This window comes from Gossypium arboreum, chromosome 5 (assembly GCF_025698485.1).
Source record: "Gossypium arboreum isolate Shixiya-1 chromosome 5, ASM2569848v2, whole genome shotgun sequence".
NCBI classification, from domain to species: domain Eukaryota; kingdom Viridiplantae; phylum Streptophyta; class Magnoliopsida; order Malvales; family Malvaceae; genus Gossypium; species Gossypium arboreum.
The window spans coordinates 627,979-768,159 of NC_069074.1; the positions used below are offsets into that span (position 1 = coordinate 627,979).

The 140,181-nt window shown below is 33.0% G+C and overlaps 17 protein-coding genes, 1 long non-coding RNA gene and 2 pseudogenes across 31 annotated transcripts; 7 read left to right on the forward strand and 13 right to left on the reverse strand.

Moving 5' to 3' along the window:
- Positions 1-14,376: 14,376 nt before the first annotated feature.
- Positions 14,377-17,080, forward strand: LOC108455393 (indole-3-pyruvate monooxygenase YUCCA2). Its single transcript, XM_017753953.2, has 4 exons — positions 14,377-15,580; positions 16,110-16,358; positions 16,471-16,593; positions 16,682-17,080. The coding sequence occupies exons 1-4, from the start codon at positions 14,888-14,890 to the stop codon at positions 16,895-16,897; spliced, it is 1,281 nt and encodes a 426-aa protein (XP_017609442.1). The 5' UTR covers positions 14,377-14,887; the 3' UTR covers positions 16,898-17,080.
- Positions 17,081-30,765: 13,685 nt separating this feature from the next.
- Positions 30,766-32,029, reverse strand: LOC108456167 (transcription repressor OFP8). Its single transcript, XM_017754765.2, has one exon. The coding sequence runs from the start codon at positions 32,024-32,026 to the stop codon at positions 31,034-31,036; it is 993 nt and encodes a 330-aa protein (XP_017610254.2). The 5' UTR covers positions 32,027-32,029; the 3' UTR covers positions 30,766-31,033.
- A 4,681-nt stretch (positions 32,030-36,710) lies between these two features.
- Positions 36,711-40,314, forward strand: LOC108454326 (probable chlorophyll(ide) b reductase NYC1, chloroplastic). Its single transcript, XM_017752741.2, has 10 exons — positions 36,711-37,291; positions 37,404-37,482; positions 37,553-37,688; positions 37,810-37,884; positions 37,996-38,188; positions 38,501-38,569; positions 38,891-39,030; positions 39,167-39,289; positions 39,454-39,646; positions 39,780-40,314. Exons 1-10 carry the CDS (start codon positions 36,932-36,934, stop codon positions 39,963-39,965), a joined length of 1,554 nt encoding a protein of 517 aa, XP_017608230.1. The 5' UTR covers positions 36,711-36,931; the 3' UTR covers positions 39,966-40,314.
- A 4,705-nt stretch (positions 40,315-45,019) lies between these two features.
- LOC108456726 (proline-rich receptor-like protein kinase PERK1) lies at positions 45,020-48,348 on the forward strand. Its single transcript, XM_017755349.2, has 8 exons — positions 45,020-45,937; positions 46,214-46,765; positions 46,853-46,939; positions 47,029-47,099; positions 47,209-47,285; positions 47,382-47,523; positions 47,621-47,779; positions 47,867-48,348. Exons 1-8 carry the CDS (start codon positions 45,391-45,393, stop codon positions 48,179-48,181), a joined length of 1,950 nt encoding a protein of 649 aa, XP_017610838.1. The 5' UTR covers positions 45,020-45,390; the 3' UTR covers positions 48,182-48,348.
- Positions 48,349-50,202: 1,854 nt separating this feature from the next.
- Positions 50,203-55,465, reverse strand: LOC108456724 (subtilisin-like protease SBT6.1). The gene is made up of 10 exons (XM_017755348.2): positions 54,676-55,465; positions 54,447-54,575; positions 54,166-54,318; positions 53,758-53,874; positions 53,168-53,352; positions 52,509-52,772; positions 51,280-52,351; positions 50,683-51,180; positions 50,536-50,596; positions 50,203-50,459 (listed from the first exon to the last, which is right to left on the reverse strand). The coding sequence occupies exons 1-10, from the start codon at positions 55,222-55,224 to the stop codon at positions 50,371-50,373; spliced, it is 3,117 nt and encodes a 1,038-aa protein (XP_017610837.1). The 5' UTR covers positions 55,225-55,465; the 3' UTR covers positions 50,203-50,370.
- Positions 55,466-56,523: 1,058 nt separating this feature from the next.
- LOC108454313 (uncharacterized) lies at positions 56,524-60,534 on the forward strand. 4 transcript variants are annotated; one of them, XM_053027522.1, is made up of 12 exons: positions 56,524-56,855; positions 57,044-57,238; positions 57,313-57,397; positions 57,567-57,642; positions 57,905-58,081; positions 58,218-58,320; positions 58,562-58,671; positions 58,771-58,860; positions 58,946-59,026; positions 59,161-59,848; positions 59,921-59,982; positions 60,127-60,534. In XM_053027522.1, exons 1-12 carry the CDS (start codon positions 56,600-56,602, stop codon positions 60,217-60,219), a joined length of 2,016 nt encoding a protein of 671 aa, XP_052883482.1. In that variant the 5' UTR covers positions 56,524-56,599; the 3' UTR covers positions 60,220-60,534. The 4 variants fall into 4 exon arrangements, with proteins under 4 accessions (XP_052883482.1, XP_017608220.1, XP_052883483.1 ...); XM_017752731.2 differs by having other exon boundaries at positions 56,525-56,855; positions 59,161-59,982; XM_053027523.1 differs by lacking the exon at positions 56,524-56,855 and having other exon boundaries at positions 57,105-57,238; positions 57,320-57,397; positions 59,161-59,982.
- LOC108454314 (protein SYM1-like) lies at positions 60,398-62,653 on the reverse strand (annotated as a pseudogene).
- Positions 62,654-64,282: 1,629 nt separating this feature from the next.
- LOC108454558 (chloroplast processing peptidase) lies at positions 64,283-66,766 on the forward strand. The gene is made up of 5 exons (XM_017753056.2): positions 64,283-65,046; positions 65,480-65,617; positions 66,089-66,175; positions 66,291-66,358; positions 66,470-66,766. The coding sequence occupies exons 1-5, from the start codon at positions 64,465-64,467 to the stop codon at positions 66,603-66,605; spliced, it is 1,011 nt and encodes a 336-aa protein (XP_017608545.1). The 5' UTR covers positions 64,283-64,464; the 3' UTR covers positions 66,606-66,766.
- Positions 66,767-66,978: 212 nt separating this feature from the next.
- On the reverse strand, positions 66,979-68,745 carry LOC108454701 (uncharacterized). Its single transcript, XM_017753242.2, has 3 exons — positions 68,085-68,745; positions 67,679-67,864; positions 66,979-67,586 (listed from the first exon to the last, which is right to left on the reverse strand). Exons 1-3 carry the CDS (start codon positions 68,532-68,534, stop codon positions 67,308-67,310), a joined length of 915 nt encoding a protein of 304 aa, XP_017608731.1. The 5' UTR covers positions 68,535-68,745; the 3' UTR covers positions 66,979-67,307.
- Positions 68,746-69,881: 1,136 nt separating this feature from the next.
- On the reverse strand, positions 69,882-73,082 carry LOC108456219 (protein CONTINUOUS VASCULAR RING 1-like). The gene is made up of 7 exons (XM_017754814.2): positions 72,784-73,082; positions 72,120-72,172; positions 71,370-71,479; positions 70,881-71,048; positions 70,694-70,791; positions 70,421-70,547; positions 69,882-70,172 (listed from the first exon to the last, which is right to left on the reverse strand). Exons 1-7 carry the CDS (start codon positions 72,916-72,918, stop codon positions 70,075-70,077), a joined length of 789 nt encoding a protein of 262 aa, XP_017610303.1. The 5' UTR covers positions 72,919-73,082; the 3' UTR covers positions 69,882-70,074.
- Positions 73,083-74,383: 1,301 nt separating this feature from the next.
- LOC108455739 (probable protein ABIL5) lies at positions 74,384-76,535 on the reverse strand. Its single transcript, XM_017754282.2, has 8 exons — positions 76,179-76,535; positions 75,992-76,074; positions 75,587-75,734; positions 75,376-75,475; positions 75,228-75,267; positions 74,979-75,139; positions 74,831-74,892; positions 74,384-74,709 (listed from the first exon to the last, which is right to left on the reverse strand). The coding sequence occupies exons 1-8, from the start codon at positions 76,260-76,262 to the stop codon at positions 74,608-74,610; spliced, it is 780 nt and encodes a 259-aa protein (XP_017609771.1). The 5' UTR covers positions 76,263-76,535; the 3' UTR covers positions 74,384-74,607.
- A 2,654-nt stretch (positions 76,536-79,189) lies between these two features.
- On the reverse strand, positions 79,190-84,610 carry LOC108454711 (protein tesmin/TSO1-like CXC 5). 2 transcript variants are annotated; one of them, XM_017753256.2, is made up of 7 exons: positions 83,735-84,610; positions 82,959-83,063; positions 82,065-82,242; positions 81,253-81,609; positions 80,918-81,015; positions 80,748-80,842; positions 79,190-80,168 (listed from the first exon to the last, which is right to left on the reverse strand). In XM_017753256.2, the coding sequence occupies exons 1-7, from the start codon at positions 83,872-83,874 to the stop codon at positions 79,669-79,671; spliced, it is 1,473 nt and encodes a 490-aa protein (XP_017608745.1). In that variant the 5' UTR covers positions 83,875-84,610; the 3' UTR covers positions 79,190-79,668. The 2 variants fall into 2 exon arrangements, with proteins under 2 accessions (XP_017608745.1, XP_017608746.1); XM_017753257.2 differs by lacking the exon at positions 82,959-83,063.
- Positions 84,611-86,062: 1,452 nt separating this feature from the next.
- On the forward strand, positions 86,063-92,277 carry LOC108454578 (probable plastidic glucose transporter 2). 9 transcript variants are annotated; one of them, XM_017753083.2, is made up of 15 exons: positions 86,495-86,685; positions 87,509-87,668; positions 88,012-88,123; positions 88,267-88,334; positions 88,414-88,546; positions 89,054-89,153; positions 89,265-89,377; positions 89,453-89,546; positions 89,874-90,027; positions 90,156-90,299; positions 90,390-90,463; positions 90,901-90,989; positions 91,396-91,510; positions 91,671-91,858; positions 92,036-92,277. In XM_017753083.2, exons 2-14 carry the CDS (start codon positions 87,575-87,577, stop codon positions 91,851-91,853), a joined length of 1,473 nt encoding a protein of 490 aa, XP_017608572.1. In that variant the 5' UTR covers positions 86,495-86,685; positions 87,509-87,574; the 3' UTR covers positions 91,854-91,858; positions 92,036-92,277. The 9 variants fall into 9 exon arrangements, with proteins under 9 accessions (XP_052884694.1, XP_052884692.1, XP_017608572.1 ...); XM_017753082.2 differs by having other exon boundaries at positions 86,500-86,842; XM_053028734.1 differs by lacking the exon at positions 86,495-86,685 and adding an exon at positions 86,063-86,170 and having other exon boundaries at positions 91,671-92,277.
- Positions 92,278-92,717: 440 nt separating this feature from the next.
- Positions 92,718-95,395, reverse strand: LOC108456199 (cyclin-dependent kinase F-1-like; annotated as a pseudogene).
- Positions 95,396-96,371: 976 nt separating this feature from the next.
- LOC108455747 (rac-like GTP-binding protein ARAC7) lies at positions 96,372-98,462 on the reverse strand. Its single transcript, XM_017754289.2, has 8 exons — positions 98,123-98,462; positions 97,914-98,001; positions 97,632-97,741; positions 97,341-97,404; positions 97,165-97,229; positions 97,000-97,065; positions 96,808-96,914; positions 96,372-96,611 (listed from the first exon to the last, which is right to left on the reverse strand). The coding sequence occupies exons 1-8, from the start codon at positions 98,219-98,221 to the stop codon at positions 96,581-96,583; spliced, it is 630 nt and encodes a 209-aa protein (XP_017609778.1). The 5' UTR covers positions 98,222-98,462; the 3' UTR covers positions 96,372-96,580.
- A 2,302-nt stretch (positions 98,463-100,764) lies between these two features.
- Positions 100,765-105,083, reverse strand: LOC108457182 (peroxiredoxin-2-like). Its single transcript, XM_017756087.2, has 3 exons — positions 104,929-105,083; positions 104,595-104,674; positions 100,765-101,166 (listed from the first exon to the last, which is right to left on the reverse strand). The coding sequence occupies exons 1-3, from the start codon at positions 105,081-105,083 to the stop codon at positions 100,910-100,912; spliced, it is 492 nt and encodes a 163-aa protein (XP_017611576.1). The 3' UTR covers positions 100,765-100,909.
- Positions 104,492-108,553, reverse strand: LOC108457181 (uncharacterized). Of its 2 annotated transcripts, XR_008283149.1 has the most exons (4): positions 108,333-108,553; positions 107,747-108,217; positions 104,981-107,509; positions 104,492-104,899 (listed from the first exon to the last, which is right to left on the reverse strand). XR_008283149.1 is itself a non-coding variant. In XM_017756086.2 (3 exons), exons 1-3 carry the CDS (start codon positions 108,420-108,422, stop codon positions 106,841-106,843), a joined length of 1,230 nt encoding a protein of 409 aa, XP_017611575.1. In that variant the 5' UTR covers positions 108,423-108,553; the 3' UTR covers positions 104,492-106,840. The 2 variants fall into 2 exon arrangements, 1 of the variants encoding a protein (XP_017611575.1); XM_017756086.2 differs by having other exon boundaries at positions 104,492-107,509.
- A 148-nt stretch (positions 108,554-108,701) lies between these two features.
- Positions 108,702-115,442, reverse strand: LOC108457180 (putative E3 ubiquitin-protein ligase LIN). Its single transcript, XM_017756085.2, has 15 exons — positions 114,183-115,442; positions 113,150-113,374; positions 112,954-113,039; positions 111,697-112,869; positions 111,474-111,618; positions 111,129-111,386; positions 110,715-111,021; positions 110,505-110,629; positions 110,294-110,410; positions 110,075-110,206; positions 109,875-109,997; positions 109,674-109,784; positions 109,448-109,594; positions 109,102-109,347; positions 108,702-109,007 (listed from the first exon to the last, which is right to left on the reverse strand). The coding sequence occupies exons 1-15, from the start codon at positions 114,984-114,986 to the stop codon at positions 108,990-108,992; spliced, it is 4,017 nt and encodes a 1,338-aa protein (XP_017611574.2). The 5' UTR covers positions 114,987-115,442; the 3' UTR covers positions 108,702-108,989.
- Positions 115,443-118,047: 2,605 nt separating this feature from the next.
- Positions 118,048-120,902, reverse strand: LOC108454809 (transcription factor bHLH68-like). The gene is made up of 7 exons (XM_017753389.2): positions 120,300-120,902; positions 119,881-120,187; positions 119,573-119,647; positions 119,427-119,492; positions 119,101-119,166; positions 118,912-118,974; positions 118,048-118,604 (listed from the first exon to the last, which is right to left on the reverse strand). The coding sequence occupies exons 1-7, from the start codon at positions 120,575-120,577 to the stop codon at positions 118,458-118,460; spliced, it is 1,002 nt and encodes a 333-aa protein (XP_017608878.1). The 5' UTR covers positions 120,578-120,902; the 3' UTR covers positions 118,048-118,457.
- Positions 120,903-125,264: 4,362 nt separating this feature from the next.
- Positions 125,265-126,314, forward strand: LOC128293342 (uncharacterized). The gene is made up of 2 exons (XR_008283525.1): positions 125,265-125,421; positions 126,110-126,314. It is a non-coding gene; the product is annotated as an uncharacterized LOC128293342 (long non-coding RNA).
- The last annotated feature ends 13,867 nt before the right edge of the window (positions 126,315-140,181 follow it).

The following is a 140,181-nucleotide window of genomic DNA, read 5'->3' on the forward strand; positions in this document are numbered from 1 at the left end:
CGAACTCGTTGAGTTGAGTCCGAGTTCGTGAGATGTAACTAGGCATCCGAGCTCGTTGAGTTGAATCCGAGTTCACTTATGGGCGGGTTACATGGTAGCTTGGCTACATAAGTTTCGCAGGCTATTGAGTTTGTCTAGCTACGGGTATGACACTTACGTTCATGAAATCCGTGTATTCGAATTATATTCCGATGTGTTCAACGGGTGAATCTTAAATGAATAAGAAGAAGGCCTAAAACGAAGGTGACATGTTGGTAAGTATGGTAAATGAGAAAATTTGACAGGTATGTGCTTAAACCCTCGGGTTGAAAACTTGGTATGATGAAATCGTAGAAAGATATTAAATGTAAATGAAACATGAATGTATTGGTGTTGTTTATGCAAATGATGTTTTATGTGAGATTGTGTGATCATGTTACTTGCTATTTGCATGTGAACTTACTAAGCATTTGTGCTTACTCCCTCCTTTTCTTTCATTTTAGTTTTGACAAGCCGGCTTGAGAATCGGGATAGGTCGAAGACTCGTTCACACTATCCGAAGGCTTAAATTGGTAAAATGGCTTGTGTATTTTGAATGTGGCATGTATGGCAAAACACTCACTTTGTGTAATTGATCTTATGATATGGCTATGGTTTGGTAAGAAAAGGGATTGTAAATGATTAGCCATTGGAATGGCCAATCTAAGTCATATTTGATGCTATGTATGTTTAAAATGCTATTTAGTCCATGAAAATCCTTAGTAAAGTGAAATTTGCCATAAAACAGAATATGACAGCAGCAGTGATGCAAATTTGAAAATCACTAAAAATAGTAGAAATGGAATTAAATGATGAGTAAGTTATTAAATTTAAGCTTAATGAGTCTATTTTCATATGGATTGAACAAAATAGGGATATGAATTATATTTTATGAGATATTTGAATTTTTGTGAAACAGGGCCAGAGTGATTTCTAGATCCCCTGTTCGAACTTTAGGAATTCACCATAAATTGTACAAAAATAATTAGGTGTTTTATTTTATATTCTTGGAATCCTTATTGAGTCTAGTTTCAGGATAAACAAACAGCACAGTCATATAAATTTTTCACAGAGAGATATATGGTTTGTAGTAAACAGAGGTCAGTCCAGTCAAGTCCTAAAATAGGGGTAACTTTAACTAATAAACTGTACTAATTGGCCCCACCAAAAATTCTAGAAAAAAAATTAGTAAATATATATATGAGTCTAAATTTAGGGAAAATTTACGGATCTTGATTTCAAGTTTCGTAACTCGAGATATGATTTTTCTTGTAACTGTGATGCAGGTAACTAGAAAGCTGTGAATGTAGAAACAAATGATTCGAAGTTCTTAATTTGATAAATTATGTTCAGTAACACCTCAAGCTCGACTCCGGTGACGGTCTCAGGCGTGGGGGCGTTAAATTTGGTTGTAAAAACATCGGTCTTGCTATTAACTTTGCTAGAATCGAACCATCATTTGATATCTTTAACCGAGTGTTCATAGTTCTCAAAGCAAATAGCAATTTTTTGCTTAAAGCATCAGCAACCACATTCGCTTTTCCGGGCTGGTAATCAATAACAACTCGTAATCTTTCAATAACTTCAACCATCTTCGTTGTCTCAAATTCAAGTCTTTTTGTGACATCAAGTTCTTAAGACTTTTGTGGTCGGTATATACTCGGCACTTTTCACCATACAAATAATGTCGCCAAATCTTCAAAGCAAACACTATAGCAGCCAATTCCAAATCATGAGTCGGATAATTCCTTTCGTGAGATTTTAACTTCCTCGAAGCATAAGCCACCACTTTTCCTTCTTGCATAAGTACACATCCTAAGCCATTTCGTGAAGCATCACTATACACCACAAATTCTTTACCTGATTCGGGTTGTACCAACACTGGTGCTTCAGTTAATAACTTTTTCAATTCTTTAAAACTCTGTTGACATTTTTCCGTCCATTTAAATTTAACATTTTTTCGGAGTAGTCTAATCATAGGAGCAGCAATTATAGAAAATCCATTTACAAACCACCGATAATAACCAGCTAGCCCCAAGAAACTTCTAACCTCAGTTACATTTTTCGGTGGTTTCCAATCAACAATGGCTGAAATCTTACTAAGATCAACCCGTATACCATCACCTGAAACAATATGACCCAAAAATCCAACTTCCCGGAGCCAAAATTCAGTTTTACTAAACATAGCATACAGCTGCTTATCTTTCAAAGTTTGCAAAACTATCCTCAAATGCTCAGCATGCTCTGTCTCATCTTTTGAATAAATTAAAATATCATCTATAAACACCACAACAAATTTGTCCAAGGATGGCCGAAATATGTGATTCATTAAATCCATAAACACAGTAGGAGCATTTGTCAACCCGAATGGCATAACTAAAAATTCGTAATGACTGTACCTTGTTCTAAACGCAGTTATAGGCACATTCGACTCTTTTACTCGTAGCTGGTAATACCCAGATCTCAAGTCAATCTTTGAAAACCATGTCGCTCCTTTTAGCTGATCAAACAAATCATCAATCCTTGGCAACAGATACTTGTTTTTGATTGTCACCTTGTTTAACTGCCGATAGTCAACACACAACCTTATAGAACCATCCTTCTTTTTCACTAATAACACGGGAGCACCCCAAGGTGAAAAACTCGGTCTCACAAAACTTTTATCAGTCAACTCCTGCAACTGCGACTTTAATTTTTTCAACTCTGCTGGTGCCATTCTATATGGAGCAATCGAGATCGGAGCTGTTCCCAGCATCAAATCAATACCAAATTCTACTTCCCTGACTGGAGGCAAACCCAGCAATTCTTCTGGAAATACGTCCGCAAATTCACACACAACCGGCACTGATTCAACTTTCTTTTCAACTTCTTTTGTATTAATTACATATGCCAAATAAGCTTCATATTAGATAATGCCTCTGATTTGTCTAGTTCAACCCGCAGAATTTCACCACTTTCACACTTTAATTCTATAACCTTTTCTTTGCAATTTATTATAGCATCATGCAATGTTAACCAATCCATTCCCAAAATAACATCAAATTCATCAAACGGCAACAACATCAAGTCGGCCAGAAAATAATGACCCCGAATCATTAAAGGGCATTTCTTGCATACTTTATCAACTATCACACATTTGCCTAACGGATTCGACACTCTAATCATAAATTCTGTGTTCTCAACAGGTATATTCATACTAGACACCAGTTTCATGCATACATATGAATGAGTAGAACCGGGATCAATCAAAGCAATAACATTAACATCATAAAGAAAAAATATACCAGTAATCACATCGGGTGATGAAGCATCTTCACGTGCCTTTATAGCATAAGTTCTAGCTGGAGCCCTTGCTTCAGATTTAGTTGCAGAATCTCTGGCTACATTTTTGCTGCTTGCTTTATTTCCAGCTTTTCTCGAAAATCTTCCCCTCGAGTCTGCACCACTAGCTTTTACATTCTGAAATTTTTCTTTCTCAGCTCTCTCTGAGCAGGCTCTAATAAAATGATCCGGAGAACCACACCGAAAACATTCATTCGCTCTACATGGGCCAAAATGATTTCTGCCACATCGCTGGCACTCGGGCTTAACAAATCTCGTATTTCCCACACTAGCCGTAGAAGTAGTCTGAGATTTAGGACCCACATTTTGCTTCTTAAAATTTCCATATAATTTTCCAGCCAAAACCTGTGAACAAGGATTCATATTTCTAGATTTTCTGGATTGCTGTGAGAATGAACTGCTCGTCGGTCTTTTCTTCCAATTTCTAGTATCAGCCTCTACCTTTTTCTTCTCTTTAAGTAGTTCTTCAGCCTTGCAAACTCGATCAACCAGTACTACCATTTCTTTTAATTCAAGAATCCCAACAAATACTTTGATGTCTTCATTGAGTCCGTCTTCAAATTGTCTGCACATTTTAGCTTCTGTAGGAATATATTCTCTGGCATACTTACTCAATCGAACAAACTCTCTTTCATATTCTGTGACTGTCATATTACCTTGCTTCAGCTCAAGAAACTCTTTACGTTTCTGATCAATAAATCTTTCACTAATATATTTCTTCTTAAACTCTTCTTGAAAGAATTCCCAAGTTACCCTCTCTTTCGGTACCACCGAAATTAATGTCTTCCACCAATGATAAGCTGAATCCCTCAACAATGATATAGCACATTTCAAGCATTCCTCAGGTGTACAATACAATTCATCAAATACTCAAATAGAATTCTCGATCCAAAACTTTGCTTTCTCGGCATCATCATCAATATTTGCCCTGAATTCTTCGGCCCTTTGTTTACGAATTCTGTCAACTGGAGTTCTGTGAAATTTCATCAGATATACACCTTGAGGCATCGGGGGTACAGGTTGAGGAATCGGGGGAGGTGGGGGAGGTTGTGCATTCGGGTTCGTATGAACGAACTCAGTATACCAGGCATTCATCATTTGGAGAAAGGCTTCCCGAGCCCCTTCTCCTCCACCTTGACCAACAGTAGGAGGTGGATTTTCAGTTGGCACCGCCCCTTCAGCCGGAGCTGGTGCATTACTCTCTACATCATCAGCCGCAACTGGATCGGGATCCATTTACTATAAAAAAAATCATTTAAAAGGTCAGAAGTCATCACACTATCACAATATATATGGCATGTATATCAAAACCCGTACATACAACACATTAGTCCGAGAACCGACTAAACCTACTCTGATACCACCAAATGTAACGCCCCCACGCCCGAGACCGTCACCGGAGTCGAGCTTGAGGTGTTACTGAACATAATTTATCAAATTAAGAACTTCGAATCATTTGTTTCTACATTCACAGCTTTCTAGTTACCTGCATCACAGTTACAAGAAAAATCATATCTCAAGTTACGAAACTCGAAATCAAGATCCGTAAATTTTCCCTAAATATATACTCATATATATATTTACTAAATTTTTTCTACAATTTTTGGCTTGGCCAATTAGTACATTTTATTAGTTAAAGTTACCCCTGTTTCAGGACTTGGTTGGACTGACATCTATTTACTACAAACCATATATCTCTCTGTGAAAAATTTATATGAATATGCCGTTTATTTATCGTGAAACTAGACTCAATAATGATTCCAAGAATATAAAATAAAACACCTAATTATTTTTGTACAATTTATGGTGAATTCCTAAAGTTGGAACAGGGGATCCAGAAATCACTCTAGCCCTGTTTCACAAAAATTCATATATCTCTTAAAATATATTTCATATACCTTTTTTGTTCAATCCATATGAAAATAGACTCATTAATCTTCAATTTCATAACTTACTCATTATTTAATCCCATTTCTACTATTTTTAGTGATTTTTAAAATTTACATCACTGCTGCTGTCAGATTCTGTTTTATGGCAAATTTCACTTTACTAAGGATTTTTCATGGACTAAATAGCATTTTAAACATACATAACATCAAATATGACATAGATTGGCCATTCCAATGGCTAATCATTTACAAACCCTTTTCTTACCAAACCATAGCCATATCATAAGATCAATTACACAAAGTGAGTGTTTTGCCATACATGCCACATTCAAAATACACAAGCCATTTTACCAATTTAAGCCTTCGGATAGTGTGAACGAGTCTTCGACCTATCCCGATTCTCAAGCCGGCTTGTCAAAACTACGATGAAAGAAAAGGAGGAAGCACAAATGCTTAGTAAGTTCACATACAAATAACAAGTAACATAATCACACAATCTCACATAAAACATCATTTGCATAAATAACACCAAGACATTCATGTTTCATTTACATTTAATATCTTTCTACGATTTCATCGTACCAAGTTTTCAACCCAAGGGTTTCAACACATACCTATCAAATTTTCTCATTTACCACACTTCCAACATGTCACCTTCGTTTTAGGCCTTCTTCTTATTCACTTAAGATTCACCCGTTGAACACATCGGAATATAATTCGAATACATAGATTTCATGAACGTAAGTGTCATACCCGCAGCTAGACAAACTCAATAGCCTGCGGAACTTATGTAGCCAAGCTACCATGTAACTCGCCCATAAGTGAACACGGACTCAACTCAACGAGCTCGGGCGTTCACATCCATAAGTGAACTCGGACTCAACTCAACGAGCTCGGATACCTAGTTACATCTCACGAACTCAGACTCAACTCAACGAGTTCGGAACTCAACCATCCTAGTGACATGTCACTTGTATTCTAATCTATTCCCAAGGTTCAAACGGGCTTTTTCCTCGATTACACATCTTTTTCGTCTTCCACGGAATATCGAAATCGACACTTCGGTGATAGTTCATACTTATCAAGTAATTCACATAATTACATATTATTCAACAATAACCACAAAACATAACAATTCATGATAATAATAAGCATCATATCATATAAACAACATTAAATTTCTCAAAATGACAATTATGTTACTACATTTACACATGAACTTACCTCAGTACAAAATTATTAGCAATCAAGCCTATTCTTCGTAAACTTTATTTTTCCCTCGATCGTGACTTGAATCTCGTTTCTCTTGATCTATAATGCGAAATTAATCTTATTTAATACATACATTCATCAAAATAGCATTTAATACGAACTTTGGCAAAATTACAATTTTGCCCCTAAACTTTTGCATAATTACACTTTTTCCCCTAGACTCGGGAATTAAACTTCATCCCTTATTTTTATGTTTTATGACATGCTGATCATTTTTCCCTTCTATGGCAACATCAAATTCACACTCTAACATGTACTTATGACTATTAGGTATTTTTACCGATTAAGCCCTTTTACTCGTTTTTGCTTAAAACCGAGTAGTACAAGTTGTCTAACATAATTTAAAACCTCATATTCTATCATAAAACACCAGAATACACAAATTTCACCTATGGGTATTTTTCCAAATATGAACCCTAGGTTGAATTATTGCTAGCATAAGCTTAATCGAGCTACCGGGATTCCAAAAACGTAAAGAACATTAAAAACGGGGCTTGGAATCACTTACTATGAAGCTTGAAAGGTTGAAACAAACCCTAACCATGGAGAACCCTTGAATTTCGGCCTAATGAAGAAGATGGACAAAAAATGGCTTTTAATTTTGTTTTTAATTCATTTTAATAACTAAATGACCAAAATGCCCTTACTACTAAACTTTCCAAAAATTCCATCCATGTCCAATTTTTATCCATAGACTTAGAAATTGGTCAAATTGCTATTTAAGACCTCCTCATTAATATTCCAAAACAATTTCATACTAAAAACTCCTAGAATGCAAGTTTTGCAAATTATTTGATTTAGTCCCTAATTTCAATTTAAGCACTTTAGGCATAGGATTTCATCACGAAATTTTCACACAATCATGCAATCATATCATAAACATCAAAATAATTATAAAATAATTATTTCTATCTCAGATTTGTGGTCACGAAACCACTATTCCGATTAGGCCCTAATTCGGGATATTACAAAGCAAATATCTTGAAAATTTTGAGTCTCGTGGTTTGATATTCCAAATTAACAACACAAGTAATTTAGAAAATGTAACTCTTCCTTTCCTAAAGATAGGTTGTTAGAAACAGTACGTCTATATAATTTGGGAACCATAATTCTAATATATAATTTTTGCACATTAACCTGAATTTTTAATCAGCCATCATATATTAGAAATTAGTTACTACACGTATTTGACCATACTTTATTTAATAACCGAAGTTCAATAAGCTTTAACAAAATTACATCACTTTTAATTTGTACGAACTTTTATGATAGTAAAAATTAAGATATAATTTTCTTATTATATATATGTGATGTTCGTATTATTTAACAGATTGAACTCTCAACATTATAATTAAGAAATGAAGTGCACAACCATTACATTACACCTCATGCTTGATAAATGTATATATACTTTAGTTATTATACTTCCCACAATTTTAATATCGGTATTTTTTTTAGTGATAAAAAAGGAGTACGTAAACGAAATACAGAAACCTAAATCATCCTCCCTAATGGGGAGTTCTCATACACAAATAGATTATGATATCTGAGATGCGCTAGTTTAGCCATTCTATCAGCATCCTTATTATCTTCTCTGGGGATATGGCGAATGTTGGATGTTCAAAATTTAACAACAACTAGTGAATTCCTCTACTGAATAGCTTTAGCTGCCTCAAGATTATCAGTCTCAGTAAGAATACTACCAAAGCCACGTTCTTGTAAAAGAGTCAAGCCATCTAAGATGCCCCACAATTCAGTATTGAAAACGAAACAATTTTTTAAAAATTTATTAAACCACAAAATCCATTCACCTTCACAGTTTTTCACTGTACCCCCTGCCATTGCAGAACCACCTTCAAATTTATTAGATCCATCTGTATTCAAGCATGCCCAGTTACTACTCAAATGTGGACGTGATGACTTAGTTTGTGACCTAACCGATGATTCTTGTTGAGGAAGATATATTGTTTTGCTCAACTGACAGATGTTTTGATGAATTTATTAGCATTCCAAGTAGCCCCTTGAAAAAGGAAGAAGATACGTGTGTTCCAAATGTACCACGCAATAACCCCGGATATGCTTTTCCAATTTACATCTTTCACATGTCAATCCTAATAACCTTGTAAATTAAGCACAACCCAATCCTGCAAACTACGCAAACGGTCCCAAATATTCCTTGCAGCAGTATAATCCCTAGCAGCATGGAGAACATCATCTATTTTCACTCTTCCAATATTTCATTGTGTATTTGTAACTTTTGTACTCTTTAACAATTTGAAACATTAGCAAACAACCAATAGGTTGCGTGGATCTTAATGTGTCGTTTATGTTTTCTTTAAGGATTTTTTTATGTGTGTGTTTTAAATGTTGCTATATATTTCAGCCATTATTTTCTTTATTTCATAACATTTAATTTAAAACATTACTTAAAAATATCGAAAATTTTAACACTTCTTTTATCTCATGCATTTCTATCTCGCCGACCTTTTTTAGCACGTGACCCGTAAAATTACAAAATGATACTGTAACTCGCAACTTTAAATATAACCTTGCCTCTTCGGTGCATAGAAAGACATCTCAAAGCAATAAACTAAAACATAAAAGCATAAAGGCTGAAATACATAATAGCTCCTCATATTTTTCATAAATTTATAATTTAATCTTTATATTTTTAAAATTTAATTTTTAATTTTCAGATTTTAAAATTTAAGTTATTTTTTAACATTGTTAAAACTATTTTATTAATTTTAGTTCATTATAACATTATTTTGTAATTATATTACTATCAATTAACTAAATTTTATTTCAAAATATAACATTAATAAATTTAAAAATATTAATAGCTAAAGTTAAATTTAAAATATAAAAAATTAAATATTAAATATTAAAATTATGAAGAGTATAGAATTTATATCATATTTTAATCATACATAAAATATGCAATATCTGTTTTCATAAGTAGTAGGTCCAGAGATTTTCTGCAGTCCATGCCCCCCAGCTGTCCTTGAGACTGAGACTGAGGCTGTCATATTATTTCTCCAATGGTCACGCTTTACGCGCGTGACTTAAGAGAGCGTTGAAATCTCTCGTTTCCTCCATTATCACGGGGTCCACGTAAAGGGTAGCTAGGAGTGAATGTGATTGGTTAATTAATATAGTTTTCTATGCTACATATTATGAATGCATAAATTTATATTATCACCATAACACATCATTAATAAAAATATAAATATAATAATTACGTTTTATAATAAACGCTTTCGTAAAATGTGCATAAATATAAACTATTAATAAATTAAGATTATCATTTTGATTAGTATAAACTACAAAGTCAAACAAAACCACCAATAATAATAATAAGAAGAAGAAGAATCATTAAACGACCGAATAACGTGAGGGCTGGATCATGTGGGGCCCAATTTTTGTTGGGCTTTCCAGGGAAGGAATGTGGGCCCTACTAGTTGTCAATAATGGAAAGGTCGTTGGTCTGATTGGCTGCTTAAATCTCTTTTCCTTTATTTTAATGTAATAATTGATATTTTTATTCCTAATATATTGAATAAGAATATTGTTATATAAAATTTGATCGCTTTATTCTTCAACTTTGTTATATTTATAGTTAAAAATAATTGTTATATTTAAGAAGAATAAACAGTATTAAATAATTTTAAATTAGTTTAATGATAGTAGTTATTAAAGCTAAAATAAACTCATGGCCAAAATTAATAATAAGTTTTGATGATTAGTAATTTAAAATATATCATTTCTTTAGGAATTTTATTAAAAATATGATGCACATATATCTTTATAATTTTTATATATAAATAATAATTTCATTTCCTCCAAAAAAAAAAAACAAATGTTTGCTACAATTTTTACAAAATACTACTAACAGCAATTACAAACCAAACAAATCCTATATGGATCGGGGTTAACTACAACTACCACACTTCTGGTTTGGAATAATTCCACGAGACACCCGCAAATTATACTATATTTAAAATTAATCACTAAACTTTTAATTTAACATCAATAATTAAAACCTTAAAGCATGGGATCAACAGTCAGATTGTTGTAGGACTTATCACGTATTATTCATAGGATTTGATCTGTGATTTAAACTTCATTCACCACAATGTTCAAAAAAGTTTGTCAATTAAACCAAAACAGAAATGATAGACATATTTAGTTGCTCAAATTTTGGGGAAGACGATCTAATTTCAACCAATTCCAACGAATAGCAAATCTGTTTGGGTGAGGTGGGGGGGCGGAGCAGGGTTCAATTGAAGTCAAATCAGCAAGCCACCCTACTCAAAGAACTACATAACAGGCGACTAAGATAGGTCCGTGGCACATTGAGAACAAATCTTCATTGTTCGTAAATGGGAGCCTGGGCTTCATTCGTTATAATTATGAGAAAAATCTATGTATTTATCTGTCTCTCTATATATAACTAGAGATTGTACACAAGTAATGGGTTGAGTTTATGTTGCCATTAATGTTGGTTTAGCATTTACACAAGCAATTGAAAATCTCATTCCTGGTGATTAGTAACGCAAAATAAAATATTGAAATGCTGCTCATGAATTTGCGACCAAAGTAAATTCTTGGCCCGACAATCCGATCTGGGTCCGTATAAAATTTCGTATCATGTATGTAATCAATGGTTTTCATCATTATCCTTTAAAGCCCATGTAAAATCCCAATTTTCACCCTAAAGCGGCCCAGCTTTGAGCTGAAAATTCGAAAGCGACTTGAATTTCTTACCAAAATCACTATATAACTTTAATAATTAACATTATAGAATTTAGAAAGTGTGATTCGATTTCCCAATAAAATCTAATTACATTATCAACATCTAAAAACAAAGAGGCATATTTTAGTTTTTTCCCCAACAATTTTCCGTTCCTTTTTCAACATGTTGGGCCACAAACACACTAACATTTTCCCTTTACTTTTCATTGTTTTATGTAACAGAAAAAAATGTCGATTTATTTTTTGGGTTTTTTTTAAAAAAAAAAAATCATATACGTTTTATTTTAATCTTTAATTTATACTCCCATTTTCCCACCCATACATTCACTTTTAATTCCTTTGTTAGCTTTTCCAGAGCCACCTATTTCAATCATTTATGGGAACCACCCTCCCACCCAGTTATGTTTCTATTCCAGACTGCATCTAACGTTTCCATTGGTTTTCTTTCCTTTCAGTAATGGGACTTTAATCTTCTTTGGGACATCCATTGTCTCCCACAAATTAAAAAGATTCATTTTGCTTTATTTAGGTAAGTCTAAGAATCTATGGCCGTGGTGTTTTAATTCCTAGGTTAATTTGCACATAATCTTAACCAAATAATTAATTAAACATTACTAAGTAATGTGTAATATTTTAGTTTTGAAGCAACAATATTGATTAATATGTAAACATAAGACATGAACCAAAATCCAATTCCAAGTATGCATAGGTTTTTATCCGTGTTATGAATAACCAAAACATTGCTTTATTAATTAATTTAAATTTGGATGCGTCATTGTTGACGTTAAACACCATACGTATAGGCAACTTATTAAGCGCCAAGCCAGTAAGCCAAACCCTTTGTAAAGGATGTTAAGAAAACGACGTTATTGTCGCATAATTAGAAAAGGTACCCACGAGTGTCGATTAAAATAAGAGTAAAAGCTAAATCACCTTATTCATTGAGCTTCATGTCAAGGGTCCCCCATTTCGATTCTTTTGTCTTTATTTGATTTTTTCCAAATGATTAAATCACAATTATTCCTTCACCCCCTCAATTGATATCAACAACGGATTAAAAGTGCATTGATTAGTGTCACCTACTCCGTTGGGTTAATCGGTTTTGCTGCTGTAATTCGGGATTGTAATCGCCGATTGGTATGAGGGCTGTCAGGCTTTAAAAGGGCATGGTTGAAAGCTCTTCGCTTGGATAATGTGATCATACAATCCGATTGTTTGTCTGTTAATAATGCTTTTTCTCCTCCGTTATTTAATGTTTAGGAGTTTTGAGAATTTTCTGAAAGATCAGTTACAATATATATCCTTTGTTTCGGCTTGTTGGAATGCAAACAAAGCAGGCATTGTTTGGTTTGGGTGGCCTTAATACACACAAGCCCTTTTAAGTGGGATATTGATTTTGTCACGGTCATTTTTCTCAATCTTATGTGCTTAGTTAAATAATGAATGTGCTCATGAGTCATGAGGAGGGTAGGGCATTAGGATCGAGTGAGTTTATTAGCTTGAGTTTAACAGTCCTCTCTTTATGTGTTCTTTTTGTTTTATCTTGTTAATTTTGATGAATGGTTTTGTTTTCCTGAAAATAAAGTGTATTGATTAAAAACAAAGCAAATCAATGAAAAAGATCAAAGGGTGAAACCATAAAGAAATATTACAGACAGGGGCAAGTATATCTTACATCAAACTTAAAAAGTTTTGACTAATTATTTTGATTATGATTATTTTCAATTTCTTTTCTTCGTACAACTTTTGATAATGGGTTCAATATAAGTTTTAAATTCGAGTTTATGAATAAAAAGAATAACATTAATAGGGTTTTATCTATTGATATTCAAACCAACTTAATTTTTAATCGGGATGTTTGAGTTAAAACCGATACAAAGGGAAACATTATATTTTTTGTTGACAAATGCATGCATGCAAGCATTATAAATTAAGTCAACATATATATATATCAGTCTTATTACCTCTACTTATTTTGGTGATTTGAGTTTTGATGTTAGGAGTTTAAGTGGTGGGTGAGGTGGTCACGTGGGTTCATAAAATTGGGATGTCATTGATAAACATGAGCCCACAATCAATCACCATCACTAACCATTAATTAACAAGATCGGGTTTGAGATCTTATAGCAGTTCAGAGATATCGGATGGTTAGGAGTATTTTCAGTAGCGGTTTCTTTCATTCTCGCTCCTCTAAGTTTCTTATTTTATATAATTATTATTTAGCACTTTAGAGGTCCCATGGCATGGAGAAGAAGAGAAGGAGCAAAGTCTGGTAGGACCATAAAGAGGGAAGCTCGAAATCGAAAGCCACCCTTTCCCCGAAAACACTCGAATAATATCCGCACCCTGGTTGACCCCTGGCCCTCTGCTTGTTTCTGTATTCTCATCAATACCCATTTTCTACACTAAAGCTGAGATGTTTTTTCCTACTTTCCTTCTTTATACTCTATACTTTATTAAATGGTATTAACACATGTAATCTATAAATTGATAAATAAATTTTTAAAAAATATATAATTATTATATATTTTAATAATTGGTATCTATAGTTTAGAATCTTAGAGAAAATGTTATTAGTAGAGATAGTTAGAAAGCTTGAATCTGAACACTAAAACATATACGAAAGATATCAAAAAATATTATGAAACTATTAATAGAAGTCTTCAGTACCCAGGATGAAGTCCTACCATGCATAGTTGTTTATGTATGGATTTTAGTTTGAATTATTTTGCCTTTTGTCATTTGTGTTATAATAGTTTGATTTTATCTTTTAATTGTTGGATTATGTATTTATATTAACATTTAGAGACAATTACCTTAACCTTAAAAATAATAAATTTATCATTTAACTCCTTAAAATTTTATGAAATTACATGTTAATATAATGTTAAAATTACACATAATAATTTTTATTCATCTCTGAATTTTTAACTTCTTTCCTTATACATTGCATTTATATTTGTAAATTTGCTACTTTCAAAATAAATTATAAAAAATACAATATGGTAAAATTAAAATGATCGAGTTTACACTTACTACTATAAATGGATAACTAATCTTCTTTATATATACATGGAGTGAACCCTGTTCCTATGCCATGGTGAAGCACATTTTTTAAGGCTATACTATTGGCAGAATCCTTTTTAAGTTTTTAAGGCAAATTTTCTTTTTCTTGCTGCCCTGCCTATATTTTTACTCATTCACTTTGGCTCTCCATTGTGCAAAAAACAACCAAAGATTCAATCAAAAAACCCTTATATTTCAATTCACAACGTGGATAAGAAAACCCTTTCAACGTGGATCAGGAATTGGCAACATATATTCTCTTTTTTTCCAATATACCTAGTTGTAGGTAAGATTAAAAGTACCACCATGTCAGCTAGATAGCTAAGAGGCGAGCCGGTGACAAAGGTGAGGTTTCAACTTGTGTGTGTAAAGTACTTAGTATGATGATGAGTTTTAGTTCGTGTCAAAAACCGGTAATCACGCATCTCTTATCATTGGGTTTTTCTTCATTTTCGAAATTAGAGCAATCCAATCTGAATCTACCCAACATAAAGATCCAGGCTTGATTCTTGAAACTGTTTGCTTTATTGTTTCTTTTGCTGTTCATGGACTACTATAAGGAAGTTGAAGGGAAAAGAGTCCATGATCATCGTTTTGGCAAGAACACTATGAGTACGTTAGCAAGGTGTATATGGGTGCCATGCCCGGTTATCATTGGTGCTGGACCTTCAGGTCTTGCCGTTGCAGCTTGTCTCAAAGAAAGAGGTATCCCTAGCCTGATCCTTGAAAAGGCTAACTGTATAGCTTCCTTGTGGAAGCTCAAAACCTATGATCGTCTTCGCCTTCATCTTCCCAAACAATTCTGTGAATTACCCTTCATGCCATTCCCTGCTAATTTCCCAACCTATCCAACCAAAACCCAGTTTGTGGCTTACTTGGAATCGTACAAGAACCGTTTTGGTTTAGACCCAGTTTTCAACAAAACCGTAGTGAGCGCAGAATTCGACGATCAATGTGGGTTTTGGAGGATTAAGACATTGGGGCTGAAACAAGAAGAAACCGAGTATGTATCTCAATGGCTCATTGTTGCTACTGGGGAGAATGCTGATGAAGTGGTGCCGCATATTGATGGCATGGATGATTTTGGTGGGCCTATACTTCACACAAGCTCGTACAAAAGTGGCCAGTTGTTTCGTGGAAAGGATGTTTTGGTGGTTGGTTGTGGGAATTCAGGCATGGAGGTTTCTTTGGATCTCTGCAACTCTAATGCTCGCCCATCCCTCGTGGTTAGAGACTCGGTAAGCCTGCTTCTATCCTTTCCATTTCATACATCATATCAACAACCTAGGATCCAATTAATTTATTTCCAAATTCTTCAAAAAAAGTGTCTAGTTTTTCGTCTCAAGTTCTTAGGTTTCATTTTCGATTAGCAAGGATTCATTTCCTTGAAAAAACGATTAATTCCAAGCCAAAAACTTGCACAAATATTTTTCATAGGGTTTAGCAAGTTTGCGACCATGTTTATTTGAAGTTTATTTCACCCTTAGGATTCATTTACTTCCAAGTTGGGAAATTAAAGTACATGGGTAAATCTTTTCACTTTCTTGGAATTTGGTTGCATGCGCAACAATGGGTGAGCTGCAGCAGCTCAAAATTTTATGCCTACACTCCTTTTTTCTTTTTTCTCCTGTACAAAAAAGTACTGTTACATCCCAGATTTTATATGTACGGAAATGACCCAGAAAAAAAACAAAATCATATATGTGGGTTTGCAGGGGCTTATTTATCATCTGAACTTAATTAAACAGTACAATCCTTTTCTCGCAGGTGCACGTCCTGCCTCAAGAGATGCTAGGCAAATCAACTTTTGGTTTGTCCATGTGGTTACTCAAGTGGTTCCCCATGCGCCTCGTGGATCGGTTTTTACTGCTCGTCTCTCGTTTCATGTTGGGAGACACTGAAAAATTCGGCCTCCATCGTCCCGAATTCGGTCCTCTCGAGCTCAAGAGCCGATCCGGCAAGACACCTGTTTTGGATGTTGGGACACTAGCAAAGATCAAGAGTGGAAACATTAAGGTTCAATACAAATAATAATTTCCTATTACTCCTTCAAACAACCCTAGCTACACCAATCTTGCATGTTTATTTTACAATGTTGGATTAATCTCTCAATGTGCTATATAACTAGGTCTGTCTGGGAATAAAGCGAATAACACACCGTGCTGTGGAGTTTGTAGATGGAAAGAAAGAGAATTTTGATGCCATCATCCTTGCCACCGGCTACAAAAGCAATGTACCACAATGGTTGAAGGTAATCAACACCATGAGACTACTTTATAAGGATCATATTTTATGTTAATAGAGTGTTGGCTTGAAGGGTTTTTTTTTGCACTGATTAGGAGGCAGATATGTTTTCAGAGGAAGATGGTATGCCTAAGGAGGCATTTCCAAGAGGGTGGAAAGGTGAACGTGGGTTGTACGCCGTAGGGTTCACAAAACGTGGTTTGCTTGGTGCCTCCTTTGATGCTAAAAAGATAGCTGAAGATATTGAGCGTCAGTGGAAAGCTGAGGCCACAAATTTCATGCCATATATTCATCCCCTCACCTCTTCATAAGCTGATCATAATATGCACTAATCCAAATTCACAAGTTATTTCCCCATTGAACTCGATGTGATTGTTTCATGTACTTTGCGAACTAAATAGAATTTGGAAGTACGTAGCTAGGAATTTGCAAAAGATTACAGGAAAAATATTTTCCGTGTGAATATAAAAGATGCAGCAGCTTTAGTTTTTGAATTTCATTTTTCTTTAAGAGTAAATCTCATTGTCCTTAATCACTCGTGATTAACACTAAGGTGGTGTTTTCTTGAATATAATGTTTGAAGTAATAGTTTTCCATTAAAAGCTTTGAGTGACATTAAATTAGAGATTGATAATTCCACATTTATCATAACTTTGGGTACCACATAAATGATTTGTACTAAAGAACGAATAGTCATCTTTTAATGATTATATTCTTGAAAACGTTCAGCTACAAAATGGACCACTATATATATACACACATATAACAGTTCTTTAGCTGAAAACAATAAGAAATTAAAAGCTAACAAAAAAAAAATCAATATATTTAAGATGATGTAAAGGTCCCATGTAGAAAAGAAGTGGAGATTCAGGTGTAAATCTATGAGCTGATGGATGATTACACACTTTAATTAGTTTTACAGCTAATTAATTAAAATTTAATGTTGTTAATGGTTAGGTTTAGGTATGTAATGAGAAAGTAGGACCACGCCCACATTATCTATGCAGCACAGTCCAAGCAATCTCCACCAGACCTTGTTCCCTGTCAAACACTTGGCTGGGGTCTCTGCTGAATTTCAATTCATTTATTTATTTTTTTAATATAAGAATAATAAAAAATGAAGGGCGGTCGTAGTCATACCTGAAATTCGGAGATGTAAGACAAAGAGGTATGTTTGATTTTTAGTCTTTTTCAGCTGATCAGAGTGGGGGAGGGTTTCGATGTAACCCTAAAATTAAGCAATTAGTATAAAATATTCAAGAAAAAGTATTAACATATAATTTTAATCCCACATGAACAAAAATGACACATGTTAGAAGATGTGATAATTCAAAATGCTTTTTAACAATGGTGTGTGGATATTATGGACATGATCATAATGTTAGCATGAAAGTATTATTATTAGGGTTTTAAAATTATAATATATATGTTGTTGGTAGGTTTTATTCCGACCGAATGGACTTCGTTGGCCATTTTGCAAATCGGCTTTATAAGAATAATACTAATACTAATAATAAAAAAGAACATTGTAACTCAAAGAGCAAAAGAAAAAAGAGAGGATCATCATCAATGGCTTCTGCCTGTAAAATCCAGCTTAGGACCAGCAACAGTGGTCTACTAATTATTACCTGGCCCAAGCAAAATTAAACCCTCTCCATTAATTCCTTGTTAACCCCATTTTTTTCTCTGCCGACTCTTCTGTGTTTTTCTTTTTTGTTGTTTTATTAATTAATACGCCCTGGATGGTGCCATTTTTTTTTTCTAATTCTCTTGCTTTTTTGGCTGGCTTTCTCCCACTATCATCATCCGCTATGGGTGAAGAGTGAAGACTACAAGGCTTAATTTAGACTGTAATTGGAGAATTTTTTTTTCTATTATTGCATCTAGATAGCTGTTTGGAGTTGGATGATGAAGGCAAGACAGTGAAAGATGGCAGCAGCAGCCGGTTGGGGATGGACCAGAGGGCATGTGATAGCCATGCGGGTGTACAAGTAGCAGCCGGGTGCGACTCTCCTGTGCCTAAGTTACTTATGGTGCACATGCTGCAGGCCCGAGGATTTGGACCATCTAAAACTAATTACTATAATGATGGAATTACTACTTTTATTGCTCGTGGTCCTATAATTTATTATACCAATGGAAAACCGCCTTATTTCTATATTTTCAACCCTATTGGACCATTTTCCCATTATTATGATTAAATGCACAATCTCAAAGCTGCTATGCCCTTGACATTTATTTATTTTAATCTTTTTATTGATAAATTCTCATTCACATGTAGTTTGAAAGGAGGGTTCAAACTTAGATTATGTTGAAGAATATGCCATATATGGTTTAGAAGCTTCTTAAAGTTTACTTTAGGCATGGAAGCTAAATATATGTGTCCATGTTTGTTAAATATATGAGACCTTTAATCATACCCTATTAAGAAAGCAATCGCAAAGAACGATCTAAGGGTAAGAAAAATATGACCAACGATGATTGATTGGTTTAGGGTTATTCTTTAACAACTTGTCACTTTGAAATTCCTTCAAACATATAGTCGAAAAAGGTTTTGAATTTTGATTTTAGAAAATATTGATCTTTCATGTCTTTTGCAACAACAACAAAAGAAAAGTGCTTTTCAGTACTCTGCTCTTAAAATATGGGTTGATTCATAAAGATTTTGGTAAACTACATTCAATATATACCACTGAATTATTAATAAGTTTCTCTTTTTGGTCATTTAATTTCAAAAGTGTAACAGCCTAATTTTCAGTGATATCGGAAATAGTGATTCGAGATCACTAAATCTGATGAGTCAGTTTGAAAATTTAATAAATTATGTTTATGAGTCAAATGTGATTTTAGAAATATTTTTGAATTAGTGAATTTTGTGAATTAAAAGAATTTATTAGGTAAATTGGGTTGAAAACGAGGTACCGAGACCTCTATTTCATAAATCGAGTAGTAAATATTTTTATAAATATTTACGGAGTGCTAGTGAATTATTATTAAAGTTTTGTTAGAAAATTTTAACATTTTGATAGTCAATTAAATAAAAGAACTAAATTGAAAATGTATAAAACTTGCTAATTAAAGAAGTTATGACTAAATAGCTCAAATAATAAAAAAGAAGGATTTAAAGAGCAATTGGACCTAAAATTATATAGGCTGGACGGTTGGGACAAAGAAAATAGTAAAGAAACAATGTGAAGAAGGGGTAAAATTGGAAACTTTGTAAAATTAAAATTTAAAATTGAAATTTCATGAGAATTCTAGAGAATTTTCTTCAAAAACTTTAGCAAAACACAATAGGAGGGTTTCTTAAGCTGAATTTCATTTTTTTGTTCCAAGTAATTTCAATTCTTATTTATTTCTTCTAATTTTTTGTGATTTTGATACTTTTACAACTAGGTCCAACTATTGAATTCATTAGTTTTTGATTCTATGAGTGATTTTGAAAGTTTCCACGGATAAGTGTTGGAAATTTATGATTAATTAACATGGATTTTAGGTTTTAATTTTGTTAAGTGATGATTTTATTAAGTGATTTCAATAGAAATTGATTTTAGGGCCTACTGAAAAAGTTAAGAATTAGAATTTGGTGTTGAAATTCTGAATATCAAAGGCTGTGTGGTAGCCTAAAATGATTAGATAAAGTGTTAATTGAGAAAAATAATCTCAATTGATGGGTTAATTGATTAGGGACTAAATTGTAAAAATAGTAAAAATTTGAGGTAAAAGTGTTATTTTGAAAATTAAAGGGTATAAATTTTGAAGTGAATTAGAATTGAATTAGATGCTAATGAATGGAAATTTTATATTATAGATCAAGAGCTCAAAGAAAGTCGTGGAAAAGAGAAAATAGTCGATTAGTCCTTGAATTTTCTACAACTTCTGCAAACTACCCCAGGTAAGTTCATATGGTTGAATTTCATGATTAATTGTTAAATTATAGATAATATAATGTATTATTTTATATCTTTTCTATTGAATTATGAATATCGTAATAATATGAAAATTGAACTAAAAGTTCCAATTGAGTAGAACGCAGGAATTGAGTACGATCATTACGTAACTAAAGACGAATTGACGGATAAGACCATGTTTAGACCATGGCAATGTTTAAATGTAAGACCATACCTGGGTTATGGCATTTCAGTGAAAAGACCATAACTGAGTTATGGCATTGTGAACGTAAGACCATGGTTGGACCATGGCAATAAATATTCGTGTAAGACCATAGCTGGGCTATGGCATCATGATGATAAGACCATAACTGGGTTATGGCACTACGAGTGTAAGACCATGGCAGGGCCATGGCAATATTCATGTAAGACTATAGTTGGACTATGGCATCAAGTAAACGATATACTCAAATCCGTAAGATGGCCTCTAATTTGACTAAGATGGGTAAGTGTTACATGGTTTAATGTGATAGAAATTAAGTAGTTATTGATATTGAGCTCAATCAAGTGGATTTATCATTTGAATTATAAATGCCAGGAAACATTAGTGAACTGCATGTTTTTTATTTAATACAGTATGATTGGTAAGATTTATTATTAAAACATATGAACTTACTAAGCTTCTATAAGCATTCTCTTGTATGTTTAATGTTCATTGTAAATTAACGTGAGTTTGGAGGATCGGATCAACACATCGGACTACACTATCTAGATTTCTCCAGTAGATTTTGTAATATAATCTATGGTTTATATGGCATGTATAGGATTAGTTTAGAAAAGAGTTAAACTTGAAATATAGTTGTGAATTATATATATAAGTTTGTATGCATATGTTTAGTAGTAGCTTTAGTAATTAATGAATGGAGTTATTATGGTAAGCTTATGCGAATGAGTTTTGTGATGACTTAATAAGTTTAAAACATGATTTTTGGTTTGCATTGGTTATTTGGTTGGATTATATTAGTATATGAAAGTGTTGTGTGCAGGTTGATAGTAAAATGGGTGAGAAAAGTGACCTTAAAATGGCCTATTTTCATCCACACGAACATTTGTCTCAGCCATGTGTCCCCTGCATCTTAAAATTGAGAAACAGAATGCTCAAAATTGAGCACATGGGCAGAGACATGGGCGTGTGTCTCAACTGTGTAAGGTACACGGTCTAACACACGGGCATGTGATTGGGCCGTGTGAAACCTGCACCTAATTTCCAAAAAAAATAAATTGACCACACGACCTAGCACATGGGCGTGTGGCTGGCCGTGTGACCCAAGTCAGGGCGTTACACGAGGTAAGACACGGCCTGAAGCACAGGCATGCGTGTCCCTTGACTACACGGGCATGTGTGCCCTGTACCAATGAAAAATTTTAAAATTTTGCAAAAAAATTCTTTAAGTTCTTGATTTAGTCCCGACTTGCAGCTAAAGCTTAAATTGGGGGGTCCATTCAAGGGACAACATGTTTAGTTTTGGAAAATGAATATTAAATGACATGAATTATCTATAATTGTTCTGTGAACTCCGGTAATGTTTCGTAACTCTATTCCTATGAAGGATATGGGTTAGGAGTATTTCAAAAAGAGTTACAAAATGATTACTAAATTATTGAAAAAAATTTATTTAAGTCACTTTGTTGTTAAAAATACTGTTATATGGCTTTCTCCATTCTCACCTCCAGCACCAATTGAAAGGGTAACTTCCCCTCTTTTACAATTTAGTTGTTTTATTATTATCATGAAATAGTTTTATACATCACCAATTTACAAACTAAAATCTAAACAACTTTCTTCTACTACACTGATCATCAAAACAACTTAGATATAATATATGTTCCTCTACTTGTCAATGAGTACTATTTCACTATACCGATTGTCGAATTGTCACTTGAAACTTACCTCTCGAATTTTTTTAAAAAGAAAACTTAATAGTTCAATGACTTTAATAAAAGTATTTGAAATGATCAAAATGTAAATTTATTAATAGTTTAATAAATTTTTGAGGTAATTTACCCTAAATATTTTAACTAATATTGTAGAATCTAAGTCTTAAACTAATCAAATTGTAGTTTTTCAAAATAACGTGCTTACTTGTATACTTAAGCGTGTAATATAAAAATTTATCACATTTTAATACGAATTTTGTGATGGACGATTAATGATCACTGTGTTTTTTCTGACATCTAATTGTTGACTCTTTCGATATGCGAAAGGGGGACCACCCACGATCTCTCTCACTCCACGTGTTATGGGTTTCCTAAAAGTGGAAGGCTGCACTTTCCCTTCTTCATTTTTATCTATTTTACTTTTAAAATTCTCTCCTGGCATGATGATCTTCCTTTCCTGCTGGGGGGTGGTACCCCATAAAAACCAAACCGGATTTAATATTTGATATGATTTTCAACATAAATACTATAATCATGAAGGGTTCAACGTTCTTGCTACTTTAATTAGAAAGGGAGCAGAAGTATTGAAATATGTCAAAATCAGTCACTCTTTGTATATGTATTGATGCTTCTTATACCATGTGTAGTTATTTTTCAAGTATCAGTCACTCTTTGTATATCTATTGATGCTTCTTATCATTTGGCAACCACCCATTTCGCCGCCGCCCGCCTCTACTCTTGACTTAAGTTCGGATGTGAGTGTGTTGCCACTTATTTATAGATATCTCAATATTACATGTTTGTTTAATTTTTTTTAAAATATTTCATATTTTTTTTTTGGGAGAAGAGGACGATTTCATAAGCAAAAGATTGTAAAATGTTGTTAGTCAAAAGCCAATAAACCTTTTAATGAATCGATATTTTCACCGATAGAAATTTTGTCTCTCACGAGTGAGAACTACTCATTAAAATATTGAAAACACTAACATACGACATTATGAATAAAGATATTTGCGCAATCTATTTGAAATAAAAAGGAATTAATATTTCAGAATATTCCATTATTCAAAGGGTCCCCATTTCCCAATTTTAGTTTAGTTTTTCTTTGTAGGTTGGGAATTTACAACAGTTTATATATATTTTTCCTAATTAAAATAACAAAAAATTTTAGTAAGTATTAAAGTTGTCTAATAGCCAAATGATCTACTTAAGCTCAAAGATCTACTCGAAATATGAGAAGGTTTAGACAAGTAGATAAAACCTAAAAAATGGGCTTAGCAAAAATATAGTCGTAATTGGACTTTTACTTGAATGAACAATCATTTGAGTTGAATAGTCAATTGGATGTATTGGATTATTGGAATAAGACGTCAATTTGATATGTTGAGCTTTCAATACTTGCTCGTGATCTTTTGACAATTCTATATCATTTGTGGCTTCTGAGTCAATCTTTAGTATGAAAAAAATGTTATCAATCTTTTAAAAAGTTCACTTAAATAAAAAACGGTTCAAATAATTATTTATTTTGATAATTGGATGCGAGTTAAAAAGAATTTCAATAGGTTAAATTTTAATTTTTTTGTACACTAATAATAAAATGCTAAGTATCTAACTCTAGTAACGATGACAACAAAGATGAGGATAACGATGCTGTCAGTTGCATAGTTTAGTCTATGCATTATAATATCATAATTATGAATGTATTAATAATATATTACAAATTCAATTTGTGTTGCAATTGGAAATTGAAAATGCTGCTGTCATGGTGTTGTAATAGCTACTGGTTTGGTGGTGTTATAGGTGTCATTTTGTTGCTGCTGTGTGTGCCATTTTGGAGCTATCAATGCAAGTTTGTGGTGTTAACTTTTATAAGTTTATGTTTGGAACTTCGTTTGTGGTTGTTGGGGTTTATTATTGGTTACTATTATGACTCGTTTTGGGTGTTTTAATTTGGTGTTATATTATATTAGATGTACTAATGGATTTATATTTCACAAGTAATATGTAGTTGTTTTGGTTATTGTAGAATTTTTATGAAATCAATTAAAGATTTTAACTAAATTAAAAAAAAAAATTCGTTTGGATTGTCGGGTCAGACTTGGTCAAAACATCAGGTGAACTGTCAAGTTTGGGCATAGAAAATCTGTAGAAACCTCTTGTCTAGGCTTTGCCTAGTACAAATCCAGTCCACAAGACAACTCTACTACAATAGTTCTAAGCTCATTCGGATGGTAATAGGGCGAGCCTCACCTGTAACTTGGTTACTGTACCTTTTAATAAAAAACTTGACCTGACTCCGACTGAAATTTAATAGAAAATTCGGCCTTGATATGATTTGACCTGAATTTTATCTTTTTTATTTGATTATTCATTTCCTTCTTAAGAACAAAGCTTTTAAACTAAGTGGAGGAATTTTATACTTAAGCAATTTTAACATAACAAATTGCTTCAATCAATTGAGTCTAAAAGTTAGAAACACAAGGGACAGGATTACATTATTCAAATTACAAATAGGAAATCCAAGGTTGTAAACACAAATCATGGGCAGTATATAAAGTCAGCAAAAGCAAGATAAGTGGGGACTGTGAAAGAAATTATGACAAGAAAAAGAAGTAAAAAGAGAAGGGAAGAAATTTCTTGGTTGTGGCTGTAGGAGATGAAGAAGAAGAGGCAACGCTTAGCTATTTAGGTTTTAGGTTAAAAGTTAAAACTATATATAGTGTATTTTCTTAAATGCTTCAGAACGGGTCTATGCAAAACTTGATTCCAACTCAACCCTGACTGTTTTTTCAACTTAACCCACCCCAAACTCGATTTCAAGAAAAATAAGTTGACTCTAATGGATCGAATTGAGTCATAATCCGTCAGTTCCAGGTTTTTTTTTTTTTCAATCCCTAGCCACTCATCATTTCTTTAAAATTAACTCTGATTCCCTATAAATCTTACCAACTCCTTTTTTTTTTTTTTCCTTTCACACTGATATTTACAGTTTTACAATTAAATAATAGATTTATTCGATCATCCATTTTACAATTTAAGATTTGTTCAAATAAAAATTAATATTAAGTAGAATACTCCCAAAAGCGACAACTATAAAATTATTGAATATTAAAAGTTGTTATTAGACATCGTTTTATCATCTAACCGCCATATGGTTATGCGTTCATTGTTTTAATAATTTATATCAAAATACTTTTATATTTATTTTACGGTCTATATTCATGATTAATTGTTAGCCTTTTAGCAATATTCTCTCTATGATTTAAACTTATATTTTCTCATTAAGAGTACAATGTATCTTACTATTACACTCTACACATATTAATAAATATCCTATAATTGATATTTCGCCTTAAAATATATGTATATATAAGTTTATATTTTTTGGTAATGTCTAAAAAGATAGTAATGTATATCAAAATTAAAGTTTTAATTAGCAAATTATTGCACTATGAAAAGGTTCTAAAGGAAACAGCTATGAAAATAGAAAAGTATACAAAAAAAAAAAAAAAAAAACCTAGTTCTGGACCTCAATCACCGTTTGTAGTTGTGTTATGGGTCAAAAGGAAACCCAGATGATTTTATTACTCAACTATGGGTCTCACAGTGGAAATATATGTATATGGACAATGGATGGTTAACCTAGAATATATATATACCTTTTATTTGTGAAAAAAAAAAGTGTTTATAAAGTGCAGTAAAAACAAAAGTGTGTTTTTGTATTAAATAATTGCCCTTATATATATATTAAGTGCTTAAATGTAAAAAATTTAAAAATTAAAATATTCAGTTTAATCTTATAAAAATAAAACAAGTCTTTTTTTTTTTTTTTTTCTTTAGTGAGGACTGAAGTGAAGGGCGCCCCATGCTTGGAGGCATAAAATAAGTTAATTTAGTTTAAATCCAAAAAAATTAAACTGTGATAAATAAAATATAACTTTTAAATATCTTTTAAGCAAATCAATACAAAATTATTTGAAAATTTTAATTTAAATGAATAAATAATTTTATATATTAAAATCACATATTTAAATATAAATAACATTTGACCTAAAAATCATATGTAAACATAACCTTTCCAAAATTAAATAAATAACATTATATAGTTTTAAATAAATTACAAAAAGAAATTGTATATAAAAATACATATATATATATATATAATGTTAGCATTTTGAACTGAAATAATTAAACTACAAGATATAAATGATAGATCAATAAACTTCTCTTATTCTTCTTATTATTATTTAAGATTGACAGATTAATCTTCTGCCACAACTGAAATTTCTTACAAGAAAACATTCTAACTAAAAGGTTGGAAAAGTAGTTAACTTACAGAGTGACAGTTGAAGAGACAAAAAGGAAAAGTAGAGGTCTAAATGTGGAGTAGATGTAGACAGTTTAATTTAGAGTTGGATGCAGCCTAGCCTAGTCTAGCCTCAGACTTAGAATCAAGCCTGCTTTACATTTCAAGGCTAGCTTTGGATCCTTTTAGCAATAGCATCCTCCTTCCAAATTTCAAACTGTTGAACCGTAGGATCGGTAATTTAGATTTTGATTAAATTTAAAATATAATTTAAAATTATTATTTATTTATTCATAAATTAATTTATTTAAGATATATTAAATTTTTTATCATTTGACTCAACAAATATTGATAAAATAACTTTTAAATTTGGTATGAATAAACTTTGAAAAGCACAATCAATTCCATTATTAGGTGTGCAAGAATCTAAACATGAAAAAGTAATCATTCACAAATGATTCTATTCATAGTGCACTTACTGCCTCTCAACATTCCAACATTCATAAGAAAGAAAGAAAAAAAAAGTTTTGAGTACTATTTCACCTAATTTTGGATTATTCCATGTACACAGAAAGGACCCGATATAGAGACAAAAACAAACGTAGGATGGGCTTATAGCTAAGGTTAAATGGATAACACCATTTTGTCCATGGGTCGCAACCATCATCAAAAGCCTAGTTCAAAGCTTTTATCTAAGCATGGATTGCCAGTCCATATGATCAAATTTGTAGTTCCATTCAAGGACACCCTACGACTAGGACTATAGATAGTTCAAATTTGAAAACGAAACCAAATATCAGAGACCATCACATGGTGGCAAATGAGAGATAAAGAGGAGTTAATACATAATGGAGTATTTGTTTGGCTGAGAGGCACAATAACCCATAACATGCGAGCATTAATGACAAAAACCAGAGTGTTAACCAACCCAATAAAGCAAAGGGCATTGCAACTTGCAAGCCCAGCACAACACATATATGCTCACTGCCAAAACCAGACATTCGTTTGATTTGTATACAAACTAGGGAAAATTTTCGAGATTTTAAAACACTGTGTGGAGGAGGGTGGGAAGAGAAAGGGATGTGATCCTTCCAATAAGATAATCGTTTTACAAGAACCCAGGTTGCTCATTAATGGCATTTATTTAGGAGAAAGAGAAAGAGAAAACAACCCTTCCAATCCAATCCCCCCTTTCTCCTTTTCATTTATACATGCAACGTAATATAGCTTTCAAAGAGTTAAGGTACAGATTTTGGAATTAAAAAAAGAAAAAGAAAAAAAAGGCACATCCAATAGGCCCCTACATAATGAAAAACCAGATAGCCTGCAGTGCTCACATTCTCTACATTTTGTCTTTTTTTTTAACCATCAACATGTTTTCTTCCTTTCCTCGCCACCCTTTCTGTCTGTTTTTTCAATCTTTTTCAAACTTGAAACCGACATTTCCTTTGCTCATTTAAATTTTAATTATCCTTCTTTTTCTCCTGTGTTTTAGTATTTGTAGTTGAGGGTTTCTTTTATGTGTTTAGGTTAGCTCATCAGTATCTAATTTCTCTATTCAACTTAACCCCACGGATAATGCAAAACAAATATCTCATGGGTGTTTTTAACTTTTAAAATTTGTATTATGGATATAAATAAGCCAAACATCATTATTAATGTGATTGACTTAATAGTTGATTGGATCTACTATACTGATCATGTTGTCGGAGGTTCTAAACTAGGGACAAAGCACCTATCTTTTTTAGGTTTGAAACCTTTCGCCAGCATTATACTATAGAAACAAATTGTTTTATTTGTTTCATGTTAGGGTGGTGCTGTTTTTTTTGCTTGAATCTTTGTCTTCTGATAATACAAACAAAAATGAATTTGCATCAAATAAATTAAATAAAGTAATTTGTTAAGAACACAACACTAGTCAATATAATAGAGAGAGAGAGAGAGATGTAACCTTATATAACTTTAGTCCTAAAATTTTGTCTTTGGCCTTAGACAATGAATATTCTAGTGAAAGTATTATTGCTATGAATTCTATAACAAAGTTGTTATCATAAGTGCTAAATGTCGGAAAAGTTTGCGAAGAGAATAGAAAGATGAGATAAAGGAAACTAACTGGAGATGAGAAGATAATAGAATCCCAAACCATCTCTTTTCACAATCTCCCTATTAGTAGCTAGCCACATCACATAATCTATATATAAGAAAGGATTGTATAAACAATAATGTGAACGTAAACTATTAAAAAAAGGATAATATTTCTATTTCATACCATTTTTTTAACCTACATATTTAAAAAAAAAAAAAAAAAAAAATCTTATCACGCCCAATTCTTGTACCTTACTAATAATTGTATTGGCTCCTCCATTATCCACAACAGTCTTCCTTTTACAAACCAATAATTTTCAAATCATAATTTTGAATATTGTCTTCTGGGATCATGCCAACCATAATTTTGGACCATTTAAAACCATAAATATATATTTGTATGGTAAATGATGTTATTTATTGTTTTTTAATGAAAATTTATTGGCGTTTTTAAATTAGGTTAGCGATCTTTCTTTTCTTTTTTCCTTTTGTGTAGCCTGTGACAAATAAAGACAATGATTTCTTAATCATATTCGTATAATTAAACGTTTTTCTGATTCAACAATATATATATATATATATATATTAGATACAAATGGTTTTTCTGATTCAACCCTTTAAAAGTTGAGCTACACTTACATGATTCAATAAATTTGGTATTAAACTCGACATGTATTAAACTTTTTATTTAATAATTAATTATAAAAATAAAACATTTCTTGAAATTAATCAAAATTTTTCATAAAAATGGTTTTATTATATGTATATCATAATTAAACTCATGGACTTGTCATGGTACAATTTCTTTAATTGACGAAGAAATGAGAGACTTAAAACAAACCTTCTGTATAAGCCATAAATATTAATGTTTTACCCACTCATATTAATAAACTTTTTAGATATAAATATTAAGAGAAGAAGTGATTATGTTCAGTTTTTGTTTAGATATTAACAAGAATTCAGAATTTATCTCTTATTTTAATGATTTGCAAGTCAATTGCTTGTACCGAAAATAAAGACATAAAAAATGAAAAACTAGCTTTATCCTTACTCAACGAATCTTTCTTAATACATCGTCTGAGCATATAATATTTTTCATCAATATGCATGTGTTAGTGTTTAAATTTTAGCGAAGATTTAATTTAGACCTACTGAGCTTTTAAAAAAAGACAAAAAGAAAAATAGTCTTTTAAATCAATAACTTTTTAGTACATTTCCTTTTTCTTTTTTTACTTCGATTCTTTCAGTGCGATAAAGAAAAAGTTACTCTTTTTTTCCTCCAAAAGTCCAACAGAGAAACTGAGATTGAACAACTTTTTTTGATGTAAAAACATATAAAATGGTCAAATAACCCCAAAAGTCCCTGTTTTATCAATAAGGGAACAAACAAGTACCTCTACGAAAAAAGAAACAATTAAATCTTGCATTTTAAAATGTAAATAAATTAGTAAAATTGTTAACGGAAACCATCCAAACCTCGGAAATATGATTTTTCGATAAATTATGACATGCCACTCATAATATTGATACGATAGTTATAAAATATTATTATTTAAATATGACAAAGATATTATATATATTAAAATTTCATGTCATAATTAAATATATATTATGTCAGCACTGTTAGTGACATGTCATCTCTTTGAATGGTTTCCATTACAAATGTTAACAATTGATATATCAATGACTTTAAAAAAAAAAAAAATTTGGTAGAATACAAGGAATTATGGATAATAGGAGTAGTAGTGGGGGGTACTTTCACCCATATAAAATGGATTTGAAATCAAAGGATTTTGCTGGCACAAAATTTTCCATTTCGTTTTCCTTTTTGCCACTGCCCTATCTTTTCAGTAACAGTTCTTCCCCTGCAGTAATATGTCAATGGAAAGGCAAACAAACACTAGAACAAACAAACGCAATCTCTGCTTGTTTTGAAGGAAAAAGAATTCCACTTTTGGGATTTCATCGAAATAATCAAATTCACTGTTTAAAATTTAAAGATTACATAAAAAACAAACAAAAAAAAAAGTCATATACATACATTGATCCGTGCTGTAGACAAGACAAAGCAAAGAACAAAGAAAACCAGCAATGTTTTCAACTTCTCTTTTAATTAACAACGTTAATTCGGAGTTAGAACCTAAATTCTAATTTAAAATCTACTGGTAGTGAAATAAACAAAAGCGAAAACGTGCAAAGTTTTCAACTTTCTCTTGGGACTGTGCATTTCAAGAGAACAAAGTCTCCCAAATCTCTGTAAAAACCTCAACGATTATGCTATGATGGTGATGAGAGTTCAGTGACAGGAAACACTGTAACAGTTGTTTCAGATCTTTTGTTGCGAATATCTGTCTCTCAACGATCATTTCCACCATTGATGTCCTGAAATCATTGTAGGGATCGCTAGAACTTTTCACTACGGCGAAGCTGTCTTTGACTTTATCGGTTCCTCCTTCCAGGGGTAAAACTCCCATCCCCATGTCGGAGCTTCTAGCTCTTCTACGACGAACTTTGCACCTTTTACGGCAATTAGAATGCTGTCGGAGAGACTCCGATGAATCCGACGAGCGAGTCCTTGAAGAGAAAAGAGTGTCGGTTTCATCTTCACTGCTAAACCACCACCCACCGTAATAAGTATTACTGTTGTAAGCAACAGATGAACTGAAAAATGCGGCGGTGGAAGACATATACTTGCTTTTAATATGAAGCCTTTTGTTGTTCTTCTTTTTCTTGTTTCTGGGTAAGCTTTTCTTTTTCTCATAGAAACCAAAGTCTTTACAGTCGGAGAAGAGATTCAAAGGCATCATAGGAGAAGCAGGCGGCGGACCCTTTCGGCCGTCGAAATCGGCTGCGGAGACTATATAAGAAGGATAACGAGCTGACGATTTACGTCTGGGAAGAGATTCTTTAGGAGCATTGATGGCGTCTCTGGGTTTAGAAACGGAAGGGAAGGGTCGAGACTTGGGTGGTGGCGACGACGAAAATGGTTCGACCAAATGGAAGCCGTTGTGTTTTTCAGGTGAAAAAACAGGTTTCTCAATAACGTCCGACATGTTCCGGGTCCGACAAGAGGCAAACGAGGATCGAAACATGCGAGAGATTCTTAGCTTGAATCGATTTTCCATATGGATCAAACGAGAGAGGTTTTTTCTTTTTCTTTTTTTTTCTGGAGAGGAGAGTGGTGATATAGCAATGCAGAAAGTGAAGTTATATATAAACATGTGAGAAATGGAATTTAAATCCCGAAAACTATTAAAATATTATTTCTTTGTCTTTATTGTGTTAAACTTTGGGTTAAGGGTTAAGACGACTTAATTTTTTTGGGATTAATTAGTGATATAAAATAAGGATGAAAGTCACGGGTAGTCAACTTTTCTTACCTGCTTTTATTTTCTTTGTTAATTTTGCGCGCTTAAATTGTTTGCAAATCAAAATTTAATTCCTGGTTTTAAAATTTAATCACATTATGAAAATGGAGAATTTTTCAGGTTAGAAGAGAAAAAAGGGTAATGAATTGGGCAGGCCAAACCTGGTTTGGGAAATGAATTCCAGGTACGGTATTGTTAAATTAAATGCAAACTACCCAATTTTATTTATTGAAGGATATATTTGGAAGAATTGGAGGATAAAAATTAATTTGATAAAAAGAATTTGGGCTCTATGGTCCACCCTGACTTCTTATAATAGTAGTAAATTTAATTAGTTTCATTTCTAATTAAAATAAAATAATAATATTTAGTTAAGATATTATCTCTTTGAATTTTATATAAAAATATAGGGTAAATTATACCATTCATCACTAAATTATGGGTATTTTTTTTGTCACTTAACTAAAATAAGTTACAATTTGGTCATTAAATTATTCGAAAGTTTTCATTTAAGTAATTGAAGAATTCAAAAAGGTTTTCTATTTAAGTCATTGGGCTAGTAAAGTTTCGCTAGCAAGCTACAAGAGACGATTCGAGTAACGGTACGGTAGATCAATACACATTGACGAGTAAAAGAATATACCTTTAATCCAAGTCAATCTAATGATCATTGTCGAAGATAAGAGAAAAAAAAATTGTTTGAATTTTGGTTCGTAAATTCATGACGTCCAAAGTTGTTTAATGAAAAAAATTGAATTGTAGAAAAGAAGCGGGGGAAATGAAGCTTTCAACTGGTGTAAGCAATGCAAACAAAAAAGTCATATAACACTGATTTAACAATCTAATGACTTAAATGAAAACTTTTGAATAGTTGAGTGATCAAATATTTGTAATTATTTTTAGTTAATTGATCAAAACGAAAACTTACTAATCATAATTTAGTAACTAGTGATATAGTTTTCCCAAAAATATTAATCATACTTTATAAAATGAATATAATGTTTAATAAATATAATTACATTTTACAACCTTCATTAAATATACAATCTAAATTTCAAAATTTAAATATAATTTGAATTTCAAATGTAGTGTTATACAAGTGTACAACAGTCACCATCTTATAACATCTAAACTTTTGACAAACAAATAAAATTATATTGTATATTTTTTTAAACACTCAACAATATAATATAATAATGGTTAAAATTCTTTGCTAATACCCGATAATTAAAATATAACGAAAATTGAAATGTTGAATAAAATATGTATTTAAGATGAACAGTGTTAATGTGGGAAATGGGACACCGACTTCTAATAGGGCATTGAAGAATGACATATCATTTCTTTTGCCTTTTCTTTTCACATACATGAATTGGGGTTGCTGCCGTATAACAACACAAATTCCTTTCAATGACCATTCCTCCCCTTGTCCCTTAACCACCTATACGAATATGCTTCAAAACTTTATTATATATGAAAATATCCTATAATTCGATATGACCCTATTAGCTATAGAGGATGGATGAGGGTCAAAGAATCTAGATCGAAATCTTTACTTGTCTTTCGGGTTTTCTCATGTCTAACAACAAATAATGAATATGGATTCATATTTCTTTTTTATCTCTATTTATTTTTTAATATTTATGTTTCAAAGTTGAGGTAGCGCCTGCATTAAACTTGTACGTAAAGAGGACAAATCAATAAACACAAGGAGTACTCTTACATCAAATCTATGTCTATATATATTTCTATTTCCCCCCCCCCCCCCCCGAGAAAATGGTGAATAGTAAGATAGTGAAATTAAGAGTATCTCACTGTCTGGGAAGCTTCCAAACAACAAAAACACATAGGATCAAAGAGCTTAACTTTGGTTACTTATTACCCTTTCAATTGTTGGAAATGCCACAACAACAACTAACAGACAGTCTTTGAGTGGTTGAGTTTCAGCTTTTTTTATTTAGAGTATGAGGTCAAGTTCAGTCACACCTACAAGTTTTTACTTTGACTGTTTTCCTCTTTATATTTTTTAGTTTTGTTGAGTGTTTTTTGGCTACTCTTTAAGGTTAGTTAATATAACATTTTTGGTAATTATTTTCAGAAGCTAAATATTATTACTATATAGAGTAACTTTTAAGTGTGCTCTTAGTAATTTAATTTTCTTTTATGACTAATACTCTTTAAAGTTACTACATATATGTGTATATAAATATCTTCACTTACAATATTAAAATATTCACAATTGCATTTCATTTAGTATAAATATTACATTAAATAAACTTCGATGATCATTTCTAAAGGGTTTTTTATTTATTTATTTTAAAAAATCCCAAATCCCAACATAGGGTGGCAGCATATCCATGTGGGATTATGACTTTTATAACATTATATTATTAGTACTGTTTTGTGGGTTTACGCCATATTTTCATGTGCAATTGTCTCTTAATAATACATTTAATTTTTATCAAATAGCTGCTTTATAGTTTTATTATCGATATATGTATATATATCCGCTTAATTAATGCAGCATTCATGATGCACAAAGTTTTCAAGAAAATAAATCCTATTAATTGATTTATTATTTTCTTAAATTTTTTAAAAGTTAAAGAGTCTTAACAGTCATCCGTCATTAACTAACTTTATTTTTTATAGGATAATATATCATCCATTATAGGACAGGAACGTAAGAACAAAGATATAAGCCAAAGTCTTTCATGAGATACTAAAAATGGCTTATTTTTCTCATCAGTGCATCCTTCAAAATTATATCATGAACAAATAATCGTTTCTTTTTCTTAAAAAAAAAAAAAAAGGTGTTCCTTGAACTTGGTCTCGAAATTTTTTTTCAAAAGCTATTTCCGATTTGAGTGAAAAATCATGGGAAATTAGGTTGGCTTAAGTCTTGTTCCAAGCGCTTGTCTTTTTTATTTGGTTTCTGGTAACAAGTTAATAAAACAACAGTGTACTCACCACCATGATTTCACAAATAAAATTATGAATCGTTGAAGCCAAAGTTGGGTTAACTTTACCTACAATGAAAAGTGAATAACGATTGGCATATTTTGATCGAAATTATTTAGATTATTAATTGATAATAGTTTATTGTTAGACGTTCATCAGTGAAGATTTTATAATAAAAAAAATCAAGCTAAGTAAAGATTGAATTTAGATTTTTCACATGAGCTTAATGATAAAAAAATTTGTATTGCATTTTCGATTGAAATTTTTTAAATGATTATTTTAAAAGAATTGGTGATTATAATTGATTGTATTTTAATAAACCTTTTTAACTCTTATACATTAGACGTGTTGTTTAGGTTAAAAGTATGAATTAGAGCATTTTATTTGTTAGTGCAAAAATCCACAAACGAAGTTTAGAATGATTTAGCACTAAAATTAGTCGATGCATCTTGTATAAAATAGAGACGGTGCCCTGCCCAATACAGCTCAGGATACGGGCCCATCCCAAATGAGCCTAGCGTCTCCCAACCCAGGATTTCGATTTGGACTGAATATGAGTTTCAGTTTTCTCTTTTTTTTTTTTTTTTTTTTAAATAGAACAATGAATTACTAGAGTAGATCATATACAAGTTATCAAAAGTGCAATCTTCCTTCAATATCTCTTTAATCTCTAAGGGGGCTCCTCAAATATTTGCAAAGTTTCATCCTTCATCAAAGTCATTTTTGTCAACACCTGCTACTCAATTAGACTCTCTTAGAACATAATTCTAGAACCACTTTCCTTCAAATGCTAGAATTTATTGAATCCTCGTTATTCAAGAGCTTTTTGGACCATCAAACTTACTTTCGCAAATAGAAATAACATTTTTAAAGCTATCAGACTGAATAATGAGCTCAACATAACCTTGTTTCTTTGATATAAAGCATTGCCCCCCTCACTCCGACATTATTAATCCAAAATAGAAAATATCTCATGTTCCTGCTCATATATTCACCAGTCTAAAACATATTCTTTCATGATAAGATATGTTTAAACATTCAAAACATCAATAATTAATTGACTTTTGTTAAAGGTCGAAATCAAGAAATTTGTTAGGAGTCGAAATGAAATTGTAATTTTATAATACAAAAATTATAATTTTATCATTTTAATAGTTTATATATTTATAATTTTAAAATATTAAATTAAATTTTATATTTATAGAAGTATCAAAATATAATTTTACTTTTATAAATTTAAAATTTTCAAAACTTTAAAAAGTGTAAATAAATTTTGTTCATTTTAAGGGGCGTTCCCAGATTCTCCTCTGCTTTTGTTCATGGTCTTATTATTCATAGTTATCTCCATTACCCTAGATGCGGGTCGGTAATGGTTACCGTTTAGATTACGTAAGAACCCCCAAAACCCAACTGCCCAAAGGCTAAGACCCAAAACGAATAAGCCTTAAAATACAAGGCGTAGAAGCGTCACCCTCCTTCGATGGCTTCCTAACATTGTAGCAAAACGACAGGCAGATACCGACCCACAACGCCACGTTTCGGCCAAAAGTGCAGCAGATTACGTTTCTTTAACGTGTGGTCATCACATTCCTCCACCTAAGGTAAGGTCCGCTTCAATTCTCTCTCCGATTTTTTTAAAATTATTTATAACGTGTATAAATAACTAAAAAGATTTGATGTAAAAAATAGAATAATTTGGATAATTAGGAGAGAAATAAAAGATATTTTCTATTTCTTCGTTTCCAGTAAAGTTGGGGAACTGAAAACATACAGTTTATTTAGTTCGAATCTCTTACATAAATGGCGGCAGTGACAAAGCTTCACTTGTGTACTTTCCAGAAAGACCAACACTTTTGTTTCAAGGAACAGAAACGGAGCTGGTTTAAAGTTAAACGTGGTTGTTTTGTAGGGTTACCCGTTCTAACTAGAAACCGTCGTGGGGCGTACGTTCAAAAGTGTCGGTCGTTTAGGGGAGGAGATGGAGGGGAAGTGGAAGATAAAGAGATGGAAAGTGAAAGAAAGCTCGGGATTTGGACGGAAAAAGGAGATGGGTTTTGGAAATCTTTGAAATCAGCTGTTTTTGGGGTTAGTAAATTTGGTTCTCAATCTCAAGATGAATACGAAAAAGCTGTGGCTAAAGTTGAAGAAGTTTTCTCCTTGGTGAGTTTAATGGATTGAATTTCTCTTTGTTCTTTATAATTCATGTTCTTTATTATGCTCCATAATTAGTAGTTTATGCATGTTTAAATTATATGAGCTATCTTTGAACCAGATTGCTATGCAAATAGGAAGATATATTGTGACCATGATGAGCACTGGAGTGATTCTCTTGACAGGTTTTCAGCTGTCAGGTTAGCCAATTTACTTGTAGATGTTTGAATTGATTTTAATGATCCATCTCTAAAACTACGATTTTTATAGGTGGAGATAGTCAGATGAATACATTGATTTGGTATAGCTGGGTTGGGGGGATTATCATTGGAACCATGATTGGAGCTAATATGGTTCTAGATGAACATTGTCGAGCTGGTCCAAGAAATGTTGTTATAACTGGAAGGTACAATATATAATCTGCAATCGGTGTTCGGTTTTAGACAGATATATGTTGCTAATGGATCTATGATACAGAGAACTTACCCTTTTTGTTGGGTTGTGTTTTTGACTGGCCTGGTTTATAGCACAAGGGGTTTGGGAAAAGCGCTTGCTCGGGAATACCTTCTTTCAGGAGATCGTGTTGTTGTTGCTTCTCGCAGGTGGAGTACGAAATCTAAATTAACCATTGTTTATGATGCTTTATATTCCATTTTTTTTATATGACTATAGTTCTCACATCGACCTTTTCTTATTGGATCCTGTCGAGACAGTCCCGAATCTGTTGATATGACTGTCAAAGAACTCGAGGAAAACCTGAAGGAAGGTATGACTGCTGGTGGCTTATCTAGCAAGAATCTGGAACGAGCAAAAGTGGTTGGCATAGCATGTGATGTTTGTGAAGCCAATGATGTCGAAAAATTGGCCAACTTTGCCGTCAGTGAACTTGGTTCTATCGACATTTGGGTGAGTTATATGGCTTGGTGTTTGTATATTTTTCCCTCCTCCTGTCACTCTCTTGCATGGAGATGCACTGTAGTGTCATATTAGCTTGTTGATGCTTTCAGGGGAATGATGTTAGGTAACGACCTTATGTTTATTATGAATTGACTCTTAGCCTTAAGAAATGTGATAAAATCATGCATGGTGATATTATTGAACTTAATTCTTGGACCTGCAAGCAAAGAGGTCCTCGCAAATGGTCATTTCCTATTGATTATGATGATACTGTCTACTCGTGTGCTTAATGTGTTACTCTGATTTGGTTTTCTCCTACAGATAAATAATGCTGGCACTAACAAAGGTTTTAGACCATTACTACAGTTCAGTGATGAAGATATTAAGCAGGTATTTAATTTTTTTTATAGATATGTTACTCGAGCATTTCCATGTTTTACCATTTCAATAATGCAAGCCTCTTAGAATACTGGATTATACCAGGTCCTTACATTTATCATCGTCTTGGTTGCCTCTGCCTGTAACTAGCGTCTGTAACAAAGCTAAGAGCCAATAGCCAACTAGTAATTGAATTTCTCTCGGTGTAATTCATTGATGAAACACGATATAATTCAGATGCATTAACTCCGATAGCTATTGGTTGCAATGGTTTTTAGTATATGATTAACAAGATGACAGTACCTTGTCCCTGACTTGCTGATTATGTGGTAGATTGTCTCAACAAATCTTGTTGGTTCTATTCTCTGCACTCGGGAAGCCATGCGCATCATGAAAAACCAGCCAAAGGGAGGGCATATATTTAACATGGATGGTGCAGGCTCTGGGGGATCTAGCACTCCTTTGACTGCTGTGTAAGTTTTCATTACCTTACACTGTAGTTAGTTCTTTTGCTTGTGGTGGGCTGCTACTTATCAACAACGGATCTCAAATTTTCGTAATGTTTTGAAGTTTTCAGTAGTTAATATTGATGATTACTCTTTTTTACAGATACGGATCAACAAAGTGTGGCCTCAGACAGCTTCATGCTTCACTTTTGAAGGAGTGCAAACGTTCTAAAGTAGGAGTACATACTGCATCTCCGGGCATGGTCCTTACAGATCTTCTCTTAAGGTATGTTGGATAATCCTGACTTTTGTAAAGCAGTCGCTTTCATGCGTGTTGGCTTGCTCACAAATTTTGAATGTTAAAATTGAGCATTTGGCTATGTAAAACTTGAATGACACGGCGAATAAATTTGTTATCGTTGTTGAATATTTGTTTTGCACTTTTGGCAGTGGGTCAACCTTGAAAAATAAACAAATGTTTAATCTCATTTGTGAGCTTCCGGAGACTGTTGCTCGAAGTCTAGTTCCCCGAATGCGGGTTGTGAAGGGAGCAGGGAAGGCCATCAACTACTTGACCCCACCTCGGATACTATTGGCTTTAATCACTGCCTGGTTGCGACAAGGTCGCTGGTTCGATGAACAGGTAATCTTCGATTCTCTGGGGAAAACATTTGTTACATAGTTGCGATTGTTATAACTGAGAATCCGAACTTTAGAGATGCCACCTGACATCTAAAGCCTGCTTTCATTAATGATATGAGAATATGTTTATGCAGGGAAGGGCATTATATGCAGCAGAGGCAGACCGAATCCGAAACTGGGCTGAAAACCGCACTCGATTCTCATTTACGGATGCAATGGAAATGTACACAGAAAATACCTGGGTATCTGTGTTCTCACTTTCAGTTGTTTGTGCCTTCATTATCCTTTCTAGCACGAGCAGTACGTTGCCCGGCACCTGAGACCGACTTCACAGAACATCAAAACCATCGAAGACTACATTATAAGCATTCCTCTGAGTCAAGGGGGCAAGTATGATTGAAGTTACATATGATAAGATTCTAAAGACTAAACCAGCCATTTTATGGTCGTCTTTTCATCATTGGAAATATCAGTCATCAAAGAAGTAAGCCTACATATTTCTATTTGCATGTATATACAAGAACTGGCTGAGACAAGATCTTATACTTCTGAAAATAGCAACATAGACGGACATTTAAGATTTTCATTGAAGCATTCTTTATTCCTAGACTTGTAACATGTATTCATGTAATGACCGATACTGTAATGAAATTTGGGTCCTTCCAAAAATGTCGATGATCCCGACCACGACCATTTTTTCTCGATGATGCTTGGAAATGCTAACATAACAACCTACGCGGTAACATTCTTCCTATTAGCTGTATCAATACGACATTTACGCAAACCATTTGGAAGACAACTGTGGCTGAAATGCAGTCATATATAGCCAAAGGAATCATCTGAGTTTAATTAAAATCCGTGTCGAACATTTTCATTATTTCCATTTTTAAATGTTATAGGCTTGGTATAACATTCCAGAATATTATAGTCCAATTAAACTTGATTAGCTAAAATTACCTGGTGGTGATGCCAACAGGTAACGGTTGCAATTTGTAACGGACGGGAATCCATAAAGATTTGCTTTAGCATAAAGACATTAGTAAGAGAAACGAATGTCATGCCACTAATTATGAAAAGAAAAAGAATAACCTCCCAATTTTACCCTTCTCTAACCCCTTTAAGAGGTTACAAATACCACCCGTGTTCTTTTCCATCACAAATTTGGAGGATGAAGCGTATTCACAGACCTCAATAATTGACCCTTCAAACTACGAATAAAAAGAGATGATAATTTTTTCAAAACTTAACTTTATAGAATATATCAGCATCATGCTTAATTGCCGTCACGCCGGGCACGACCTTCAATTAGAAGAAAAATATAATGAGTCAATAATCAATTGGGATTTTGTATTTTAGGGTCTGGCAATTGAAGAGTCTTTTGAGTATATTGTGTTTTTTTTTTTTTCCCTTTGTGATTTGTTCTCCACTATCGTTGAACTAATATAACAGGGCTGGCACTCAGCAGGCATTCTAGATTTAAAAAAGATTGATATAGTCAAGTCAAACATTCGTCGAGTCCCTACAATCAAGCTCAAGCCTTGCAGCTTCTCCTCACCTCGCATGCGCCGTTGAACACTGAATACATCCCCCCCCATCGCCACACCTACTAATTTGCCGGCAGCTTTTGCAATACTACGGATAAATTAGGGGTGAATTTATCTGAAAAGTCCTCTATTATAGGAAAAACGATTAAATTAAATGTTAAATAGTATAGAGGCTAAATTAATCTATTTAACAATAAAAAAAAGATAATTTTATTGGACTGAGACATCCAATATTAGGTGTAAAAACTGTAGTGGGAAAAAAAGGAAGCGGAGGAAATAATATATTTGGTAAGTAATGCTGAAAGTCTGGAATCCGAAAAGGGCAAATTAGATTACGAAAATTATTTGATTAATTATTATGATTATTAGGAAACATGTCCCCATCCCGAAATGTTGAAATTAATTAAATTAGCTGTTGGTTTCCAGCTGGTTTTGCCTTTTACTTGGAGTCACAACTATCACTTCAAATACGTTTCAAATGTGAACTCAAACAAATATAGTAGTAATGGTAGTAGATTTATATACTTTGTTTGGCTTTACCTAACTCTTGACTTACTCTTCATAATTTTATCTATCAATCTTCAAAATGATATTGCAATTTTTTAATCAAATTTAATAATAATATTCGTCTTACCCTTTTTGTCCTTTCTTATTTAACTATTATGGTATAATAATATTTCATTACGTCTAAGTATAATATCTCTTCTTTTTTTTTTTCTGGCTAAAAAATGTCAAACATCTCATTTACTTTTTCATAAAGAAAACGCAATCGATTTATGGTAAAATTTTATATGATTTATGTATTATGAGTTAAATTATATTTTACTTTTTACAAAAAAAAGTAAAATTAATCTTTATTCATTAAATCGGTTAAAATTTTATATATTTTTCTATTAAAACCCATGACTAATAGAATAACCAAAAAGTTACAAATCGTGTGCCACGTATACCTTATTCTAATGTATGAATATCAACTTTTATTAGTAGAAATTGATGGAATTTTTAACAGAGTGACTAGTTTACTCATTTGAACTAATGTATAGAGATTAATTTATCCATTTTTAAAGTAAAAAATACTAGATATAATCCGACTCTCAGCACAATAATCTCCATTATATTTTTACCTATTTCTCTAATAACAATATAAGTATGAAAAAAGAAAACAATATTTGGACAAAAAAGAATGAAATAACTTGCTGCCAGTGATGTTTCATGCATGCAATACATATCGAATCACATCATCATCACCACTTAGCTCTCATTGATGTTTAGAGATGTAGAATTTCGAATGCAACGTACTCCCACATTTTATAGATGCTCCGTACATATCTTACGATGAGATTCAAAAAATCAGTAAAAAGAAATTTATCACATTTTAATGATCTTTTTCTATTCTTTTGAAGTTTTTTAACTTAACTATAACCTAAAAATTGATACTATTAAATAATAAAAACAAATGAAATTTACTATTAATGGGCATGTTGAGGATTAAATACAAAATTTTTATTTTGTATCACACAATCACTCAATTTACTTTAAAAAATTTAACACGTTTATTATTTACAATGAATTTTAATTTTAAGTACAGTATTTATAATCAATTCACAAAATAAAATTATGGTACATTTGATGTACTGACAAAGTCTACAATCTATTAATGAACTGAACCGTTATCTCGGTTTTAAAATGAAAATAAATAACCTTGAAATTTTTTATTGTGACGACATGATATAAATTCTCGAATCATGTGTGGATGTAAGTTCTATTAATATATAATAAAGTAAATATGTAAAGGTTACGATGTTAGTTGCATGCAATGGTTCTGCCAATTGGTTGCTTTAGAATCCGTCTCTAAAACGTTGCGTTGCACCCTTTGTCCTTTCTTCTTTGGAGCCATCAACGCTGCCAAATTTGGTTGATAAATTTAAGTTGATCTTAATAATTGTATTTTTTTCATTTTGGTTCCTTCCTGTTGAAGTTAGTAAAAATAAAAAATAGGACAAAAATAACAGTTAAACCGATTTAATAAAAAAATTGTTTTTAACTTTTTTAGATGAAATTTTAATTATTTATTTAATTATTATTGATTTAGTAGTTGAATTGAATGAACTAGTTGAATCGAGAATTGATAGTTTGACATATTCGACCATCAAATTGGTTATTAAAATACCGAATGTAATACTTTGAGAATATACCACATTATTACTTAAAATTTATATAAAATTTTAATTTTCAAGGAGTGACTCATTATCAAACTTTTATATTTTTAAAATTGAATAATGAAATTCCAAAGTGAAAAACATATAAAATACCAAAATCAAGTTAAGAATAAAAAAATTATATTACCTTATTTAAAAATATTTACTGCCAGGCAAAACTTGGGTTATTCAATTTAGTTGTTAACCTACCAGTTTTTCACGTCAATTAAACTTTGAATGGTGGTCCTCTATACAATAATTATTTATATAAATATTATTTCAATTTTTAAGTCACGATGCGAAATTTCAGATATAGACCATATTTGCACTCTCTTCTATTGGTGTGAGATGAATTTTAAAATGATAAAAAGCTAATAAATCATTGGAATACTACGTTCGTTTCGTTCAAAAGAGAAATCATTTGAATACACCCAATTAGACCAATTCGAGTCTTTTTTTTTTTTTTTTGCAAAAAGAAAATGTTTTTGAGTTTTCCTTCAAACTGAAATTTAGTGAAGGCGGATTCGGATTTATTGTAAACTATTCATACAAAAGCCCTACCAAATAAATTGAACGTTGAATTAATAACTTCACACACACACACAAAAAAAAAAAAAAAAAACACCATTATGGAAGAATCAGTAAAAATAGGTCCAATCAATGAAAAATCTGAAACGGTGCGTAAAAAAAAATCATACTTATAAACTTCCAAAAAGAAAAAAGAAATGGGAAAATTACACTGCCAGAAACCCAATTATCAGTAAAATTCTTTTTTATTGCTTAATTATGGAAAGTTATAAAATAGTTACCAATTATTTGATTTCTTTCTTTTTTAGTTACCTACTATTAAATTTAACTCTTAATATTTACATATTATGTTAATTAAATCTTATTTTTACAATTTCAGGCCTTATTGGTTATACATTACAATTTTATCCTATTTTTCACATGAAAATATAATTTAATACATAATATGTAAATTAGAAATAAAATGATTTTTAAAGGTTTGTTTATTATTAGGCTTGACAATCCTCAAATGCATTGATTTCATTATAATTCAAATGACTAAAAACTTGATATCTCTCGATGATAATTAAATTTTTTTGTTAGTTTGAGTTAATCACCTTTGATAAAATAAATAAAAAATAAAAAAAATTTAAGCTGCTAGACTTACAATTGGATTGAATTCACGAAGTGAGTATTTTTTGTTTTCAAACAATTGAATTTACTACTTTTCAAAATTTGGGTCATTTTTTTTCTTATTCTTGTTACTGTTTATTTTTCCATTGAATCAAATGTAGGGACAATGTCGGAAATGGATTACAAAAAAAAAGTAAAATTGTAAAAAAAGTCAAATTACACAATCTGTAAATATTAAGAGTTTAATTTTTTTTGGTGTTAAGAGTTAAATATATTTTGTGTTGGTCGTTTAACGGTCACTGATAAAAAAAAATTGAATAGATAGATGACTATTTTGTAATTTGTTATAATTAAATGACTAAAAAAGAAATTAAATAATAGTTGAATGGCTAAGCGTGAAGTTTACCCAAAAGAAATCTAAATTAAGGAGCATTGAAAGGAAGATAAACCGCGGGTCAGTCGCGTAAAACTTAAAGGGGGGACCCACTAAACAGCTCTTTGTCCTAAACTGGACAGCGTAGCATAGCGAAGACAAAAAGCACGAGTATTTTGGTTTTCATTTTATATTGTAAAAGGTTCCCAATCCAATTCCAAGCCCAGCGAGAACGGCAGGGCGGGGGCGGGGCCACCTGCATGTGCTAAACAACTACTGCTACTTCTTATTCTACTGCGTTCAAACTTTGTAACCTTACTACACCAAATCGTTTTCTTCAATTCTCACCACCTCAATTAATTTCCTTTTTTTTTTCTTTTTCTTTTGATCCGTTTCTCTCTTAAATCCTTGCTTAAACATTCACTCTTTTTCTTTAACCAAAAACCCAATAAAGTTTTTATTTTTATTTGTCCTTGTTTTAGAGAGAACAATGTCATCGGCACCGCCAGGGGCTACTCCAGCCCCAACATCACCACCGCCAGCAACCAATACTACATCCCCGCCTCCACCAGCTGCCTCGACTCCGCCGCCTACTACTACTCCTTCCCCACCACCCGTTACCCCATCAGCTCCTCCTCCTTCTACCACTCCATCCCCTCCTCCTCCTTCCACCTCATCACCTCCGCCTTCATCCTCTGCCTCTCCACCTCCTCCGGCCACTGAATCTCCACCCCCATCATCCTCAAATCCTTCCCCTCCGCCGCCTTCCTCATCAACACCATCTCCGCCGCCGCCACCGAGGAGTCCCGGTACTGCATCTCCACCACCGCCTCCGAGGAATTCCGGGACTCCATCTCCTCCTCCGCCTCCTTCTGATTCCAGTAATGAGACGCCGACGGGGCTCATAGTGGGGGTAGCAATAGGGGGAGTGGCGATATTGTTGGTTTTGGGTTTGTTGTTTTTATGTTGTAAGAAGAAGAGAAGAAGAAGAGATGAGGAAAGTTACTACATGCCTCCTCCGCCTCCTGGACCCAAAGGTCAGAACTTTTTCCCGTATTTTGAATAACAATGCTAATTTAGTGTTTGGGTATTCTTTTTATTGAATCTGTTACTGTTTTTAAACAAGAAAATTGGGTTTGTTTACTTCCTTTTGGTTGTGCATTAGAAGGATGGAAATTTAAAATCTTTTTGCATGATTTTACTTGTAAAAAGCACCGTTTTGTGGCTTTCAATACAGAGAACTTTGTATTTGGCTTTCGTATGATCAATTCTTTGACTAATTGAACTTTTTCGATTTCTTACTTGAATTCCAGATGATCCGTATGGTGGCCAGCAGTACCGGTGGCAACAAAATCCTCCTCCGCGTGTGGAGCAATTTGGTGCTGTGGCTCCAAAGCCGTCTCCTCCACCAGTTACAGCATGGCGACCTCCATCTCCAGGACAATCTTCTACACCTCCTCCACCTTTCATTAGCAGCAGTGGAGGTTCTGGCTCTAATTATTCAGGTTCTGAAAACCCGCTTCCGCCTCCGTCACCTGGTATTTCCTTAGGTTTCTCGAAAAGCACTTTTAGCTATGAAGAATTAGCGAGAGCAACGGATGGCTTCTCGGAAGTTAACCTTCTTGGACAAGGTGGTTTTGGGTACGTACACAAAGGAGTTCTCCCTAATGGGAAGGAAGTAGCAGTAAAGCAACTCAAGGCTGGAAGTGGGCAAGGCGAGAGAGAATTTCAGGCTGAAGTTGAGATCATTAGCCGCGTCCATCACAAACATCTCGTCTCATTGGTCGGATACTGTATTTCTGGGACAATAAGAATGCTTGTTTATGAGTTTGTTCCAAACAACACCTTGGAGTTTCACTTGCATGGTAAGTTTGTCATTGAACTATAGTTATTGGTATTCAATGTTGTTGATTCATTTGTTTAAGTGATATGATGGAGAATGCCAATTTCAGGGAAGGGGCGACTGACCATGGATTGGCCGACAAGGATGAAAATTGCTTTAGGATCTGCAAAAGGACTGGCATATCTTCATGAAGATTGTGTGTTCTCCGACTCTCACTTATGTGCTCACTCTTTAGAGAGAATTTTAATCTTTTACTTTGTGGTAACGATTATTAATGCTTTTCAGGTCATCCTAAGATCATTCACCGTGATATTAAGGCCGCTAATATTCTGTTGGATTTCAAGTTTGAAGCAAAGGTATTGATTTCATTTGAACACTCCCATATCGTAGTTTTGAATGTGAATTTTTGGCTGTAATTTTGTGGCCTCAACATATTGGGATAATGGATGGTAATTTTGTTTTCAGGTTGCTGATTTTGGACTAGCGAAAATTGCTTCCGATGTCAACACGCACGTCTCCACCAGGGTGATGGGTACTTTCGGGTAAGAAGGCATCCTGCATTCTTGTTACTTGGCACGTTGCTTATATGTGATTAAAATTTTTTAGTTGTTTTTCCTCACAATTCGCACTATCTCCAGGTATTTAGCCCCTGAGTATGCTTCAAGTGGAAAGCTCACTGATAAATCAGATGTTTTCTCCTTCGGGGTCATGCTTTTGGAGTTGATTACCGGTCACAGACCGGTTGGCTCTTCTTTTATGGATGACAGTTTGGTGGATTGGGTAAGTTTATTACTTCGGTCCATATGATGGTTTACTTTACATAGATTTAAATTTCTTAGAATATTTAGTTAAAAGTAAATCTGGTTCGGCATTGCAGGCTAGGCCTTTGCTCACAAGAGCTTTGGATGGAAACTTTGATGGTCTGGTTGATCCAAAGTTACAAAAAGAATATAACCACAACGAGATGACTCGCATGGTTGCTTGTGCTGCAGCTTGTGTACGACATTCAGCAAGACGTAGACCGCGGATGAGCCAGGTAGTTCTTTTCAAATTCCAACGCTCATCCGTCTCTGTTACATTCTTTATTTATTAGACTCTGACCCCACAAGTTATAACCGAGCAGATAGTCCGTGCTTTAGAAGGAGATGCATCATTGTCTGATCTTAACGAAGGAATGAGACCCGGCCAGAGCGGTGTCTACAGCTCTTATGGAAGCTCAGACTACGACACCAGCCAATACAATGAAGATATGAAAAAGTTCAGGAAGATGGCATTGGGTACGCAAGAATTCGGTGCTAGTAGCGAGTACAGTGAACCAACCAGTGAATACGGTTTATATCCTTCCGGCTCAAGCAATGAAGGCCAAACCACCCGCGAAATGGAGATGGGAAAGATGAAGAGGAATAGCTATGGATTCAGCGGAAATTCAACCTCTTAACGATAAATCGGCCTTGTTCATTCCCTTTTGTAAAGATCCCATCCCTAGTCCTCCATTTTCATACTATTAAGACTTTGATTCCAAAAACTGGCAAGGGCTTTTTTTTTCGTGAGATAACACATTCTTTTATTATCCCTCTAATCTTTGAAATTACTGGTTTTTTTTAATTGTTATTATCAATTTGTATTTATTTATTAATCCACATAGTAAATAATGGATACATACATTGAGATTGATTTTTCATTTTATTAGAACATGTAGTAGAAATGGGTTAGATTCAGTTGATGGTGTCACGTCGTTGTTCAACTCAAGCGTGTGCTTTTTGAACGTGAGGTGAAGGAAAGCTTAAGACTAAAGATAATGGGTGACGGTGGCCAGCACGTGGGAACATTCTTACATCTTTGAAAAAAATTGAAAAGCTTAGCTGAGGGTGGGGGGCTTTAATTGATTCAGTCACATGCAGAGCTGGCTGCCTTTTTATAAGCATTACAAAACGAGATAACGGTCAACCGCAATACAAAACGTAATCATCGAAAATGACAAAAAATGTGGGAACATTAAACAGCTCATTGTGGGGTGTCGTCCTCTCTCTTCTTTGGGTTCAGACTGCTGGGTGGCTGCGCCTACCTCCAACTAACCTTACCTGTGAAGAAGCTGAGTTGCCAAGACCCAAGAGATATAATAAAATGGTAAAATTCTAACTTTAGTTTTTGTATTTTGTCAATGTCTTGCATTTAGTCCTTGGTATTTTAATTTAATTAATTTTAATCCTTGTGTTTTTTGAATTGGTCAATTTTAGTTTTTACACTTTTCGAATTTTGAAATTTTAGTATAGATGCGGTTAAATTCAACTACTAGTCTTGTACTATGCGTACAATTATACACTTAGTCCATATTCTCCAATTGTATTATTCAAAGTCTCTATACTTTTCAAAATTTGAAATTTCAATCTTGACACAAATGATAAAGATTAATCTATTAACTGATTTTTTAGTGAATAATATGTAGAAATTACAAGGTGACATGATTTTATACATGATAATATATTTACCATAATGAACTTAATGAATTTAATAATTATTATTTCATGATGGCGAATTTTATAATTTGAAAAGTACAGAGATTAGAAATGAGTAATATATGAATTAAGTTCATAATTTTTATAAAATATAAAGACTAATAGCAAAATTTAAGTGAATAATTTAGGTTATATATTTTCTGTGAGAGGTATAAGGTGAAGTTGATCCAATTCCAATTCATTGCCAACCTTAAAAAGCTAGCAAGTTGCAGCAGCTTAGAATACTTGGATTTTGGTGACACAGGGAAAACACAGAGAAATTAAAAATGACAATTTAAAGGGCTTATCAACAAAAGTCACTTTATTACTAATTAAAAACCTGGCTGTTGGTGTTTATATCTTTTAGTTGTTACAACCGTTTGATTGGCATTACCAGAGGTGCACCCATGTGCCATTCAAGTTTGAATTTGATTTGCTTTGATCCGTATAACTTGTATTTTATTATTAATTAGTAATTTAAGCTGGAATTAACCATAAAACTTATATGAATCAGGCCCATCTGTCTAATCCTTTGATAAATTTAATAAAAGTAAATAAAATTGAATGTTAATTTTTTAACATTAAAATTAAATTGACACAATATATAATCATTGTTATGGTTATTTTAAAATTGATCAAATTATCTTTCTGATGATAATTTAATGACCAATGGTAAAATAAAAAAAATCAAATAGAATGACCAGTTTGTAACTACAGTAGTTGGATGACCAAAAAAGCATTTTACTAATAAGTGGGTAACTATTTTTGTAATTTACTCAAAGTTTTTGCAAAGGTAAATGAAAACAAAATAAAAAAATAAAATTAATATATTTTTTTGAACTTGTTTTTAATTAATAAAATTTCGGGAATAAAAAGGGGTTATCTTGTTAAAGTCTGAAAACTTCACTCCTAAAACTGGAGATTAATAATATGAAGACCAATTAGCACTATATAGAAGCAATGGTTTTCCTACTTGCTAACCAATATTATTGCTACTGATCTACATACATGAATTCAAAATTAACTCTTGTTCTGCCGCTGTCAAAACTTTCAAATCTATAACAGTACACCAGTAAAAATTGTGAAGAGTTTCAAAAAAAAAATTGCTTCAAAAATTCCATCCTCGTTAACACTATAGGTTGGCCAACCGACCAGAGGCAGATCGCCTTCGCCTCCGCCGTTTATGATGAATCCGCCAAATGCTCAAAATAAGTATAAAGCCTGAAGAAACAGTAGGGGACATTGATCAAGGACACTTTAACAAAAATGCTTATATACATATATGACATTCACAAACCTGTAACTGCTACTACTGCTGGTACAACCCAATGACTTGCAACTAGTTCAGGCACATCCAGCTGAAAACATGAGGTATCTTCTTCAGTGTTAAAGTTTAACGAATGAAGAGAACTAACGAGTTAAAACCGAGTTGTCTGCTTCTTACCTCATCTCTGTACAGGAGACCAAAGTACCTGTTTCCCAGAGAATCACCTTTCGTTTTCTTTGTGAACTTGGGACGCCTTGATCTGGAAGAACCGAAAGTGGAGTTTAAGCCTCTCCCCAAGTCAATAACATGATGACCTGGCATTATTTTGTTTCTTCCCCTAACATGTAAATTGTATCCTTTAGTTCCCCACACTTCAAATCTAGAATCACTTCGACAGATTAAATCCTTCCCTGTGACAGCAGAATACAGGGTGTAATTTACATCAGTTCTTCGAGATGGTAGGCGGTTGTCATCTTCATACAGCGGCACATCTTGCTTTGCAGACTCTGAGAAAAGCACTGGATCTTTAATGTTTGAACCAGTGAAATCCAATATTTTTCTTAGAAGCCAATAGCAGTTAGTAACCATATGGCTGCTGTCCAGGCAATTCGAGTCTCCATATACAGCTATGCGACCTTCACCAGCATCTAACAGGCCAAGGATAGGGGAGTCTGCCTGCATATGCCAAATAGATGATTAAAAAGATAAAAAATTTCATTGTGCTGAAATAAGGTCCATGAATCCCCCAAAAAGGGAACATCTATGTCTAATCACCTTGTTCATGCCCGAATTCAGTAGCACATTCTGAGTGGCCCCACTTTCTGAGCTATCCAAAAAAGGAAAGCTGTGAATATACCCATCTCTTGGGAACCTCACTATATCTGTTCCAGATGCATATCGACTATGCTCACCATCAATAGAAAAGTCACCATTCAGAATCTTATCCCCAAAAGCAATCCCAAATGGTTCCAAAAGATCATTTAGTGCAGGAATATTTGCACCTCCGGTTACCGGTGTCCACCAGCTCCTTGTGTTGTCATCAAAAAATCTCATTTTAACCATTGTGTCCACATTATACCACTCAGCAAACACAGCCAACCCCAACCCAGTATTAATAACATCATCCCTGAGCTTTTCAATCTCTTCTTGAAAGTACTCATCCTCAAGATCAACCAGCAAAAGTGTCCCATAGTTGCTAGCATCAAAGCATGTAAAAGGAGAACCAAGCGTCTCAACATAATAGCCAGCATCTCGTAACATGTTGAACATAATGTGAAAATTTGTATGCAGGTGATCTCCATGCCAATCAAGAATGTCATTACGCACATCCAATGAGTCTCTTGGAATATATCCAGGAGGATATTTAATACTGTGAAACTGATCCCACAAAATACGTTTTGATCGCGGTGGGGTTGGAACCACATTCAATTTCAACTGAAGCACACAAGTACTAGTTCTAGCAGTTTTCTCCCCTTGGGCAGGAGGACTGTAAATTCTAACAGTTACATTGCCCTCAATCACACCAGAAAAATGTGCACCTTCTTCCTTAATTTGCATGTGCAGTGCTAAGTAACCAGTCCAAGGCCAGATAACTTCTGAATAAGTAAAGTGAATGCGTAGAAGATTCCCTTCCTCAGTTGAAGGATGCCATGTTGGCGGACTCTGAACATATCCAATGACACCCATCCCATTCAGAATAGTAGCATTAAATATCACAGGCATAGCCCCAGAATAGAGTGCTTGACGACAAAAGGGCCAGGTATATGGACAATTTGTGTAATCAAGAATGCTAGGGAAGATGCTTGCGCGAGGTTGATAGCTCTTCAAAATTTCAAATGATTCTAATCTGACAAAATAAGAAATAATCATAGCTGCTTCTACTGAAAATGGAAATGTAAATAGAATAAAAATATTGGACAGACTAATAACTTAAAAAATATGTAGATCTAAAAGAAATAATTCTGAATGTTAAAAGGAGAAGAACTGTTATTGGGTGAACTTACAGATCTACTCTCCCTGCACCCTGCTCATACATGTTAGGACCAACAAGCTTAGCAGCACCCTCAACCAAAGCTTGTTTCATGCTTGCAGGATTTAGAATCTCCTTTCTTTTGTTCTCAGGAATGATACTAACAAGCAGGCATACAACACCAGCAACCACAGGACTTGCCACACTAGTGCCTGATAATTGTTTACAACCAGTACTGATCTTGGATCCCATAATTTCCCGCCCATATGCCACAATATCTGGTTTGACACGACCATAACTGCAAAGACAATCAAACAAGTTTAATATTCATGATCAGGACAATAAAGCTTGCTTAATAAGGGAGTTACACATGGAATATCATAAACTACATGAAATTGAAAATAATTTAAAGCCTTCATACGATCAACACTAAAAAGAAGGGGCTGATAACAAGACCTCAACACCTTTAGAGAAAAAGTGTAGTACAGTAGTTAAATTAATAAGTGACTACTCCAAAATTAAATATATTTTAAGTTTCACTGTCACCATTACACCCCCAACCAAAATAAACTTGCCAGGAGAGGCATCCTAGCCCCTTTTTTTTTTCTTAAAATGAAAATGATTATGGCTAGAAGAGTATGTTTTGAACATAGTGAAGAACACTTAATATCGTAGAATACAGCAATACGCTACCCATGAGGAATCTCCCAAGTACTCATGCCACGTGATGAAAATGAGGCTATGTGATCACTATAATCAATTCCACCAACACCAATAACATCACTTTGGTCTGCTGGGTTGTTTAAAGTGCCATACAATGGCCCATCATTTCCAATGGCTGATACCATAATAATATTATTGGCTGTTATTTCCCAAACCTGGAGAACCAAAAAGCAGCAAGCATTAACCAAAAACGTTCAGCTCCATTGTATGTAAGGATAAGCATGCAAAACTGAATGTGGAAGTTTCAACAGCAGAGTGGGTAACTTCACAGGCTAATCCTTCCATATTTGGAAATAAATGTCCAAAGAAAGCTAGCAAACTTCTTCAAAATGCAAAATATTGAAAGAGGAAGTCAACTCATGAATTTGAATGATCATAGCATGGTTCATGGGATTTAAGAGAGGCCAAGAAGCCTGTGGGAAGCAAGTGAATGCATTATGATTGAAGCATTTCCACATGCCACTACAACCAAACTTAGACAATTTTGCAGTTTTGAAACAAAATTATTAATGATGCTTGACAAATAAACACCAATAAACCACAGGCCATGGGAATCATACCTTCTCTACAAATGGGAGATCCAAGTAATCAGGTCCACCTATGCTCAAGTTTAGCACATCCATGTTGATTGCAATAGCATAGTTGAAAGCATCAAGGAACCAAGATGTATATGATACCTGCAATAAGCTGAGAGCAAAATTCTCATAATCCAGCCAAATTTTATAGAATAACAAATGTTAAAGGGAAAGTCCTTAGGTTGATGGATATACTGTATGATATATATCTTCTAATTATAGTAATGAACAGTTCAAAAGAGCTTCCAATTTCTGTAGTGCATGCTAGGAATTTTCAAATGGATCAAATATAAAGGAAATCAACAACAAAAAGGGTGAGATTTGCAAAGGCCTGGTGCAACATCCAATCAAAATACAAAAACAAACAAAATATCCAACACCAACTTGTGTTACCTGTGCATCAGTAAAAACACGGAAAGCATAAATTTCAGTATCTGGTGCAAAGCCAAGACATTCTGCGTCCTCACCAGCAATAACACCAGCCACAAAGGTCCCATGTCCAAGATTATCATTCAAAGTATCCTCATTGGTCCAATTAGTTCGTTCCTGAAAAATTTACTCGCAAGAGTGAATATCAGAACTCCCTATTGAAGACCAACAAGTCATTTTCAATAAGAAAATAATTTCACACCAACAAAAGTTCAACTAACTTCATTTTCCCACTACTGATGTACCTTAATGTTTCGGAAGTGAGGATGATCAGCACGTATTCCAGTGTCGAAAATAGCCATTTTGACTTTAGCACCGGTATACCCTTTTCTCCAAAGAGCATCCGCTCCGAACAAGGAAGTAACTTGAGATCTCTGCGATATCAAAATAAGAAATTCCATAACTTTCCTCCCTCGTTTAAATTCTCATAAATTTGGCTATGGGAAATTTAGTTAATCGAATTAAAATGTTTACCTGCATCAAAAGATGACGACTCCAATTCAGTGAGGAATTACTTAAACCAGAATGGTGGAAATGTTTCTCTTTTTCACTAAACGACATCGAAGTAAAAATTTTCCCTGGTCGTTTTCGCCCATTCTCAAAAGCACCACTAAGGATACCCCTACTATAGCTCAAATCAACGTTGACATCTTTAACAAATCCCAGCCTTTCAATCTCCTCAATGACGGATTCTTTTACCGAATCCCTGACCGAAAGCAACCCAAAATCCGTGGGGAACTTAGCAGCGGGGTTATTTCTCTGGATCCACTCCCACCCTTCGGATCGGAGGCTGGATTCTAAGTACGAACGGTGTTCGGACACCGGTTTGTAATCGATGAACCGAACGATGTAGTTGGCACGGGAAGCTTGGGGTTGGGTTCGATCAGAGGTTAGGGTTAGGTTAGGGGATGAACGGAAAGAGAGATTGAAATGGAAAAGGGAAAGGGAGAGAAGAAGAATGAAAAGGGATGATTTGAGAGGAAACGAAGATTGAGCAGAGAGCATGGTGTGGCGGAAATGCATTGGCGGGAAAATGCCCTCATCAGATAGAGAGAAGAGGAAGAGATAACTCTCTGCCTTCTTCGGTTAAAGCTTGAGTGGGAGTTGTTGCATCTTCAGCTTCCGACAGCCTCGTCAATTTAAAGCTAACCTCCCTATCAACAAGTAAATAGTTAATCAGCCATCAGAGTGATTTGCCACGTGACCTTAATTTTTTTTTTCTTCTTTTCTACATTTCAAGAAAGTAGGACAAGGAAATTAAGTAAAAGAAACTAATGAAAGCTTTCGAACCACAGAAAGCCCAAAGTCCAATATCTTTTCTGAGCCGAGGGAAGTCTTCGATTTGTTGGCAGAGGGAAACAGAGTGGAGGAGGAGACGGATGTCACTAAAGGCCCGACCTTAAACTTGACCGTATATGTGTCTACAAGTCCGGGCCTAATTTGGGCCGGAGTCAAGCATCGTATTAAAAGGTTTCAAACGGTTCATGCTTTGATTGGTCCCCTAAGGCGGTCACATTTGTTTATCCAGTTTTAGTTTTTCTAATACCTTCGAAGGACGGTTCAAGCTGAAATAAATATCATGATTATTTTAAACGAAAAATATTTAATAGACAAGGGTGATGACAAGTATAAATAGAATATATTAAAAATTTTATTGCCTATGCGTATAAAAAGTATAAATATAAAATATAAATATGTATTTAAAATAACTTATTATAAATAATATAATGTATGACTTAAAATTAATAATAATTATATATAAAATATGCACGATATTAAAATTAAAAAATAAATTTAATTTTATTATTGTAATGTTATTAATTTTAAATTGGTGTCGAGTTAATTATTTTAATATTTTAATTTTTTTCTAATTTTTCTTAATTTACCTTAATATTTTAAAGTGTAATTCTGTATACTTTTGTAAAATTATATGACGTAATCATTGTATATATATATAATTAGGAAAAGTTACTTCGAAAAAATTTGAAATGGCATAATATGAAATTGTGACAAGATCAAAACTCAAAGTCCCACAAACATGTTAAAATAGTTAAAAGTAGTTAAGTTTCGAGGATAATATTAAATAAATAAATAGCAAAGTTTAGCTTGACTTGAGTAAGTATAAGGGTAAATTATATTAAAGGTCATTAATTTATTAATAAATTTATATTTTGATCACTTAACTTTATAAATTTATAAAATGATTCTTATACTATTTGAAAGTTTTTATTTCAGTGACTTAAATGAAATATTCGAATAGTTTAGTGACAATTTTGTAAGTGATCAAATCGTTTAGTGACTTTAGGTGTAATTTTACCCTAATATAACGTACCAAAGAGGACTTGGTTTCACAAGGTCGAACACCGGCAGTGCACGCCGCAGTGCTTCAATCCTTCAGATGGCGCGAGGCCTTGTCCTCTGTTCACAAACCAGAACCATCGCCAAGCTTTCCTTTTTCCTCTCGTATCCCAAATTATGGTTCAAGCCCCACCGCCACCATCACCCCTGTTATGGACCCCATAATATACCTTCAGCGCGCGTCTTTTGTCATTGCGTTAACTCCCAAACGCTAAACTTAGTAGATATGGCTAAGTACAATGAAGCTTTCTCCAGGCGAATGGCCATGGCTGGAATCAAACACCACAACAGTATTGGTTAGCTTCTTTTTGCTGTTCTCTTTGTTGGGTTTCTGTTTGTTTCTCGAGAAAAGATATAAGGAGGCCTTTTACTAAAGACAATTCTATGTCTCATCTGTTTTTTTTAAGATGGAAAAAAAGAAGAAGAAAATTTGGTCGTGCAAATTAGTAAATCAATGATTTTAGTTCTGGGTTTGTGTTTTTAGCTCTAGGTGTATCCGGGGGACCGGATAGCATGGCTTTGTGTGTTCTAGCTGCTAGTTGGAAAACTGAAGGCCTATATGGAGTTGACAACAGTGGCAAATTCATTGATGGTCTTTTAGCAATAATTGTTGATCATGGGCTACGTTCAGAAAGCAAAGATGAAGCAAGTTTAGTGGGAAATCGGGTTTCAGAAATGGGTATATTTTTAGTTTATCAGTGAAATTTCGAGTTTTTGATTTATATTTGGATGGCTAACATGAGTTTTGTGTAGGAATCAGATGCAAGATTGTCCGCTGTGATTGGTTGAATGGCAAGCCTAAGCAAGGTCACTTGCAAGAATCTGCTCGAGACATGAGGTTGTTTGTTTCTCTTTTTGAAGTTTGTTTGAAATGCTTGCTACTCTGCTAATAGTGCTTTCATTTTCGAGCAAGGATGCTTTATAGTTTATAGTTACGGTTGGGCTTGGTAAGGATAACCATTTGGTTAGAGTCTCATTCTCTTTCTATTATTGTGCTCGAATTTCAGGTATAAAATATTTCAAGATGTTTGTATGCAAAACCAGATCAGTGTTTTGCTTGTTGCTCATCATGCAGATGACCAGGTTCTTACCAATACATATTTGCTTCACCAACTTTCCATATGCATGCTTGGAAGATACAAAAACTTGTATTAAGCCTTAGATATATATATATATATATATGTGTGTGTGTGTGTGTGTTTATTAAAGTATAAAAGCTGCATATTCAATTTATTTACTTATAAGAATCAATTAACTATTTTTTGTGAAGTTCCTCTCTGAATTGATTGAAACATGAACGAACAAACAGGACACTAGATGTACTAATTTTCGTTCCACAATGCAGGCTGAGTTATTCATTCTTAGATCATCTCGTGATAGTGGGGTCCTTGGACTTGCTGGCATGGCATTCACATCTCAAGTGTTTTCCTCTCATACAAATTTTTGTAACAATGATTGGAAAAATCATAGTGTTCTTCTAGTGCGGCCTCTGCTTGATTTTTCAAAAGAAGACATGTACAAGGTTAGTGATAAGGATATAGCAATAAAAGTGATCTATTCATGCCTTTGCCCAGTTTTCATTTATATGCTCTCTTTACTAGTATTCTTATGAGCTCTAAGTAAGGCCTTTTTTCTAAGTCCTTTTTTCTTTTTAATAGATATGTCAAGGGAGTAACCGGGATTGGGTTGAAGATCCAACAAATCGAAGTCCATTATTTGCTCGGAATAGAATTAGGGCATCATTGGGAAATTTGTTATCAGGTGAGTACCGATAGATGGGACAGTTTTGATGTATTATTCATAACAGTCTTTTTGCTTTAACTTTTAACTTGATGTTATATACATGGTTCTCCATACTGATCTTGCTGCTAAGTTGCCAAAGTTTGAGTTCGTATAAGATCTACATTGTCAAACCCTTTGTATTAGTACTTTGCATTCACACTCTTCCTTGAGAGCAATAATAATTTAGACTTCATATTTTGGAATAACGACTCTTTTCCAGGTACCTTTAATTCTGAGCTACAAGCAGTTATTTCTGCCTGTCGAAGAACACGCATCTATGTTGATCAAATTTGTAACAGTTTAATAAAGCAGTCCATTACCGTAATGGATGTAAGCACTCTTTGATGTTTGGAAGTTTCTTGTTGTTACATTAAATTTAACTTTGGTATAATAATACAAGCAAATTTATTATGATGATAACTTTTGCAGCAAGGTTATGCAGTTATCAATTTAAAGACACTTAATCCATCAAAAATTGAGGATATATGTCTGTCTAAATTTATTACATTGGTTTTACAGGTATTAAACCATTTACGATATCTCTAATTTTTATGAGGGAATCTTTCAATGTTTCAATTAATTCCATTTTCTTGTAACTTGTCAGTTTGTTTCACAAAGGCAGAGGCCAATCAGAGGCAGTACTTCAAAATTACTGTTGCAATACATACGTACCATCCCATGCAAGGTAGAACACTTTCACTAAACTTGTAGTTGCGCTTCTTGTGCAATTATTTAGTTTTTCTTTTTCTCTTTTGCAAGTGCAAATTTCTTGATTGTTATTCTTTTTCTTCTTTTTTTTTTTTAAAAAATAATTTTTAGATTTCTCTGACTGCTGCTGGTTGCTACATTTGTCCGGCTCCTGGATCTAAGGGCTTCGAAGCTCTCGTCTGCTGCTCTGTTTATTGTCCTCTGCCTTCAAATGCAGAATCATTTCGCACATTTTCTAATGTAGAAGAGAAGCATTGCTTTTCAGATGAGCTGGAACAAATTATAGCAAATGGGAGATCATATTCTAATAATAACCTGGTCACCGATTCATCCCAAGCGCAGTTTTTGGACATGAGATCTCAGTCAGTACTAGATGAAGCCCGGAGATTAGATGTTATCAGTGAATCAACTTATAGAAACATTATTTCATTGCAAAGGGAGGAAGTCAGTCATTTTAAGTCTAAAACTGATGAAGTTGCATCTGGGTGTGAGTCAAAGCAGGGAACTGAGCATATTGCTGCATTTCTGAGTGAACCACTCCTCCCAGGGCAAACATGCTACTTTATGAACCGATTCATTATCTCATGGAAACTAAGCAAGGAAATCAGTAGCAATTGGTTTCGTGGGGAACCTCTTTCTCTTTCATATTTGCAAGGGGATTGTCATTGCTGCTGTGTAAATGAGGATGAAATGGTAGCCAAGGTACGTACCATGATTGATGCCGATTGGCTCTATCTAGCCGAGTTGACAAAGTGGCCACATTCAGATAATTTTGAAGCGACAAGACTTCCATTAACCGGTAAGATAACATGCTTGGATTATTCAAGGTTGTCAGCAAAAGTAGCTCTTAAATCACTGAAATCCATCCCAGTTGCAGCAAGAAAAAGCATGCCTTTACTGGTTGATGATCATGGACGGCTACTAAGCATCCCGGTATGTTAAACACTTCCTTTGATATGATATCTTATGCAATTTCTTTCCGGTTTCCTTTTAAATTCTTTTTTAAGCCTATTGACAATCATTTCATGCAGAATCCTCCTTCTACCTAATGATTCTTTTTTATTCGTGTTCTTTCAGAGCATTGGCTTTAAACATTGCCCTTGCATGAAGGCTTCTGCTGTATTCAAGCCAAGGGTACCACTTGGAGGAGGACACAGTTCCTTTCTGTAGTCATGGTAATTTAAGTTTCACCAGGTCTGCAAATTTCATTATGCCTAGGGTACTTGGAGGAATGCCATTTTTACTCTAAAAAGGCTGGGAAGAGTTCATATTATATAGATTTTGACACTTTTACACATACATTCTTTGTGTTTTAAGTTAGCATCATTCAATTTTTGATTGTAGAAAGTTTTAACATCTAAAACCCCAGTTGGCATTTTAGGGTTGTCTCATTTAATTCTTTCAAAAGTACATGAGTATTCATTCAGTTGTACACTTGACAAAATATATGATTGAGTAAAGAGAAAATTAATGGAAACACAAAAATGGGGGCAGAAATATCACAATCTACCTTGACCTCCCTTTTCCCTCATTGAGATAAAGAAGTGAACCTCCTTTTCCATGGAGCATCCTTCTGTTGTTCAATCCATGACAGAAATGCACTGTCTAACAAGCAGAAGATATTAACATAAAGGAGCTGATATCTCACTGGAACATATCGGAAATTCGCAATCTGAACAATCGGCCATATACCACCCTCCAAAATCAAGGCTGGGATAAAATCTCTCTTCACATCAGCCTTCACTTCCGGAACGCTTTTACCAGTGGAAAGCCCCATATACGAGAAAAACACGAACAAGTCAAAGGGGCCAAAGATAAAGCCATCCATAGCGACTTTAGCAGCAACAAATTTCACAGACTTTGGTCGTAGTTGAAGCCTTAACTTTATAAATCTATCCAAGCCTTCATACCTAAATGGAGAAAAAAGAGAGGTAAGCAGTTGCTAGCGTACATTACGACCTGCACCCACCATAACCAGTTGAACACAAACTTACCATTGTCTGTATATTTAGTTTCAGTTGAAAATTATTAGCAACTTAACCTCAATATAAACCTTGAATTTCTTGGATTCTATGTAAAGTCATAGTTACACCCATTTTGGGACAAACTTGGTATCATCAGAGTACATGAACAGATATGCAAAAATCAGACTAAATAAACCACAGGGGGGAACAAAGGGAAACGAAAACGAACCAGTAGTGTCCAGCCGGTCCAACAAAGCCAAATCCAAACATACTGGTGATAGCCACTCTTTTCCAATCGGTTATAAATTCTTGCTCTGAATCCTGTCAAATTAAACACCGATTATCGTCTTATTAGTGCGTGAGGAGCCGGATTATTCAGAATCCAACTTCAGAAAACATTCAAACTGATTAATAAGAAATGTCTAACCAACAAGTCCTTGAGCAATGGGTACAAGAACAAAATATAATCTCCAATCACTTCAAGTAGTTAGTTCATCAATGTGAATAATGTCACGACACGATTGTACAGACGAAATCGTTCACTCGAAATGTAAAAAGTAAGTAAATAAACTAAACCTGGACTGAATAGTATACTTGTATTGTCTTCTATGTGATTCACCTGTTTCACACATGCTAAATAGAGAGCCAAAGGACCAGAAAGCATGAGACCAACCAAAAGCAAACTCTAAAAAACACAAACTGCTTAACCAATATTATCTTTGGAAGACAATTATGAAACAATTCATCTGTGAAACTTGAGGAAAGATGAAAGATCAATCAACTCTTACAAACAATTACTTTGGGAACAAGTTATCTGATCTGAACCATACAAGTCTTTTAAGATTTTGTTACAGGCATTAGTATCAGAATCGAGAGAATAGACATTCAAATTGAGGGCCACAACAAAAGAATATACTGTGGTGTCATGTGAGACCGTAAACTATGGTACCAAAAGAGGCAAATATGAAACTTTACCAGCTATTCTAGTAATGCTATATGTTGTCAACAAATCTCTAATGGAACATTACCATTATCGGATTCAATCTAGATTACCACCTCGAAAAATGAAACCTTTTAAATTGTTTCTTTAACATTACCAACCAATAAAATTGAATCAAATCAAGCAGGAATATATGGAAGAAAGAAATGATATTTAGGGACAATAATCCAAAACTCAAAAACTATCATTGAGGGTTGCAAGAACCCACGAGAGAATGCAAAAAAAGGTGCGTACTTTATATTGAAGGCGTGTGTTTGTGGTGAAATGGGTGATGTATTGAGCCCCAACATCCCCAATGCCCCAAAGGAAACCTGAGCTGACAACTTGTGTTTTGACAGGATGAAGAGATAAGCAACTCTTGTACCATTTCCATATCCTCGACATTTTACGAGATGGAAAAAAAAAAAGAAAAGAAAAAGAAAAGACAAGTTGAAGAAGAACAAGATGAATAAAAGGGGGGGGGGGGGGTAGAAAAGAGAGGAAAGGGATAGATAAAGCCAAGAAAAAGGAAAGAGAAACTAAAACAAGAGTAAAATTTTCTCGTATTCGTTCATTCATTCATGGTTTTGTCACCGCTACATGGGACAATGTTGAGCGGAAGAAAGAAGGTTAGCGAGAAAATCTCTCCATAAAGAAAGTATTGTCCAAAGACTTTCCTTTTCTATATTACAATCATTCAAACATTTGGGCATTTGGATCCATTTAATAGGTTAAATTCTAACAACAGTCCTTTTACTTTTATTTCATTTTTCTACTCTTTGAATTGTTATATTTCAGTCCTATTAATTTCTATATTGTCTCTGTTTTAAAAAAAATTAATCCTCATTTTTACCACATTTGTTCTTTTTCTTTCTTAATCTTACTATTTTCTGATTTTTTAATATTAATTTTCAAATTTTAGAAAACTCATCAAATTTATTTATGAAATTCTCTTAACCCAGTAAATAGTTATTTTTCCATTATAAAATTGAAGAGAGAAAAAATGGAAAAAGAAAATATGAGAATCAATAAATGGATTCAAAATTGGTCCCGTGTAGCATTTTAGACTGTTATTTTCCAACATCAAACGAATGAAATGTTTTCATTTGGAGGAAATTAATATTTCAATCTTGAAAATTTTTAATCATCTAACATCACATTTTAATCATCTTACATGTTCTTGCTTTCATCTACCAATAAAATCAATCTCTCACCAATTTTTAAAAATTTTTGAAAGTCGGATGCATCATAAAACAGCTTATAGTCAAAATTGTAGAGAGAGAAAGAAAGAAAATAAAATAAATAAGAAAATGAAATTATATATTAAATTAAATTTGATATCAAGGGTAAAGTTAAATTTTTTTAAGAGGTTGAGATTAAGTTATATATTTTATAATAATTTAGATGCAATTTTTTTTATATTGACTTATATTTTTATAATTTTTAAAAGGATTAAGTCAAAATTCTAACATTTATAAGTTCAAACTATTAACTTAAGATTGTATGAACTTTTAAGGGTCTAAAGCAGTTATTTTCCATTTTAGAGGGTTGCTAGATATGAATGAGAGTTGAGTTTCATATCTGAAATTTAAATTGAGAAGGTACAACTTGTCACTCATAAATGGTGAGGTACTAAATTAAGACTTGTTAACTAAAATTCTTATTCCTTTCTGAAACTAGAGAAAAAATAGTAGTCAAACCTATACTGATGAGACATTTGATTGCAAGTCTCTTCTATCTCTAAGATTTTTACTTTCTTTCTTCTTCCCACCATTTTTGCTCATCTTTTTTTTCGGTTTCTCATCCAAAACAGGATGTGTGCTTTGTAAGTGTTGATGAATGGCAATTAGTGGATTAGCTTGCAAAGCAAGATGCTTGATAACTATACTTAGTTGTTTTCCTTCTTTCAACTTGATAAGAATTCATTCACTAAAATCAATTACTTGTTATAAGAGATAACTTAATATTATAACAAAAAGATAGAATTACAATAATAGAAAAGTTCCTAAACTTCAATCAAAGTAAGAAAGTGTCATGTGTTGTCGTTCAATTAACTAATTTATCACATCAACAATATGTGAATTAATAGAATTTTTATCAGTAATAATTAATTTAAATAATTATCTTAATTTATGTGACTAAATTAACCTAAAAAATTTAATGTGATAAAAATAGTAACATCACTAACATAAAGTATAATTTATTATTATTATTATTAAATAATTTCATTATAAATTTTAATTATATCTATTACTTTTTATATAATACATAATCCTTTGAACCCATGATAATGGATTTTAATAAACTCGGATCTCCATCTTTATCATCATCTTATTGTATTGGCAACCATGATTATTTCATTAATATTAAATGCACAGGATTTCTCATTTTCCCTTTCCGGCCTTCCACGATATTTATAAGCTTAGATTTCTTTCACTCACAAAATTATATTCCTAACTTGTTTGAGTAGAGATGGTGATATCTCTACATTCTTCTCTGCCTCCGTTTCTTTCCTTTCAAAACCCTAATCCCAATTCAACCCACTTCTCCAAACCCATCAAAATCCTTAATTTCACCTCAATTCCCTTTTTCAAGTCCCTCAAAACCCCTAATTCCACAATCTTCAATCTCCAACGATCTTCAAAACCCCACCCCTTAACCCTTAACCATTCCACAGTTCTCTCTAAAACTCCAAACTTTTGGGGGTTTAAGATAGAAAATGCGACAACTTTAGGCCCCAGAAACCAATTTCTAAGACTTAACTGCTATGGAGTTAAAGACTCCGGTGAGAGTAACAAAGTAGTGGTGGACTCTGGTGGGGGCGGAGGTGGAGGTGGTGGTGATGGCGGCAGAGATGGAGACGATGGAGAGATAGAGAAGAAAAGTGGGTCATTGCCAGAATGGATGAATGTTACTCCCGATGATGCAAAAACGGTTATTGCTGCTGTGGCAATATCGCTTGCTTTCCGGTCATTCGTGGCTGAGCCGAGGTACATTCCTTCGCTGTCGATGTATCCTACGTTTGATGTTGGGGATCGAATTGTTGCTGAGAAGGTAGTTATTGTTTGTTTGGTTGGTAGATAGTTAGTTGGCACAAGGTTTCTAGTGGAAATGTTGATTACATACTATTTCATTGTTTGATGTTTGTGTTTATTTTTTAAAGCTTTAGGGTAAAGGCTTTCATCTTAGGTTAAATTGTGTGAAACATCAGTGTCAAGGTTTACATACATTCTTAACTTTATGAAGGTAAAGAAATGAAGTTTAATTTAAGTATGACTAAAGACTGATTGAGAGGCTGGATCAAAGCATATGCATTGTCATCGGAGGTTTTAACTTGCATTTATTGATTCCTAAAATTGGTAACTAGTAGAAAGCATATATTGCATAAGGCCTAATCTTATTTTGTTTTAAACATGCATCGGTAACTGAACAAGTTGTTTAATCCATACGTATACCATGACGGTTTTTTTAAAATTGAAATTGTCAGGTTTCATACTACTTTAGGAAGCCATGTGCTAATGATATTGTCATCTTCAAAAGCCCACCAGTTCTTCAGGAAGTAGGATACACTGATGAAGATGTCTTCATTAAACGAATAGTAGCTAAGGAAGGTGATACTGTTGAGGTGAGGATACTCTGACCATTTCTTAGCATCTATATTTCTCCTTCTGATTGTATCTGTTTCTTACTGTATTGAGAAAAATAGTACTGCGTATTAATGTTGCATGCTGTGATGTCGAATCACAAGAACAAGGAAGATGTTAGGGTAAATGGATAGTTTTGCAAATTATCCATGTTGTTTCTCTTGGCATCCCATATGTAAGATGCTACTCCCTATGTGGCTCTAACACTCCATTTTTTTTTAAGTACAAGTGTCCGATGCATATTCGGACCTGGGTATGGAAATATAATTCTCGAAGAACCCTCCAAATACATGGAAATTTTGAACCTATCATGTGTTACACTCACACCTGTGTCAGATTAACATAGGCTATTCCTTTACAATTCCCTATCTGTTTTACATTTTTGTTTTGATGTATTATCATCTGTAATTTGGTTTCATTAGAATGAAATATTAAAAGTTGTTCTGATGCAGGTTCATAATGGAAAACTTTTCGTTAATGGGATTGGACGAAATGAAGAGTTCATCAATGAAGCTCCTTCTTATGAAATGGCACCAATTGTAAGGATTTGTATCTAAAATTTTAAATACTTTACATTTTAATTCCATTGGCCAAAGCCCAAATGAGTTTGTGCCAATATCATTCGGATTGTATACGTGCTTATTCATATTGCAGAAAGTACCCGAGAATTCCGTCTTTGTGATGGGTGACAATCGTAATAATAGCTATGATTCCCACGTTTGGTAAGATATTTTGTTCTAACAGGTCGACAATGTTGCAACCTTGATTTGAACCTTCAAATCAGAATATTTCCTCCTCTCTTGGTTGACTTTTATGAGTTCTGTTTTGTTTAGGGGTCCCCTCCCTGCCAAGAATATCATAGGAAGATCAGTATTTCGATATTGGCCCCCAAAGAGGATAGGTGGCACAGTACTTGAGCGTGGCTGTGCCGTTGACAAGCAGGAGGAGAGTGTCAAAGCACCTGAATAGATGTATCCAGGCTTACTGATTTTATGAAAAGCTTTATTTTCTCTGTTGACGCCATATTCCGTGATAATATCTCTGTTATCTTTGCTTACTCAATGTGAACTTCTAATTCTTTTTTTGTATTTCCCAAAATTTCTGCAATACAATCATTTTTTGAGTAGAAAGGCTATTCTTGTAAACAGGTCCTTTTGCCCTGTCATATATGTAGATCTGACCCTTTTAACGATTAATGCAACTAATTTTCTGTTTTCTGTGGTTCCATTTCTGGTTGACTGCAAGTTGGTTTATATAATTACAATTCAATAATACTAATATATGACTTGAAAATCTTGATTTAGGAGATAAACCCTAAAAAATTTGCTTTTCAAAGGGCTACTTTTGTAATGCATATCAACAATAGATATATATATATGAACCAAATCTTGTTCTACCAATTATCACAGAAATCATTCATGGAGTTTCTCCACACGTACTACAGCCGTAAATGGAAACACTACTTGATATCCTATCAACGAGATATGATATTAACCTACATCAATACTTTTTCAATTTCACTCCAAACTGAAAAAACTGATCTAAATGATTATATTGTTTTTCTAACGAATTTATTACCTTCACACTTACCAATCACTACAAGCTTTGAAAATTACTTTAAAACACCCAAAACCCACCATTTCCGTGTGAAGAAATGCTGCAGTCCTCGACTCAATCGTATTGGCATGAACTATTTTTAAGCTTGAGAGGCTTGTTACTATGGGAATCAATAACCAATGAGCAAGAGATACGTTTCCTATGCCTTGACTTCACCAACTTTCCGACCACATTCCCTCTGGACCGAACTTCAAAGATCAATGTCATTGGAACTCCGCCACCATCATCTGAAATTGCTAAGCTTGCCCCGGCCCCATACAAAGGAACCTTGTCTCCATGGAGAGTCACGGCTACAGTTCGATGACTCTTTCTTGGTTGATAATACTTCTTCAACTGCAACACACACAAAAATAAAGATCAAAATACCAAGTTTTTTTTTTTTTGGAGTGATTCTTGTGTAAAGAAAAGTCTGAGAAAATGTTTACCTGACCAGTAGCAACTGCAATTTCGGAGTACATAAGGTTGACTAGATTGGAGCTAACATGAATACCAAAGAAAGTTGCAGGATTGTATACTGTCATCCTTAATGAACAATTCATTGTAAGCATCTTGCTTGGAACTCCCGTCATGTCGGCTCCTTCTCCAAAATAGAAATTATGCACTGTCAAGCTCTGCAAAACAAGAATTTTTTTTAAGACTAGTCAGTTTGTATAGCAGAAATTAAGAAAGAACAGTACTATCTGAAGTTTCTGACAAAACCCAAAAAATTATTTTTTTAATATTACTTTTTTCGAGTATCTTATGTTTAAAGGAATCAAAGGGTAATAAAATAATATTATCTTACATAACGACAAGAACATTGTATTTATTAGGAAAAAAAAAATTGCAAACCTTAACAGCAATTTGAGCATTGTAAGGGCGACTAGCACCCCAGATGATCAAACAAAACAAACTGAAAACCGCTATAAACCCAAACACACCCATCAAAATCTGGCATCTCCTGGTAAACCCTTTATCATTCCCATAAAAATACTCCCCATAATCCCCTTCTTCTTCAATAACATTACACTCAGTCCAACCCTTTTCATTTCTCTTCCTTCCTTTCTTGAGAGTTCCCGAGAAACGACTAGCGGAAGATGCCCTTGAGTGACGGCTGTAAGAAGGGTGAGAAGGAGATTCCATGGGGCTACTGTAAGCAGGAGTTGCCTGCATGGAAGTCGACTTATCACCATCGTGAGAATCCCTGGAAGGGCTTTGGACGTAGTAAAGTTGGCGTTTAGGGGATCTCGGAGATGATGGGTCGACTGAGCTTGTTACCTCGGAATCGGATTTCGTGTGCATCTTGATATTCTCAACTCAATTGTTGTTGTTGTTTTGAAAGACGAGTGAAGATCAGCTGTGAAAGGGGCAGTTTGCCGTTTTTACTGTGAGGAAGAGGGAAGGACTAAGGGGAGATGGAAAGTGAGTGACGAAATGTACGAACTCTTACCAATGTTAGGTTCGGAGCTGAGGTGGGGGATTTGTGAAGCTGGAGGTTCGGGAACGAGTGTCGGCAGTGATTCCGTTAATCTGTTTGTTTTGTTGGACTAACGTTAACGTCATCTTTGACGGAACCTGAAGACAGTGATGTAAACCATCACTAACAACGTTTTTAAAGTTAATTCAACAGTAATCTCCAAACTATAACTTTCATTTTAAATTAATTTCTAAATTTTAAAATATTTTAATTACATCAATGAAATTATATTAATAAAATTTTTCGTTACTAAAATAATTAATTTGAACGTTAAATAAAATGTTGAACTTTATGTAACATAATTTAAAATATAAAATTTAAAAATTAAACATTATAAAATTTTAATTTTGAAATTTTCAAAATTTTAAAAAAGTTTTATCGCTCACTTACTTTTTTTATTATTATTATTTACTTTATTGTTAGTTTTAACTTTTAAAAGTTATACGGTGATATTTTAGTTTTTTTTAAGTTTTCATTTTCAATTATATCTCGTAAAATTTGACATATTATTTAATGATTGATATAATATCGATAATTTAATGATGTAATTAAAATATTTTAATGTTTGAAGACTAAATTAAAATAGAAATCATAGTTTGAGAATGTCTAATATAATTAATTCCAAATTTTATGTTAAAGTTTGGAGGAGTTCATAAATGAGTTTTATATTATAAATTTTTTGGTAACATCTTTTGGTAGCATTACAAATTTTATTTTTATATTTTAAGAATTTAAATTTTAAAATTAATGTAAATCATGTGATAACGTGTGCAAAATTTTTTATACTTTTTAAAGTTTATGGATTTTTCGATATTTACCAAATGATGAATTTAAAAATTCCATATATATATATATATATATTTAATACATCTTAAAGATGTTTAAAATGGGCAAAAAAAGAAAAATGAAAACCTAAGTAATGTTAAGGTAAGACGCTTTTCGAAGTTTGAAATACATATAATTGGTTGGTTCATAAATCGTAAATTTATTTCGAAGTCAAGACTTTTATACTGAATTTAAATTTTAAAATTTTAAAAGAATTAAAATAGAATCTTTACTACCTCGCTGGCACCTGCCCCATAATTTTAACGGAATTCGAAAGCAAACAGTGTGACTTTTACTGTCGTAAACAAACAACCTTATAAATGCCACACGTATCAATAAAATTATAATTAGAAAAAAAAAACCATAAATCGGTTGAATAAATCAACTGAGTAATGCATCAGGTTCATACAAAACTTATAATCTCATCCCGAATCCTGCATTACCTATATACATCGATTGCGAAGGCATACTGATGACTTCAATTTGAAATCATCAGAAAATAAAATAAATAAAGAACTCCTACAACTGTCACCTTAAACCTTAGGTTATGTCAGATCTACTTCTTTCCAGCGGCGGCAACTGTGTGTCTATCGTTGTCAGCATTTGCGGCATCGACATCCCTCCTGAGACTACGATTTCTGTAATGGAAGAATGAATGAGATGTAAGCTTAAATTTTGAAGCAGGAAAAGGTTTCTTTCTTTTTTCATACAAACCATTACTACTTCAGAATAGAGAAACCATCATCTTTAAGTGTGGTAGTTTCAAGCAATTACGTCGAACAATATGTAGTAAGAGTTAGTAGGCTTATAGCTCGACAGACTACACGGAAATAGCGAGGAAAATGTTTGTAAATAATACCGACAACAAAAGAGGAGGAACCCTTACCAATTCCTTCACGAACTGATAGATTCGGTCTGATAACATCCTGGGTATTAATGAGGAATATATCGCCAATGTAAAGATGATTTGTGGGAATATAGACGCAACATAGCTCCTCTTCCCCAGAGAACGTCTGCATTTTGTGGAAAGAAAATGTAATGCATGTAGCACACCAATAAGATCATGCCATGTATGATGCTTATGGAATCAGGAAAATGATTAAAACAAAGAAAGTAATGCTAAAATGATAGTTTTGGAATATAAAGTTCACTTGCGCACCTGCAGAGTAACAGATGAAGTGATGAACCCAAAAGCATATTCACCAATACGAGGATGTTTAATGATGGCTACTTCCTTGAAGGCCTGTGAGCTCTGATCTGGAACGCAATAAAGACATAAAAACATAAAAGTGATGTAGCATATGGATTGTCGCTACCTAAACCAAAAAAACAAGCAGAACACACACCTCGTGATATAGCAGAACTAATTTGCTTGGAGGCATTGTAGATATGACGAACGAATGGCATCCGCTTGATAAACCACTCACCAAGGCCAAGCACAGATGCTCCCAACCACGAGGACATGAATACCCCAATCACGAAGATGAACGTTATAGAAGTTACAAATCCAAGACCTACCAAGAAGTAAAAGGAGGAGAAAACATAAAGAGACCAGCAAACCATATGCTACATGATCTTAAAGTTAACAGACATTATTAGCAAAAATGACAAAGAATAATATATAGATAATATGTGGGTAGATCATTTAAAAAAAGGCAACCTTGTGAAAAATTTATCTTTCTCGCTGTACATACCATATTTGGCAAGATCTCACATTAAAAAATCATTGTCATTCAGAACTCAGAAGCCTTAAGGAAAGATAAGTTTACAAACTCCAAGATCCAATTAAAGGGGAAAAGAGTAAAAGGTTTTTAGCTGCTAAGTGAAACGCTCACCAAATACATTAATGCCGAGTTGAAGAAAAATTGGAGAGAAAAAGCCATCAACAAAGTGAATAAACCACCATGTTACGTAGAAAGTGATTGCTATAGGAAATAGAATGACACTGCAAAACAAGTAAACAACTACAAATCAGCAATTGCTATAACAGAATCGTGAATGATAAATAGACGCGATAAGATAAAATGTCATGGGCATATATTCAGTAACAGAAACCAAATCAACTAAGTTTCCGAGTTCATCAAATAAAAGGTTAGCACATATTCATGATGGCAAGAAGTATCATTTTGTAAGATGATAGATAAGCAGTAGATTAATTTCAAGACAACCAATCAATTTTATGAGAAGAGATATGGAGGAAGCAAGGAAAAACTAAATGACGGTATCAGGTTAATCTGTCACTTACATTTCACTTCTTAAATGGATTATTTGGAATTTATTTATATGCATTTACACTTATCTCTTATTCCAAGATTTAATACCTAACTAAGTTCTTAAACTTACTATAATCATAATTAAAGGTGAAAAGCTAAACAAAGATATCTAGTTTCACCTTATTTGTGAAAAAATTTTCACTCGATATCAAGGATATAAGAAAAGTTGAATAGGAAGTACGTGTTGATCATTTTTCTGTAAAGATGAATTATGATATGCAAATCATTAAAGATCGTGCACATGATAATTGCACAAATATCTATCATGAATAAAAAGAAACTTAAAGCATTGAGAAATGGAATGTTGCTCACCAGCCGGTCATGAACTTTTTTGAGGCCCAGCTCTGGAAAACTTTGTAAAAGGTCTGGATAAAAACAAAGCTTGTCAGGCAAGTTTAGAAAAAAACATGACTTCATCAACAAGCATAGCCACACAGTTCCTATACATGCTGAGAACATTTGTTTTCAACGGTTTCACTAGGAAATTGACACAAAGATTGAATACAACAAATAAACCAATAATCATAAACTCTCTCGTATATAAAATATATATACACTCTGTTATTTTTACGCTATTAAAAAAAAAAGAAAAAAGAAGAGCACCGCCGTACATTCGAAGCTTCTAAGAGAAAGGGGAATCATTTTCACGAATCTTATCTTTTGGTAACAGTTTATTATTAATAATTAAAAGGAGGAGAGATTTAAAAGGGAAAACATTTTCCTCATTCTAAACAGTTACAGTAAATGAATTTGGAATCCTATTACACAACAAAGAATTCAATGTCATACTTATTCTAAAGTGAACAATTTCTTAAATTAAATATCAATTAAAAAACGTCCAATTTCTCTCTAGTAACGACCAAATCATCCAAACAAATACAACTCTCAACCAGGTTCAATCGAATTCTATCGTAAATGTAGCTCAATTAACAACCAAAAAGCTCTTCTAAAGGAAATGGGGGAGAACAAGAGAAACCTCGCGGCCGGAATGATGCGAAGGAGCGAAAGAAGGAGAATGTTTGGAGGAATCATCGTGGACGGAATCAGCGACCGGAATTAGAAGCTCTAGATCTCTACTCCCCATCACGATCGTCGATTTATCATCTCCCATCGCCGGAAAATCCCTCCGCTGCTACTCTCCTTCTCAGGAATAACCAAAAAAAAACTGATTCGGTGCAAAACATAATAATACGAGAACAAGAATTTTGTTGGGTACCTCCGATTCACCATCAAAGGCCACATCAATTATTCAGAAAAAGAAATTAATTCAAATTCAGTATATATATAATACTATATATTATATATTTTATTTAACAACATAATCTTTGATCATTAAGTAAAATTATCACGAAAAAATGTTAATTATGAAATTAAGATATGAATAAATGTAGTTTTAGCATAAATTATTAATATTTTGAAATTAATTATATGTATGTGAAAAAGGATAGTTGGTTAAAATTTTATATCTCCCGCAAAGTTGGCGAGAACTAGAATTAGATATATTGATATACCAATACGAAATCAATAATCTTATAGCATATATGTGACCATTATTGATTGATTTTGATTGTAGTTATATGAATATATTACTTTTAATATATCTTTTAAAAATAATACATATAAAAGGTTGGTCTAAATTTTAAAAGGTTAGTATAAAAATATTAGATTTAAAAATTGATTTGAGTAAAAATTTTGACCCATTTAAAATATAAGTCGAGTTCTGATTTAAATATTTAAAGCTCCAGCCTCACTTGATTTGTTTTAAAAACTTCTAATATATTTTTTCATATATTATGTAATTTATAAAAAAATTAATTCCATAATAATACTAGTATATAATATTATAATGCAAAGAATTGTATGTCTATATATATATTTAAAAAAGTTTATTAATAACGTAGTGGGTCTAAAATTGTTCAAATTAACCATTTATAAATATAAATGGATTTAAGTAAAACTTTAGATCTATATTCAAATTAAATCTAACTTAAGTAAATATATTCAAACTTGATGTGATCCATGAATACCTCTATTAAATGTTACCATTGTTAGAAGTTCAACCATGCGCGCTTAGACACATATTGAACTTAATTGTAAGGTAACAAGCACAAATTTCCCTGTAACTTTTATCAAGGTTAAATTGCCTCAAAGGTCCTTGTATTATAGGAATTAGATCAAAATAGTCCTTATATTATTAAACGGTTCAATTTAGCTCATATACTATTAAAAATAATTAAATGAGGCCAAATGGTAATAGAGATAACATTTACTATATAAAAAGGCTTGAAAATTATTATTTAATTGTAGTTCAATTCCAAACAAAAATTTCATTTGTAGAACCATAAAACTTTAAAGATATTAACTATGTTAAACACTAAATGATATTTTAAAATAGTATATATTAACTCTATTGACTATTCCAATTTAACCTAATTTGATTGTTTTTAATAATACATGGACTAATTTGGTCCATTTAATAATTTGGGGACTAATTTGAGAAGATCCCTATAATAGAGGGACCTCTCAAACTACATTCACCCTTTTACCAATATTGGCCGACACATTTCAAGGTAATATTTTGTTTCTATATCCATTGAGATTTATATTACTAACTATAGTGAAAACACATTAATATATTACAAGATATCTTCAATGATAGACCTTTAGATCGAGTAATATTCAGCATGATCTCGACCTTAAAACAAGCCATACCAGTTATTTAACACACCAAATGATAAGCTAGAGCTAAAAACATGCTGTGCGGAAGCTAACACATATATTTTCCCTTTCAGGTTTTTTATCAAGCAGCTGATCTTCTTGCCCGTCTAATGAAAGATAAGATATCAGCACTCGGCAATGATTTTCTATACAAGCTTTTGCGTCCATGTTTTTTATTTCCTTGCTGCATAACATACAAGACCAAAGCTAAATCAAACTAATTTGATGCAAATAAGGCTATGGTAAGTGTTTCATTATTTATCTAATCGTAATTCGTTATTATGTAGTTTAAAGCTAAAAATCACCTGGAAATGGAATGTAGGATTTGAACCCTTTGATAGCATCGAGAACCCATCACGGACAGGCACTGGGAAAAGAAATTACCCATTAGAGAAAAAATATATATAAACACTTTTGATTAACAAAAATGTGCCCTTTCTTTTGTTTTTTTACCCAATGTTGAATCAGAATCACTTTCGTCACAATTTGATTTGAGAGATGGACTCTTAGATAGGGAAGGCTTGTCGGTACAAGTGAAGAAAAAAAGTGGGACTCCTTCGGTGTCAAGTTCATGCTTGTTTACGAGCTTTCCAGGAATTGCAGAAATGGTAGCCCTGGAAATGGTTAAAACCCATAAAGCCAATGTCTATAAATTTATGTTTCTTTAAGGTAATATGAAGATTGAATTTGAGCTGATGGTACCTTGGGTTTTCATTTGATTTCTCTACAGCTGCTAATGTTGCTATCAGGATTTTGAAAAGAAAGAAAAAAAAAAACAAAACAAATGATTAACATAAAGAATTAGAATTGTAAAGCAAACATGAATAATAGAGGCGATTAGGAAACCTACGTGCAGATAAATAACGCCGGTTATGTCTTGGCAAAATGGGGTTCCATTTGACTCTGGTTAGAGCAAGCTTGTGAGCAAATTGTTGGCATGAGAGAAGTCTCTGGTAGAACATCAAACAAGTCGCATGTAAATAAAATGTAAATGCCAATACTCCATAAATCAAAGTTATATATATATATATATATATATCTGTGCATATATGTATACTGACTTGATGGAGGCAATTGATGCGGAGCTCAGCCTCGGAAAATGAATTAGTCTGGGAAATGGAGTGATTTAGATTAGCAGAGACGTTTCCCAGATGATCAACGAAAGTGACAAGTGCCTTGCATAGGTATTCTTTTGTGTTTTCCACCACACTGCAAATTACCAAACATTTATTTATTTAATAATTTTAATTAATAGTCTGGGACTTTCTTCAACACCAGCTAAAAAAAATCGATTAAATCTAGAGCTACTGGAATTGAGCATTAAGATGCTAGAATTCAATTCGCTTGATAGTTCAAGCTTGGCCCAACAATGGCTAGTACCTGAAGGAAAACTAAAGAGAAGCTGAGCCAGTAACTCAACCATGAAAGAGGTTGGCTTGAGTGGTTAGAAATGAAGGAAAACTTACGTTTTCTTCTCTTCAGACTTTAAAAATGTTGTTTCACAGTAATCCGCAGCGTAATGAAGCTGAGACCGCAAATCTCTCAGTTCCTATAACCATAAAAAAGGAAGAAAGAAGAGAAAGAAGCATTAATATGGAATTTTTGTTCAATGAAAACTACCCCCCAACCTAAAAAATATAAGAAGAAAGAAACCTGGAGAGACTTGTCAAAACGAAAGCCTTGGCCTGAATCATCATCTTCTTTCTTCGGAGAAGAAAACATTTCAGTAATATGCATTCTTCTCTTAGTTTCTTGTGTTGCAAAAGTAGAGCTAACTGATGATGATGGTCACCAGTAAGTAAGGATAGGATAGCTGAGCTAAATTTAAAAGCTAGTGAAGATAATAAAGGAAAGGAACCATTTTGTTCTTTTAAAAATCCTCTTGTCGATATTCAACAATTTTGAATTTCTCCTGATTAAAAGTTTGAAAGTGAGAGAAGATAGAGAGGTTTGGGGTGTGTTGATTGAAATAGTCCCAAAAGAAACATAGTCATTAAAGAGAGATTCTCTTTTAAGCCGATATCTCCATGGCACGAAGGGGACGTACGAGTGGAAGATGACAAAATTGCATTGCAGCCCCGTGATCTTGTGTTTCTTACCTTTTTCTGGAAAAAGGCCGGTTACTTACTGACAAAACTAGCTCCTGGCATTGCCACACACCTCATTCACCTTTACCATTTCCACTGTATATGTGTATTTGCATATTATTAGTAAAAATAGCATGAAAGCTAGATTATATTTTAACTTTTTATTAAAAATAATTTTTACTTATTATATAAAAGGTAAATTAATCATTTATATTAAAATTTTTAATTCATTTTACTATTAAAAATTTTAACACTAAAATGGATAGAATTTAAAATTAATTTATTCATTGATCTTATGTACAAAATTTAATTTATCTATTTTTTCTGTAGAGAGTAGTGATGGCAACAGGGTGGAGCAAGGTGGATTTTTGCCCACCCTCACCCCAACCCGATATTCCATCGCCATACCTCGAGAAAGAAATTGAAATGGGAGTAAAGATGGTAAAATAATAGTGATAGTGATAAAAGTTTAAAGTTTTTAACCTAATTAATATTAAAAAGATAATTTTTTAAATATCCTAGGACGAAGCGTGCTATACACAATCCTGACCGGACTTGAAACCTGTTTCTAAGAAAAAAAAGTCGGATTAACTCAAAAACCGTCAATTTCGAATTTTTTTATCATCTCTAATTAAAAAATTAAAATGAAATTGAAACTCTTAATATCGTAAACTCGATTGTACTTTTATAATATAGTGTTAAATATGCATACCCATTATACTTTTACAATATAGTGTTAAATATGTGTGCGCATATACACAAGGTTCTTCCTTCTCAAATACGTTAGCTTGGTATAGAAGTATAACATTAAAATAAGAAAAAATTGCAGACACTAAAATTGGGCATCAATTTTGCTAATCAAATGTCATTTTTCATGCATATTTATTTTTATTTAACCCTCAACTTTTAAATCAGAAAAATATATATTTAAACACATTTAAATTCATTTTTTATTGTTGAAATAATCACAACTAAACTAAAATTAAGTCCGTAATATTTCACTAATATCATATAAAACCAATTATGATAAACCGAGATCCTTGTGCTTCTCTCCATCTACTCCTAGGATTCATTTGTTGGCGAATCCATTTTTTTCTTTCTTTGATTTGCTTATTCGAGGTTTAAGTGACAAGCACCTAGCCATCGAAGACATGGCGAGACCTAGTCCATTTTTGTCCTTTCTTTATGCTTAGTCATGGGGAACTTTTCAATAAATTCTATGATCATTAGTTTATTATTATTGGTGAAAGAAAGAGTAAATCCATGTTAAGGAGAGAAAAAAAAGGCGACCAAATCGAGACACATTGCTCATTACCGACCTTGTCTAAAATTGGAGGAAGAAGACAAGATGAATTGATATAATATGCAAACTATTCCAAGAAAAAACAAAATGTTACCTCTTATTATATTTTCATTAACAGAATTCTTGGTGTGCCTGCCAGCATACATCCCACCTGAGATGAGTGGTTAATTAAATTCATTAGCTAATTATCTGATTTCGCATGTGATTCACCGACAAAAGATTGCTAAGCTAGACGACATTTTAACAGATATATTATATATACATGTATATTGCGACTATGGATCAACTGATGTCTTCACAAAGATGGATAATCTAACATAACTAGAAGGCCATTTTAGGCATGGGTATTAGATACGGGTATATCATGTCCAATTCTTCTATGAAAAATTTCATGTATTTAAACGAACCTTAGTTAAAATGTAATATTCCCATATTTATGTCTAGATATGCTTCGGATATATAGGAATCTAACATAGATATTTCGAATAAAATGAGAGCCGGAAAAAGATAGCAGGCCATAGCAGATAACAAAGAGCCTGAAATGTTTCACTTAAGAAGAAGAATATACATATAAACAATGATAACATTAATGGCTGAGACAACCCCATGTCATTAAAACAAAACAAAAAAAAAATCCCTAAAAATGGATTAAGGTCCACCCCGCAGGTGTTTCCGATCATGAATTACCAAATAAGCACTAGTCATCTCTTCTATAAGCCACATACTCCATGAAGAAACACAAAATTGCTATTAATGAAACTCCTAGCATCTAAGAACAGAAGCTAATGATGGTCATTGGCATGTAGGCTACTAAGTTACTATGTGATTTACAATGGTATAAGCTCTAGCTATTGTTAAGGCAAAAGCAAAAAAGATAAATATACAATCAATAATGGCAGAAATTCGTCTGAGCACTAGTCCTACAGATGATGCCCACGATCACCTTGATATTCCATCAAAACTAAAGGTGGAGTGAACAGTGGAATAGTGCAGTGAACTGAGGGTTCATACCTCAGGCAAACTGTGGGGTCTTTACATCTGTTTGGCTGGTTTAGATTTAGCATCCCCATTTCCAGGAAAGGGTGGAACTGTAGGGAGATCATTATCAGCAGTCGTTACCACAGCATCCGTCTTAGATGTTCTCACTGTAGGTGAAAAGAAAGTTTTCGGAACTCCATAGTTAACGAATCCTTGTTGATTCCCAGTCTCAGCTCTATGGCTGAGTGGGCATCTTTGACTACCTATCTCTATTCTAGCTAATGTTGAACACTGCATTCTTGTGATTGGAAGGAGCAGCATTGTCAAATTACCACTTTTAAGATAGCAAACATAATACACCATAAGATGGATAACATTTACAAATTGAACAAGTACACTCTTTGCCACTTCACAGATAGCAATTTACTTCAGCACACCAGGATCAGAGGGATTGCACCTAGCCTTGAAAAGTACAGCAGCAAAGCTGATTGTGCTGAAGCAAACTGTATCATTCTAGAGAACCCATCAATCATGAACCATGTTTTACATAGGCCATCATACAGCAAGCATCCAAAGTTAAGGAACCTATTTCAAATACCTGTGAAACAAAATAATCTACCTCCTAAATTCAAACATATCAACTTTATTTTTCTGGTATCTCCTTCCTTTAGACATATATAAACTGACTATTAATTGGTGTCATTTGGAAATCTTGATAAACCAGTTCTTTCCTAGTTAATGAGGAAGTTCTTCATTGTTTGTGAGGATGGTTTCATCATTTGAAATTTCTTCCTTTTTGCTGCATGGAATATAATTCATTATGAATCGAATTTTCAGAAAAGGGAGTGGGAAACTTGCCCTTTATTTCTCCAAAAGTGATAAGCCTATTAAGACAATCTCGGAACTTTGTCAAAACAACTCTTTCATGCTCTGCATCAATCTGTATCATGCCCTTTCCACAAGGCAATTGTGAAGATGTGCTGTAGCCATCATCCATGATCCCATTAAGTGAAGCAGCTGCTGTGAACGTTGTGTCTTGTTCATCACACATCAATGCCAAAGTTGCTGGAGACATAGGTCTTCCCTCTGGCATATCAGCAACATCTGTGCAAGAATTCTCAGGGCCAGATTTAACAGCCTGGTTCGCACTCGAACAATTGTCAGCCCTGGTTTTTTCAGCAACAAAATCCTTCTGGCTTTCCAGCTTGTCTTGAGTGGATGATGCAAGGGAAATTTCTGAGTGATCTTCTGCCCCTTCAATCAAACTTCTCTGGTCTGAATGTATACAGAAATTAAAGTAAGATCCATTAGATGAAAAGTTGCAATTCATCAACTTCTTCTGACAGATTCAAAAATAATTGCTGAACACATAATCCAACTTAAAAATACTTGCTAGAACAAATATGGTCCAAACTAAAGTAGAGAAAATATTTACAGAAACAACATCAATAACAATTTTCAGAACATTTTTAATGCAAAGGAAGACTCTTAACTTTAAAAGCTGAAATTACATCTTCAAGTAAAACAAAAGTTGTACGAGTAATTTATTCATCACAAAGAAAAAAAATTGTACCATTAATCTCTTTGGATGATTCAAATAAACAGCATTATGCAAATCTTTTTCTATAAGAGAGAAATACATCAGTAGACAAAAGTAGCTAGAGATGAATATAGCAAAGCAAGTATAAGTTGAAGATCATACATGACAACTTTCACTGTGTTCTTGGATAAATAAGCACAAATGATCTTCTGCCTACTCATGAAAAAACTTGAATTAAGCACTGAAGCATATCAGGAACTAGACACTTCAAATTAGACCATAGAATTGAATTGTTTTACAAGCACTCCATATACCTGCAAGTATCTTTGCAGCTTCTCTGGATAGAACTACCAAAACAGAGCAAAGCTCCTTCAAGTCCTGCTTTTGAATAATGTCCGCAAACAGAGACCTTCCACCAAAATTCATAAATTAGTTTCTATAACAAGCAGAATATAATATCTTTCCGTCAAGACTCTTCATTTACCTATATGATAATTTTGATGGGCCTACTGCAGTACCAGCACGAGAAACTGACATAGAAGACAAGGAAGAGGAGGGAATAGAAGCTCTGATAAGATTTGTCTGATTAACATATAAAGTAAGCACCATCCATAAGTTTTAGGAGCATAAACTAAAAGCAATGATGAGAAAGCTTTTACACTAACAGTGGCATTAGAATGAGAACGGAAAAACTAAATTCACTAGCTGAGCACACATTCTTTTCTATCAAAACAGAAGTACTATTGTAAGATTATTCAAATAAGATTTGGAAAGTTTATCCAAAGCAAAATGCCCATAATTATGCATAGACCTATTAACCTGTTGCAAATGTCCAAGACTGTGAACAGATGGATCCTTGGCAGTTGACCCCAAAAGGAGTTCCTGACTTTTTCTCTTCTTAGACACTGGGGCAGATGCATAACCAGATGACCCAATTGCTCCAGTTGTGGTAGCATTTGCTGCCTGCTGGATGTATGCCATATTGTTGGCATAGTCACCATGAAATAGAGCCTGTCTCTCTTCGCTCCCCTTAAATTTTTTGCAGCCCATGCATTTGCAGCTTTCGGAGCAAAGAATGTTGGCTTGGAAACACTCACAGTACTTTCTAAGACACCCAGATCTTTTACAATGACATCCTTTGCTGTGTTTTCCCAGCATCAAAACTTCCCCAGCCTCCTAAAGATGATCCAAATTAGTTCATATGAGAATGCCAATTGCAGCAAGATTTATCAAATAAAAAAGGCATTCATGTTATACTTTAAATTTTATGTTTTGCTATTAAAAAAAGAAAGCTCAGCTCAGGCCCATTTTCCAAGAGTGTAACCATACAGAATTTAGAGAAGAGGATATCAAATATGTGATAAAATCAAATGCATGGTCATACATTTCAACAGAAGGATATCATTTTAAATGATTCTGTATATTACTACTGGACCATCAATGATTAAAGGAAACAAAGTTATGACCTTGCTAAACGTGTTAACTGAGCCTCATGAAGAATAGCATCCCCAATAATAAAAGAACCAACTAAAAGAACATACAGCTTTTTGTTGAATGCATACTGTAAAATCTATGAGGTAACTTTGTACTTGATAATGTGAAGAGAAAAAAAAAGAGTTTGACCTGCGTACCTTGTTATCTTTTGCACCATGTGAACTGCTATTAATTTTTGGCCTGAAAGCATTTAGATTGCTCTTCAAAGTTGCTCCAACAGAATCTCGTCTCACAGCTTCATACTCAACATTTTTATAACAATTAACACAATTGCACTCATCACAATACATGCCAGATGCAAAGCATTCACAGTACCTGACCAAGGCATTGCAATATTAACTTCCTATATCTTATATCATCAGTCATGTTGACAACATTTCAAATGCAAAAAATGGCTCAATCATATTATATAAACACACAAATCATAAACAAGACAGTCTAAAGATACTACCATCCAAATGACCAGGAAAGCTGACTAGATGCTACTAATAGAAGTCATAACCTATCCCCATCTTTTCCCTCTCACGGACACTTCTTGACAGATCGAACATACAACTACAAATCTAGTTAGTGTGTTGGAACACATTTTTACATCTTTTGTAGACCATAAATTGAATGGGTTAGAAATAAATAGAAGGAAATGTTAGCTTAAGGAAATATTTTAACAGAAGCATCTCTTATCGAAGCATGCCAAGGGTCTGGGCCATTTGGACGGAGAAAGTGCATTTTTGGAATTGAAGGCATTTTCCTCCTGTTTCTGCCATTTGTAGAGTTCATCTTCTTCTGCAATTGGTAAAGACGGAAATATTCCAAAACCTTATACTACTTGCACTCTGAAGCTGCTCAAGCCAGACCCATATAATTGTGGAAAAGGTTTAGAAGGTGATGCAGAACGAACTTAAAAGTTAGGAAGTACCAATTATCAGGCTGATGAAAAGTGATACTTGATTCAGCTAGGGGCTAGTGATACAGAAATGGATATTGTGAGAAATATCTCTAAGAACTATTGTTAACTAACTCATTGTACTTACAGTTTTAGACACCGAAAATGTTTACAGTTAGAGTGCTTCTGCTTCTTTGGAGCCCCATCATTTAGTTCATTTGGTCTTGTTTTAGCTTTTAGGGATTCTGGTTTTCTGAAGAGAGCAAGAGATAAAAAAAATAATAAATTCTTCAATAAATGCAACAAATATTTGAGAAAATCAGCATTAATAATTACAAGAAGCATTTCATCTGCGCTTTAAGATTAATAGACATCATTAATCAGGAACAGCAATGCTGAAGACATCCTCGGTTGAGCGGTAAGAAATATGACCATTACAATAAATAAGTCACGAATAATAGAAAGAACTATTCTTTCGCACACAAATTGACAGGAAAAAAAAAAACCCGAAGCTGATAAAGCAACGGATATATTCCTTTACTCCAAAACAATGTTCAAATTGAAAGAGAAAATGATGGGAAAAAAAAAACAATTGAACATCAAGAGATCAGTTCCAAAAGAAACCAGCTATTCTGTTCTGTGATCAGACGGAGAAAATAGTCAAAAACTTCGTAAAATGAAATACAAAATTCACCAGAATTTGATTCAAATATAACTGAAGGTTGATACTAAAATGTTAATTTTGAATTATTTAAAAACATAATGTCAATCAGGACATGGAAGACAGTAACCCAAGCTTCCTTACTATGTACACTCCCGGATAGGGGGGAAAAAGGAGCTTTTATCAAACAAAAGATTAATCTACAGAATAACACGATAAAAAGGAAAAAAAAACAATCAAAAGTTTTGATAACAAAAACTTACACAACACTCGACGATGCTGTAGTTAGAGGATGAGATTGCCCGGCAGCCACAGAAATAGTCGCCGCTACCTGTTGCTTTATCTGTGGCTGCTGTCGCTGATTAACTGAAGCCGCTGCAGGCGACCACGAAGCAACATCCATCCCTTGTTTGGATTGCGGGTTTTCTGGGAAAACTACAGCAGCGGCAGAAATCCCGCCAAAAGCGGCCGTAAAATGGAGCTGCCTTGCTAGCTTCTTCTCCGGAAAATCCGCTGAATCAGATTGTACGTTTTTTTTGGCGGGAATTGGTCTCCTTTTCCTTCCCCCATTCAAGTTCCAATATGTTCCCAATGATCCTACACAGCCACAGCTCAAAATCACCAAATAATATCACAAATTGCCTTGAATCACATCAAATTCACCCACTTTCATATACAAATTCCAATCGACAATCTCGAAAGCCTCAAAATACAAAAATATCTGTGATTTTCCGAGCTCACTATTTCCACCGAGGCGTGCCAAAAAAAACAAGAGGCGATTTTTAATTGTTGTTGGTGTGTTCTTTCTTTCTCCTTTTCCCCTTCGGTTCTCCTCCCTCTCGCTTGTCAAAGTTTTGAATTTCTTTTTCTTTATTGTTTATTGAACGTGAGATTCGCGTGGGTTCTCGATCCGACGGCAAATATTGAAAGTATTAATCTGATGGATGAAATTCACAGTAGTGAGTATGGTGAGTTAGTGACCGTTGGATCCAGTTAAACGCAAGGTTTCCACTAAAGAGCTGTGGGCTAAGTAAGTGAGATAATGATTAATGATGAGAGTAGGGACCACTCATGTTTTGACACTTGGAGGATTATATTTTGGGAGTTATGGTTGAGAAAACCATAACGAAAAGATCGTCGTGCAAATGACAGACGGATATAATGGCAATAGCCTTTTTTTGTTTTGAAGACTTTGAGTCAACCCAAGTCAAATTTTAATTTCAATTATTTTTAAAACATAGCCACTGCTCTAGCAAAGATCTTCGTGTCAAAGATCGACAGATAATGGAATGTGACCTATACTTTCAAGTCGCCGTGTCAGCGACTTTATCTTTTCTCTTTGGCACTGCCCGCACTTACTTTTGTTGCATGCATAATTCGCTAGTATTAATTAGTTTAGTTATCGGTCAATTATTAAAATATAACAATTATTTTAATAGGATATCTAAATCTTAATTTTCAAAAACAGTTTAGGTTGAAATTGTTATTGCCGTACCAAAAGATATAACAATTAGAAAAAGTATATTATGTTTTTAATTTAATATTATTATTGTGTTATTTGTTGTTTTTAACTTCTTCTTTTTACCTACAAATAATAATAAACACTATCATGTTTTAAATTTGTTTGAATAAAAAATAAAAATTTATTTAAATTTTTTAGAAAATATTTGGTTTAGGAAACGATTAAACTTTAATTAATTCAATTCAAATAATAATCGATTAAAAATTTTATTTTAATTAATTCAATTCACATAATAATCAAATAAACTATTTAGATATTAGATTTAGTCTTTCTTCTATTGGAAATGACTTATTATTGAAAGTTGAAAGAACTTTTGAGTTGTCCTTTAGACAAATTACTTTCTTTTGAAGGGTTATTTTAATGTTGGCTTTTAAAAACCTCTGAAAAAAATTTAAAAAAGTTAATTGTAACTATCAAAGGAGTGCCAAAATTGTGGAGTCAATTGAGAATTCACTTTTCTTTTACCCTTTTGTTAGCATCATTGAAAAGCACGTAAATCTTTTTATCTTTGATTACATTTCTGACATAATGTTATTCATAACTTTACATCTTTTAGAAATTGTTTCATCCCTTTGCTTATTGGTCTTTTAATTTTCTTTGATAATAATAATTATTATGTATTATTTGGTCTGTGTTTGGAAAAGTTTAGATTTGATAAAATCTTTCAAAATTAAAAGGTATGAATTAAACGATTTGATGTAATATTTACTGAGATTATAAAATCTTTTGATACTCGAATGATTTATACATAAACTAAAAGCAAAAATTGATCTTATTTTGAATTAGATTACGATAATATTATAAATCAACTTAATTCATCTTTACCATCTACCTCTTGGAATACGTTTGTTATCAAATAGGATATTATGCGAATTTTGTTCTTGATTTGCTTGCATTGGTTGAAACGGTAATACAATTGCAAATTGAATTGTTAAACAAGCTAAAATTGGGTATTCTATGACCGGATTTTTCTCCTTCACATAAGCTTGCAATAATGCTTGCCGTGTAATTGTTGGGTCCTGCAATGAATATGGCAGTTTTTTTTTTAAATAAATAAATGTTGCAGTTTGACAAAAGAAAAAAATTAAAATTATAAACAATCCAACATGAAAAATATTTTGTCCCAAGCACCAACCCTCATGTGACAGTTCTTTTTCCCCCTCAGATCACGTGACAGGTATTTGATATATAAAGGACAAAAATATTAAACCACCATACCTTAAGGAACGACGTTTTACCCACGGTCTTCTTTATTGCTGGAATAATAATTCAAAATGTCTATACTATCGCCACCTTTCTTCTCCAATGACCGTGAAAAACTAGAAATTCCCATACTCGAAATGTCCAAGTTACCCCAATCTTCATCTTCTTCCAGCAACCTGTCACTTTCCATTTTAAGACAGGTGTCGTCACCGAATCAAACTCCCCCAACCCCTGGAATCACGTTTATTTCGAAACTTTAATTTGTTTTTTAGCGGCTAATAATTAAGTTGATTAACTTTTTAATTTTAATTAAACCAAAAAATAGCTTTAATTAAGTATCGTATTGTGCTTTAATTCAGTTCAATTTTTCTAGAAAAAGAGAAAAACTAATGCCTGTGCTCTGTTTCTTTAATTACGAGAAACCTTCTTCCTTCCCCTCAGTCCCACTCATCACATTCACAAACCTCCTCCCCCGGCGCACGATAGCTCGTAGGCCTTCTTTTTTTTTCTTTACGTTTTTATTTATTTATAAATAACTGGAAGCTCTGTCTCTTTTTTCGCGAAATTTCTGTACCTTACAGTAAAAGTGTCATCAAAATTCTTGGACGATTACATACGGTAGATCTATCAAATCATCTTAAGCAAGGTGGATTAAATTTTAGCTTTTTGATCGAATATTAGCTTGTTTAGCGTTCATCTTCGTTTGATTCCTTTTTTACGACTAGCATTTCTTTGTGCGGTTTCTGCTGTAATTTGAATTTTCTTTTAATGAATGTTGATTGTATTTTTATTGATTTGAAGGTGATTTATTTTAATTTAATAGTTTTAGTTTTATCTAATTTAGAGATCCTCTGTTTTTCCTTTTCCTTCCGTGTGATTGTTTAGAAAAATTCAAAGGAAAGAGAAAAATGAAGTGAGCGTTTTAACGTAATGGTGGAAGTTAGCCTAATTTTAAGGTTTTTGGTGCCAATTTAAATTTCTGGTGTCAAATTAATTGAAATCGGAGTAAGATCATTTTTTTGTTATTATTATGATGCCAACAAAGAATTGTTTGCTTTTTATTTACGCAATATGCAAGTGCAATCTAAACGTCTAATTTTAGCATATTGATCGATTTGGTTGATGATTTTGTTGAATTTGTTTGAGTGTTCAAAATAAATTACAAGATGTTGAGCTTGAATCTGTTTTACTTTTAGATGAGAGTTCTATAGGGGAAAATAAACAGAGATTTTTATGTTAATGTTCTATAATGATGAAGGAAATTAATTTTTCATGTTAAAATGCTAACTTATCGCAACATGCAATGTGCCAGGACGATCTTTACAAATATACGCAAGTTTGAGCGATAGAAGGCCGGAGCTGGCTGCTATAGTTTGGGATGTGGGGTCGTCACCGTGAAGCATTCTCAATGTACAAGAGGATGCCATCAAGAGATCATTCAACTCTAGTTGATGATGTAGAAGAGAATTCAGGTAAAGTTATTTATGATAGACAAGCTGAGGGTCTCTGCATAGCCATGTTTGTGGAGTTGTTAGACCCAGAACCAACTTGAGTTCGATTCTAATTGCCTGAAGTGCTTGACGGTATTGTTCCCTTGAGATAGGTCCTTTCGAAATTTGTGTACGGAAAAATGTTAACCAATGGAAAGATTTTGGAATTTTTTTTGTTCTTCTTTTTCAATTTACTCTTCATAAATTTGCATTCAGTTATCCACAATTGGAAAATCAGATGTTGCTTGAATAACTTCTTTTAGATTATTATCAGCTTTCAAGTAACTTTAAGATACTTCTATGCTTAACTTTTGTGTTTGTTTAGCTCTCTTACAGAACAGCATGGATGTGGAGACTACAAATCCTTCATGGTTGCTTTCCTTTCCGCATGTAGTAGTTGCGACCATATCTTCACTCCTATTTGGCTACCATCTTGGGTTTGTGTGCTATCTTAAACTGTCATCTTCATATCTTCCTTATTTTTGCTTTTATTATTATTATTATTATTATTATTATTATTATTATTGTTCTCACAGCAATATTAGATGTTTAGGGTTTGCATGTTGGCCATTTTATACAGGGTTGTTAATGAACCGCTTGAAAGCATCTCTATGGATTTAGGTTTCAGGGGCAATACACTGGCTGAAGGTGACATTTTTTTTCCTTTCCATTTTTTTCCTCACTTCTGCATCTGGAGCCTAGACTTATTACGACATGTTAAATTTAGGTCTGGTGGTGAGTACTTGTTTGGGTGGTGCCTTTATTGGATCTTTGTTCAGTGGTTGGATTGCTGATAGTGCCGGGCGTCGTAGGGCATTTCAGTTGTGTGCTCTTCCTATGATTATTGGTGCTGCTACAAGGTGATATACATTGCCAATGAAATGCTTAAATGAATCGTTTTCAAGCTATGCCCTGTATTTTATATCCTAATACTGCAACAATAGATTTTGGTTTAAATTTGACACCCACTTTTTTATGGACTATTCGTTTTAGTTTGTTATAGTGACATTAGTTACTTTTTTATTCTCAAAGAAGATGGATTAGATATAAAATTTTACCCTTAAGACAAAATTATGTTTGACAACAAATTTACCATCTTGATAAAGTAAGAATAGCTAGTAGCCTAGGACCTTGATTGGTAGACCTTTTCTTCTGTTTTGACCTGCTATAGTTATTTCTTCTAAAGCCTTGTTTGTGGAGAGATCATGTTTTAAACTAGTTAATATATGTGTTGATTGGAGAACCTTTTATTGTCTTTATAATCTTTTGTTTACGTGCTGTGTTCTCCATACAATTCTTTTCTTTCTGTTTCACTTCATAAATTTGAATTTATAAGATAGGACTCTGACAAACAAATTTCGCTTTAGTGCAACAACAAGAACTTTGGCGGGTCTGCTCATTGGAAGGTTCTTAGTTGGGACTGGAATGGGAATTGGTCCACCTGTTGCTTCTCTTTATTTGGCCGAGGTATTCATGCTGTTAATTTTATGTTACACCAGTCATTGAATATATAGCATACTTTATTCTTGCATGAATCTAAATTGTTCTTTGTCATCTGATTTTATGTACTCAATTTAGGTTTCCCCTGCTTCTTTAAGGGGAACTTATGGAAGCTTCATCCAGATTGCAACTTGTCTGGGACTTATGGGGGCTCTGTTTATCGGTATCCCCTTCAGAGAAATTGCTGGCTGGTACGAATCATGCTTTAGGTATCACAGTATCTGTTATATGTTTCTTGTCAGACTTATTTTGCATAATTTGCTCAGGTGGCGCATTTGTTTTTGGGTCTCAACAGTTCCTGCTGGGATACTTGCATTTGCTATGATATTTTGTGCTGAAAGTCCACATTGGTTATACAAGGTTTGCTCTCTGGTTTGCATGTATTGTAATATCTGATTTTATGTCTGAATATGTAGTTTTTAATGTCTTCCTTTATGTGTGTTGCTTCTCACTTTTATAGATGCAATTTATTGGTTAGAATCACTACCAACTTTCATTGGACCCTTTCTGTCATGCTATTTTTATTCTTTCAACTTTTCCATATACTGTACTCATTCTTCTATGGAAAATTTTTGAAGATGTGCCCATCACCTCTAACATGTAATCACATGCGATAGAAACAGATATTTAGTTTATTAAAGCTCATGCTGAAGTAAAATTATTATGCTATCCTGGTTGTGTCATCAGAAAGGTAGAAGTGCTGAAGCTGAAGCAGAGTTTGAGAGGCTTTTAGGTGGATCACATGTCAAATATGCCATGTTAGAATTATCCAAATTGGACAGGGGGGATGAAGCAGATACCGTGAAACTTTCAGAGTTGCTCCGTGGCCGCCATTTTAGAGGTAGATTTTTACCATTTCTTGCTATGCTTTAAAAAATGCCGAGTATTTTTGGGGTCTACAGCTGTTGCTTCCTGTTCTGCTTTGCTTCTTTCCTTTTGGGTTTTGTTATTCATGTTCTCCTTTTGCAGTTGTTTATATTGGGTCAACCCTATTTGCTTTACAACAGCTATCTGGTATAAATGCCGTGTTTTATTTCTCTTCGTCGGTATTTGAAAGTGCTAGAGTACCATCGGATGTTGCAAATGCATTGATAGGAGTAGCAAATTTAACAGGTATACTTTGCTCTTTGATGGCTTTCTTGACCACGTTCTATTATGGTATTTTGGTCCGTCTCTTGATGCATGATTTTTCCTTCATAATAGGATCTATCGTTGCCATGCTTTTAATGGATAAACTTGGAAGGAAGCTGCTTCTTCTGTGGAGCTTCTTTGGCATGGTAATTTACAGTGTTACTGATTTTCTCATCGAAAGCCCTTTCATTTATTAGTAGTATTCAAGGAGTGCTACATATGACTTGTATCAACAAAAATGAAGAAAAGAAAGGCATATTTCTTCCTGACGTAAATTAGAATTTACATCCCGTAATGCTTTACAATGGGTCAATCTTTTTTCTTCTGTGCCCAGAGCACCCCTGGGTTAAATTATTCCATGTCATCTCTTGTTTGAGATGGAACGAAATTGATTTCTGTTTTGTTAAAGAAGCTAGTATATTGATCATAGCAAGGATTTGGGAACTATGGTTTTAAATTCCACTGCTATCACCATTTTATGCATGGCTCAGCTAAAAACAAATATTATTTTTCTTTTCTTGAATGGAAGAATGAAAATTTATTTATAAATTCTGACTTTATTTTTTTAATTTAATTTACTCAGACTATGTCAATGGTCCTTCAAGTTGCTGCGGCAAATTCTTACGTGTCAGGCTCTGGATCTTTATACCTATCAGTTGGTGGCATGCTAATGTAAGTATTGCTGTAATTTATATGCTTTTTGTTTTTTTTTTTTTTGTAAAAAAATCTCTGAACACCTAGGATTTATATGGATGGAGAAAGTATTCAAATTTTGTATAAGTTGAAAATCTTGGTTGTAAGTTCATTGTGTTTGGGTTCTCGAACCTGAGATCCTGACCATTGGAATAAGCAGCAAACTAGAAGTGGAATTGATGGCTTGAAAATGATGAAAAGATTACCAATATATCTAATATTAGTCTTTTTTATAACTGCTCACTATCAACCACTGAGGCAGAACTTTTAGTAATTGATCATGCTATTCATTGTGGAAAACTATAAATTGCCTATGACAAATGTCAGCATTGATTGCTGGAAGGCAAGAGAGATTTGATTTCCGGATATGGATTACAACATGCAGGTTCGTCTTAACATTTGCACTGGGAGCTGGTCCTGTTCCAGGTCTCCTCCTACCTGAAATTTTCCCAAATCGAATCCGGGCAAAAGCTATGGCGTTCTGTATGTCAGTGCACTGGGTAATTTTCTCCTTTTTTCTTTTTCTCTTTCTCTTCTATATCATTTGTCCGAAGAGATTGTGACAGCTTTCGCAGCTCCGCAAGCTAGGATATGAAACTATTAGTCTTATTGCTATCTTCTGATGTTCTTTTTCTTGGTTGCTTTTACATTGCTCTTTAGGTAATCAATTTCTTCGTTGGTTTGCTCTTCCTGCGCTTGCTGGAGCAACTCGGTCCACAGCTCTTATACTCGATTTTCGCCAGCGTTTGCATGATGGCTGTGATCTTTGTTAAAAAGAACGTAATGGAGACCAAAGGAAAATCACTTCAAGAAATAGAGATTGCTCTTCTCCCACCAGAATAGAGTTGGTACATTATCTCCCAAATTTATTTTTTGCAATTCAATTTTTTATCTTACTTTTATAGAGCTAAGAATAATAACCAATAACCACCACACATGTGTCAGTACATGTGAGTGTGACGATGTCAGTACATGTGAGTGTAGATAATTCCTTCTGACTTGATCAAATGAATTTATATATGCAGATCAAACATAAATTTGAAGAGCAGATATTTTGATCTCATGCAACCAACTTTAGGTATTCATGCGAGTGTTTGACATGCATGAAGTATATTGTATATCCATATTTGGTCCTTAATTCATTCGGGCTAATATGAAATGATATATTAGATGAGCTCTCTATTTCCTAATTCGGGCTATGGGTCATTTGTTTTGAATCTTTATAGTTCTCTTTATTTGACTTAAGGTAGCACCACGGTTCACCATTTTTGCCTCGACTTTTCAGCCTAGAAGTTGAAATCATAGCAATATATATATATATATATATATATATATATTACTTTACAAAAGCACAATCGCTTAATTAAATTTTACTATTTTTATGTTTAGCAAAATATGACTATTTATATGCAATTAGTATACATAAAATGATATCACAAAGTAAATTAAAGTGATCATGTCACCATGTTTATGTGTAATTTTATCCCTAATCTTTTTACCCGTACTCCTTTAACAATTGCCAAGTTTTGGTTGCTGTTTGGCAAAAAAAATGTATTGGTTAATGACCAGTTGCCTGTATTGTCTTTTTGGTACGTTACCAATTGGCTATTTATCATGGCAGCATTAACTAGAAAGATAGAATTTTTAGAAAATGGAATGAGAACTATGGCTGTTATCAAATAACCTTAATAAAAAAGAACATGAAAATTTCACAACTATAAAATCCATGTTTTCACAATGAACGAAGTGTACACAAGTCGGTTTGATACAGAGCCAAGCAAGTCTGACAGATTAATGATTTCTCAGCTTCCTAGTTGCTGATTTTAGCTATGCCTTTAAACAAAATGGAAAAACAAAGAAAAAAAAAAAGCATTCACAATACCTGAATACAGACCAGGCTCAAGGGAATTGTATGGAAAAACCACTGCTGGTGTTCTAGACATTAACAGGGCCGTCCAAGTCGGAACCCATGCCATCATAATTATTCCACCCACCAGGTGGATCTTCATCATGGCCATTCGTTGCAAGGGGAACATTCACCTGACAAATTGGAAGAGGAAGAGGTTGTTCATTGAAGTACTTGTCATTGAGAAGTTCCATTGCAGTAGCTCTATTAGCTGGGTCGTAACAAACTAGTCTTTTGACAAGAGAGATTGCACCCAGTGACCGGGTTGGGTAAGCAGGCTTCTAAACCAGTTGGGTTCTCTATCTTCGTGAAAGACACTGTTTTGTTATTGGGAAGTTTCGAACAGCTCGGCCAGACTTTTTCAGTCAAGTTCCCAAAATATCGATGATTTTGCTGAGCTGATCAATGTCAGAAACCCGAGGGAAAAGGGGCTTAAGGGTTAGAAGCTCTGAAAAAATGCAACCCAGTGACCACAAATCCACCTCCACGCCATAACCCGTCGATCCATAGTGCCAACACAAGATGTGAGAGAACCTTTTCTGTCATCCCCTTCTTCAGCTTCATACGAGTAAGAACTCTTGAAAGGATCATTAATATTTGATGCTCTGTCAGTCCGTCCACGGCGTGTTGTTTAGCCTTGAGCTCAACTAACTGTCCAAAAACTTCTTTATTCATATCTTCCTCCACTCGCTTATTATATCCTCGATTAGGTAAATCGTCTGCTTCCTGGGCAGCATCTAATGATGGAGAGATGTTTTCCGGGTATCCTGTGTACTGCCCAAACCATGTTTTCCAGGTAAATCCAGGCTCCATATTCATCAGTATCCTTGCCTGAAAATAGAGCCACAAAGATCATAGAAGATGAAAAGCACAACAAATATTGAACAGTTCTTTTGTAGACTATAATTAGCAAAAAGAAACATGCTAACCACATGCAAACACGACTGACAACTCGAAATCAGCGACTGGAATTAACCATTGATAAGCTGATGCGGACAAATCTCAACTCTTTTATTTCATTGGGTATGTCATTCTTTTGAATGTACACGGTCCGAAAAGTAAGAACGTGAACGATGCGCACAATGGGGACCAGGGCAAATTTCACAGAAATGAAACTACAGGATGCTGCTACTCACAATCAAAACAAAGACATTGATGCAAAATCTTTACGGCCTGTGTTTGTACAAACTGTTTATTGACTCCAATTTTGAAAAAAGTTCATTTTCTGATAATGCATGGGGCCTATTTGTCCAGCTTTCCCGTAATCATCAGGAAACCAACAGGACCCCCAAATGATATACTATCGTAACTCAAATCGGAAATAAATAAATGGTTTATTAGAATTTAGCATCAACACCTCTAATTGATGCAAATGCCATCAACTAATCTAACATTAAAAATGCAGCATTTTAATTCAAAGGAACACCCAGAATGCAGTAATTGGACGAATCCCACCTAAAGAATCAACATTTTCTTCCTCCTAACTTCACTATCAAATCAATTTGAGCTCATGATTTCAAGCATCGGCTAAAAGAACTAAAGAATAGACATAGTCTAAGAAAATTAGACTAGTATTCTAAACAGTGATAGTGGCAGTGGAGTTCAAAAGCTCCATGAGCGGGTTTATAAGCTTGCTGAAAATTCGCGTTCATAGTTCATACACCTGCGACGGTAGCCATTAAAATAAGGCAAGCTTTGCAATAGAGAAAAAAAAAAAACTGAATCCAAGATCATCCTGCAATCTAAATACATCTCGACTCATAGAGTCATAGGCTCCACCAGGAAAACCAGTTAAATGATCAAGAACCAAAAATCAAACAATGAAATTTACCTGGCCAAAATCAGCTAACTTAAGAACCCCATCATCAGAAACCAACAATTTCCCAGGCTTCAAATCCCGATGAACGATCATATTCCGATGACAAGCGTCAATCCCACGTAGAATCTGAAGCATCCATCTTTTAACTTCTCCGACTGGGACCCCACTTTCCTTCTTCTTGGCTTCTTCAATAACAGCCGCTAAATCGGTTCTCAAGAACTCTAATACGAGCACGGCATCCTCGTCTGCCCGCCAAAAGTACTCGTGCATGACAACGATGTTGGGACAGTTCTGGAGTAATTGTAAGGCCTCGATTTCTCGGAAACCCGATTGATAGTCGTGGGCTTCCTTGAGGGCGACAATGAGGTTGTCGGAGAGTCGACGCGCCCTGTAGACGTCGGCATACGTGCCTGAACCGACGCGCTCCATGATCACGTACTTGGCTATAATCTGGGATCGCGTGTGAATGCTCCAGCTTGTTGGTAATGGATCTTCCATTTTTCTTTCTTCGTCCGATGATTCTTCCGAGCTCTGCATATTCTTTTTAAGGTTCTTTGTTTCTGTTGATGTTTGTGTACGTGAGTAGTTTAAAGAAACGACGCCGTTAAAGAAAAAAGTTCCATCAGCTACCATTTAATTCACCCGCCTTCTAGCTACGGGCCAAATGCCCATTTGAAAAAACAGGGCTAAACTACATTAGTAGTTAGTTAATTGTTAGTAAAAAATATTTTTTAATTAATTATTAGTAAATTTTATTTTGTTATTTAAATTTAAAAGTTACAAAATATCACTTAATTTTTCAATTTTTTGTCATCTTCCAAAATCTTTTAAAATTGGCATAATAGCAATTTTAACCTTTAACATCTACTCATTATATTAATTTAATCTTAATTATAAAAACTCTAACCATCAACATTTATGTATTATGCAATTTGTTTTTTTATTTGTGATCTTTTCACCTAAAAAGCTAAAAAATAAACTTACCAACTAAATTTAATTAAAATTATACAAAAATTGAAAACACTCAAGATTATAATTTTCATCGTTTTTCATTTTTTTAAATTAACCCTCAATGTCACAAAGACTAAATTGACATAATTTATTGAGGGTTAAAGTTGTTATTATGCTAATTTTAAAAGCTTTCGCCATTAGTCAAGTAATCAAAAAAGATAAATTAAATAGTTAAATGATTTTGTAACTTTTTATAGTTGAACTAAAAAGAAATTTACTAATAGTTGAATATCTAGAAATATAATTAAAAAGAAACAAAGAGTTAATCCGATCTCTAAATAACCTTCACTTTTTTTAATATTAGAAAAGTTAATAAAAAATTACATGAAAATGAAACATAATCAAATAATATCTATAGTTTGGGGTGGTTTTATATTTTTTTTTTCTGAAAAATGTGGAGTGAAATGTTGGGTAAAATATAATTATGAACCCATCTACTTCCCCAAGTATTCAGTCATTGTCCTCAAAATCCCATTGTATCGTTGTTTATTGCCTAATAGGGAGACAATTGAACCATTTTAAATGAGTCTTATAAACCTGGTTCATGTTTGCGTCTTGATTTTCTTTAGATTTAAACTCATAAGTTAGTGGTTTTAATAATGTCCCCAAATTTTACAATATCTAATTAAGACTGCAACGAAAAGGAGATTGAATATAACTTAACCAAAGGTAAAAAAATTACATTAAACAAACATATTTCAACAGAAACTACAAAAGAAGACAGAAAGCAATACACTAATCATAATTCATGAGAGAATGAACAATTCCCTCTGTCATGCACTCCCATTAAATTCCCTGTTGAGGATTAGCAATCCACAACTGCCATCTCCATGATCATGCATCACATCCTCCACAAACCAAACTCCTGCAATAGCCAACGGATAAGTATAGTGAAGCATTGGCTAAGTGGTGTCCGATTCCACATCGGTTACGTTGAAAAGATCGTAATGACCTTTATTCGGGTTGATTCCCTTCACCAATGGTTACTTTGACAATAGGGGATGCCTTAGATGAGTGTAATAGCGTAGGGTACTGAATAAGAAGATAAATGAGCTACTTACATGATTGAACAGCCGGACCTTCGGCGTCTTTTCTTCCTCGCTACCTCTTTCCTCCTTGGTGGTTGAAGAACAACCTTGATCGCAGTATCAAAAACGGCTTTCACATTCTGAAACAGTCGACAAAGATCAAGTTATGTTCGTTGAGATGAAGTAATACGGTGCAAACCTTTCATATAATGACATTGAATTAACCTGCTGAGTCTTGGAACTGCATTCTATGTAAGCTGCTGCACCAATTTGTTTTCTCAGTTCCTCTCCCTGTGTAGCAAGGTCCGAATAAGCCACTTCTATTCGTGCCAAAAAGGCGAATAGTATCCGCAAACGAATTTCAAACAAAGCTAAGAAATGCATCCATACCTGAGCAGACGTTATGATATTAGACCCCATTTGATCGGCAAGATAAGCTCTATCGTCCCGAAGATCTGATATTGAAGGAAGGAAACATTAATCGATGTTATTCATGAAATTCATCTATTCAAACGTACTTAACTGCAGAGCCTCATTATGATCAAAGTTTCAAAATAGCTGTCTACCTAGCTTTGTTCCAACCAGAACAATCGGAACGTTTGGAGCAAATCTACGCAATTCCGGCATCCACTGTGGACAAATGAAATAGATGGTTTAGGATTATATTGGATAAAACAAACTAAAACAGATCTTCGTGACCGAATGCTATTTGATTCATCAAAGACTCCTTTGACAATGTTTTATTCTAAGACTTGACCATAAGTCGCTTGTCACTCCATTTGTGGTTCAATCCACACGACTGTTTTATTTGAAGAGCTAAAAGGAGAAACTATTGGTTGGCATTTGATGAAAGTTACCTTCTTGAGAACATTTTCATAGCTTGCTCTGCTAATTAATGAGAAAGCCAACACAAATATGTCTGCACCTCGGTAACTCAGTGGTCTTAGCCTGCAATAATCCTCTTGACCTTTAAATGAAGAACAGAAAATCAGTCAGAAATGGAACATCAAATAAACCCCATCAAATCTTCAATTAAAAAAAGAACCCAACAAGCAGCAAACAAGACCTCTTTTTTTTTTCTTCTTCCAAAAAAAAAAAAAAAACCTCAACTTTTTTTAACACAAGAAAGCCCAGAATACCTGCAGTATCCCATAAACCCAAATTAACAATGCTCCCATCCACAGCCACATTAGCACTGAAATTGTCAAACACTGTTGGTATATAATCCTGACAAAGAAAAAAACAACTCTATTACTCTAAATTCATGAGAGGACCCTTTCCGAGTTTCAAAAAAACCCTAGTAGTAAAGCAACTCCAAAGCACATAAATGGCCTAAAAAAGAACTCACAGTTGGGAACTTGTTGCTAGTGTAGCAAATGAGCATACAGGTTTTGCCAACAGCTCCATCCCCAACTGTCACACATTTAATGAACTTTGAAGCACTCATGCTGCTGTTCTTAAAAACCTTCCCCAACTTGAACACTAGAGCAGCAATATATATAAAAAGTTGAGGCAAAGTTAAACGAGGAGCAAGAAAGGGTTCTTTTTAAATGTATAGCTGTTGTAATTTCAAGGAAAAAAAAAAAGTAATTAAAAAGAGAAAAAGAAGATTGGCTTATGAAGGAAGTATCATTTGTAGTCAATGGAGTTGCAGCACTTTATCGTCTATATCGATAGATTTCAAATATGCAAACAGATAAATTTTTTGAAATGCAGGAAAATAAAAATTAAATGGGGGCCCTCTCTCAAACGGGTAGTTCCTTCGGTTGAGCCCTTTTTTTTCTCATTGTTGGTTTCCAGCTTTGGTTGTTTTTTTTTTTGGCATTATTATTTTATTACTAAAACGCAGAAGCAGTTGTAGTATTTTGATAACAATGGAACAGATTTCTATTTTGTTTTTAAATGATAAGTTTTAGATCCATTGGTCATTGGTCTCCGAGTCAAGCAACAAAACCACAGTTAAATTACTCGCTCTAGTTGTGGCATGGTGAAATTTTTTATCTTATAATTATGATAATTAATTTTATGTTACTATTGTTTTTAACTTTATTGAAACTAAACCTATCGTTGTGAACCTCAAGAGTTCTAAAGCAGTAGAAGAAGTTATTTTATTTCTTAAACCTATTTTTTATTTTATAAAAAATAAAATTAATTATAAATTAAATAAAAATAAAATTTGACTCAATTAATTGTGATATCTTTAGTTTTTATTCCATAAATTATCCAAAAATCATATGGTTATATCAAAATTTTAGAGCAACAATAAATTTTAATTTACCATGAGTAAAGACACTATTAGTACATAATAATCTCTATAGAAAATACTAATATAAATAGAAAAGGAATAGTTCGAATAAGATCTATTAACATAATTGAAAATGTTATTAAAATACTTGTATGATAAAATTTTATTGATGACAAAGTAAAGAAACATTGGGAATGCAATAAATATTTTTTTATTTTAACCTTACGACATAAAAAGAATAGAAAATGACCGCATAGAATTAATTTAATCAATAATTTCTTAAAATTTTAATTATAATTAGGGTTGTAATTCTTTCTACTTCTTAAGGGTATAATGGAAAATCAAGAGATTTGACTAGAAAGAATTGGTAGGAAAATTTTATGTTATATATGATAATCCATCCTATATATAAAGTAACCAATGACACCATGCTCCTAATCCTCTATTTATTTTGTTTTTTTTAAAATCCCTTCTATTTTTTTTATTTAACCTAAACATTAAAACCCTAATTAAAAACTAGCCCCTTTGAAAGAACCTAAAGATTTATGATAGGGGCAGAGCAACATAATTTTCTAAAGGCCTGAACCCCAAAACATTGGTGCAGAAAAACCAGCATCAAATGTCTTTGCTCCACAATTAAAAAAACAAAACACAGTAGTGAGTAACAGTTAAAAAGAAATGGTTTCTTTTGTAAATCCCCCAAATTTAAAAACAAATTTCTTGAAATAAATGAGACGTTAGACAATTCATTCAAATTATTACACCAACATAAGTAATGTGTCGTCTTGTCTCTTTTGTTCATATTCAACATAAACGCACAAACTATTGCAAACGACAAGAGGTTCTTTCCCTGCTCTCTTTTTTCATGTTTTTGTAACAAATAAATTATAATCAATTTGATTTGAAATAATCATTAGTTTTGGTTTGGGGGTCGTGCGAATTTGTGTTTTGATGCATTTAAGTTTAAAGGTAATGTTCGTTGATATGCATTAATTGGAATGTGCAGGGTTCAGTTTTTCATGTTCTTTTCAACCTACTTCTAAACTGTGCCAACTTTGAACGTTGGCGGAACTTAAAAATGATGTTTCCTATCACAAAGAAAAAATTAATGTAAGGATATAACTGTTCCTTATATGACCCAAGGATGGAGCTGCCTTAAACCAAACTTACAGTGGAGGTTGACAAATCGTTGCTAAAAGTAGTGTCCAAATTCACCCCATAAACAAAAAGTCTTCCTGGATTTGAGGTTATCCACCCCCACTGAAGTACATGTTTGGTAACTTGAATTTAGGGGAAACAAAAAGTTTGAAATTTAAATTTAACATAAATTGTATGATAAAATACATATGAAATAATATTAATATTTATGATTATTTTTTAAATTTGTGATTTCGAAATAAAATGCAGGAACTAAAAGATAAAGAAAGGGATGTTTTGTAAAATGCTAAATGTCACAATTCGAGCCAATCTGTCAGGTTGTATTATGAGAATACAAAGTCAAATTGTTCTCTTTAGGTTTTTTTTTTTTTAAATTTATTACAGTAAAAAAAATGTTATTATTAGAGTAAATAGAAAGTGGAAAACGAATGAGAGATGGGAGATTTTTTCTTTTTAATTAGAGTTTTTACTCTATGAACTGATTAGATCAATGTTCAAATAAGTTGAACCAATCAAATCAAAAATCGAAAACTGAAAAACTGATGACATTGAGAAAAGCGAAAACCCTATGCATGAAAAGGTACCTGTTATTGCCATAACCATCAAGTGCTTCCACATAAAACAAATCCATATTGTATAAACTACAAAGATTAAAGACCAAAAGGAGAGTTTACGAAGATGGCCGGCAATTCCGAGGTTAAAACAAGATGACCTCCGTAGATAAAAGCAATTCTAAAGCATTGCTTTAAGGATATCATCGGCACTAGAGACGGTAAATTCTCCTCCTTGTTCAATATTCGCAGCTTTCACCTTGAGGTTGTCAACCAAGAGAGCGAACCTCTTGGAACGAGTGCCCAGCCCTTTCTCGCTTAGGTCAAGTTGAAGGCCCAGAGTATGGGTGTATGTTGCCGAACCATCCGCCAGGAACTTAACATCCTTGTTCTCCGGGTAAGTTTTGGCCCATGCCTTCATCACGAAGGGATCATTCACTGCAAAATTCAAGACCCAATTCACATTACTGGATTTTACAAATGCTGTAAACCATCAAAACCTTACCCAAGTCTTCAAACCTTTCAAATAATTGAATTTCTATTGAAAAGTCTAAAGCCAAATCTTGTAATCAGTATAGGAAGCTTGATTTTTTTTTTTTACCAAATAAACTATAAATTTTACTATTACTAGGTACTTTTCAAAGAGAATGTTATCTAGTGATATATTTTAATTATTCAAGGATTTGGCGGATAACACCAGTTAGAGAACTTTTTAGGGACTAGTTGGAGATTATTTATTTACTGGTATTTTACAAAACGCTTTTACATTGGAGCACTATTTTTGTTAAATTCAAGAAGAAGCGTGTTTAATTGCAATTTTCTTTACTTGAACATAACCTTAAGGCTACCGAATAGTATTTCTTAAGGAATCGCCTGCTGAGCACCTTTATGGATACTATTATTGTTGTAACAGGTAATATCCTCCTAGGAAGTAGAGGATTGAGGAAGCCATGAGTAACTTAGAAATTGTATAAAAAAGGTCCTAAAAACTAAGGACGAAATTATGAATTTGGTATAAATGGCCTAAAACAAAATTATAGCAATTTAGGGGGTCAAAGGTAAAAAAATATATATATTTAAAAAAACTTAAATTAAATACTTTATAACTAAAGGGAATTGCAATTGATATCATACGGAGCAAAGCCACTACTAAAGACCTTTTGTCAACCAAGAAATAATTTAACGTTCTTTTAAATTACAATTATATCAAACCAATTTCAATTAAAATTAATCATTTTTGAAAACGGGAATCGACTTTTGAAAACGAAAGTTAGGAGTCGCCATCAATCCTTTTTTGAGGTGTAATTGGGCCACCTTATAAAACATTTTGGTCCACGAATTTTAAGAAAACAGGTTCGGGAGTCGGTTACATACGAGGAAGGATTAGCACCCTCGACACGCCCAAAATTGGTGCTTAATCGATTAATTAGTGTCTTAAATGTTGAAAATTAAAGATTTGGACGGGGTTCAAAATGCGATCCTCCTTTTATTGACTTTTAAAACATTCAGGTAAGTTAAATGTGTATTAAAGACCATCTCACCTTGAGGTAAAACATTACATCCAATACGTTAAGACACAACATTTTTGACCCTCAAATGTGATCTTGCCTTTAACGTGCGTTTTAGCTTTAAGAGGATATTCGAATATTCAAAACAAACAAAGAAAGCGAAACCCAGTACGTTAGGGCACGATCCTTTGAATTCTTTAAATACCGAACATTGCCTTTATTTTGAAAATTTTTGAGAGTGAACCGGTAAAAGGATATTCTGATATTCAAAACAAACAAAGAAAGCGAAACCCAGTACGTTAGGGCACGATCATTTGAATTCTTTAAATACCGAACATTTCTATTATTTTAAAAACAATTGAGAATAAATCTGTGAATAAATGAATTTGGGCAATTAAAATTTAAAAAAACGAAAATAATGGTATGTCACATGCAAATAACATTACCATAATAAACTAAACGATGCATATTAACAATAAAACATAGTAGCAAAAAGGTTTATTGACAAATAATAAAATGGTAGTGATAACATGTTAATAATGGTACAAACAAAAGAAATAAAAACAATTATATAAATATATAAAACAGAAGATAATAGGAAAAAGGATTCCTAATAATATACATATTAATAATAAGAAAATAGTCGAAATAAACAGAGTATAATTTTAAAACGGGATCTTCAAAAATAATAGTTGTATACGTATAATTAGGAAAAATAATTTAAAAAACAAATAATAAATACACAATATACAATATACAAGTAGAACAATATGGAATCAATAATAAAATATATATATATATATATATATATATATGAAACAATTAATAACGTTATGCGTGCATATATAAAAATAATTTTAAAAGTATTTGAATTTAATATTGTAGTAATTTTAAAACAAAGAAACATAAGTATATGGTAAAACCTTAGGAAATTATATGCATAGGTAAAAAAATATTTATTTAATATATTAATAAAAACAAATAGTACGAACTATTATAATAGTAGAATATAATAAATAATATTAGTAATAAAATAATATTAACTATTAACAAAAAAGTATAATAAAATAGTAATAATAAAAATAATAATACTAAAAATAATCAATTTTATGGTAAAAATGTCCAAAATAATCGAAATAGGGCTTAATTGAATTAAAAAATGAAATTCTAGGGTGAAAACATAATAACAAGGAGATAAGGGGACCAAAATGCACACGCGAGTAAGGAGAGAGGGGTCTGAGGGCAAATTTCCCTACCCTCCAGTGTGTTGTGTTTAAAACGGGACTAAAACGCGACCAAATTAAAATATTCGGGCCCAATTGTAAATAACAAAACTCAAAAGGGACCCAATTGTAGACGACCTCAAAAGCGAAAGGACTGAGGGTGCAAATAAACCCTCAGTCCAAAAACACGCAGATCCTAGGCCCTAGGTCGGGTCAAAATCGGGTTGGCCCCAAAACGACGTCGTTTTGGGGCCATTTTGAAGGCCATGAAACGACGTCGCTTCACCTAAGTATAAAATGCAAAAAACTTTGAAAAAATTCATTTCTCTCTGGTTTTTAAAAAAAACTAACCCCCTATTTCTTTGTTTTTCTCTCTGCAGTCTTGGAATTCCATGAGGGCTCCTACCGCCACCTCCGCCAAATCACGCTAGCTAGCCGACAATGTGTGTACGACGGCCGAAAAAAGGTAATTTTTATTTTTTTTTTATTTTTTTTAAAAAGTATGTATACGTATATGTTAAAAAAATGAATAAATAAATATAGTTAACAAAACGGAAAAAAGAAATAGACCTTAGAAAATAAGGTTTTTGCTTGGTTGCCCGGATTGTTTGGACTGTTTCGGTGTGTTCTCTTGCACTGTTTTAGTATTCAAAATACTGATTTTGTATTCTCTATTCATAGACAAAAAAAAAAAAAGGTCCTCTTTACAGTGTTTTTCGAAGGCTTTTATAGCCCTTTTTACAAATGTTTTGCTACTGTACGTTTGTAGGTATGGCGAGGATCACGGAGCCCGTGGGTTGCGCGAGTAACGGCGTACGATGCGGAGGTGGGTAGCAGTGTGTGGGAGGGGGACTGCTTCGGGTGTGCAGCGCTGGAGAGATGTTGCTGCTAGGGTTTTTTCATTAGGTTTAGGTGGGTTTTGGGGTATTGGGTTATTGGGTGTATTGGGCTTAGAGATTGAGTTAGGTTTAATTAGTTAATTGTTTTGGGTTTTAAATGTATTGGGCCCTGGGCATAAATTGGGCTTAACAATTATTTATAGAAGGTTAAAAAGAATGATTTGATGCTAATTAAATATTCAATCAAAACAAAACCGTATAAAATTAGAAAACAATATTAAGGAACAAAAAATTACCGCTGATGCAGATAATCTCATTAATACCCTTGGATTTAAACTCTGCAGCTTTCTCGATGAATCCAGGCACATGTTTCAAGCTGCATTTACACCAACTCAAAACTCTCCATAAAAGTATCCGCTAGAAGAAAAATTTTAAAAATCGGCTCCGTTGATCGGATAAAGACTGTTAAAACACGATAAGAAGATTCTTCTTTTGCTCAGAAAAAGGTGCATGCATTAGATGAAATCAAAATAAGTCACGCTACAAGATGGAGCCTGATGCTTCCAGCAACAAAATAGATTTTAAACATTCAGGCGGATCTCTGCAAATACAAAATAGAGAATTACTAACCTGCAAGTAGGGGTAAAGGCACCGGGAACGCCAAAAAGGATAACCTGTTTACCGGCAGCGAGGGAGTGTATGGAGACCTGCTGGAGCATGTCCTCTGCGTCGAAGTAGGAGAGAGTACCGTCCGGGAGTGAGTCGCTGACAGCAATCGGAGCCATTGGATAAAAATTGAAGGTGATGATGAAAGTCGGTTGATAAGGCAGTTGATCGGAAAGTGATATATGAAGGCTCGGAGGAAAATATTTATAGGGTTTTAGTCCTTTGATGGCGCTATCAAATCGTCCAAGCAACGTAATAAGAAGCTTCAGAAGTGTACTGAAATATCCTTTTGGTGTGGTTGACTTTGTTCACGAACTGCCCGCTCGAAATATTAAGGTTGCATATCTCATTATTTTGAATGTGTCAACTAATAATTACGCAAAATATTTGATTTCAAATCCAAACCTGATTTGGAGAATATTGAATATTGAAAATTGAAAATGACACCTGAAATAATCTAATAAAAGATACCCAAATTTAAAACAAAACAAAACAACCTTGAATCAACTTTGACTAGGTAAAAGTTTCTTGATTCTAAGCATTCAACCATTACACTCAATTATATCAACAGGTAGTATTAAAATCAACCACACATGATTTAGATAGGCCTGAAATCTCAAATTTTGCAAGGCCTGAAGCCACAATTGTTATGCACAGAACAATGAAACCAGACAAACAAAAAGGTATTGGACTACCAGGTCATAGATGACATTTCATTAGAATATCATCAATGACTGTCTATGCCTTGGATTCTCCGTTGCTGCATTCAGTTCTTTTTAACATTTTGGGTCGTCCTATCCATCAGAATCTTATGTTTGCCACCTTGTTGGTGACAAGGTTAGGTGATTGATCCTCCCTGCCGCTACTATGACTTGGGAAGAGTTCAGGGACAACATGAAACTGGAAAAAGATCATCAATACAAACTACTACAGCAGCAATAAAATTTTTATTGCAATTCCACCCAAAGTATAATACCAGTTGAAGCAGCTATCGAAGATCCACTCGATTGTTCAGGTTGCCAAAATGGTTAGGACATGGTCAAGCAACATGGCCTAGTGCCTCCAGAATAACACAAAAGCACCAGCTCGGCTGGTGCAATTACAATATCCTATCTTATCAGTAATTTCTATTGCTATTAAAGTTTCAACCACAAACAAGATCATATATATGATGTGTAACATTTCATAATATCTGTGATTAATACCTGACTAAAATTCCTCAAGCAACAAGCTAGGAGTGAAAACTCAGTACCTGGAATATAAGCTCCATGATAAAGCTTTGTAATTTTCAATCAAACCTATATTTCCTGGTAAAGTATATGAGATCACATATGGTAATTTTCTCTGATTGTTCTCATGCATATTGTCAATCTCTTTTTGTTCTACTAAATAGTAATCAACAAAGGAAATTTAACAATTAGCTTTATGACTGATCCTAGTGAAGTTGCAAGAACTCAATCAAGTATGAACCAACAAGAAAGTCCTTGGAGCAGGCAAAAATTTTCAAATCAAAGGGGTAACAAGTTTGCTCCTACGGAATTGAACTTTTTTTCATTATTCACTAGGTGCAAGATCATTGTGCTTAAATGCTCAAGGCTGCAACCTTCTCAAATGTCTCATTAGCATAACAAATCAAACTGTAAATTCATGTTAGATTGTTTAGACATCTTGACATCAAGATGGAGTATTATCCAGAAAAGCATGTTCTTATCTAAAATGACAAGGAAATGGCTCCAACAAGTTGGCAAAACTATACTTATCAATCAATTTATCTAAAACATGGTAGATATGGCAAGCTATATATACCTGAAGAGAAAATTGAACTTCTCCAAAACATATGGCCTTCCAGAAAAACTAGAACCTCCTAAACATACAATCATATGGACCAGTTAGACCGAAGCACAAGGGCCAGGGTTTGGGTACTTCCACTAACTACATATGCAACTCCTGGTTTCAAGCTAAATCTTTTACTTGGGTTAAATTTTACGTAGGATTCAACCTGAAAGTGGCCCCATTTTCCTGGACCTTCAAGAATTCCACCTAGACTTGTACCCCAACCATACCCATCTTCAGAAGAATCAGAGAAATTAACAGCCCATTCTAAATGTTCTGGATTTGCTTGTTTCATCTCAATCCAACCAGAAAGTCTTTTGTATTCATCAAATTCTGAATCCAGCTTCAGGGCAATAGATCCAAATTCTGGAATGTTTGGTGTCAAAGGTGGAGCAGATGCCTCAACCCTTGAACCAGCATCTCCAAAAGGCCTAGAAAATCCAACTGGAATAGCAAAGGCTCCAAGATGGACGTTATGACCTGCTAATTTAGGCCCTCGGTGAAGGCCTAAAAGTGAAAGTTTCAATCCTAATGGAAGTAGACAAACAACTTGTCCAAAAGTACTCAAGCAATGTCCATTTCTAAATCCAGATATTGATTGAGCTAAGGAAGCGATGACATTGGACATTCTCACAGTCACCCCAATTGCACCTCCAGTTTGTTGATGCAACATGGGTGGCCCCAATGATAAATCAGTGAGGCCCTTTTCCTCCTAAACAACACAAAAAGAAACAGGTTGATACAGAAAAAAAGAGTTCAAGAAAACAACAAAAACTTAAAAAGTTTATATCAATTATGGAGTCTGATCAGTAATTAAAGTAAAATTCACATGAATAAGTGCAACTCTATAAAATGGAATGAACAACACATGGTTTGCAAAATTCAATTCAAATTGCAATGGCTAAAACTTGAAACACCTGGGTATAATGGGAGGTCTAGTTAATTGTACCTGAAGGGAATAGTCCGAGGCGACATCTAGATCTTTAACCTGAGCTCCAATTGGAATTGCAAAGGCGGAAAACTCATTAGCAGCATTTGCTTTATAAAACAACTTAGATAGGGAAAGTGGAGTTTCAAGTACATCACCATCATTACTCGCAACCCTTTTCTGATTAGCCACGAATTCAATCCCAACAGAATCTTTATCCCCAACAGCTGTTTCAAATCTAAACCTGGTATCAACCCCAGTTTTAATTCCTGCCCGACCAATCCCACCCCAGTGTTCCTCATCAACCCTGGACATAAGCAATACGGCTCCGATAAAATCAACTTCCCCTCTCAAAACGGTACTTGATTCTTGGAATGGGTTCCCCTTGGATGATTTGTAAAATGAAAATAAACGTTCCACTTTGTCTTGTCTGTCTCGGAGTTTCATCAAGTCTGAAAATGATTCTCGTTGTAGCCGCTTCAAGATTTCAATCTTTAAACCAACCAAAAAAAAAAACAGAACAAGATAGGCTAAATATCAGTAGAAGAAAACAGAGGAAAAGAAAAAAGAAATAGTAAAAAAAAAGGGGGGGTGGGACTTATCATACAGGATTGCGGCGAGATGAAGATTCACGGCCTGTAACCAAGACTTCAGCGAACCCTTTTAGTTTCTGCACTGCTAAAACTATAGAATCCATTTTCTGCTAGTTCCTTTCGTGGGGTTTTTCCCTTTTTCTATTTATGAACAAAATTGTTCTATTTGAAAAGTGAGAGCGGCAAGATTTGTTCGTGGGCTTTTATCGATGGTGGGTTAATGTTTCATTTTCAATGATTTAATAATTGAGAACTTATTCAGTGTTTTATTTAGTATTATAATCACTTTATTTTGGTAAAAATTATAATCACTTCAATATCTCATCAAATATTAAATTGCCATTTCCAGAAATTTTGGAATTTTCATCCAATAATGCTAAGGATCCGGACAAATTTACAGTATTCATTTATATGAATTTATGTATGTATGCAGTACAATGCTAAAGAATTACAAATTGTGACCAAAACTTACAATTCAACTTGATGCAAGTCAAGAATCAAATCATAGAACGAATGACAACTTGCATGCAAATTACAAGAACTTTTCTTTTCCCAAGGGATCTCAAAGGGTATAAACATTTCCAGTGGAATTATTCTGCTTCTATTGTTCTATAATCAATGTGTTCTCCATACTTTACAAGCGTTTTTCCTTAAATCATTTTTCCAGCTTTTTAACTCCATCCCCATGCCTGCAGAGCAAATAAAGGTTTGGCAATTAATCCAAAGGATTCAACTTCAATGAATGTTTGAAGTTTGAAGAAGAGGAGCCTTTTTTTTTTTTACCTGAATTCGGCCTTCGGAAGTTCCGGTAACTAAAACTTCCTCATTGGGATCAAGACTCATGCAAAGAACTTTACCATTAGTTCCCGTTTGCAGTATTTCAATTCTAGTTTGTTTTTTGAGGTCCCAAACTTCCACAATTCCTCCTTTGCATCCCAAGTATACCAGCTCTGAGCTTATTACCATAGACCTCACTTCTGAAGTAGTTGGCAATGATCCCATCATGTTATAATTTGTAGTGCTCCAAATCTTTGCAGGAACAAAAAAAATTAATAGAAGGTTAAAAAGCCGTTGCTTGTCATAAAAATGAAGATGGAAGGGAAGGGATAGCAGAAAAGAGAAAAGGTACCTTCACAGCTACTCCATCCAAGGCAGTACTGGCTGAATATACCAGTCCATTGTGAACCTGGAGTGCATGGATCGGATGTGCTTTGCTTAGTAATTTTCTAGAACCACTTTGAATGGTGCTTAGTGTTCCAGATGCTAAATCAAGTTCCTGAAAAATAAGATTTCTTTTCATTAAGATACCAAAAATGACTGAGAAAAAGGGTGTCCAGAAGCTGGATGCTTTTTACCTGGATACTATTATCATGGCATCCACAATATAATCTTCCACGGTCAAGAGCCAAGCACTTGATGTATTTATTTTGATTCAATACTTTTGATTGTCCATTCCATGCATGAACCTGAAAAGGGTAAGGAAAAAGGCTTAAACTCCATTTTTCCCCTTGAGATGCCGAAAGGTAAGAGAATGAAGTATGAAATGATCCTATTACCTTGACACCAGCTCCTTGGGGAATGAAGCATGAAATGCTGTTGGCAACAACTAAGTTATGGACCTGATCCTTCATGTCATGTACTTGTACACAATGTATTTGTTCATTGCCAATGGACCAGACCTGCACATTACAAATAGAATGCATAAGTCTAGCCCTTCATTGGATGTAATCTAGAAGCAACATAAGAGCATACATACCCTTGTAGTTTTATCAAGTGAACCACTATATAATCTTTCCCCAGATTGTAGAACATACAAGCTTGTAATAGCCTTGGTATGTTCTCTAATTTCTTGGACAAGATGAAGAATGCTGTCTCTACTAGCCCAGACCTTCAAAAATTAGAACAGTAAAAACTCTAAGTTTGATAACCTCCTGTCACTGGAATTAAGAAACTTAATAGCAGAGCTGAGGGTTACCTTTATAGTTCCATCAGAATGGCCTGAAAAGAATTTGTCTTTGAAACTAACAATTGACAACACTTCTCCATTTTCAGCAGAGTCTACTTGAGCTAGTTCTTTATGATTCCATAATTCCTGTAGCACAACAGAAATCGATAAGTTTGCTTCGATACTTTCAAGTTTCACCCTTCTTTTTAATGGAACTATTGATTTGGAAGTTTAACATTACAGCACTGGAATCTTGTCCTTCAGAGAGAAGTTTCATGATTTCAAGTGCCAGCGAGGAAGATTTTCTGAGTTCTCTTAGACCTTTCAAAATGTGCTTCATGTAGGAAGACAGATCACGCAGTCCCTCTGAATTTCAGATAATCTTGCATGGTTAGCTAGCATTTAAAGCATGTATGAATAGATCTTTTTTACTGCAAAAATTAGAACCTACCAGGGTCATGAATGAAGCTTTTGAGAGCCAACAAGGAAAGAGTTCTGTCTTCAATGTCCTTTGAAGACTTGAATGTTGATATAAAGTGCTTGAGTAGGCAGACTCGGGCAGCTCCTCTTATTCCGGTGTCTGGAATAACGCCAAGCATGTATACTAGCCATGTTGCTGCCACAAAGCAAGTGGAACATAGCTCTGCTGATTTGCTCTTTAGCCCTTCTGCTAAAGCTTCAAAAACCAAACCAAATTCATGACTTACTAAAACAAACGCTGTTTTTCTTTCCCAAGCATCAGCTGCCTTCTCTTCTTCCTGTCCATACCATTTCAATCAAAGTGACAAAAAGGAAAAAAAAAAAAAGAAAAGAATGAAAAGCAAGTAATAGGTGCAATATACGAAACTAGAAAAATAAAACTCACAGATATATCTTCAAAGTCTCCAGGATTGTTGTGTAGCTGCTCCATCCGCATGAGCTTTCTATAATTTTTATCAAGTCCGGCACGCTTTAGAAGAAAAGGCCGTGCGAGGGGCTTCCCCGAGGTAGTGAATCTTCCCTGCAGTGATACAATTGTCTCTGCAGCTGCAATTTGAGCAGCTGGGAATTCTGAATTTCTGAGGCATGAAATGAGAGTATCTATCGCCTCTTCGCGGTAAATACTCATCTTTCTTGGCTCAACCTGCAGAGCAAAATAGTACTTATTACTGAAATGTAACAATATAAGCTATTGTGAAAGCCTAGAAAGCTTATAGAGACAGATCCAAACCAGGAGATCAAGTTGGAGTAGAAGACCAGCCACAATAGGACTCTGGTCTTGAAGTGTTGTCTGTAAATAAACTAGGAGAGCATGCATTGTACTAAAAGAACCTTCATCCCTGATAATGTTGAGAATTTGCTCATTGAATGTCCTCCTGGGGAAAACTTTATAATCAGATTCCATTCATGCAAGTATTGATTCAATTATTCATCAGCAAGGAATGTGAATGTACCTGTTTAATTTGACTAACTCGGAAAGAAAGTAAACTATCTCGAATCGTTCTTCATCCCTTGTGGCCATGAAGTTTTCCAGAACTGGTGCCAACTGAGCTTTATCAGCTATGGTGTTTCTACATTTACCATCTTGTTGTATGCATCTTCTCAAGATACCAACTGCAGCAAGCCTCTCAACTGCCCATTCAGCTTCCAAGCTACCAACAATTCTTTCAATCACTTTTGAAGAAACAATTGTGCTGATAATGGAAGCTACAACGTTCTCTTCATTGCTCTGTAGAATTTGTCTCAATAATAGAATTGAAGCTGTTTTTGGCTTCAAACACATTTTAAACAAATCATCAGCTCTCCCTTTTATAACTGATATGAGGGATTCTACTACATCCATCTCCACGAGGCCATTGATTGAAGGCCTTAAAAGATATATAAGCACAATTGCCTCTTCCATACCTTCCTTAAACAGAGCAACAATACGTTGGACATCGGAGTCGACTCGAGTTAATGTATGGATCACAGTTTCATCTCTTGAACCCAGTTCACACAGGAGAAAAAAGGTGGCTTTCAGCACCTGGAGGTCCACTGAATTGAAAAGGATCTCCACAAATCCATTGATCACTGCCGGTTTTGAGAGCATAGTTAGAATATCAGGCTCTATATTCATGTTTTGCCAAAACGTCTCTATTTGAAGAACAGCCCTCTCCGATTCCTTGAGAATTTCAGACATACAAAGACTGGTAATCGCTTGGCGTAACTTATTGATGGTTCTATCCATGTTGGCTTGGCTTATGACACTATTAGGAGAAGTTGAAGGAGGAACCTCTGGCTTCACCATTCGCTCATGATGATCAGTTTCTACAACTTGCTGATTCTGGGACAGATGCGGGGGGGTTGCACCCGGATTCTTTTCTTGCCAGCTCGCTATGAGCCTCTTGAGTACATAATTCGTTTTAGGCAACTGAGTACTATGAAGACTCTGACGGGTGATGGGGCACGTCGAGTTTCCCCGATCCAACCATTCCTGGATTGCTCGACGCTCATAAGTCTGGCCTGTTTCAAGGGTGACTGGGTCATCAAACAAATGACTTGTGATGGGGCAAACAAAATCCTTGGGGGGTGTATGTTTTCCAGTGCCAGGAGGGTTACCATTATCCGCCATTAGATAATGAGGAGACCTGATGGAGATACCAGAAAGTCAAGTAGACAATATGTAAAAGACGATTGCTAATCAAGTTTTTTTTTTTTCCAATATTACTTACCGACTGGAATCAGCAAAGACAGGCTGCTTCTGTTTCCGTGTCGGACTACTTCCATGTTCCAACAATGCACTTTCTTTGTCATTTTCCTACAAAGAAGACAAACATAATATTTTACAAAACTATAAAATAAATAGCCTTGTTATTTCAGTCCAAGGGTGGGGATTTGTTTTTTTCTTGTTTGTAACGAGTAGATTACCTCGATATCGGCATCAGATTCCGATGAACAAGAGTTGGGTGAATTGTCTTCGGAAAGAGACTCCATTTCAGAATCAGAAATTGAAGTGGGCGATGTTGTCAGTGTCCTAGAATTTTGTCTTTTAAGGACATTTACAGACACTCTTTGAGGATAAAACGGTGGAGACTTGGATTTGCTGCTACTGCGAGAAAATTCAACTGATCTTTCTCCTTCAGCCCATATTGGCTGCATGACAGCAACAAACAGGACTAAGCAAAGATTTGTCAAATTGAATTCATATTTCAGACACTAAACTACGCTTTTCACACTGAAAAGTTATAACTTATTATCTATCCATGAACCCAAAATGGCAAAGAATTATTAACCCATTTTCAGATCGTATAATTTTTAATTTTTGAAACAAGAAATGGAAATCACTTTTTTTTCCTGCAAGTTGGAAGTAGCAGTCAATTGAAATAATCCAATCAATATAATAAATAAATAAACATTTTAAAAAATGGGGGTAATTAGAAAACCAAGGTTCAGCCATAATATTTCCAGATTAAAGAAGCTTTCAAGGGGTCCACTGTCAATGGTGTTAGCCTATTATTATGCCACACCAATACAATAATAATCCTCCATGCATTGCGGTCGAACAAAAGCTTACATTGAAAAGTGGATTTAAAAACAGTAATATAATATAAACTATTAAGCAAGTCTTGTTTTCTTTTTGCACAAGCATACTGTATTTGCTTGACTGATTCAAAGATAATATAATAAGCCAAACTGTCAAAACACACACACTGCAACGGAAAAACGCGGTCAGGAACTCAGGATACACTTATGAAATAAATAAATGCATATATATATACGAACAAATGAAACATGGACTTGAATGTGTCAAAGAAAATTCACCAGTTTTGACCAAAAATGAGCAAATTTAGGGTTACCATTCAAGTCTATAGTTTATAACTATAGCTAAATATGAACAGGTCATGAACATTAAATAAAATCAAGGTGTTGATTAATTAAAAGCTACAGCAAAATATATTACATTATACCGTCCGTTTTTCAATCCAAGTTCCTTGGCTTTGACGTTGTCATCATCTTCTTCACGATAGTCTACTTCTTCACTTTTCTCTGATTGCTTAAACACCAAATCCGGCGGATTAACGGATCTGTTTTCATCATTATTTGCTAGAATCTCTTTGAAATACTTAGCGAAAACCCTGCAATTCTCGTCGAGAACCTCTTCGTAATTTCTTTCCAGTTCTTTCAACTCCAAAGCTTGATCACCACTCATTTTCGATAGCAATTTAGACCATGGAACGACCACCGAAACATCACTTATGGAATAATCGTCTGTATCGTGATTCGCATTTTGCGATAAGGATGACAAAATGGTCGATCTTTGTTCGTTGAACCGTTGAAGAACGGGTAGGAAATGAACGAGAAAGAGGTCTTCGAAAAGGGTGGGTGCTAGTTCTGATCGAGCTACTGAAGGGTCTAAATAGAAAACTTGTAGAAGACTAATGGAGGAATTGATGGGTTGGTTTGACAAAGCGTAAATGAGAGATAGGAGGAAAGAAGAGAAGGTCGTTTCGGGGTAGGAAACGAGGAGCTTTTCAGCAACGCGGAGAGAGGAGGATTGGATGGCGGCGTTAGATGTGGAAATGGCGTTTTCTAGAGTTTCGGCTGCGAGCTTTAAGGGTTTGAGTGTGATTTGATCGGAGGGCAAAAGCTTGCAACGTAAGGTAGAGAAAATTTGACGGCGGATGTCGGACTGGGATAGGATTTCGGAGGTGAAGGAGGTAGTGTGATGGAGGATTTGGGTTGACGTAGTGGCGATGGTTCCCATGACGGTGCGGTGGTGATATTGCTTAACCGTAACGGTTATGTTTTGAGTAAAACGCTCAAAGTGAGGTTTTAGATACAAGGGATGATGATGATGATATTAACCGAAATACCTAAATCTTTGTGCTGGCGCGAAGACAACAGAACGCCCTGTGAAAATGACCGATTAGTCCTTTGTCATTTAAACTTTAGTGCTTAAAAATGAAGATTATTTATGCAATACAAAATAAAAGACAAAGAAGAAGAGCCCCCCTCTTTGCCGCCCAGGCCGGCCTCACTGCAACGAGGTTCTAGCGTACGGAGACTGCTTCCAATCTCGGGCGCTGAAGCAGGTTCTTCCATTTGTGTCAATGATCAAAGCACGAGACTCGGAATGTTAGATATGGGCTATAAAAAAAATGGATTAAGATTCCTTCGTTGGACTTGGAATTTTCTCGCATATATGTCATGTCTCAGCACTTCAGCCGATTGCCTACATTGCATTAGTTCTCATTTAATTAGTATTATTGGTTAAAGATCAATCAATAATGCAGGATTAAAGATTGGGTCATACAGAAAGTTAATGATAATTTATTAGTGTAGCAAGTTGCTGCTGTTTTTGATTGAGCTGATGAATTCAGCTTGTCGTCTTCACTGCTTACCCACAGCCTTTAACCGATTACATTTGTCCATATATTTATAATATATTGCCTTGCCTGTTATCCAAAATGGGACGTAGAGAATTTATAATATCCTTTACCGTACAAGTTGAAACCCGTATAAAATTATACTTTTTACTATTTAACTTTGATTAGAATAGGATTTTTCAACCCTTAAATAGATGTAGTAAAAACTTTTTTGTATCATTCGTTTTTCAACATTAATCAATTTCTTCTTCTTTACTCCTTTACCCATGATTTTTTTTCAAATGAGTTTCCACATTAAATTTATGTTTTTTTTTCCTTATTGCTTTGCTATCGTTCTACTATCATTATTGACATTTACTATAACAGCAACCTTTGCGATTCCAATTGGACCTTAGAAAACCAAAGTTATTCTCCTACCAGATCCATTTACAAATTAATTAATCTGAAAACTCTACTACATGCTTCACATAATCAGGTAACAATGGGTAAAGTTTGATGTGCCCATAACAATGGAGAAAATAAATGTATGTATACTTCACTCCAACTCACTCCAACTCGATTGAATACCAATTTATAGGTTCAAATTTCGTTTGAGACTTAATCAAACTATTTAAGATTGAATTCGATTAACCTCATCTATCAACTTTTTGTAATCAAACTCTAACTCAAGATTTATTAAATTTATTTGTATTTAAATATAAACTCGTTTATATTTAAACTATTTCTATAAAATAAGAGTAAATATATAAATTTATAATATAAAATATATTAAAATAAAAATTCTATTAAACTCACAAGTTATTAGAATCAAATATTAAAAAACTTAAATTCAAGTGAATTGATAACTCAAACACCTCTAGCTAATTACATATTTTGCAAACACGGAAATCTCATTTACATGTTAAGTTCTTGGAATGTGATAATAAAGTCAAACACTAATTAAGATTCCCTTCATTGTTAGATGATGGAACTGACAGATCTGAAGCTAATTAATTAAGCGCTAGGGTAGGGCTTCTTCAGGAATCTGGAATGGAACATCAATTGATTAATTTCTGGCTAATACTATTTTAAATTACAAGTCAATTTTGATTTAAAAAAGTCAAACCCGGCTCCTGGAATAAACCATACTAGTATTTCAATGCAGCAGGGTTCTCCAATGGTGTTTTCAGGGTTAATCAAAATGGGTCTCGGAGAGGTGGGTTGGATCAAGAAAGCCGCATGTATCGCTATATCTTTTATTTATTTTGGGCCTATCTAGCATGGGCTTTAAAATTGCCCAAGAGCTTAATAGAAGGTAATAAAGGGACACGTTCCTAGACGTGTATGATGCATTAATTTTGGTTAAAATTGCAAAAAGTCCTTGTACTTTTTATATATTTGAATTTTAGTCATTTTACTTTTTAGATTTCAAAATTATAGTCCAATGATTAATCTTATTAAACTTCTTCTATTAAACTTATTGGTTTGACAGTTTGAAATAAACAAATACTCACTTTGGCAGCTATGTATCAAGAAAAATGATGTTATAATGAATTTACATTTTTAAATCTAAAAAGTTGAATGACTAAATTCTTTAAAACAAAAATAGAGGAATTAAATTTTAAATTGTTGAAGAGTATGGTGGACATTGGCACAATGCAAGTTACCACGCCATGCCAACGTGTAACATTCCATCATGTTGACATGAAATCATGCATGCGCCACATGGGACAGAATCATTCACGCATGACACGTGTTCCGCGTCTTGACAATTCATGTGGAAAAAGAAAAGACTAATACTAATGATTTGTGTTGTTGAACTGATTATGTTCCATCTTAGCTTATGTATGATGATGTATTCATTTTTTTTCTTCTTTCATGTCAAAATTACATACCTAGTCACCTGAATTCTTGTCGCTATCTAAGGCCACTGGATAAACAAATCGTAAGAATAATGTAAACAATACTAATATCTAAACCCTAATTCTTTTATTATGAAAGTATACAGCATAATTCAATAAAAATAATTATTCAAAGAAAATATTTTTTTTGTATATTAATCCATCTTGCTCTTACGTACGAATTATTTATCGCATAAAATTTTGATAAGTTTTACAAATATAAACATGTATCTAATAATGGATAAACCTCATACGTAATATATATATATATATATATATATATATATATATAAATGGTGGGATTAAGCCTCATTAGTAGAAATTGCTAATAATAAAACTTGAAATTGAGTCATTAAAGTTCAAGGTCTCCACCCTTGTCAACTGAACCAATGCCTCGTTATCAAAATTTTATAAAATAAAATAATATGTGCATGGTAAATTTAAGCATATCCAAATTTACAGTATCACAATGCACACAATATGAATATATATATATATATATATATATATATTTGCTGAATCAAATAGGTAAATATATTAAGATAGAAAAAGGGCAATATATTTAATATAATATTTGATGAATTGACGTTCAATATACATCTGGTAATTTCAGTCAAATTCATACTAGTGGATATACATACATAAGTAAACGCAAATAGTTTAGCAGCTAAGCTTAAATCTTAATTTGTAGTAAATTAGAAAGAGAGAGATAGTTCTTACAAATCACAAGGCTTGAGCTAAGCACACAACATGATCGACGAAATACTCCAAAGAAAGAAAGATCTTGTATAGCATCATGAGCAATCAGCCTTAAAACTTTTCTTTTTTTTAATTAAAAAAAATTCGAAGAGTGACTGCTCATGATGTTATATCATTTTTCATCAATGATGAGATCTCTTGTGTTTTTAATCTTTTTTCTTTTTATTTTTTTCTTCTTCTAATAGTTCTAAATAAAGCCTAGTAATTCTCCTATCGGAAAAATCCAGCACCCAGAGCAGGTGGAGGTGCCCAGTAATCAGCTCCATTGTCACCACTCCATACTTCAAGCGTGCATGATACTGGAACCAAGCACAGCCCTCTACTCCTCAGGTCTTTCTTTGCTTCTTCTTTACAATCCTTCAAAATGGCCAAACAAAACAATAAATAAATAACTTTTTTATCATGCATAGTAAATAAGAAAGTAATCTATAAAGCTGAGAACGTCTTTTAACACTTGTAATCTTTATTGGTTATAAAGCTTTTCTCTTTCAAAATTCCCTCCCCCCAAGTTTCATTTTGAGGTAATGGATCCAATAAAGCTTAATTATTACCTGACCAAAACATTTTATGTAATCATTAAGCAATAAATACTATCTTATTTCTCCACATACGCAGAGAGAGATTTTATTTTTATTGGGAAGGACGATGTAGTTTTTTTTCTTACAGATTGTTGTTGTTGGTGCCTCATGTTAGCTGATCCACTGCCCAAGTAAGGTAAGCTGAGAGCCTATTTTCAAGGAGAGGGGGAATTAAATTAATTGTGAGAGGCTGAATGAAACTTTAAACAGTGTGTGTGCTATCACTGTCACTGCTGGTTCATGGTTGTTTGCAAAAAAGAAAAGAAAAACATCACCTCAATTTGACTCTGAAGGAATCTGATGTACCCAATAGCTTCTGACAATACAGACGCTGTGTCAGTCTGCAAAAGAGATAAAATAAAAAAGCATATATTATACACCACACACCATTTTAAACCTTCAAAGTCGTATTTAATGGCTTTCTTTCTGTTTATGTTTCGCTGTGTGTGCTTGAAGTAAAGGAAGAAAAAAAAAAGACCTTCTTTATGGGTTTTCTGCATAAAGAATATAAATGTATTTATTCCATTAATTTCAATCAATCTGCAAAAAAAAAAAAAAATCTAAACTTTTGACCCTTCATTGATTACACCTTATATTATACCTTCCCGAATGGAGAAACTAGCTGGTGAAGTGATGTAATCCTGTCTCCTAATTTTTCCTTCCTCACCTGTTGATAAATAAATTATTTTTGGTCACTAAAATATGTTGCTTCGATCGATAAAAGAATATGTATTTATTGAACATTACCTTTAAGGTAGATTGGGTTGCAGAAGGTTGAACCCTAGGCTTCTTCAATGGCCCCCCTGTTGCAGTGCTGTTACACTACATAGAAGAAGGAAAAGATGAGACTTTTGATTTTACAGCAATCTGCAACAAACCTGGTTTTTTTTTCTTTTAAACACTATTCATATCAACCAGCAGTTTGTACTTTGTACTTTACCAAACTACAACAATAGACTATGAATTTTAATATAAACTTCAAATATATATCAGCAGAAAAATGTTATTTATTCGATTTTGTTTGTTTGTTTTTTTTATTCCTCCCTCTTTCTTACCTCAGAAGACCGATCTGGCTGTGGCTGCCTCCCATGTTCAGCTTTGTTGCCTGAAAAATCCAACATGTTACTGCTGAAACTTGTGACACTGGACTTAGGTGATGAAGCAGCTGACGATATCTGGTGAAACCAAGCTGGTTTATTCGCCTGGTGATGATGAAAATCTTCACCTGCATGTCCATACACATAGCTGCTTGCAGAGTTTTCTTGTTTCACATCCACAACAGAATTAGCATTTGAGACTTGGTGTAACGCTTGAAACTGTCCTATATCACTCCCCTTTTCTTCTTCTCCTACCAATCCACCCCTAAAAAAAAAACACTCGTCAGTAAAATAAATTAAAGATTGAACCCGGTAACATGCATGGTACATATGTATAATACAAAGCTTTCTTAAGAGAGAGAGAGAGAGAGAGTTACAAGAGAAGTTGACTCCATGACTCAGGAAGCTCCTGGTTATTATCATGCCAAGAAGGAACGGGAAGTGAAGAAGATGAAGAAGACGAAGAAGAAGAAGTGGGTGTGTGAGGGAAGAAAGTAGTGGGAGTAGGATGCAAGAAAGAAGAAGGTGCTGCCGCCACCGCCGCTGCTTGTTGATGATGATGAGTTGGTGGGCGCATGGTGTTGATGTTCCACCAGTTAGGGTTTCCGGCCATCAATTGCTGCACTGGTGAGCTCTGCAACACACCTCGGTTCATGGCCTTATGAATCTTATCTAAAGAAGAAGAAGAAGAAGATGATGATCACTAGAAAACTCTCTTTTCCTCCTGGTTTTCCTTTCACTTTCCCTTTTATGAAACTACAACTCTCCCAAAACAAGTGTTTGTAGAAACTTTGAGAGCTCTTCTTCCCACTCCTTATTTATTTATTTATTAAAGGTGTATTTACTTGAAGGAATTTGAATCAATGGAGGTTTTTGGGAAAACTTTGTTTTTTTCTTTCTTTGATTTCTTTATTGCATTGCCTTTTTCTTTCTCCTTTTATTTTATGTTTTTCTTTACTCTCATTGCTTTTTTTTTTTTTGGCCCTGCTTTTGCTTTATCTCAAAGTGGGTCAGAAAAGAAAAAGGTAGAAGCAATTCTCAATTTCTAATTATTCAATAAAACAACCTCAAATCATATTTAAAAGGATTAACCTACATAGCTAATACAACTTTTGGGACACCCTTTTTCATCATGTCTACCCATACCTAATTTGCTATCGATTACTACACATAAAACATATACATTCGTATTATTGGGCAAGGCAGACTTCTTAAGTTTTTATTCACCTATATATGTTATGAATAAATTTTAAAAATAATTCAATTTTTATATTTTTTATCAAATTTAAATATTGTTACCATTTTAATTATGTTTTAATATGTTTAAATTTGAACATTCAATGTTAACAATCTCTTGACCTAATAGTGACGAAAGTATAAAATTATAGGTACAAACAATTGTCCTCTACACCTATTTATAATAAAATTAAACATTCAATTTTTTAATAAATAAATAAAATATAGTTTAATTAATACACAAAATCATGGGTTACATAAAAGAAATATATATGGAAATAGAGAGGGGTAGCTACATAGGTTGCTCTACATCACAATCCACGGTGTGGGTATGGGCAAGTATGATTTCTAAGTTGAAATTAAGATTTGATTTGTCTTGTCTTAATATAGTGGTTTCCTTAATTATGAGCTTACAAACATTATCCATTTGGTTACTACATCCACTTTCCTGCTGGCTGTGTTTTGGTTTTGAATAAGCTACAATGTTGCTTAATGAGGGCAGACATTTTGGAAAATCCAAATGCTAACTATCGTATTAATTAAAACAACATTTCATAAACAAACATCTAATTATTGCATTCATTATCTGTGTACTTAGTGAAAACAATAAATTTTAAATAACAATTTCTTATACTTAATAACCTATAATCATACATCATTATATTTTTTACATGTGAAACAATATTTCATATTTTAATAATTAAAATTGGATAAATTAAATAGGTAATATTTAAATTTCAATATTTTCAAGATTTTAGAATTTAGTCTCTTTATTTTTAAATTTCAAAATTTAGGACCAACTCTTAACATCATTAATTTTTTGTTAATTTTTTAATGTTATATTTTGAAATAAAAAATTTCCTTATTAGCCGTGCAATTAAAAGAATGACATTAAAATTAATCTGAATTTAATAAAAAATTAACAATATTAATAATTTGACCTGAATTTTAAAATCTAATTACTAGAGAAACTGCATTCTTGAAAATAAAATATACAAAATTAATTTTTAAATTTTCAAATAATGTAAAGACTTATAACATATTTTAACTTTTATTTTTATAAAATATCAAAATAAAGTTAAGGTTAATAATTAATGACAGTTAACTCTGTAACATAATATTAATATCAAAAGTAAAATATTTACGCTTTTTAAAATTCTTATACGTATATATATTTTTAAATACGGATTAAATTCAAACGTAGAAATAGATGAGAAGCTTATGGTTATATATAAAAAAAAGTTATTTATATATTTTAAAATATTTCATACGTAGAATGTTTGGGAGTAGAGTATATGTAGCGGTAGAAAATGACGTCATGATGATGGAAAGGAAATTATTATTATTATTATTATTATTATTATTATGAACAAACTGAAGGAAAATAGAGGGGAGGGTGTGTTTGGAATAATAAAATAGTAAACCGCTAAACGTGGGATAAATGAATGAAAAAATGTGAGCCGCCCGTGACCGCGAGAGGACCGACACGCCACACTTTTCAAGAGGTCAATGTCTAGGGCTTAGATAGATACCCCTATGCCAAGCTCTCGCCCCTCAGGGCTTTCAACAGAATGATTGCAATTTCCAACATGAATATTTTTTCCCCCTTTTTTTAAAGAAATATAAAAAAAATTAGGCTTGTTTACTTGATGGTATTATAACATTTTTTTCATTTTCTGGCCTAATTATTAGGCTTTTTTTTTCATATATATGAAATAAAAATTAATTATTAAAATAGATGGAATTGTAGATTAATTAGTGAAATAGTTGAACTCGGCACCTGGGGCACCCAACTTCAATTTATCTTGAAATTGTAATAAAATTACAAGGGACCATTTGTGATATTATTCTTTTCTTTTAATTGAGCATAAGAATAGCTTGTTTCTATGTTTTGGACTAAAAGTGAAATAATATCACAAATGGTCCCTCATGAATTTATCAAATTTTCAAGATGAATTCTTAAAAATTAATTAGTAAAATAAATCTCATATTTACTTGTAGTTCTCATCAAATTCTTGGCTTGAAACCTATTAATATTGTATTGTAGCTTAAAAAAAACAATTAAAACTATATAACTAAAATTAGCTATTATGAAAGTTTGATAAGATGTGGGGACTATTTATGATATTTTCCCATTTTCATTTGAGCTCAAAAAACATATAGAAGGCTTCACCTAGAGGTGCCGGCTTCAACTTTTTCACTAATTAATGTACAACTCGATTTATTTTATTAATTAATCTTTTCATTTCATATATAGGGAATAAAACCCAAATTATTTTATTTATACTTATATGCAATTGATTTTCTTTATTTTATTTCACACTTCTATTTTTAGGAATAAATGTTTGTTTCTTTGAGGGGAGAGGTGGGTGGATAGTCAGTTTGGTTTTATTTTACATACTAAGTGATCGAATAATTGATATATCCTTTAACAAATATTGATATAAAAAATTATATTTAAAGAAATATATTTTTATGAATTATAATAATAAAATAAAATTCGAATAAATACTTTTAACTATCAAGGTATGAAATAACATAATAATTAATGTTAATTAAAATGGTATTGTAATAAAAACAAGATATCCTCTTGGAATTAATGAGATTATTCCATGACAAACATTCCCTTAGATACGCATTTCAACGCTGCAAACAAACAAGCATAAAAAAAAAAAAAAAAGACCCCTTAAATCCTGAGCTAATCTGACAATCTACTTAACCACCAAACAACAAAGAATGGAACAAACACCTCTCTCTTGTCTTCTGCTTCATTCTTTTGTATTCTCTCCTTTGCTTGTTTGATAGCAACACTAAAAATGAATAATATCGATTAAAATTTTATTAATTTAAAACAATTAAAATCATTTTCAAATTATAATATTATGTATTAAAATGTAAAATGAATTATTTAATTTTTATGGTACAAATTTAGAAAAACTGATATTGACGTTTTTCAATTGGCATATGAATCACCTGCTGCACCTCGTTGTTTAATTAAGGCAAGCTGTAAATATATATTGAATTAATAAATATTAATGGAAATTTTGGTTTATTGGGGTAGGACGCAATTTTTTTTTAAAAAAATTGAGTTTGAAGGTTTGGGTAAATTATATTGTGGATGTTTTTTTTCTATTTAAATACTATATCATTTATGAGTAAGTTTGGATATATTTTAATTATTTTTTATTGTATTTAAGATTAGTTAATTTTAATGATAATTATTTGGATACATATTATCATTTGTATTTAGGTATAATGGTAATACACGCTTCGATAAAGGACGAGAAGGATGAACGTGAAAGTGGATCGTAAAGTTAGTCGAAGTCACGAATTTGACTTAGGGCTCTAGACGTTTGGGAAAAAACTTAGATTTTGACACAACCTGAAACAAAATTGAATCCAAGTCAGATAAAACAATTAAAATAAATAACTAAAACAAAACAATAAATCAAAAATTAAGGAAGCGAATAAAGAAGATAAATGAAAAGATAGAACGTGGTGTGTATAAGTCCTAAGAAGCCTTGGAAACACGAATAATCTCAAACGGCTCTAATTTCCCCTCCAAGATAGAAACCTTAGCAAGAAAAAGTGTAACGGCCTAATTTTCAGTGGTGTCGGAAATGATGATTTGAGATCACTAAATTCGACAAATAAGATTGAACAAGATAGTAATTTAATATTTATGAGTCAAGTAAGAATTTAGAAGAATTTGTGAAATGGTGAAATTAGTGAATTAGAAGAATTTATTAGGTCAAACGGGTCAAAAATGAGGTATCGAGACCTCAAAGTTGAAAATCGAGCTATAAATATTTTTATAAATATTTATGGAGTGTCATTGAGTTAGTATTAAAGTTTCGTTAGAAAATTTTAACGTTTGGATGGCTAATTAATTAAAAAGGATTAAATTGAAAATAGCACAAAATTTGTTAAATTGTGAGTAAATAGCTTAAGTATTTAAAAAGATGGATTTAAAGAGCAATTAGACCCAAAGGTTAATGGCTGGACGGTTTGGGTATGAAATAAGCAAGAAAACAATGTGAACAAGGGGCAAAATTGGAAATAGATAAAAGTTAATAGTTAAATAATGATGTAATTGAAAAATCTAGACATTTTTCATATTTTCTCAGCCAAAACGCCATAGAAGGTCTGGAGAAAGCTGGTTTTTCATATTTTTACATCATATCAAGAATCCAAAGAAGAACGAGGAAAAGAAAAAGTTGCGGAATAGTCCCTAAATTTCAATATCTTCTACAAATTAGCCGGGTAAGTTCATATGGTTGAATTTAGATGTTTATTTGTGAATGATTGAAGTTTATAATGTGTTATTATATACGAATTTGTTGTGGGATTGTATAGATTTTGTTAATGAAAGAATAAATGTGGAAATGCAAATTAGGAAAAACGCAGGATTGAGTACGTTCGTATCGTGACGTGTGATGAATTGACGGATAAGACCATGGTTGTTCCATGGCAAAGTGTGAAATGTAGGTATGGTATCATCCATACTGAGTTGTGAAATGTAGGTATGGTATTATCCATACTGAGCTGTGAAATGTAGGTATGGTATTATCAAATCCATACCGAAGTTAAAAATGTAGGTATGGCATTTCCCATACCGAGTTGAAAAATGTAGGTATGGTATTTCAATGAGGAAAACCATACTGAGTTGTGAATCGTGGCATTGAGCAACGACGTACTCAATTTCGTAAGTCGTTTCCTAATTTGATTATAAGAAATAAAAGAGAAGTGATCCAAATGGAAGAGATTGAGTAGTTGTTACTGTTGAGCTCAACTATGTGAATTATTATAACAATGGTTGTGAATCGCAGGAAACTTTAGTAAGTGTTTTGGTATTGTTTGGAAATATTATGTTTGGTAAGCATTACTTTTAACCTATGAACTTACTAAGCTTCAATAAGCTTACTTGTGTGTGTTTAATATTTTTATGTAGATTGACTTGAAGTGAAGTGGGTAGATCGGATCAACACAACAAAGCACACTATCCAGATCAATTCCGGTAGCTTTTGTTTTATGTTTGAAGATTTATATGGCATGTATAGAGTTTAAATGAAATGAAGTAAAGATGTTATAAACTAGTTAACAACATTTTGTACTAAAATAGTTTTTGGTTAGTAGCAGTAGTCTGAGTTTGAAAATTCACCATAAATCATAAAAATATAATTATAGGTTGAATAAAATATGAAATTAAATCTTATTTAATCTAGTTTCACATAGAAGAAACGGTGTAAGCAAAAGGCTTTCATATCAGGAGATATTTGAATTTTTGTGAGACAAGGTCAGAGTGATTTTGAACTCCCCTGTTCTGATTTGTAAAAATCATTAAAAATTATAAAAAATTAATTAGGAGTCATACTATATATGTATGGATTCCTTATTGAGTCTATTTTAATATAAATAAACGTCTTGGTTATTTGAATTCTGTACATGGAGAAATTTGGTTCGTAGTGAACAGGGTCAGAGCAGCCGAACCCTGAAACAGGGAGACTTCAACTAATAAACTGTACTAATTGGCCCAACCAAAATTCTAGAAAAAATTAGTAAGTATATATATGAGCCTAGATTTGGGGAAAATTTACGGATTTAGATTTCGAGTTTTGTAACTCGAGATATGATTTTTTTTGCATCTGTAACGCAGTTGGACAGCTTGTCTAGAAAGTGTGATATAAATTGTTTGAATTTGTTTAAGTGCTCAAATAAGTTTAGTAATGCCTCGTGCTCGACTCCGGCGACGGTCTCGGGTAAAGGGGGCATTACAAAAAGTTTGAAGATGATCCCCACAATCTAAAAAGATTGTTAAAACTTTCCAAAAGAAACTCAAAGAAAAATTTGTCTGAATTGTGTACAATGGAAAGGCTTATATATAGGCTAGCTCAATAAAATAAAACTCTTAAGTGTACTAGAACTCTAATTTAATAGATGATAAATACAATATTGGGCTCATATATAATAAAAATTAAGCCTAAAACTCAAACTGTAACAGCCAAATTTTTTAGTGGTGTCGGAAACAGTGATTCGAGATCACTAAATCCGATGAGTAAGTTTAGAAATTTTAACAAATAATAATTATAAGCCAAGCGCGAACTTAAAAGAATTATTTTTAATTAGTGAATTTTGCGATTTTAAAAGAATTAATCAGGTAAAATTAGTTGAAAACGAGGTATTGAGACCTTGGATTTATAAACCGAGCCATAAATATTTTTATAAATATTTATGCAGTGTTATTAAGTTAGTATTAAAGTTTCGCTAGAAAATTTTAACGTTTGGTTAGTCAATTAATTAAAAAGAACTAAATTGAAAATAGTGCAAAATTTGTTAAATTGTGATTAAATAGTTTAAGTGATTAAAAAGGAGGGATTTAAAAGGCAATTGGACCCAAATTGTATGGGCTGGACGGTTGGACAAGAAAATCAGCAAAAAAGACAAGGAGAAACAAGGGCAAAATGGGAAATTTTGTAAATTAAACATATAAAACAAGACAAATTTGAAAAATCTAGAGATATCATCATTTTTCTTCAGCAAAAACGCCATGGGAGGTCTGAAAGCTGCTGGTTTTTCATACTTTAACATATGTGAGTTCAATTCTTACCCTTTTCTTTGAGATTTTTATGTTTTTGTGACTTTTACAATTAGGTCCAAGTGTTTAATTCATTAGTTTTTGATTTTATGAACAAAATTAAAAGCTATCATTGATAAGTGTTAGCTGTTTATGATGAAATAAAATGAATTTGAAGCTTTGATTTTGTTGTTTGATGATTTTATCAAGTAATTTCAATAGATATTTGATTTTAGGACCTAATTGTGAAAAAGTTGTGAATTAAGGTTTAATGTTAAAATTCTGAATAGTTTAGAATGATGGAATAAAATTTTAATTGAGAAAAATTAGCTTAATAGATGGGTTAATTGAGCAAGGACTGAATTGTATGACCTTTGAAATTTAGAGGAAAAATGGTAGTAAACATCTTGAACTAAAACAATATTGGACAGCAGAAGTAGACTAACTTTGAAAAATCACCATAAATTGTATAAATCGAATTAGAAGATGAATAAAATATGAAATTAAAGATTATTAAGTCTAGTTTTTCATAGAAGAAGCGGTGTAAGCAATGGATTTGTAAATTATGAGATATAATGAATTTTGTGAGACAATGTTAGAATGAATTCGGGTTCCCCTGTTTTGACTTTGGAAAATCACTAAAAAATTGGATAAAATTAATTAGAGTCTAAAATTTATATGCTTAGAATCCTTAATGAGTCTATTTTTAATATAAATCAATGGGAACATTATCCTAGTTTTGTACTGTGATATAATTAATTTTTAGTGAAGAGAGGTCAGAACTGTTGAATAGTGAAACAGGGGAAACTTAAATGAATAAACTGTACTAATTGGCTAAACAAAAAATTCTTAAAATTTTATGGTGGAATGATATGTGAGTCTAGTTTTAGGGAAAATTTACGGATCTTAATTTTGAGCTCTGTAGCTCGAATTGTAAATAATTGAGTGACTATGACTCGTATGAACAGATTGATGTGAGCATTAATAAGTAAATTGTGAAATCGTACTTACAAGAATGTTATATACATTAAGGATGTGGAATGGAGAGGAGGAGGAGAAAAAAATATATATGAATATTCAGTTAGCATGGCTAATTTGCATGTTTTAAGCTCATGGACTAAATTGAATAAAAGTAAAACTTTAGGGGGCAATTTTGTAAAAATGTCAAAAATGACTAAATTGAAGGGACTAAATTGTTTTATTATCTAAATTAATAAATTGAATGGAATTATCAATTTAAGATTGGGTGAAATTTGGGAAAATGGTAAATTACCAATATGCCCCTAAATTTTGGTATTTCTGCAATTTAGTCAGGTAGGTTCGGATACCCTGAATGAGCATGTAAATATGAAAATTTAAATATTGTATCGTATTTTAAATGATATTTTGAATTGAATATATGAAAAGGATGTTACATGAAACATGAAAATGAATACTAAATAATATATGTTAATTGAAATTATTCTGAAAATTTCGGTAATGCCTCGTATCCTATCCCGGTCTCAGGTACGGGTATGGGGTATTACACAAACCCAATATGATTTAAACTCGAATTAAAAGATCGAAACTCGTAATTCCTGTCATAATCCCGTTCAGAAATTTTGCTCGCACAGACTTCACTAAAATGGTCATAACTTAAGCTCCCGAACTCAAAATCGAGTGATTCAAAATGTGTTTTGAAGCTAAGAGATAGATCTTAAAACGTCATGAAGACATCTCAACCCAGAAATGTCAGGATCATATCCAAAAAGTCATCGCAAGTCTTTTGATTTCCCAAGCCTGAAAATGGGCAATTTTGGTGATTGTAATCTAATAAATTTCACCTCATTCGTGCATATATCAGTTACACTTTCAAGTGTAAAACTCAAATTCGACCATTGAATATGACATTATTAAAAGGGACAACTATGAACCCGAAAGTAATTAATTTTTATAGACCATAAAAGATATGAAAGCAGAGACATCGTTAAGGTGTCAAGCAATGGCCCTACCCCTAACCCCTAACGACAAATATGTCTTTTTTTTTTTTGTGTGTGTGAATAAAATAAAACACTTTACAAAAAATTAGAAAGAGTCTAAAGGAGAAACTACATATAACTGTAAGCCTTCCCCTCTGTCAAAAGCCAACTTGGCAATGTGGTCAACTTCAACGTTATCTTCTCTAGGGACATGTTCAATTGACCAATTCTCCACACTCTGCAAAAGTTGAGTTATACGTTTGATTATTGCTGAATTTAACCGCTTTGACAATACTTTCTTGATAGCTTCAATAACTTCCATGTTATCTGTTTGCACCAATATCTTGTCACGTTGTTTTTTTTTCACCAATGCCACACCATAAAAAATGCCCTACAATTCAACTTAAAAAACCGAACATTTCGCCAATCTACGATTAAACCCAAGGATCCAGTTCCCATTGTAATCTCTCAAAACTCCTTTTGTAGCAGCGCATGCATCCTGTGTTGATCTTAACAGCTCCATTGGTTTTTAAATGAATCCACCCTTTTATTTCCACCATCTCCTCCCCAAGACTTGTCTTACAGGATCTCCTCATTTACAAGCAAAAATGAATTTATAAATTTCAAATTAATATAACAGTAAAATTATACTTTGATGACTAAAATTTTATTATTTAACCATCAACTCTAAAATAATTTTTTTAACTTCACCCTACCCCACGTATATATGTTAAATTAAAACATTCATATCGAAATAAACAGTTAATGTGATGTTTCAAACCTCAAATCGGCATTGGCCATGTTGTAGTTTTGTTTGAACTCCAATAATATTACCCCATCAAAGGTTTGTTTTTTTCTTTCCCTTTTTTGGGGTTCCATACTGGTTCGTGCTTTGAGCATTGGATTCCTCAAATCACATGCTTTTGTACTAATAAATTTAGCAATTAAGATTAATTAAAGCCATAATTATTCTTCTATGTGATCCCAAGACCGCTTCTGTATATATTTATAATAAATGCCTGCCTGCCTACCCTAAAACCCTCACCTCCATTTCTTATTTCAAAGGCCTAAACCAAACAAAAGGAGGGGAAATCTATAATTAGTAGGTGAAATTTTCACCTAATTATAATTAAAGGTTAAAACAGTTTTAGACTAGAAACGTAATTTTAATTTTATATACAACTAAATTATATCACACCTATTATTGATATAGATGAATAATAATATTTTAAAGCATTAATCACGAATTTGCTTATCTTTTTAACTAAATGTCAACAAATGAATAGAAATTAAAAAGATTAAATTAATTTTGTTGCTAATTTATACTGTGTTTTATCAATGTTGATGTTACCCTCAATCCAATAAGCAATTCAACCGTAATCAAAATAAGTTATACTATTTCGAGAATATTTTAGTCTTTTATTTTAACAAAATCAATAAAAATATGCATATGGTAAGATTTGAACTCGCACTCATTACATTACTAAAATATTAAATTTACTACTCAATTAAAGTTTTATTTTGATGTATTTATGCATTTTATTTTAACATGCACAATTTATTATTTACACTATTGTATATATTAATAATGTTGTTAATTGAATTTGTGTTACAAGTCAACTCGTCATTAACTCATAATTGATGACAAAATTATTATAAATAATTGCAGTGCATTTGGTATTATTTATTTAATGTATTTAGTTTTGTTTTACTCATAATTTAATCTAATTATTTTATTTCAATATTATACATATTGTGATTAATTAGTTTCAAACTATATATTTTATTGTTTATTAAATATTATTTTAAATACTCATCTATATTTTAAATTGTAATTTAAACACGTATACACCACATTATATATATTAACTGAGATTTTTGCTTAGGTGTCTAAATAAGGTTTAAGTTGCATTATTTAGGTTGAAAATAATTGTAATATACGTTTGTATTAAACATCTTTCAGCTTTGTTGGCTTGAATTGCACGCACTTCAAAGAATCCAATCAATCTTACATATACAATTATTTTTTTTCTTCGGCCAAAATACAAATTGAATTTCTTAGGTATGGTTTAATTACATTTTCATCATCGTTTTTTAAAAATTGCAGACCAGAAATTTAATGTTGGAACCTTTGGACATAAGCTAACTTTGTCGTGCATAGGGATGAAATAGGAAAGGCCGGCCATGGAGCAGGTGGAATTAAAACTACAGAAAGCACTTAATCTCTTAATACAAGCAAAGCCAGTTGCATCCTGAAACTGGTAAAAGATTTTCCAAGGTCCTCTGAAAATTTATAAAAGTTACAAGATAAAATTATAAAATTATCTTTTGGCTTTCAAAGAATGTATAGTTCAAATATGTTCCCCTTAATATTTTTTTTTTTATTTTTGTTTTTTGCCTTTGTCCCCGTCCACAATGTAAAATTGTGAGTGTGTCATCAATTTTCTCTGTTAAAGTAGCTAAAATTGCTAGAGAATCATTAACAAGATCTTTCCTTTCCGAATCGTTCACAAGATTCAGCAACAAAGGAACAACCATAAATGCAAGAACCCTCCAACGGGTGCACTAGGGGTCCAAAAATCACAATCAATGCATTTCGCTTGCAATGATGGTTTTCATTCATAACTAATTTTACTAATTTTAAACCTTATGTTGGGATGATGATCAAGATATTCATTGCCCCACATGTGGTCTGGATTCGAATCATGTTAATTGCGTTGCTGTTAAAGGTTTTACCCTCCTTTTATAATTTAAAAAAAAAACTTTATTAATTCTAAAATGACTTAAGGATTTTCATCCATCAAAACCAATTCTCCTCAAGTGAAGTGAGATAAAAAAAAAAATACTGGTTGGGAAGTGCTTAATATAACATGGAGGAGGAAGATTCAAACTATGCCTTTTGGAGTTGGGAGAAGAAGAAGAAGAAAAAAGAAAAAAAAACTTTATCATCACACTGTTAATAGTAGTTAATAGTTAAGTAATTATAACATAATAAATCAATCATATAGTAATCATATGATAACTTTTTAAATTTAATGACAAAATATAATTTAAACCATATATATTATTATTAAACTTGTAACTTTTCTAATCAAAATCTGATTGAAGACTTTCATTATTATTTTTATTTTTATGGGATATATCCATAAAGAAAAAAATGAAAATATATTAAATCTACATTTAACACATGTAAGTTATTTAATAAAGAAAATGTGGTTATCAGAAAACATGTTTTTCTATAAAACTAAAAAAAAAACATAAATGCCCTTAAAAGTAACATTTAAATGTTTTTTTCAGTCATTATGAATTAGTATCACAATTAACCAACTAAGTTAGGGTTTCGTATGCAACATAAAGTGTTAAAAATAATGACCGACAATATTAAAATAAGCAAATGTGGGTAAAGTTATTAAAAAGGAGGAGGAAGAAAATCAATCGCTCTCAATATGGATAATTAATCAGATTTCTCCCTTTCTTTTTTCTTATATATCCAACTAAAATACTGATCCCAATACGTTCTCACACCAAGCTTTTCTTTTCCCTTTTATTTATTTATTTATTTTAATCCTTGTTTTTTGTCTTCTTATATATATATATATATATATATATATATATATATATATAATTATAAAATTTCCACTTTGTTGTTTTTCTCCCACTCAATCAGTTATATTGTTTTTAATTCTATATAAGAATAAATGAATTTGTGGTTCATTAATTTTGCACTATCTTTTTCATATAGCTTTCATGTGTTGGAAAGTAAGTCTGCTAAATTAGAATAAGTCAAAGGGCAAAGGCAAATAAATAGAGAAAAATAATTGCATCCAACTTTATTAGTTATGAGACAAGTGTTTTTTTAGTGTCATTTTCCTAAACTTTAGAAAAGCTTTTATATTCATGCTTTTAGATTTTGCACACTAAATTCTAAAATTCATTTTTTTTTAAAAAAGAAAATTGTTATTTGATCATATAAGATGTTCCATCTTATTTTTAAAAAAAAATTTAAGATAATTATTTGTCAATATCATATGTGTATGCTTTTTTATTAAATTTAAAATGAATGAATCTACGTAAAGAATAATTTGAAATTAATTGAATTTAATAATGTGCATATATATAAAATCTTGTGTTAAAACTGAAAAGCAAATTAAATTAAAAAATGGAAGTCATACATGATTTTTTATGTTTGTAGATGATAACAATGTTCATTAATGTTGGTTTCTATATGTGAATAATGCTTAAAATCCAATCATTATTTCTTTGATGACGATTTTAGCTTTTAGATTGAAACACCTTCGTTAAGAAAAAGAAAAGGAAAGGAAAGGACAGGAAAGGAAGAAAGTGGGTGGTTGTGGTAGTTGGATTTTATTTTTTTCAATTCTAAAATAAAATTTATTATTTTTTGTATAATAAGGAGGGGATAATAATATTAGAATTTAAATCCTAAACTTTGGGATAAAAATACGGGAGGGTTCTTTTTTAAAGTGTGGGAGCTTTAATCATTGCTTCCACATTGTGTTGGTCATTAAATACAAAACTATAAATTCTAGTCTCACAAAATTTGTCCCATTACAATATATATTATTCATACATGTGACTTCCAATATTGATTCTAGAGTGTTTGGGAAAATTTACAAGGTTTTGAGAGGATTTTGGTATAGTGTTAGGGTAATCCCAAACATTTTTATGAGCTGGAATTAATTAATAAATATTTGGAAAATTAAATTATGATTTTATAAGGTATTTTTAATATAATTTTACCATTTAATAGGGACTTGACCAGTACTTTATTTGCTAAAATTTAAATAAAAACTTTTATATTTTTTATTATCAAAATTTTTCTTAGTACGTTATATGATTTAATTGATTGATTTGACAAGACTTGAATGAGATAATCACTATAATAATACAAATTAATATTATTAATTCTACCTATAAATTTGAATCAAATTTAAAATATAATATTTTAGATATCAATTCAACTTGGATTAGTATTTAATGAATATATGCTTTTATATAAATTTAATGAAAATATAATTTTAAGAATATGGTGGTGGCTGTAAATTGACGGGGAAGGAAGGATATTTCAGTAAAAAGGCCCCATCGCCCGTGTGTTCTTTAAACATGGGATAATGATGGGTTTAGCCGAGTGTTGGGTCAAAATCAATTAACAATTCAAAATGCCATCATTAGATCCAACGGTGGACGATCGCTGAAGTTTAAGCAGATTAGTGCCCAAGCGAAGTACGAAAGCAAAAAAGGGAAACTTATTGACCTCACATGCCAGATCACGTGACTGATGGCCCATTAACACCGATGGGTCACTGGCCCACATCCTCTACACGTGTGAACTACTGAACCAAGCATGTAACCTTTTTAAAGATAAAAGAAAAAAAAATCAAGTAATGTAAATCGATATATATTTTATTAGAAAAATTTAAGAAAATAAATAATATTTTCAAATTAAAAAATAAATTTTACCCAATAATGAAATTTTTTCCTAGTTAAAGTTAACGTTATTATTTCTTTAAAAATAAAAATGTGATGTAAAAAGTGGAAAATTTTCTGGATACCTTAATTAGGTTTTAGTAATAACGAAAATATTAATTAGAATATTTGAACTCAAATTACAAGATAAGAAAAATTAGATCCATGAAATAAAATAAATAAATATTGTTCAATAAATATGCCTATATTTGTATTTTTCTTTAAAGTAAAAAAAAGAAAAAAAAGGGTTGGATTCTCCATGTGCTAAAATCCATTAATCTTGCAATTTGTTTTTGACCGCTTAAAAATAAGTCAACACAGATTCATGTATTGACTTAATATAAAAAAAGGTGCATGTTCATGCACAACTAAATTGTTTAAAAAATGGGGAATAAAATGTCAGAGTTCAATTGGATGGAGTTGTCCACTAAATTGGCATAAAACACAAAATGGGATTAGTCAGATATCCAAACTCTGTTTTCATCTTTATTATTTAAAACATTTTGTATTATCTTTTCAATAATATAGTAATTATGCTTATATAACAAGCTTGAAGCTTCTATTCTGCTCTCTCCTTTTTTTTTTTTCATAATTTTTGTATTATAAGTTTAATTGGAAAGAATACCATGCACCTAAATCTACCAATTTAAGTAATTTTAACCATCAAAATGTTACATAATAATAAATTTAATTTTGATATTTACAACTTTTATTACCTTTATTTTTTTCAAAGTTAAATTTAATCCTTAATTAAAAAAATTGAATTTGACAATTAACCTTTTAAAAGAGTTAAATTATTAGTTTTTAATGTAAATATTGACTAAAATATTAAATTCTTAAACATGGTCGTTTGCATTACAATCCACGTGCATTTTATGCAAAATTTTACGTTATTTTTGAATATTTTAGATTATTAATTTATTTGTTAATGTGACATATAAGATAAATAGTTTCAACATTTAGTATACGTGAACTGCCATACGGGTTGTCATGCCAACATCGTTAAAAAACTAATATTTTAGTCAATATTTTCGTGAAAAAAAAGTGATTTGAATTTAGCTAAAAGAAAATTAAGGATAATTTAATAAAAAATATAAAAAAATTAAGAATTATGCTGTATATATGCAATCTAAGTTACTACAAAATTGATTACATATATTTCTTTTAAATTCAAGAAATAAGAAAACAATGTTTATTTTTTAAATCTTTTAAATTTTCAACACAAAAATAGCTACATTCCCTACGAATAAAATTCCTGTGCCCCATATTTGGACGTCCCTCCAACAAATTATTGACATATAGATTACTATAATTATACATTAACTGAGTTTGGCGTCAAGGTTATTTACTCTTTGGGTTTCTCTCTAAATCAAAGAAGGAATCGACTTTCTTTTTCCAAATCCTTCACCAGCTATTGAAAGTCCCAGGGTAATGAATCAAAACTCAGTTAATGTATAATTATATTAGTCCAATTGGAGGCGGAGGAATTTTGTTCCTATATAAGCAACTTTCTTAAACAATTTGTTGACTCAATATATGATTATCTTTTGTCAACTGCCTAAATTATTGTAGACATTCAAGTCTTAAATTTCTCTGCTAGTTGCTGGGGTTGAGACTTTTGGAGTCCAGATTAATGAAGAGTGGCCCATTGGTCTATTTGAGGTGGTGTTTTATTGGACCATAAATACCCACCACTATTTCCAACATCCAATCCAAAATTAATGGACCATGAACTTTAATGGTGAAATTTTCACCTATTATTTTCATGGATCAGCAGAGATTTCATTATGTGATATGACCTTGAAGGAGGTTTCTGGGCAAAGAACAAATGTAATATGGATTTGTTATAGGTTTCCAGCTTTGCAAACAAATGCCATGTTTGATCATCTCTATAAGAATGAAAAAACTAATACATGGTTTAAACCACATCTTAGAATTTTGACAACCCTAATAGTTCATATCATCAAACAATTTAATATTTAGAATTAAGTAGTTATTGTAGGGAAGAGCAATTTTTAATTAAAATCGAGAAAATTAATTCCAAACGATTTAATTGGTTTTGGTTTGAACGGTTTTCCGTTTATGGGTTAGTTTTTTTGGCTATCCGTTTTTAAATTTTCAAATCGATCCTGTCGAAAAAGTAGACTTAATTTAATATATTTTTAATTATTTAAAATATATCTATAATATAAAATAAATATATATTATACAAGTCCAATAACTCAAGGCGATTAGTTGATCAAACTAACCGATTTAAAATTGATTTGATTATATCAGATTTTGAAACTTAATTCAGTTGAGTTGATTTATAATAAATTAAATCGATTTAATAAAAAAAAAACTAAATACTCTCCAAATATTATTTAAGTGCACTAAATCTCATGTAGTAAAGTGATTTTAATCATAGCCTCCACTCATAAGGTTATAAATCCGAGAATACTCTTTATCAACTTCTTTTCTTAATAAGATGCATCTCTCCTTCCTCACTTAGTTCCTTTCCCCATCTGGTTTCAAAGTAAATATTGCCTTTCTGGGCAAATATAGATTCTACTTAAGCTCTTCTTAACATTACATCTGGAGTTGAAATCCCTTCATTTATCCTTGAATCAAAAAAGAAAAAAATTTGCCAAGGAAGTCAAATCCCATCCATGTTTTTGGATGTAAATTCCACTGGCCAAAAGGCTACCATCTCCATAGTGAATAGGTCACTCAAAGTCTTCCAATATATGCAAGGACTTCTACATGTACACTATCGTGCATCTTATCATGAGAATTGAGACGATTAAAATTCCAGAACCCTAAGGCCACTTGCTATCACATCACCCTGTCACTCATCACACCAATAAAAATAAAAATAAAAATGATTCCAACTAACTTCCACTAAAAAAGAAAGAATATCATTACAATTTACCAAAGCCTAAGAACTTCCCATATTTCAAACCCATTTTACCCTTTTTAGCTAAAGCAAATATAGTTCACTCCTAAATGGGTTGTCTTTAAATTTAGTTCCATTTTCTTTATTCTTTTGGTTTGAGTTCTCAAACCAAATTGACCTCACAAGTTAACAATACCTACAAAACAATGCTAAATGGATGATACTTTCATGCATATATTGACCTCCCAATATCCTATTGATTCTGAAATTGACATTAATATAGTATATGGTTGGTGAGTCATCTCATATAATGCATTTATTTTGCAGTTCAAATGTCAACCCAGTTTTTCATTCATTTTTTTATAATTAAATAAATATGATCATTATAGATTTTCCTGTCTGTACCCTCAACACATTTATTATGCATTAAATGTAACAAATAACATCAAACCCTGAATTCCATTTTATATATATTCTGAATTTCTTACTGCCTTTTTTTTTGTCATATAGCCAATACGATCCTACTCTCAAAGTCTATCACCCGTGGCCACCAATTATTGTTTCATGATTTCTCCATGAAAGCTGCAAACTGACCAATGGTGATGCTTTGATTACTGTATATGAGATTTCAGCCATATAGCCAAAAAAAAAAACAAAAAACCTTAATCAATTTTATGTACTGATTTGTTGGTAATTAAGATGAGGTAGGGTTTCAAGTCCCTCCTCTCTCGCTCTCAATAATTCACATGATGCCGTATGGGGGACCCCTTTGATAAAAAAGCTAATGGGACGTACAACAAATAAATAAATAAAGTATTCCGGCTTTTGTTTCATATCCTACTTCTAAGATGCCATTGAAACGTGACAAATATTTTAACAGAGGGGTTGTGCAGTTTGGTTTCATTTATTATTTTGTTGGGGTAATGAAAGTTGGCCTAACTATTCTGTAAATGGGAATGTGATTCTTGTGGTGATGAACAGCTTCTTTCTTATTACATGGAGAATCTTTGGGTGTGCATATAGTGATGTAGCTGTAAATATATACGTGTGTGTGTGTGTGCGCGCGCGCGCTTGTGTGTGTGGGGTGGTGGGGTTGCATTTTTCCATGGTTCATGGCCTTAATTTGCAGTTGATGTAAAAGCTGAAGTGTCGGATTTGTGCAGCCGTATGATAGTTTATCCGAGACTAAGAAAAAAGGAAAAAGAGTTTTGTGATTCCATCTCTTATGTTTAATCAAATCCTGCATGGGGTCCAAAGCTTCTGTTTTTAAGATTCATCTTGTCCCCTATCCCTTACCAGAAAGTCTATGGTCCGATCATGACATCCATTTTTCTTTTTTTCTTGGGACATTGGTTTTATAGTCTTATCACTTTGCATTGTTAGTGTAATTTATCAGACTAGATTAAGTTGGAATTTGTAAAAGTATTATGGAAGAATTTATATTAAGTATAAAATAACATTTTACTCTTTTTGTTAAAAAGAAAATGGTTTTTAATTAAAATTTCAGCTATTTTTATTATTAAAATTTATTTATATTTGTCTAGATATTTTATTAATTATGTAAATTTAAAAAATATAAATGAATAAAAATTTAACATAAATAATCAAATTACTCTTTAAAAATACACTAAATAATTTACTTATTTTTAATAAAAATATAATAAAATATAATTTTAATATAAAATAAAATCTTTCGTAATATTTTTATCCTTATTTTTATTGACAGCTTGACCAGGATCTTAACTGGAGGTGTCGGTTCTGCAATAACGAGACAGACATTCGACAGAAATGTACCGGACCGATCACCTTAATTAATTGGCGCTGCTCTTGTTCGCTGTCAAAATCCTTGTTTGTACTGGATTTTAATTTTGAATCAGAGAAAGTAAATGACTTTGAAGGGAGTAATTAATTGCTCATATATATGCTCGAATGTAAACTACGTACTTGAGGTTCTAGAAATTAAAAAGTTTATTAAGAAATAACATATGGAGAAAAAGAAGTCAAATCTTGTAATCAGATACAGAACATATGTAGAAAATATGAAAAAGAAATCCAAAATTAATCCACTTTTTTCAAGACTAAGCTTATTGGAAACAGATCACACGTGCAATGCTAATAAAACTTGAGAT

Bases quoted from the DNA above. Each gene is read 5' to 3' on its own strand.
- LOC108454701 (XM_017753242.2), bottom strand. From the start codon at position 68,534: ATGCACACGAAATCCGATTCCGAGGTAACAAGCTCAGTCGACCCATCA. The intron at 67,865-68,084 runs GTTTGCAATTTT...CTTGTTTTGCAG, and splicing joins ATGCTCAAATTGCTGTTAAG to AGCTTGACAGTGCATAATTT. The intron at 67,587-67,678 runs GTAAACATTTTC...TGTGTGTTGCAG, and splicing joins TTGCAGTTGCTACTGGTCAG to TTGAAGAAGTATTATCAACC.
- LOC108456219 (XM_017754814.2), bottom strand. From the start codon at position 72,918: ATGGGAGATGATAAATCGACGATCGTGATGGGGAGTAGAGATCTAGAG. The intron at 71,480-72,119 runs GTGAGCAACATT...CTTGTTTTGCAG, and splicing joins AAAAAGTTCATGACCGGCTG to TGTCATTCTATTTCCTATAG. The intron at 70,792-70,880 runs GTGTGTGTTCTG...ATTGCGTTCCAG, and splicing joins TAGTTCTGCTATATCACGAG to ATCAGAGCTCACAGGCCTTC.
- LOC108455393 (XM_017753953.2), top strand. From the start codon at position 14,888: ATGGACTACTATAAGGAAGTTGAAGGGAAAAGAGTCCATGATCATCGT. The intron at 15,581-16,109 runs GTAAGCCTGCTT...CTTTTCTCGCAG, and splicing joins CCCTCGTGGTTAGAGACTCG to GTGCACGTCCTGCCTCAAGA. The intron at 16,594-16,681 runs GTAATCAACACC...TGCACTGATTAG, and splicing joins ATGTACCACAATGGTTGAAG to GAGGCAGATATGTTTTCAGA.
- LOC108457180 (XM_017756085.2), bottom strand. From the start codon at position 114,986: ATGGGAACCATCGCCACTACGTCAACCCAAATCCTCCATCACACTACC. The intron at 110,630-110,714 runs GTAGGTTCTAAT...TCTGAAATTCAG, and splicing joins AAGCTTCATTCATGACCCTG to AGGGACTGCGTGATCTGTCT. The intron at 110,411-110,504 runs GTAATGTTAAAC...GTTGTGCTACAG, and splicing joins AAGGACAAGATTCCAGTGCT to GAATTATGGAATCATAAAGA.
- LOC108454809 (XM_017753389.2), bottom strand. From the start codon at position 120,577: ATGAACCGAGGTGTGTTGCAGAGCTCACCAGTGCAGCAATTGATGGCC. The intron at 119,648-119,880 runs GTAAGAAAGAGG...TCTTCTATGTAG, and splicing joins AGCCAGATCGGTCTTCTGAG to TGTAACAGCACTGCAACAGG. The intron at 119,167-119,426 runs GTATAATATAAG...TCTCTTTTGCAG, and splicing joins TAGTTTCTCCATTCGGGAAG to ACTGACACAGCGTCTGTATT.
- LOC108454326 (XM_017752741.2), top strand. From the start codon at position 36,932: ATGGCGGCAGTGACAAAGCTTCACTTGTGTACTTTCCAGAAAGACCAA. The intron at 38,570-38,890 runs GTATTTAATTTT...ATTATGTGGTAG, and splicing joins GTGATGAAGATATTAAGCAG to ATTGTCTCAACAAATCTTGT. The intron at 39,647-39,779 runs GTAATCTTCGAT...ATGTTTATGCAG, and splicing joins GTCGCTGGTTCGATGAACAG to GGAAGGGCATTATATGCAGC.
- LOC108456724 (XM_017755348.2), bottom strand. From the start codon at position 55,224: ATGCATTTCCGCCACACCATGCTCTCTGCTCAATCTTCGTTTCCTCTC. The intron at 52,352-52,508 runs GTAAGTTCACCC...TTATTTTGTCAG, and splicing joins GGTGCAGGGAGAGTAGATCT to ATTAGAATCATTTGAAATTT. The intron at 50,460-50,535 runs GTTTGTGAATGT...CTGTTTCTTCAG, and splicing joins AGCAGTAGTAGCAGTTACAG to GCTTTATACTTATTTTGAGC.
- LOC108456726 (XM_017755349.2), top strand. From the start codon at position 45,391: ATGTCATCGGCACCGCCAGGGGCTACTCCAGCCCCAACATCACCACCG. The intron at 47,100-47,208 runs GTATTGATTTCA...TTTTGTTTTCAG, and splicing joins ATTTCAAGTTTGAAGCAAAG to GTTGCTGATTTTGGACTAGC. The intron at 47,780-47,866 runs GTAGTTCTTTTC...ATAACCGAGCAG, and splicing joins GTAGACCGCGGATGAGCCAG to ATAGTCCGTGCTTTAGAAGG.
- LOC108457181 (XM_017756086.2), bottom strand. From the start codon at position 108,422: ATGGATTCTATAGTTTTAGCAGTGCAGAAACTAAAAGGGTTCGCTGAA. The intron at 108,218-108,332 runs GTATGATAAGTC...GTTGGTTTAAAG, and splicing joins CTTCATCTCGCCGCAATCCT to ATTGAAATCTTGAAGCGGCT. The intron at 107,510-107,746 runs GTACAATTAACT...TGTGTTGTTTAG, and splicing joins CCTCGGACTATTCCCTTCAG to GAGGAAAAGGGCCTCACTGA.
- LOC108455739 (XM_017754282.2), bottom strand. From the start codon at position 76,262: ATGCATATTACTGAAATGTTTTCTTCTCCGAAGAAAGAAGATGATGAT. The intron at 76,075-76,178 runs GTTTCTTTCTTC...TTATGGTTATAG, and splicing joins GTTTTGACAAGTCTCTCCAG to GAACTGAGAGATTTGCGGTC. The intron at 74,710-74,830 runs GTGATTTTTAGC...TATGTTATGCAG, and splicing joins ATCCTACATTCCATTTCCAG to CAAGGAAATAAAAAACATGG.
- LOC108456167 (XM_017754765.2), bottom strand. From the start codon at position 32,026: ATGTTTATATATAACTTCACTTTCTGCATTGCTATATCACCACTCTCC.
- LOC108455747 (XM_017754289.2), bottom strand. From the start codon at position 98,221: ATGAGTGCTTCAAAGTTCATTAAATGTGTGACAGTTGGGGATGGAGCT. The intron at 96,915-96,999 runs GTTAATTCAATG...CGACTGTTTCAG, and splicing joins GCAGTTCCAAGACTCAGCAG to AATGTGAAAGCCGTTTTTGA. The intron at 96,612-96,807 runs GTAAGTAGCTCA...TGGCTATTGCAG, and splicing joins AGGTCCGGCTGTTCAATCAT to GAGTTTGGTTTGTGGAGGAT.
- LOC108454558 (XM_017753056.2), top strand. From the start codon at position 64,465: ATGGTGATATCTCTACATTCTTCTCTGCCTCCGTTTCTTTCCTTTCAA. The intron at 65,618-66,088 runs GTGAGGATACTC...GTTCTGATGCAG, and splicing joins AGGAAGGTGATACTGTTGAG to GTTCATAATGGAAAACTTTT. The intron at 66,176-66,290 runs GTAAGGATTTGT...TTCATATTGCAG, and splicing joins CTTATGAAATGGCACCAATT to AAAGTACCCGAGAATTCCGT.
- LOC108457182 (XM_017756087.2), bottom strand. From the start codon at position 105,083: ATGGCTCCGATTGCTGTCAGCGACTCACTCCCGGACGGTACTCTCTCC. The intron at 104,675-104,928 runs GTTAGTAATTCT...GTGTAAATGCAG, and splicing joins GCCTTTACCCCTACTTGCAG to CTTGAAACATGTGCCTGGAT. The intron at 101,167-104,594 runs GTAATTTTTTGT...TGAATTTTGCAG, and splicing joins TGAGATTATCTGCATCAGCG to TGAATGATCCCTTCGTGATG.
- LOC108454313 (XM_017752731.2), top strand. From the start codon at position 56,600: ATGGCGCGAGGCCTTGTCCTCTGTTCACAAACCAGAACCATCGCCAAG. The intron at 56,856-57,043 runs GTTAGCTTCTTT...TTGTGTTTTTAG, and splicing joins CAAACACCACAACAGTATTG to CTCTAGGTGTATCCGGGGGA. The intron at 59,027-59,160 runs GTAGAACACTTT...AATAATTTTTAG, and splicing joins TACGTACCATCCCATGCAAG to ATTTCTCTGACTGCTGCTGG.
- LOC108454711 (XM_017753256.2), bottom strand. From the start codon at position 83,874: ATGGATGTTGCTTCGTGGTCGCCTGCAGCGGCTTCAGTTAATCAGCGA. The intron at 81,016-81,252 runs GTTAATAGGTCT...TATGTTAATCAG, and splicing joins GTCTTGGACATTTGCAACAG to ACAAATCTTATCAGAGCTTC. The intron at 80,843-80,917 runs GTAAATGAAGAG...TTTTGGTGGAAG, and splicing joins CCATCAAAATTATCATATAG to GTCTCTGTTTGCGGACATTA.
- LOC108454578 (XM_053028734.1), top strand. From the start codon at position 87,575: ATGTGGGGTCGTCACCGTGAAGCATTCTCAATGTACAAGAGGATGCCA. The intron at 88,335-88,413 runs GTGACATTTTTT...TGTTAAATTTAG, and splicing joins GGGCAATACACTGGCTGAAG to GTCTGGTGGTGAGTACTTGT. The intron at 89,547-89,873 runs GTTTGCTCTCTG...TTGTGTCATCAG, and splicing joins GTCCACATTGGTTATACAAG to AAAGGTAGAAGTGCTGAAGC.